This window comes from Rutidosis leptorrhynchoides, chromosome 5 (assembly GCF_046630445.1).
Source record: "Rutidosis leptorrhynchoides isolate AG116_Rl617_1_P2 chromosome 5, CSIRO_AGI_Rlap_v1, whole genome shotgun sequence".
Classification (NCBI taxonomy): Eukaryota; Viridiplantae; Streptophyta; class Magnoliopsida; order Asterales; family Asteraceae; genus Rutidosis; species Rutidosis leptorrhynchoides.
In genome coordinates this window covers 286,654,693-286,798,871 of record NC_092337.1, presented here as the reverse complement: position 1 = coordinate 286,798,871, position 144,179 = coordinate 286,654,693, and the positions used below count along the sequence as shown (strand labels likewise).

General features: G+C 33.8%; 2 protein-coding genes and 1 pseudogene across 5 annotated transcripts; 1 reads left to right on the top strand and 2 right to left on the bottom strand.

Moving 5' to 3' along the window:
• Positions 1-34,337: 34,337 nt before the first annotated feature.
• On the bottom strand, positions 34,338-81,094 carry LOC139850338 (serpin-ZX-like; annotated as a pseudogene).
• Positions 81,095-82,120: 1,026 nt separating this feature from the next.
• On the top strand, positions 82,121-84,286 carry LOC139849415 (zinc finger BED domain-containing protein RICESLEEPER 2-like). The gene is made up of 5 exons (XM_071839071.1): positions 82,121-82,344; positions 82,762-82,858; positions 83,028-83,748; positions 83,843-84,141; positions 84,212-84,286. Exons 1-5 carry the CDS (start codon positions 82,121-82,123, stop codon positions 84,284-84,286), a joined length of 1,416 nt encoding a protein of 471 aa, XP_071695172.1.
• Positions 84,287-84,888: 602 nt separating this feature from the next.
• On the bottom strand, positions 84,889-99,029 carry LOC139846908 (uncharacterized). Of its 4 annotated transcripts, XM_071836483.1 has the most exons (7): positions 98,905-98,974; positions 98,703-98,764; positions 97,896-98,510; positions 87,193-87,500; positions 86,732-86,788; positions 85,879-86,276; positions 84,889-85,343 (listed from the first exon to the last, which is right to left on the bottom strand). In XM_071836483.1, the coding sequence occupies exons 3-7, from the start codon at positions 98,342-98,344 to the stop codon at positions 85,068-85,070; spliced, it is 1,488 nt and encodes a 495-aa protein (XP_071692584.1). In that variant the 5' UTR covers positions 98,345-98,510; positions 98,703-98,764; positions 98,905-98,974; the 3' UTR covers positions 84,889-85,067. The 4 variants fall into 4 exon arrangements, with proteins under 4 accessions (XP_071692584.1, XP_071692581.1, XP_071692583.1 ...); XM_071836480.1 differs by lacking the exon at positions 98,703-98,764 and having other exon boundaries at positions 98,905-99,029; XM_071836482.1 differs by lacking the exons at positions 98,703-98,764; positions 98,905-98,974 and adding an exon at positions 88,489-89,103 and having other exon boundaries at positions 84,890-85,343; positions 97,896-97,985.
• Positions 99,030-144,179: the final 45,150 nt, after the last annotated feature.

The window sequence follows — 144,179 nt, the reverse complement described above, 5'->3', positions numbered from 1 at the left end:
TTAAGACCCAAATATTTATTTTACATAATGTATTTATGGTATACGATGCGTGTATGAAGTGTACGAAGCACGTACGTGTTGCTTGCTCGAAAGTCGAAGGAAACTGGATGTTGTCTGAAGTGACAAGGTGTGTACGTATCTTTTCAACCCCAAATAAAGTTTGTGTTGATGTTTTAAAGCCTTACCATTGGAAAGAAAATCTTATTACATTTCCAACGATATTTGATTCATCAAAAACGGAGCTACGGTCAAAAAGTTATGGCCAAAACAAATTACTAAAAATTGACCTGAAGGTTGGAGCGGCGCTCCACCTTATGGAGCGGCTCTCCGATCCCGTCTGATGCAATTTTCAGATTTTTTAAAAGGTTTAAATGAGGGGTACTTTGGTATTTTCTCTTGGGGTCGGTTTGGGGTCATCAAAACTGATCCATTGATCATTGTGGATCACATTTCACCTCTTTTCGCTCATCAACACTCTCATCTTCAAACCCTAGAGAGAGAGGAGAGATTTAGAGTGAGAGAGCTCCAATTGGAGAAGAAGAAGAGTGTTTCGGGTCAAACCTCAAGTATTAAAGTTGTTCATCTCGTCAACGACATCATTTTGGCGGTATTGGTAAGTTCTAACTCCGAGTTTCATTGTTTGATTTGAGATTCAATGTTAGGATTTTGAGATTGCTAGTTGTAAAACCCATTTAGTTGATGAAGAGGGTTTATGGAAACTTGCTATTTTGATACTTGGCGGGTTTTGGGTTGGTTAATGATTTAACCATGTTTAAGACTTGTAAATGGTTTATAATCACTAGTATTAGTGATTATTGATGTTTTGGAGACCATTAGGGTTCTTGTGGTTGACTAATTTTGACTAGAGTCAAAATTAGGGTTTGTTGATGATTATGACCCAATTGTCGATTTAATAAGATTTATAAACTTAAAATGGATTAAGTTGAAGCATAGAACCGAGTTAAATATGTTTTGGTGTCGAAACTTGCTAATGGCGTGATATTGACTTCTTATGGATCAAATTAGGGTTTAAGTGTCATTTTGGGCAAAATAGGTATTTAACACCTATGATTGGGTTTAATTGGCATATTAGGACCATTCTCACTTTTGTTAGTGATTATTGGTTAGTTTGGGCGCGGTTTGTGCTTGAAAGTGCATTTGGGTCGAAATTGCACTAGTTGTCAATTTGGGTTGATTTGTATATCCACCCTAATTGTGTTACTTGTTATGTGATAAATGGAATAGGTACATTCCATCGACGATTGCGGATTATTCGGTGGCATTCTTCAAGGCGACAAGGTGAGTGTTAATATCCTATATGCATATGTATGTGTAGGATGGGTGCGGGTCGGGTGAAGTGGTTCTCGGTCATAGAGCTCACTTCACATATAGGTGGATTGATGGACCTGTGTATAGGTCCAATGGGCAAGGTTGTGCGTTTTGGTTGACCACCTTTGACGAGATGCACACTTTGTGCGTACGTTATCACATGGGCGTGTGATGTGGATTATATAACCCCAATGGCGAAGGGTTAATATTGTGAGTGGAATAATTATGCGTTCATGTTTATGGCATATTTGTTTGTGGATGTTATGGTATGAACCACGTGCCGGTGGTACCATGACATGTATGTGACGAGTATAAGATGTGAACTACGAGCCGGTAGCATCGAGTGTGAACCACGAGCCAGTAGCACTATAAAAATAGATGTAAACCATGAGCCGGTAGCATCGAGTGTGAACCACGAGCCGGTAGCACTATAAAAATAGATGTGAACCACGAGCCGGTAGCATCGAGTGTGAACCACGATCAGGTAGCACTATAAAAATAGATGTGAACCACGAGCCGGTAGCATCGAGTGTGAACCACGAGCCCGTAGCACTATAAAGGAGTATGACTCAAATGTGTAGTGACGTGAACCACGAGCCGGTAGCGTCATAGCATTACGTATGGTGTGAACCACGAGCCGATAGCACCATAGCGTTATGGTTAACCATATTGTGTTTGTGATTGTTTAGCATGTTAAATATTGTATACGTATAATGTTGTATTGTTGTGATGTAGCTAACCCTCCGAGTGTAGCTTATTGGCATTTGTTCACATTGTCGTTGGTGAACTTACTCATTGTTGATGTTGTTAGCTTGTTGCTTAGTGATCGTACGGTATGCTTAGATTAGCTTGCCTTTATGCTTGGATGCTTCGGTATGCGTTATTTGATTATTTGTGTGGCGTGTCCATTTTATGCATATATATGTATGTAGTATATTCTCACTCACTAAGCGTTAGCTTACCCTCTCGTTGTTGACATTTTTATAGATTGCATGGATGCGGCGGCTCAGGTAAGCGTGGGAACTAGTGGACTCGCGTAGTTGCTTTAGAAGGCTTGCTTTTGGATTTGATTAGGATTGGGTAGCGTATCCCCAATTGCCATGCTCGGCTTTATTTTGTGTTAAAAATCATGTAGTTGAAAACTTGTATTTTGTACGAAAGTCGTAAAACGGCCGATGTGGGCCCGGTCTCGTAAAACTCATTTTATTATTGGAACGTGTTAGTTTTAACTAATATAAAATGTTGTGAAAAGTGTTTGGTCTAAAAGTGTCGGGAAGCAAGAGATCTTTTTCGCAAAAAAGGAAAAGTTGGACAGGCCGTTTTGGCGAGCGACGCAAGTCAGTGGCGCGCCGCGCCACTATGCTGTACAAAAAATATTTTTTTTTTATTTGCATATTTCGATTGCATATGGGTTGGGTTGTTACAATCTTTCATAGAAAAATTGTCGGATACCCGACCTGACCCCGTTGACTTTGACATTGACCAAGTTTGACCAAGTTTGACTTTTAGTCAAACTTAATCAAATGTTTAAGCAATCGTTTTAACATGCTTTTATACTTATACCTTACATGAAACTTGACAATTTGACTCACATGCTATGTAATCGACTCGTAATGAGCCATAGGACTAATTGAACATCTTTGACCAACCGTGTTTACCGTTATTGATACAACCTACTTGTTTATGTTAAGACTAGCACTCGTTCTTGCACACGTTACTTGTGAAGTACTTTAATACTCTTGCACTCAAGGTGAGATCATAGTCTCACCTTTACTTTTTTAAACTTACATTTGGGATGAGAAAACATAAATGTTTCATTTTACAAAGTGAACACAAGTACGAAAACAAACATTCTACATACGAGTTAGAACAAAAACCCTCAATTCGATTATCATTAGTTACACTTGCCGGGTGTAAGCGAGAACTTATGTTGTATGGCCATATGGGTTTGACAAACCCTCATTCAGATGGTTCGCTACCGTTATTCGGATGAAATATATTTTCGAGAAACAGTGTATGTTCTAACACTATTGTGATGGGGTTCTATGGATGGAAAGTTAAGCCTTGATAATTGGGTACTCGTGATAACAAATTTTAGAATGGTTTACTATTATTCCAATGATATAAATCTTGTGGTTCATTTGTACTTACTTGCTTACTTAAACCTATGATTTCACCAACATTTTCGTTGACAGATTTCTATGTTTTTCTCAGGTCCTTGAACGTTTTGTGATGCATGCTTCCGCTCATTATTTTGATACTTGCATTGGATGTCGAGTATATATGCATACATGGGGTGTCTTTTGGCTACTTTTAAATTGTGTCGCATAGGTTTCATTTGTACTTATAACGTTGTAACGTAACATGTGGTTGAACTATTCGTGTAAACTTTTAAACAATCTTTACATTTGAAATGAATGCGACATATTTTTGGTCAAACGTTGTTTTAAAGACTTATGACCACATAACGGGACCTAAGTAGACGGCGCCGTCAATGACAACTTTGTCGGGTCGCTACAGATGGTATCTGAAATGCCCCATCCTAATCCATCTGGACGAAGTCCATATCGATTATAAATGATTCACAACAGTTGATTACATCGCGAGGTACTTGACCTCTATATGATACATTTTACAAACATTTCATTCGTTTTTGAAAAGACAATGTTTTGTTACATCGAAAGTTGATGACATGCATACCATTTTATAATATATCTAACTATAATTGACTTAATAATAATGTTGATGAACTCAACGACTCGAATGCAACGTCTTTTGAAATATGTCATGAATGATTCCAAGTAATATCTTTAAAATGAGCAATTGCACAGCGGAAGATTTCTTTAACACCTGAGAATAAACATGCTTTAAAGTGTCAACCAAAAGGTTGGTGAGTTCATTAGTTTATCATAAATAATCATTTCCATCATTTTAATAGACCACAACATTTTCATTTCTCATAAATATACGTCTCATGCATAGAGACAAAAATATCATTCATATAGATTGAACACCTGGTAACCGACATTCACAATATGCATATAAGAATATCCCAATCATTCCGGGATCCTCCTTCGGACAAGATATAAATTTCGAAGTACTAAAGCATCTGGTACTTTGGATGGGGCTTGTTGTGCCCAATAGATCTATCTTTAGAGTTCGCGTCAATTAGGGTGTCTGTTCCCAAATTCTTAGATTAACAGACTTAATAAAAAGGGGCATATTCGATTTCGATCATTCAACCATATAATGTAATTTCGATTACTTGTGTCTATTTCGTAAAACATTTATAAAAGCACATGCATTCTCAGTCCCAAAAATATATATATTGCAAAAGCATTTAAAAAGGGAGCAAATGAAACTCACCTAATGTATTTTGTAGTAAAAATACATATGACGACATTTAACAATTGAACAATGCAGGGTTGGCCTCGGATTCACGAACCTATATCAATTATATATATTAAAACATGTAATTGAAATCTCAAAATTTCGTTTATTAATATATATTATTTATACATATTTTGTAGTTATATAAGATTTATACTAGATTTCATTTAAAAAAATATATACATTATTTTATATCTTAAATTATATGTTGTATATATATATGTTGTATATGTATTTAAAGTGATAATATTAATAATACTAATGATATTGTTAACAATGATACTTTTGTTTAATAATAATGCTAATTATACTAATAGTTACAAAAATAATACTAATACTAAAATAATGATAACTTGTATTATTTTCATATTAGTAATCCAAATCATAAAGATAATAATAATAATAATAAATAATAATAAATAATAATAATAAGTATAATATTTGTACTAATAACAATAACAATCATTAATAATAATAACATCAGTAAAACCTATCATATTTATAATAATAATGATAATAATAATTACAATTGTGATGATACTTCTAATATTAATAAGAGATATATTATATTTCTTTATAATAGTAATATTAAAACTAATAATACTTGCTATTAATACTTAAGGATCATATCAATAATCATAATACTAATAATGTTCTATTGTTAGTAAAAATAATAATGATGATAATAATACTAATAACTATATTTTTAATAATAATAACATTAATCATGATAATAACAATAATAATAATATTAGTACTAATAACAATAGAACAATAACAATAATAATAATAATAATAATAATAATAATAATAATAATAACAATAATAATAATAATAATAATAATAATAATAATAATAATAATAATAATAATAATAATAATAATAATAATAATAATAATAATAAAATAAAGATAATAAACTACCTCATAAAGCTTTTTCAAAAAAAATGGCTGCTACAAGATTCGAACCCGTAACCTCTCGCTTCCCAACCAAACACCCAAACCACTCCTCCAACCAAACATTTCTGTTTTATAATTCCACCCAATTTTATTTGTATCTAATTTGGTTTCTACTTGCACTTCATCTTCATCATCATCAAATTAAATTACCACAGCATCACAATAACTATAATTACGAATCCATAATTTTATTTAAGACCCATAAACGATTAAGTAACAATAAGAATGCATTCTTGATTTACAAAAAAAAAAAATAATAATAAAAGAATCCTTCTGTCTGTTCGTCGCTGTATAAATACAAAAAAAAAATATGATTTCGAAATTCAATTGATTTTACAAAATTGTTATAACATAAAACAAGTTTCAAATGATCCATAAAAGCTTTTTCAATCATTAATTTCGACAGAAACGTTTTCTAAAACATCAATTTGATTGAAGAACACATGTTGACTTTTTTGTTCAAAAACTTTGACTCAGGAATTCTTACTTAATATTAGAAATTGAAGAATGAATCTTTGCAGAAAGATTGTTTAGGATATTCCTGACAAAATTGCATTAACACTTTTTGAAAATTCATTCAAATTCGAGATATGGTTAAAAAGTGAAGAACGTAGGTTATATTTTCTTTTTCTTTGTTTTTCTTTGTTTTTTTTTGAAAGGCAAGCCCCCCAAAGTGTAGCAAGTGAGGATTGAACTTGGGTCCCTTTGGAACTTTCCAAGCATCCTACCACCAAGCCAACCCCTTGGGTTTTTGTTTTTCTTTGTTTTTAGTTCCAATTGCAGTTTGTTAATTATATAGAGTGACTAAAGACGCGAATTAATAGTTAAGTTGATTTTAATTATTTGAGGAATTGATTGGTAACAAGGATCAGACAAGAAGTACGTATATATCACTCAGGAAGATTTTAATTAGAAAAAGAATTTATATAAAATTATATAGATAGTGATTGTAAACAGATTTTGGAATTGTCTGATGTAATGGAATCAATTTAGCAGGTAAATTAAATAGAACGAAAGTGACTTGAAAAGGAATTTGGTTCTTAATTCATACGCATGAGTTATTTATTTATTATCAATTATCAATAATTATAATTATATAAATAATAATCTAATTAATAATAATAATAATTAATAATATTTATAATAATAATAATAATATTAAGTCATATTAATCTTAATGAAATTTACTAATAATATTAATAATTAATTATTTTCATAATATTTATAAAAAATATAAACGATAATAATAGTATTATTCATGATAACAATATTAATTTGTATTACTTATAATAATAACGATAATTACAAAGATATTAGTCATAATACTAATTATAATTTTTCCATTAATTATAATAATGATATTAATTATAATAATATTAGTAATTGTAACACATTAAACGTATCAAATTTCATATCCATATATTTTATTAAAAATAATAATATAACTAATACTGATTTTAATATTCATATAAGTATTATTAATATTAATAATAATAATGAAAGTAATAATAATATTAGTATAACAATTATATTGTTATCCTGTTTTTACATTTAATATATTAACATTATATTATTAATTATATAATATTTACTAATTATATAATATATATTATATAATATCACATATTGAATATTTAATATTTATACATCTTAATATATTACTATCTATATACAATCAATATTTATGTATGGAAATCATATATTCATATATATATTTCAACTAATATATATATAATCATTATTTAATTATCAAGTAGGTATTTATATTAATTGTATATATATATTGAAACAAATAATCTCAATAGTATAACCATTACTACTTTGTTAACATTGATAAATTTTTGTATATTCGACTCACTTTCTATATTTAAATAAACATTTTTAAATAACAAGTTTAAGTTTTATGTCACAATTACATAATAGTTCATTTATATAATTAATTTATAGTAGTAATATATAATTATTTACAAGTATAATTATTTATATACACCTTTCTATTTGCGATAAAAGATTCGTGAATCGTCAGAAATAATCATAGGGTAATTTAATATATGATAACAGTTCAAAACTTTTGAGAATCAACCTTAAAGACTTTGCTTATCGTGTCGAGATCTCATAAAGATTATGTTTAAATTTGGTCGGAAATTTTCGGGTCGTCACAGTACCTACCCGTTAAAGAAATTTCGTCCCCGAAATTTGATCGAGATCGTCATGGTTAACAGTAGGAATGTTTTTATGACGAATATGAGTTGATAAATAGAGTTTTATCATCACTGAGTAATATGGATAAAACAATTTGATTATATGAAGAGTGCGAGTGAAGCTATCACAAAAGAGTGAAATGAAAAAGTTAAAGATTCATTTTAACTTTTGACGTAGTCAGGGTTGAATTTAGAAAATAAAGTGCGTCTTAACTTTTGACGTTGTCTTGGTTAAATTCCAGAATTCAAGGAATTTGAAGAAAATCTTCGAAATCTAAAAGATTTGATTCTTCGGCGAGTAAGGAAATTAAGATCTCTATAATTAATGCAGAAATCTGCCTTGATTTCTTTGTCGTGTATTTTCACTATAAATGAACTTCTTCCGTTCCATTACTTTCACCATTCCTATACTTTCTTCATCTATTCCTACTTCTAAAATATTGTGGAAATGCTCCATCCAGTTCCGATTCTTGATATTTTCCTATCTATGTATCTGTCATCCTTCTTTTCAATCTTTCACCAGAAAATCTGTTTACTTCTACTATTGCCTTGGGGGAATACTATTCTTAATTATACTGTGTCTTTATATTGATATTCGTATTAATATCCACAGTTTGTAACTTCTGTGTTGTTATTGAGTTTTATATCTTCCCTTATATTTCAATGTCCCTGCTTCTGTCTCCTATAATTATTATCATCCACAGTTAATGCGCTCTCTTATTTGCTGCGATTTATACCCCCTTTCTATTTCGGAGCTTCATGCTTTTGTTTACTTTTCGCAAGTAACGGTCCAGAATTCATAGGTATGGAGTTTCGAATTTTCATAATATACAAGGTAGAAAGGAAAGGTAGTAGCACAATTTGTTTTGTCAACTTACCTGAATCACTGAAAATAGAACTATCAAGAATATATTTTCTTGATATGTTCAGAAGTTAAGCAAAATGAAAGAGTTATGTAACATGGCACATGATGACGTTATAATCTGTGAATCATCATGTTCCATTTAGAAACTCAACATAACTTACTGTAATATAATCACGTTGATCAAGTGTCATTATATTATACTAACTCATGCATCAGTTCCCAACATTACTTCAATAACACTCATATTTTAAGCTCGAACGTTTACAGAATATAGAAACTAACATTTTCTATATGTTGTAACACTGATATCAGGAAGAGATTAATGATTTCAGATAAGAATAGTTATGAAAATATCTTCAGAAATATGGAGGATATTTATAATGAAAGATACAATGATATCTTGGAATTTCTAATATCGATGGATGATGGAAAAAAATTTTATCCGTAAGGGTTTAGATTCGGAAGCAAGGTATTCGCTAAAGATTTCATCAGAAACAGAATCATTTGGATTCTTTGAAGTCAAACTTATTCTTTGTGATTTGTCCACGGCTTCCTTCATAGTTTCGCATAATCCACTTTTCGGTACTAAATTTTCTATTGAATTTTTTTAATATAATGATACATAGGAAGCACAAGGAGGTATATAATTTCGGACGAGAATATTTATGAAAATATCCTCAGAAATATCGAAGATATTGATGATGATATTTTGAAATTTCTAAGTTCGATGGTTGATGGAGAAAGATTTTTTTTTTCGCAAGATTTTAACATGACTTCGGAGCAAGATATTCTCTAAAGATTTCAACTGATCCAGAATTACCTGAATTCTTTGAATATAGGGTTTGGTCCTTGTATTTGTCCTTGGTCTCCTTCATGGGTAGCTCAATCTGTTTTTCAATACCCAATTTTCTATGGAGCGTTCCTAACACTCCTTTCTTTATCATCAAACTTTTGGTCGTTTAGACAATCTACCATTTTTCTGTTTCCTCTACGTTTAATGCTATGATATCTGAATCATCGGTTATTAATCCGAGGTGGTTTTAGGAAAATTGTGTTTTTAGATAATTAAACGCTGATGGTAATATGGTGGAATATGAAAGGTTCCCTGGTAACAATAAAAGAGAACGCGTATATATCAACGTTATAATAAGGTTGTTTCGTACAAAAAGTCGAAGTTGTCTTGCTGGAGCTGTGACAAAACTAGCTATCTCGAACAGCAGATGCAAAGTTATTTTCGGTAATAATAACGCTAAAGGAATTAGCACAGCTACGTGTTAAACGTTTACTCAGGTTCCGAGTGTTTTCAGGTGCATAACTATATGCATCAATCTTTTCTCCCGTAAATGAAGTGCGGTTGGTTCATCCTCTCGATTGAGGTGTTTTCAAGAATCATGAAAGGTTTGAACACAGAATGTAATCGTAAAGATACAAATGATGTTTAAGACGAAATCAAGTGGCAACTTGAAGAATTGTTTAGTTTCATATGTTATAATCAATATTTTAATTCATTTTAATTGTCCAGTGTTGGTAGTCCACAGTTGATAGTCCACAGTACAGTCCAATAATTCATATATAGTTTAATATATAATATTCGAATTAATGAATACGTGTCGTGACCCGTATACGTCTCAGACTCGATAACAACTCAAACTATATATATTATTGTAGAATCAACCTCAACCCTGTATAGAGAACTCGATCATTACTGCATATAGAGTGTCTATAGTGATTCCAAATAATATATATAGATGCGTCGATATGATATGTCAAAACCTTGTATACGTGTCCCGATATTTAAAGTGCGTAAAATAAATAGCAAAAAAATAAATGACGATAATTAAAGTGCGTAAAGTAAATAACAGAAATTAAATGACGATAAATAACATTGCGAGAATGTAAATTGCGATAAAATAAATTGCGATAAATAAAATGTAATCAGTTAGCTAGGAACAGTTAGCTAGGATTTTGTTAGCGTGGATTCTTAACAAAATTTCTCATAGTTAATTTGTTTGTTTCTATCAAATTTTTATTTTGTCAAATGTTTTCTTCATTATGCCACTTGTTGGATTCTGAGATGTCAAAATCTAAATACAAAATTGAATGAAAATGGTTATTTTGTAGTGAACAGATTCATATATCGGTGAATGTAAATAGAATAGTAAATGACTGTTGAATCAGTTTTGAAGATTGTACAGTGTAACTTATTAATGTGAAATCTAAATATTCCTCGGGTATTACCTACCCGTTAAAATATTTTCACCATTAACAATTTGTACAAAAGAATTATTAATTACAATCTTTATAAAAAATATATATACATATATATTTTCTTCAGATGTAATCATGGATTTAATGAGTTAATATGATATTAAACTCATTTGATTTACCGATAGAATAAGAATATATAATCTTTAAAACATTAGAGATTACATAATCACCATGTCGAACGAAGATAACTGATGTAGAACGTCATGTAGAATGATGATTATACTCTAGGTATAGATTGAGATGTTGAGGCATGTGATATTGAAACTTGGGTTGTTGGTGGTACTGTTGGTGCCGGTGATTTGGATGAAGCTGGTACATTTTGCACCATATTTTCCAAGACTACAACTTGTGCGCGAAGTTCGTTAACTTCTTCTATTACACCGGAATGATTGTCGGTTCGGACGAGCGGATGAATGAGGTTTAGAATCTGAGATAGTATATGATCGTGATGAGATACTTTAGAAATGAGAGAGAAAATGGTGTCTCGAACAGGTTCGCCGGTAAACGTGTCAGGTTCATTGTCAAGAGGTGAATTTGGTTAGTGGAAAGGATCGCCTTCTTCGCATTTCCATTGATTAAGTCGACTACGAACCCATCTCCAATTCATTCAGAATAGATGATGGCTAATTGATCGATTCATTCCGGTTACTCTACTTTAGGAGCTCGAGTGGAAATCCATATCGGAATAGCTGTCAGAATAACTATCGAAATAGCTATCGAAATCCGAGGGACTCGAATTGGTTGAGGGATTCATCTCATACGATCAGATGAAGGATTTTCGATAAGAATAGATTATAGGATGTAGATTAGTACTCTGTAATACATAATTTACATATGCATATATAATACTAAAATTCCATAAGTTACGAAGGAATCTATGAAAGCTGTCAGGTAAAGGTAACAATAACAGATACGCTAAGATATGAATTTATCTATACACTATCTATGCAATAGAGGCAGTGAAACATGTCTAGACTAAGAATGATAAGCAGGTAATTTCCTAAGGATGATAAGCAGATGATTTCCGACTAAAAATGATAAGCAAAACTTTTGACATGCAGACACGGTTGAAGTCCAGACTCACTAATGCATTTAAACAACTATCAGTTAGACACACTAATGCAAGACCTGGTTCGCTAAGACCACCGCTCTGATACCAACTGAAATGCCCCGTCCTAATCCATCCGGACGAAGTCCATATCGATTATAAACGATTCACAACAGTTGATTACATCACGAGGTACTTGACCTCTATATGATAAATTTTACAAACATTTCATTCGTTTTTGAAAAGACAATGTTTTGTTACATCGAAAGTTGATGACATGCATACCATTTTATAATATATCTAACTATAATTGACTTAATAATAATCTTGATGAACTCAATGACTCGAATGCAACATCTTTTGAAATATGTCATGAATGATTCCAAGTAATATCTTTAAAATGAGCAATTGTACAGCGGAAGATTTCTTTAACACCTGAGAATAAACATGCTTTAAAGTGTCAACCAAAAGGTTGGTGAGTTCATTAGTTTATCATAAATAATCATTTCCATCATTTTAATAGACCACAAGATTTTCATTTCTCATAAATATACGTCTCATGCATAGAGACAAAAATATCATTCATATGGATTGGACACCTGGTAACCGACATTCACAATATGCATATAAGAATATCCTCATCATTCCGGGATCCTCCTTCAGACATGATATAAATTTCGAAGTACTAAAGCATCCGGTACTTTGAATGGGGCTTGTTGGGCCCAATAGATCTATCTTTAGAGTTCGCGTCAATTAGGGTGTCTGTTCCCTAATTCTTAGATTACCAGACTTAATAAAAAGGGGCATATTTGATTTCGATCATTCAACCATATAATGTAATTTCGATTACTTGTCTCTATTTCGTAAAACATTTATAAAAGCGCATGCATTCTCAGTCCCAAAATATATATATATTGCAAAAGCATTTAAAAAAGGAGCAAATGAAACTCACCTAATGTATTTTGTAGTAAAAATACATATGACGACATTTAACAATTGAACAATGCAGGGTTGGCCTCAGATTCACGAACCTATATCAATTATATATATTAAAACATGTAATTGAAATCTCAAAATTTCATTTATTAATATATATTATTTATACATATTTTGTAGTTATATAAGATTTATACTAGATTTCATTTTAAAAAAATATATACTTTATTTTATATCTTAAATTATATGTTGTATATATATATGTTGTATATGTATTTAAAGTGATAATATTAATAATACTAATGATATTGTTAACAACGATACTTTTGTTTAATAATAATGCTAATTATACTAATAGTTACAAAAATAATAATAATACTAAAATAATGATAACTTGTATTATTTTCATATTAGTAATCCTAATCATAAAGATAATAATAATAATACAACTATTAGTGATAATAATAATAAGTATAATATTTGTACTAATAACAATAACAATCATTAATAATAATAACATCAGTAATACCTATCATATTTATAATAATAATGATAATAATAATTACAATTGTGATGATACTTCTAATATTAATGAGAGATATATTATATTTCTTTATAATAGTAATATTAAAACTAATAATACTTGCTATTAATACTTAAGGATCATATCAATAATCATAATACTAATAATGTTCTATTGTTAGTAAAAAAATAATAATGATGATAATAATACTAATAACTATATTTTTAATAATAATAACATTAATCATGATAATAACAATAATAATAATATTAGTACTAATAACAATAGAACAATAACAATAATAATAATAATAATAATAATAATTATAATAATAATAATAATAATAATAATAATAATAATAATAATAATAATAATAATAATAATAATAATAATAATAATAATAATAAAATAAAGATAATAAACTACCTCATAAAGCTTTTTAAAAAAAAATGGCTGCTACAAGATTCGAACCCGTAACCTCTCGCTCCCCAACCAAACACCCAAACCACTCCTCCAACCAAACATTTCTGTTTTATAATTCCACCCAATTTTATTTGTATCTAATTCGGTTTCTACTTGCACTTCATCTTCATCATCATCAAATTAAATTACCACAGCATCACAATAACTATAATTACGAATCCATAATTTTATTTAAGACCCATAAACGATTAAGTAACAATAAGAATGCATTCTTGATTTACAAAAAAAAAATAATAATAAAAGAATCCTTCTGTCTGTTCGTCGCTGTATAAATACAAAAAAAAAAATATGATTTCGAAATTCAATTGATTTTACAAAATTGTTATAACATAAAACAAGTTTCAAATGATCCATAAAAGCTTTTTCAATCATTAATTTCGACAGAAACATTTTCTAAAACATCAATTTGATTGAAGAACACATGTTGACTTTTTTTGTTCAAAAACTTTGACTCAGGAATTCTTACTTAATATTAGAAATTGAAGAATGAATCTTTGCAGAAAGATTGTTTAGGATATTCCTAACAAAATTGCATTAACACTTTTTGAAAATTCATTCAAATTCGAGATATGGTTAAAAAGTGAAGAACGTAGGTTATATTTTCTTTTTCTTTGTTTTTCTTTGTTTTTAGTTCCAATTGCAGTTTGTTAATTATATAGAGTGACTAAAGATGTGGATTAATAGTTAAGTTGATTTTAATTATTTGAGGAATCGATTGGTAACAAGGATCAGACAAGAAGTACGTATATATCACTCAGGAAGATTTTAATTAGAAAAAGAATTTATATAAAATTATATAGATAGTGATTGTAAACAAATTTTGGAATTGTCTGATGTAATGGAATCAATTTAGCAGGTAAATTAAATAGAACGAAAGTGACTTGAAAAGGAATTTGGTTCTTAATTCATACGCATGAGTTATTTATTTATTATCAATTATCAATAATTATAATTATATAAATAATAATCTAATTAATAATAATAATAATAATAATAATAATAATTAATAATATTTATAATAATAATAATATTAAGTCATATTAATCTTAATGAAATTTACTAATAATATTAATAATTAATTATTTTCATAATATTTATAAAAAATATAAACGATAATAATAGTATTATTCATGATAACAATATTAATTTGTATTACTTATAATAATAACGATAATTACAAAGATATTAGTCATAATACTAATTATAATTTTTCCATTAATTATAATAATGATATTAATTATAATAATATTAATTGTAACACATTAAACGTATCAAATTTCATATCCATATATTTTATTAAAAATAATAATATAACTAATACTGATTTTAATATTCATATAATTATTATTAATATTAATAATAATAATGAAAGTAATAATAATATTAGTATAATAATTATATTGTTATCCTGTTTTTACATTTAATTTATTAACATTATATTATTAATTATATAATATTTACTAATTATATAATATATATTATATAAATTATATAATATCACATATTGAATATTTAATATTTATACATCTTAATATATTACTATCTATATACAATCAATATTTATGTATGGAAATCATATATTCATATATATATATATCAACTAATATATATATAATCATTATTTAATTATCAAGTAGGTATTTATATTAATTGTATATATATATTGAAACAAATAATCTCAATAGTATAACCATTACTACTTTGTTAACATTGATAAATTTTTGTATATTTGACTCACTTTCTATATTTAAATAAACATTTTTAAATAACAAGTTTAAGTTTTATGTCACAATTACATAATAGTTCATTTATATAATTAATTTATAATATATAATTATTTACAAGTATAATTATTTATATACACCTTTCTATTTGCGATAAAAGATTCGTGAATCGTCGAAAATAATCATAGGGTAATTTAATATATGATAACAGTTCAAAACTTTTGAGAATCAACCTTACAGACTTTGCTTATCGTGTCGAGATCTCATAAAGATTATGTTTAAATTTGGTCAGAAATTTTCGGGTCGTCACAGTATATGAGCGTTGGTTGTAGGGATTTAGAGTTCATTGGTGTCAACCCCGAGTCATAGGGTACATTAGTGAGTCTAGACTACAACCGGCATATAGACTTGAAGTAGGAATTGCTTGACTACTTGTGCATTTATACTCGAACTCTTCTATTCATATCTAACTTTTATTCCATCTTAATGTCACGTTATTTAATTTGATTGACACGCCACCTTGACTTAGTGAAATAATGTCGAATGCACATATGATTTAGGGTAATATAATATCCGGAATTATATTACGGTGACTCATATGAACGTTCCGACATTATGATATAAAGAATTTAAGGCGAGTCAAGGAAAATTTTTCTCTTTATCCTCATTCCATATCACGGTTAGTATTATTGAGAATATTAATAAACGATATTCTTGTGTTTTGAAGGAACAATGCCTCCTCGCCGTGTACCATGCCATGAAACACCCGAACAAGCTCTACAACGAATGATAGCCACCGCCGTGGATGCGGCCATGGCCGGTCACTCATCCAACAACAATAACAATAACAACAACCACAATAACAACAACAACAACAACAACAATGGAGCCGGTAATTCAAACGAGGGATGCTCCTATAAAGCTTTCATGGGGTGCAAACCTCACACTTTCGATAAAACCGGGGGACCGGTTGTACTCACCCGATGGTTTGAGCAAACGGAAGCTGTCTTTAGCATAGGCGATTGTCAAGACTAAGACAATGTCAAGTACTCCACTCACACTTTCGCCGGTGTCGCGCTCACTTGGTGGAACACCTATGTGCAATCGGTGGGTACCGATGAAGCCCACACCCTCTCTTGGGCCAATTTAATGGAAAAGATGATCATCGAATATTTCCCTCGTGAAGAAATCCGAAGGCTCGAACAAGAGCTAAGAACTTTAAAAGCGGTCGGAAACGATCTCAAGGCCTATAATCAACGATTTTCCGAACTAGCCTTGATGTGCCCAAACCTTGTAAACCCCGAGTCTTTAAGGGTTGAACTTTACATGGATGGTCTTCCAAAGAGCATCAAACACGGAGTAATGTCATCCAAACCCACTAATCATCAAGAAGCTTTGAATATGGCCCGCAAATTGATAGAAACAGTGGACGAAATTGTAGTGCCGGCACCTAAAGTCGAGGATAAGTTGGGTAGCAACAAAAGAAAGTGGGAGGCTCCCCAAACAAGCAACAACAACAAGTTCGCCAAGAAGTCTTTCACCTCCGACTGCAAGAAGGGTTATGCCGGAAACCTACCTCTTTGCAACAAATGCAACAAGCATCACTTTGGTGAATGTGGCAAGCTAATTTGCCATCGGTGCCAAGGAATTGGTCATAAGGCCAACGATTGTAAAAGTGCCGCGCCCGTCGCTCGAAAGGGGCCCAATGCACCAAAGACGGTCACTTGTTACGAATGTGGCCAAACGGGTCATTATAGAAATGCATGCCCAAAGAAGAAAGATAACCCCAATACGCACGGCCGAGCTTTCAACATTAACACCGAGGAAGCCTGAGATGACAATGAACTAGTTACGTGTATGTTTCTTCTCAACAATTCTTATGTCTTTTGCTTATTCGATTCGGGTGCCGATAAGAGTTTTGTATCGAAGACGTTGACTCATTCTTTTAGCACTCCACCACTCCCACTAGATACTACTTATACCATTGAAGTGGCCAAACGGAAACTATTGAGTGCCGACAAATTTTATCGGGGGTGTACGTTAAACTTAATGGGTAAAGAGTTTGAAATTGACTTGATACCTATATAACTAGGGAGCTTCGATGTAATCATTGGTATGGATTGGTTAGCCAAAATGAAATCTCACGTTCTTTGCAATCTTAAAGCAATTCAAATTCCTATCGAGAATGGTGAACCCTTGATTGTATATGGCGATAAGAGTTGCACCGGACTCAACCTCGTCTCGTGCCTTAAAGTTAAAAAATACCTTCGTAAAGGTTGTTTCGTGATTCTAGCCCATGTTAAGAAAGTCGAGATCGATGAAAAGCAAATCGACGATGTGCTAATTATTAGTGACTTTTTCGATGTATTTCCCGACGAATTGCCGGGTCTTCCACCTCATCGACCGGTAGAATTCCAAATCGGTCTTATTCCGGGAGCCGCACCCGTAGCACGTGCACCGTATAGACTTGCTCCATCCGAAATGCAAGAATTGCAAAGTCAAATCTAAGAACTACTTGACTGTGGTTTTATCCAACCTAGCCATTCACCATGGGGTGCTCCGATTTTATTCGTTAAGAAGAAAGATGGATCCCTACGAATGTGTATTGACTATCATGAACTAAACAAATTAACGGTTAAGAACCGATATCCTCTTCCGCGTATTGACGACCTCTTTGATCAACTACAAGGATCTCGTGTATATTCGAAAATCGATCTCCGCTCGGGTTATCATCAATTAAGGGTTAAGGGGGAAGATGTCTCCAAAATCGCTTTCCGGACTCATTATGGTAGTTATGAATTTCTTGTAATGCCATTTGGTCTCACTAACGCACCGGCGGTGTTCATGGATCTTATGAACCGCGTGTGCAAACCATACCTCGACAAATTCATTATCGTGTTCATCGATGATATTTTGGTCTATTCTAAAAGCGAAGAAGAGCACGAACAACATCTCCGACTTGTGCTTGAACTCTTGAGACAAGAACGACTCTATGCCAAATTCTCCAAGTGTGAATTTTGGTTGAAGGAAGTTCAATTTCTTGGTCATGTTGTAAGTGATCAAGGTATTAAAGTCGATCCCGCAAAAATCGAAGCCATTAGTAAATGGGAGACTTGTGATGCCCCGTACAAGACCATCGTGTACGAATCATCAACAACAGGATCATTACAAGGTCAAATACTATATGCTGTTTCAAAAGAAGTTTGCATTCATGGATAAAGGTGATGTCTTAACCAACATCAAATATCTTACAGCAAAAGTATGCTTCAATGAACAGAAGCAATTAGTAATAGTACGTGACCCAATGGTCGTTACAAATCATTGTTTCAAAAGGTAACATAGTTTGAATGCAAATAAAATGTTTCATGCGGTGACAACTCTAACAAGCGCAGTGGGTGTTTACAAAGCATGACCAGTACAGCGGAAGCAAGCAAACCTTAAGCACCTGAGAAAAACATGCTTAAAAACGTCAACACAAAGGTTGGTGAGCTATATTTTAAGTATAACAATAATTTAAGGTAGGCCACGAGATTTCAGTGCTTCAACAGCGTTTCAAAACAGTATGAAAAGTATATGTTTAACCGTGGGCACTTGGTAACTAACTTAACGTTTATCACCCCCTAAAAGTACACTTGGCAAGTACGTATGTTTACGAAGTATTAAACACCCATTAAATGCTAGCGCGACTAGCCCGAGTGGGGATGTCAAACCCTATGGATCCATATCTAAGATTCGCGTTCACCGGTTCAAAAACCAATGACTAAACGTTACCGAGCTAAGGGGAAAGTTGTATAACCCACACATATATAAAGTTTAAGTACTCGTGCCTAGTATGTAAAACGCAAAACGCGCATGTATTCTCAGTTCCCAAAATAGTTAAAGTAAAAAGGGATGCTATAACTCACAGTGATTAAGTAGTTAAGTTGACCCGGGAAAAGGTAAGCAAGTATGTTTGTCTGAAAAGGTCCTCAACCTAAGTCAAAAGTTACTAAGTCAGTAAATCGTTCCCAAAGGTTTAAATGTATGTAAATTAGGTCTTAAGTATCATCATCATTCATCATTTAACAGAAAGTGTAAAGTAAGTTTCAAGTAAAGACTAGGGTTTAAAACAAAGGCTGACTTCGTTCAGTCGCCACGACCTCTATACAAACTGAAATGAGGTGAGACCAGTGGCCATGGCTCCGTATATGAGTCCTGACCAATTTCCAGAACTAAATGCGTCTTCGTTTGACCATGATTACAGTTTAAGTGCGAGTAGGTCAGAAATTTCAGCACAATGTTAATAGGGTGTAGTGACTTTCGGGAGGCCATAGATCCTAAACCGTAACTCGGATTAAGACGAGGTCTAAACGGAAAATCATCTACTTGAACCGAACTAACCGAAAATCAAATTTCCAGTAGCCTATATAGTCTGATCAGTTCCATAAACAGTAAGAAAGTTGTTCCGGTGGGTTCTTGGTGCTTGATGCTCATCACGGTTCTCATCCTTGATGCGTATAGCTTCAAGTGTACAACTCGTTGATGGGTTTGCATCATCTTAACCAAGTTTTGACCATCATAACACAAGTTTAAGTCTAAGATATGTAGCACAACTCACTTAAGAGTTGTATGAAGTTTGATGAACCAAAGTTGCATCAAGATCTTAGATCCAACACATACATGAGTTATAAAAGTAATATTAAGCTACAAACTTGAAAGTAAACTAAATAATCAAGATCTTAAGTTGTAGAACTTAGATCTTAGCTAGATTTTAAAGATCCTGGACTAGAAAGTCTAGATCTAGTGTTCTTAAGTTAGATCCTAAGTTACAAAACTTGGATCTACACTTTAATGAAACCATAAGTTATGAAACTTAAATTTTCAATTTGAAAAATGTATGTAAGCTTGTAAGCTCTTATTTACAACAAAATTAGAAGACCATAAGCTATAGAAACTTAGATCTATCAAAAGTATATGAAGTTATAACTAGAAAGTTAAACTCCCATGTTCTTGAACTTACAAAGTTAACTTTAGTTTCAAGAAAAATGAGATCAAGATTAACTAGTAATACTTGACCAAATTAACAACACTACAACTTTAAATAAATGAAATGAAGAAATAAATTAAAGCTACAAGTATTATGTTCATATTTGCTTTATACTTGAGAAGATTCAAACCAAAGTTTAGATCTTAAGAATTCAAGTCTACAAAACATAAACATAAAGAAGATCATCAAGTTTATGAACTTTAGATCTTGAAAATATTTAAGAGTAGAACCTTAAACTAACAGGTTTAGATTCTTGTTCTTGGTTCTTCATCAAAAAGATGGAAGAAAGCAAGATTCATGGAGATGCAAACTAGGAAGTTTGATCTTTAATAACAACAAACAATATTCAAGTAACAATTCAAGCAAAAGATGATGATACATAGAGATATATATCGGTTTTTAGATGAAAAAGAAGGAAGAAAATAATGTTGTAACTTACTAAGTTTTGAGAGAAAAGAGATGAGAGAAAAATTGAGAGAAAGTGTAAGTATGTGTGTGAAGAAATGAAGTAGTAATACTTGAAAGTGTGTAACAAAAAAAAAAAAAAAAAAAGAGAACTCCCTCCAAGCATAAAGGGGACGGTTTTTCTCAACAAAAATGGGAGGTCAAAATGTTTCTTTAAAGTGTGGGATGAAGGTGAGAGCTAGAAAGGGTAATGAGGTTAAAAGTATGGAAAAGAATGCATGCATGCTTGAAGTATTTATCTCCTAATTAGCTTAATAAATCCTAGTTTAACCTTAATGTAATACTAACTTAAAACATGGGCTTACAAGTCCATTAAATGTGTAGGGTGGGCTTACTAGTCCATGAAATAAAAGTTCAAGCCCATGTAACCAAATAAATAAATAAAAAGCCCAAGTAACCAACAAATAACTAAAAGGCCCAAGTAATTAACTACCAACCTTAGTTAATAAAAAAATGACTAATATTAATTAATCATAAATGTAAATAATTTTCGAAAATATTATTCGGGAAAAGTACGTGTGTCACAAAGATAAGTCGGGCATTGGAAAGTTAAATACGGTAACAAGTAAATGCATAACAATACATTTATTAAAGCGCAAGTATTAATAATAAATATTAATAAATAAACGTTGGAAAATCCAGGGTCGTTACAAGACTCCTACTACTCCTACTCACATTCGTCAATTCTTGGGTCTCGCCGGGTACTATCGTAGATTCATCAAAAACTTCTCTTTGGTTGCACGTCCTCTTACCGCGTTAACTCACAAGGGAAAGAAATTCATTTGGGCGACCGAGCAAGAATCCGCGTTTCAAATCTTGAAGACAAAGCTAACCACCGCTCCTATCTTGTCACTTCCCGAAGGCAATGATGATTTTGTTGTATATTGCGATGCCTCGAAACATGATTTTGGGTGTGTATTGATGCAACGAAAGAAATTCATTGCTTATGCCTCTCGACAATTGAAAATTCATGAACGGAACTATACGACACATGATCTCGAACTCGGAGCCGTTGTCTTTGCACTTAAAATGTGGAGACACTATCTTTATGGAACCAAGAGTACTATCTTCACCGATCACAAAAGCCTCCAACACATCTTTGACCAAAAGCAACTAAACAATAGACAACGCCGGTGGATTGAAACTTTAAACGATTATGATTGTGAGCTTCGTTACCATCCCAAAAAGGCAAACGTAGTAGCCGATGCCTTAAGTTGAAAGGAAAGAGCTGTGCCTCTTCGTGTCTGAGCATTAAACATCACCATTCATACCAACCTCAATAGTCAAATTCGTGTAGCCCAAGACGAGGCTCTCAAGGATGAAAACATCTCTCTCGAACGCTTGAACGTCCTCACCTCTCGATTCGAAGTTAAGGAGACTGGACTTCGATATTTCGCCGGAAGAATTTGGGTGCCTAGTTACGGGGACTTGTGAAGCCTTATTCTAGACGAAGCCCATAAGTCAAGGTATTCGATTCACCCCTGTGCCAATAAGATGTACCACGACCTTAAGGAACAATATTGGTGGCCGAACATTAAAAGGGACATCGCTAATTATGTTGAAAAATGCCTAACTTGCTCCAAGGTCAAAGTCGAACATCAAAGACCGTCTGGACTACTTCAACAACCCGAAATCCCGCAACGGAAGTGGTAAAGGATAACGATGGATTTTTTCACCAAGCTACCAAATACGGTGGGTGGTTATGATACTATTTGGGTTATTGTTGACCGTCTCACCAAATCCGCACACTTCCTAGCCATGAAGGAAACCGACAACATGGAAAAACTTGTACAACTTTACATTAAAGAGATCGTAGCCCATCACGGTGTGCCTTTATCAATTATTTCCGACCGAGATGGCCGTTTTGTTTCTAGATTTTTGCGTACTTTACAAGAAGCGTTGGGAACGCGTTTAGACATGAGCACCGCATATCATCCACAAACTGACAGACAAAGCGAACGCACAATTCAAACCTTGGAAGACATGCTACGAGCTTGTGTTATCGATTTCGGAAAAGCTTGGGACAAGCACTTACCTCTCGCCGAATTCTCTTACAACAATAGTTACCACGCGAGTATTAACGCCACACCTTTCGAAGCTTTGTATGTCCAAAAATGTCGTTCTCCTTTTTGTTGGGCCGAAGTAGGCGACACACAAATCACCGGACCCGAACTCATTCATGAAACAACCGAGAAGATCGTTCAAATCCGAGAGAGGCTCAGGATGGCCCGTAGTCATCAAAAGAGCTATAACGACAAAAGATGCATCGACCTCGAATTCCAAGTCGGTGATCGCGTAATGTTAAAAGTCGCACCTTGAAAATGTGTAATCCGTTTCGGAAAGAAGGGAAGCTAAATCCACGGTATATTGGTCCTTTTGAAATCTTGGAGCGTGTTGGAACCGTTGCTTATCGTTTAGATCTTCCGCCTCAACTGAGCTCCGTTCATCCTACTTTCCATGTATCAAATTTGAAGAAGTGTTTAGCCGAATCCGAACTCGTCATCCCTCTCGAGGAGCTTACTATTGATGACAAACTTCATTTTGTGGAGGAACCAGTTGAAATTGTGGACACCTCCTTCAAGACGCTAAAACAAAGTAGAATCCCTATCGTTAAGGTCCGTTGGAATGCCAAAAGGGGACCCGAGTTTACTTGGGAAAGGCAAGATCAAATTCAAAAGAAGTACCCTCATTTATTCGCGAATTTGGAAACGCAAGATCTCGAGGAAGAAACAACGACTACTACGCCTACTTAAATTTCGGGACGAAATTTCTTTTAAGGAGTAGGTAATGTAACATCCCGTCTTTTTCCGTTTACTTTCCGTTATACTATTTTAAAGTCCGTTATATAATTATAACATCTTCCGTTAAAATGCGTTTTAAAATATTTCGTTTAGGTAAATCACGCACCCGCTTTTAAACTTGAGGGACTAAACTTGCCAAGAGACCAAAGATTTGACTAGGTCAACTAGTCAAACCTTTCTCCTTCACTAACTCATTCATATCCTCTTTCTCTTTTTGATACTTCCAAATCCTCTCAACATTCAATCAAAGATTCATCATCTATTCAAGATCTATCAAGCATCAATTCAAACAAATTACATATTTGGAATCCTTGCATCTTCCTCTTCAAATCCATACCAACTTTGTTGCATTTGGGTAACTTTCTAAAATCACTAGATTTTGTGTTCTTGATGTTTTCAACTTATAAAAGTGTTAATTAGTGTCTATGGCTCAAGTCTAACATGAATATGTGATTTATATGCCCGATCTTGTTATTTTAAGTAACTAGCATGAACTTGAAATTTGGTGTGTTTGATCTTGTGATTTGTTTGCCTAAATATTGTTAGATGTTAAAAGTGCATGTATTAAATGTGTTACTAGCATCACTAGCTTCAATTTGATGTGTAGTTTGACTTAGAAAGACTCCATAAACATAATTGCTAAATTTGTGATTTTGAGTTAGGGTTTGATAGTAGTAAAATGGGATTTTGATGCATTGAATGCTTTACAATGTTAATTGTAAGTATTTAGTAGTATTGTATGCGAAATTACCTACGAAACGGCGTATTATATGTGTGTATTAAGTTCCCGAATCATCTTATGCATTTTGTGAACTTGAAACCTTGATAATGAACCTTTAATGATCAATTGACGAGAATTTGATTATTGTAAATGATGTTTTTGTTTGATGAAAAGTGTTTAGTTGTATTCCTTGTTAAATTACCTTTCCAACGATATATGGTATGCGTTTTAAGTGTTTACGGATCATTTGCTATGATAAAAAGAAGTTTGGTTCGAGACTTGTCAAGTTTTTTTAAGCATTTTCACTGAATCAGATAGGGATACGGTGCATCTCCCTTGGATGCGGTGCATCTGCTACTAATGCGGTGCATCACTTGTAGATGCGGCGCATATGTAGGCTGTTGTCCAATTTTTTTTTTATTTTTTTTCGTTTAATTCCCGATATGCTATACATGTCCGATTAACATGAAACTTGGCCAACATACTTATAAATGCTTATCTTTCATAGAAAAATTGTTGGATACCCGACCCAACCCCGTTGACTTTGACTTTGACCAAGTTTAACCAAGTTTGACTTTTAGTTAAACTTAATCAAATGTTTAAGCAATCGTTCTAACATGCTTTTATACTTATACCTTACATGAAACTTGATAATTTGACTCACATGCTATATAATCGAGTCGTAATGAGCCATAGGACTAATTGAACATCTTTGACCAACCGTGTTTACCGTTATTGATACAACCTACTTGTTTAGGTTAAGACTAGCACTCGTTCTTGCACACGTTACTTGTGAAGTACTTTAATACTCTTGCGCTCAAGGTGAGATCATAGTCTCACCTTTACTCTTTTAAACTTACGTTTGGGATGAGAAAACATAAACGTTTCATTTTACAAAGTGAACACAAGTACAAAAACAAACATTTTACATACGAGTTAGAACAAAAATCCACAATTTGATTATCATTAGTTACACTTGCCGGGTGTAAGCGAGAACTTATGTTGTATGGCCATATGGGTTTGACAAACCCTCATTCGGACGGTTTGCTAACGTTATTCGGATGAAATATATTTTCGAGAAACAGTGTATGTTCTAACACTATTGTGATGGGGTTCTATGGATGGAAAGTTAAGCCTTGATAATTGGGTGCTCGTGATAACAAATTTTAGAATGGTTTACTATTATTCCAATGATATAAATCTTGTCGTTCATTTGTACTTACTTGCTTACTTAAACCTATGATTTCACCAACGTTTTCGTTGACAGATTTCTATGTTTTTCTCAGGTCCTTGAACGTTTTGTGATACATGCTTCCGCTCATTATTTTGATACTTGCATTGGATGTCGAGTTTATATGCATACATGGAGCGTCTTCTGGCTACTTTTAAATTGTGTCGCATAGGTTTCATTTGTACTTATAATGTTGTAACGTAACATGTGGTTGAACTATTCATGTAAACTTTTAAACAATTTTTACATTTGAAATGAATGCGATATATTTTTGGTCAAACGTTGTTTTAAAGACTTATGACCACGTAACGGGGCCTAAGTAGATAGCACCGTCAATGACGATTTTGTCGGTCGCTACAATTGTTCCTCATTTAGCCTTAATTAATCACTAAGTCATTTCTAATAACAATTATTGTTCTAGTGACCTTGGCTTAAGTGTGTTGGTACTTGATGATCATACTAAGAATATCTAGATAAGAATTAAGATCCCAAGTTGTTGATTAACACTTATGTGTTATGCATAATCTTGGTTAATTTGTCATTAAAGTGTCATTAGGCGTAATTAATCACAATTAGTGTTTTTATGACCAAAACTCAATTGAGTATGGAGAAGGCATCTATTCTAAGCATGTTGAGAAATGTTTCATGAATTATAGATGTCGGAAACTAGTCAAACTTTATTTGGTCAAAAACGGTAACAGAGAAAACTGCGGTTGCACTGCGGTTGACCGTGGTGGCGACCGTACAACTTGTTTTCACAAAACTGCATTGCAATTCAGTTTGGGGTTTCACGGTTGACTATGCGGTCGACCATACCTCGACCTTGTGTTTAGCTGAACTTTTAATTTCATTCTTTAACCTATGTTTGACTTGGTCGTTTGCAAGATAAAGTATGGATTAGTGACCTTGCGTGTTTTATGTTAAGATATCAGTCATTACTTGTGCATATGTATGTGTCATCATCAAAACATATTCTTTTGGTTAATCATACTTAAGGTTATCATTTAGTGCATTAACCAACATTCAACCAACATTCTCCCCCTTTTTGATGATGATAAACATACAAGTGATGAGGGACATTTTGCTATAAATACGCAAGTGTTAACAATCACTTATATCCATCTTTCTCCCCCTTTTTTCGAAGCAAAAAGGTTAGCTCCCCCTAGAACTAAGCTCGGCCTTAGAGCAAAACTCCCCCTTAAACTGTGCACATTGGAAAAACATTTATGAAAACATAACAAGCACACATTTTATTCATAGCACGTACTAAGCACAGATAATTCATATATAGATAATACATGACAGTCAAAATAAGTTCAATTTTTATGATGAGAGGAGTGACCCTTGTCCTTGTTCTCAAGTCGTGATAATCTTTGACCAAGTTTTAGAATGTTTCCATGAATTACACTGTTTTGTCCCTGTGTCGAGAGAGAACAAAAGTTGGGTAGATTTTCAAAAGGAGGTTATTGGATATGCTTGGTTGAAGCTTTGCATATTGGATATGAAGAGACTTAAATGGAATGGTGAAACGGAGATGTCCTTCCAACATATGTAAAAATCTTGGTCAGATGGAGACCATACGGAAGTGACACATGGGAATGTTGACTTGCATGTTGCATTCTTGATGCCATGAAGTGTGCAACATTTACTTTCGTGGAGTTCAGAAGACACCATATGAAGGTGACTTCATTTGCATCCAGTCTATCCAGTAATTCCCCCTTTCCGTACACATTTGCAGTGATGACCTGTTGCCAAAGATCATATGTCGATGCAAGATGTTGACAAAGGAATCCATCCTTTTTGATGTATTTGGGTCTAAGAGTTCTGTTGCACATAATATCTAGTGCATTATCTTTCTTTACCCATTTAAGAAATTCATTGAACGAATTTGGTTCTAGAAAGAATGTTCGACCTTCACTCAGAACATCCATAATATTTTCAAATTCTTTAAGCGTTAATGAATAACTTCTTCCATAAAGAGAAAATGAGATTTTCTCATTATTGTGTGAGAATTAAAAATTCTCATAGAATTCATTGATGTGAAGGGGATAGAGTGAACCTCTTAGATTAAGAAAGACATCCCATTTGATGTTTGAGAAGCTTTCAAGAGAGTATGTAGTAAGATGATGTGTAAGAACTTCTCTCCCTTCAACAATGGATCTCATTGTGAAGAACCTTTGTTTTGCAAAGAGATGTTTGGAGTAGTTGATGGGGTTGTGAATTTGTTAAATGTATTTTCTTTAATAGACAAGTGATGAATGGTGTCTAGCAAACTTTAATGGGGTAGGTAGCTAAATTGAGAGCACTTTGTCAGAGATATCAATTTGTCTTTTTGCAATCTATTGATCATTGAATTTGTGTAAGAGTGTTAGGACAAATTAATTCTGCCAGGTGTTCTGCGGTTGAATCACGGTCGACCGTGGAAGCAGCCATACAGTGACATATTTCTATTTTTTCATGGGTATACAAGCAAAATCAACTTAAGCACACAATAAACACAACATTATTAATTATCTTACACATAATTGTTTAGTGCCAACATTTAAGCACTTCACATAGTACACAGATCATTATTCTAGATATACAAGTTATGACCTACTGCAAGAAATTGTTTTCACAAATCCTTTCAACGCCTTTTTGAACCTAGAGTGATTTTCGCTAATCTCTTCCTCTTGCTTCAGAATCCTGTCAATCTTGGTTTCAAAATTCGAATTTACGAACTCTTGATGTTCCTGTAAGTTTGCCTCCTCATCTTCTATCTCCTCTTCATCCGATTCTTCCTCCGGTTGATAGTTCTCAATTTATTCAAGATCCTCTTGAAGACTCGATCTTCTTCCACGAGAGGATTCTCCTAGATGACCACTTCGAATGATAGTTGACTTGTCTAGTGGCACGAATGAAGGTTGTTGAACAATAACGTGTGTTACCTTGAGGTAGTTGAACAGACTGTTTAGATGCATTCCATACGGAATAGATCTAGTTGATTCAGTCATCAGATTGCTCATTCGTGATGCCATCAAAAATGCCACATTAATCTCCATATTTAATTCAATTGCCCACATGACAAAAATTTGGGTGACATGAATGTGAGAGTGGTTCCCCAACCTACAGTAGATGTTGTGGTCAATGATTTTGTTCAGAATACACAGATCTAATCGGAGATCCTTTCCGGTTAATCCCTTGGATAAGATTTCTGAGTGATTGGCGTTAGGTTTGCAAAGCAAGGTTAATACATCGGTAGCTTGAATAAACTCAGGAAGATGTTCTAGTTTGTGTCATCTACTGTAGAACTCCATTCCTTCAGTAGGAACACCAAGAATTTCACCAAAAGTTTTGAGAGGAAATTCCCACCACCTTTTGTTAAGATGAAATCTTACCATCTTAGTTTCTTTGTTGAAGCTATAGTTGGCATAGAACTGTCTTATCAACTCGGGATATATAGGTCCATTGATTAGTACAAACGAAGCTAGATTCCTTTCAAACAGCTTGTCAGTTACTTCAGGGAATGCTTCAAGGCTTATGATTCTTCCAGGCTTATGATTCTTCTTTCTATTATTGCTCTTGTTTTGAGCCATTTCTTGTTATATGTTGTACGTTGTCTCGCATCAGTTGGAGGATTATATCTATTCTCTCCTCCTCTAGATTGAGCATCCCTAGTCCTTGTCATTTTTCTACATAATTAATTCAAAGTGTATAATTCAATTGTAGGCAACGAGTTTTACAAACTTTAATTATCATCAATACTTAGAAGTTTTGATGTTAATATTCTTCACATTTTCACTCTTCATTAGTGTCAATGAGTTTGCAACTAGATTAGGATTTTCACAAAGTTCATATGTGTTCTAGACTTTTGAGATCATCATCAACACATGTTTTGACATTCAACATTATTACACTCAATTTGCAACAATGTCATTTATATCATATGAACAATGCTTCTATGAAAATCTAACCTAGATGTATAATGAACCCTAGAATTAGTCATTGTTAAATTAACGCATAGATATGTACTACTACAATCGTTTCCAAGTTGTTCTTCAAGAACAATTTTGATTGTTTGCATCAATTCAAGTTTTGACTCACTCTAGTTAGGGTTTCTTCATAACCCTAATTCATCATACAAACACAATTGAATGCTAGGAAAGCAAGGATTAATCATACCAAAAGTAGGAATTGATATTGAAGGAATGAGCATTCTTCTTCGTGCGGTCGATCTCCTCAGCCGTGTGTAAGTGTGTGTGTTTTGTTGAAAAGAAATAAAAGTGAGGGTTTAATTTAATTTAAAACAGAATCAGACCACGCACGGTCGAAGCACGGTCGACCGTGGTGTTAGCCGTGCATGAATTTGTACACATACAGGACAGGAATCTGCGGTCGAGTATACGGTCAGCCGTGGTGCTGCCGTGGATCCTTCTGATCACTTATTTCTTCACTTCTTCTTTCTTCGAGCGCGTTTTGACGATTCTTAGGTTCTATAGAATACTTGAGGACAAGTTTTCTTTACCTAACATTGAATGATTACATCCTCCCGATGTTTAATCATCAATGACACGTAATATACTATATATATATATATATATATATATATATATATATATATATATATATATATATATATATATATATATATATATATATATATATATATATATATATATATATATATATATATATATTCATATTCAATCATTCACATAGTATACACAAAACACATCAATATAGTATTTTGCATGCAATACATATTTTCACATAAACATACAATCCTAAGGCAAGTAAGCTTCCTACACTAATCTTTTAAAATCACTTTTCAAAAACAATTTTGCATTTGTAAGAAAAACCTTTCAATAATACAAAGTCTTTTTGAGAAGGTTATTTACATTAGCATTTTGATCATTATTTTGATTGATTTTAAGATTACCCAATCCTTGACTTATCCCTACTATGGAATTGCTAGCTTAGTCCATTTTTCCCATATTTTCAATTATCCTAATAATAGACAATGGACTTTGATTACAAGATTTGTATTTGCTACAGTCGTGACATATATTCATTTCATGTTTACCTCTTGATGAATCACAAATAGTTATCCTTTCAAGTTTTCTCTTCAAGGTGTTATTTTCATCAATTAAAACTTTGTTAAGTTGTCTAACTTTGTGTAATTCTTTCTCCAAAAGTTTTACTTTGTCACGACTACTATCATACACAAATTTAATAGTCTTGTAATCATCTAACAATTCTTCATAATTAGAAGGCTAGAATACATGTACCTCATTGCAATCTATGCTTGAGACATCATCTTCTTTGAATGGAGATTCAACCTCTTCTTCACTTTGACCATCTTGATCCAAATTATTCCAAGAACTCATGAGGCAAAAGTTTTCATTTCCATTCAACCCTTTTGCTTGAGAATCACCAACCTTTTCCAAATCCTTCTCTATTCCTTTACCCTTTAACTCCTATATTTTTCTTCTTCTTGTGAACATAGTGAGTCCCAACATTCTTTTGCACTTTCACATGAAATTATCTTTAACCTTTCTTCACTAGGAAGAATTCCATGAAGTAGTGAAATTGCATCAAATTGTTTCAAAACATCATTGTTTTGAAATGTTGACTTTACTAGTCTTGAACTAGCTTGTGGTACAAAGTCTCCTACTTTGATTATTCTCGACTAGTAGTAATCCTTGGATTTGAGATAAGACTCAAATCTTAATTTCCACATATCAATATTCATCTTATCAAAGATTGGTGCTTCTTTCATCAATTCTTCCAAGTATCCCATAGTTTGAGTTGATCCGAGAATCGTTGACTCAAGTTTTTGCACAAAACGAATTTTGACACTTTCAAAAACATTTGTAGAGAAATGATTTGAGCAACCGCTCTGATACCAATTGTAAGTAACTAGAGGGGGGTGAATAGTTACTTAATACATTTTTAACACTTTTTCGATTGATCACCAAATTCGATTTAACTTTGATCAACCAACTCAACTCAAACTTGATGTGTGTAGTGTATATGTTCAAAATGATAAATGAAGTAATGTAAAGAACATAGACACAAGGATTTATAGTGGTTCGGGCGGATGTTAACTAATCCACCTTAATCCACTCCCCGATTACACTAATCGGGAATTGTTGCTTTACTAAGCACTTTTCTCCAAACCCGATGGAGATCCGATTTACAAGTCTTCAACTTCTTTGGTAGACAACAAACCTAATATTTCTATCCTTTTGAAAGATCAACTCCAACCTAGATCAACTTGTCTTCACCTTGGACAAGTATTAATCTCCAAATAAGATTAATCAACTTCCTAAGTCCCTTTAAGGAAGTAGATCACTAAGCTAGCCTATGATTCTACTAATTGAAGTTACAAGACTTATACACTTTGCAATGATGATCCTAAGACAATACTAGGACATACATTACATTAAGTAAACTCACAAGATAAATGATTTTGATTAGTAAGTTTACAACAACCCAATTCTATATCTATAAGATCATAGAATCTTCTCTTGCTTGATCACATTTGAGTAGTAATTGATGCACTTGTGATCACTGGAAATAAGCCTTTGAAATATGCAAGAGGGTCAGCTTCAAATGCTCTTAAATGTTTTCCTTTTATAGTGGGATTCAAAAAGTAGCCGTTGACACATGGTAGTCATCACGGTCAACCGTGGTGCGATCGTGCATGCTCCAGTCCAAAATTGGTATCCGTTGTATAGTCGTTTGACTCAAATTTGAACACCACATTTTGAAACCTTTACTCCTTCTAGCACCAGCAAAAGAAACCAAACATCCTATACAAGTACTATATGCATTAAGTGTGTGAGATTTGGTCTTAATGCATGAAAGTGACTAATCATTCCAAAAGTGGCAAACCCAACATTCTTGGAGAAGTGTCTTGATTGATATTTTGGGAAATCTCAGTTTGATCAAGACTTAGTTAGTCACTTTAATGCCCTTGGTTCAATTCTAAAGACTAGTCACTATGTCATTAACTTCCTAGTTTCAATTAATCACAAGTCATGTTCTTTTTTAGTTTAGTTTAGAGATTAATTGAATAATGTCTCTATAAGATAATCATGAAGTATGTAGAGACATCAAAGTTAAGTCATAAGCAATCACCCCTAGTTACTTAGACTAGACCAAATAGACAATTGACTATACTTTCATTGTGAACCATTTTACACTTAATCTATTGGAGTAGGTTAGTTACTTGAATCCTAACTAGTGAGCACATAGCAAACATATTAATCAAGTTGACAAGTTTATGAGTATTAATCATATTGGCAAGTAGCAAGTAATACTCACATAGCAAGAGATAGTTATTCTAGGATCAATCATATAGATACTTGCACAACTTATAATTCAAGCTTTAACAAGTTTAAGTGCAATATAACATATTGCTTGCTTAATGTGTAAGCACACATTAATGTCCAACACATGCACACGGGAAGAGCAATCTCTAGTTGGGACTTGGTGACCATCCTAAATGTATCTAAGTGTGTTTTAGGATTACAAGTCATTACTAGTTAACCTTGAGAGTATTGTTCCTCATTTAGCCTTAATTAATCATTAAGTCATTTCTAATAACAATTATTGTTCTAGTGACCTTGGCTTAAGTATGTTGGTACTTGATGATCATATTAAGAATATCTAGATAAGAATTAAGATCACAAGTTATTGATTAACACTTATGTGTTATGCCTAATCTTGGTTAATTTGTCATTAAAGTGTCATTAGGCGTAATTAATCACAGTTAGTGTTTTTATGACCAAAACTCAATTGAGTATGGAGAAGGCATCTATTCTAAGTATGTTGAGAAATGTTTCATGAATTATAGATGTCGGGAACTAGTCAAACTTTATTTGGTCAAAAACAATAATAGAGAAAACTGCGGTCGCACTGCGGTTGACCGTGGTGGCGACCGTGTAACTTGTTTTCACAAAACTGCGTTGCAATTCAGTTTGGGGTTTCACGGTTGACTATGCGGTCGACCGTACCTCGACCGTGTGTTTAGCTGAACTTTTAATTTCATTCTTTAACCTATGTTTGACTTGGTCATTTGCAAGATAAAGTATGGATTAGTGACCTTGCGTGTTTTATGTTAAGATGTCAGTCATTACTTGTGCATATGTATGTGTCATCATCAAAACATATTCATTTGGTTAATCATACTTAAGTTTATCATTTAGTGCATTAACCAACATTCAACCAACAAACATGTTTTGGTACAACTAATTATCAAATTCTAATGATAAAACACATAATCAAATACCCCTTATAATTTATTTCCCAACTCTTAGATAAAATAACTTATTTAGAATCAAAGTACAACTATCATTATACACAAAGATGTCAGCAATCACATTAGTTGATAGTTGGGTCAACAACCTGGCCTATAAACAACATAGTTCCACTTGTATCCTCTTTAATCATAAATAAAAATGGATGATCTGCACAAAGTCAACCTTAGAATAAGTCCTTCCTAAGGATGTCGATACAATGATGGTTGCAGTGACTGCTGCAGCTTCTGTACCTGCTTCGTTCACCTCCACAAATGATTTATGTTGAATGCTTGAAACATATAACTTTTCAAATGCATAAGAGTTGACCATTTCACTTAAACATTCAGTGCTGCTAAAAGGTAACAAGAGGCCTAATTCTTTCAACATGTCGGAAGCTTCAAACCCAAATGAGATCTTAAACTTTGGGACTAAAAACTGCCCGACCTATACTTTTTGGTGTGGAATGTGATGCTCCAAAAAGTCAGATTGCGAGCCAACTTTCTGTATCAAAGATGGGAGTCCGTCTTTTGCATCTGGGAGGAGGATGTACATTGTGAAATGCCGTTTATCTTTACCAATTTCATATGGAAGACACAATACTTTGAAATCGTCATATTTACGCAGGAACTGTTTTTTCTTGGTGGTCATGAAGGGTACTATAACTTTGCTACCATTAAGAAGGTGGAAATCATAATCTTTTGTCTTTGATGGGTCAAACTTCTCACTCCATGTTCCCTTAAAATAGATTGCATTTGCAAAGATGAGCCTAGTAACGTTGTTAACTGCGCCAACAGGAAGGATGTCTTTGATGAGACCATTAGTTTGTTTTTCAGCCCACAAATTCACTTCTCTAGCTACCTCGATAGCTTTCAATAATAAGAAACGTACATACAAGTATTAGCTATTCAATAATCTGAAACGTACATACAAGTATTAGCTATCACCGTATATATAAGGCAATTAAATATTTTTAAGGTTACAAAAGTCGCAAGGTGTAACAACCCAACCCGTTAACCAACAATAATGCGAAATAAAAAAAAATTTCTTTGTGCAGCAAATGGCGCGGCGCGCCATGACCCCGCGCGGTGCGCAAAAGGGCCTGGACAGGCTGCTGTCCCAAGAAGTCCCAAATGCGAAAATGTTTGACCACTTCCCGACACATTTAGACTAAACGGTTTTCACAACATATTATAACAGTTAAAACTAACACGTTCCATCAATAAAAAGGGTTTTACGACACCGGGCCCACATATGCCCAAATTACCCTTTAAGTACCAATTTCAAGTTTTCGACCACACGACTTTTAACACAAAATAAAGCCGAGCATGGCGATTGGGGATACGCTACCCAATCCTAATCAATCCAAAAGCAAGCCGTCTAAAGCAACTACGCGAGTCCACTAGTCCCACGCTTACCCGAGCCACCGCATCCATGCAAATCTATAAAAAGGTAAACAACGAGAGGGTAAGCTAACGATTAGTGAGTGAGAATATACTACATACATATATATGCATAAAATGGACACGCCCCACAAAACCAAATACCGCATACCGGAGCATCTAAGCATAAAAGCAAGCTAGTCTAAGAATACCGTAAGATCATTAAGCAACGAGCTAAAGATATATCAACAAAATATAAGTTCACCAACAACGTTGTGAACAATGCCAATAAGCTACACCCGGAGGGTTAGCTACATCACGACAATACAACATTATATGTATACAATATATATATATATATATATCTAGAATAACATAATTTGCTTACGCTTACAACACAATAACCATGGTTAACCAATCGTACAAGGGAATGGCGCTCGCGAAAACGCCATCGGTGTTCAAAACATCCGTTAGGGTACTTAACACCTCGTATCACTAACCCCTAGGGTGGCACCTTAACACCTCGGTACTTCACCCCGAGTGGCATCTTAACACCTCGATGCTTCACTCATTATTTTACGGAGTGGTGTCTTAACACCTCGACACTACACCCCTAGGTGGCATCTTAACACCTCGATGCTTCACCCCGAGTGGCATCTTAACACCTCGATGCTTCACTCATCAAGTGAAACGTGGTGTATTAGCACCTCGACACTACATTTCACGCTACAACAAATAGATACATTATATACCTACACATATAATTATTCCACTCACTATATTAACCCTTCGTCATTGGGGTTATATAAGTCCACATCACACGCCCATGTGATAACGTACACACAAAGTGTGCACCTCGCCAAGGTGGTCAACCAAAACGCACAACCGTGCCAATTGGACCTATACACAAGTCCAACAATTCCACCTATACGAGAAGCGAGCTCTATGAGTGAGAACCCCTTCTCCCGACCCGCACCCATCCTACACATACATATGCATATAGGATATTAACACTCACCTTGTCACCTTGAAGAATGCTACCAAATAATCCGTAATCGCCGATGGAATGTACCTAATCCATTTATCACATAACAAGTAACACAGTTAGGGTGGATATACAAATCAACCCAAATTGACAACTAGTGCAATTTCGACCCAAATGCACTTCCAAGCACAAACCGCGCCCAAACTAACCAATAATCACTAACACAAGTGAGAATGGTCCTAATATGCCAATCAAACCCAATCATAGGTGTTAAACACCTATCTTGCCCAAAATGACACTTAAACCCTAATTTGACCCATAAGAAGTCAATATCACGCCATTAGCAAGTTTTGACACCAAAACATATTTAACTCAGTTCTATGCTTCAACTTAATCCATTTTAAGTTTATAAACCTTATTAAATCGGCAATTGAGTCATAATCATCAACAAATCCTAATTTTGACTATAGTCAAAATTAGTCAACCATAAGAACCCTAATGGTTTCCAAAACACCAATAATCACTAACACTAGTGATTATACACCATTTACAAGTCTTAAACATGGTTAAATCATTAACCAACCCAAAACCCGCCAAATATCAAAATAGCAAGTTTCCATAAACCCTCTTCATCAACCAAATGGGTTTTACAACTAACAATCTCAAACCCTAACTTGAATATCAAATCTAACAAATGAAATTCAGAGTTAGGACTTACCAATACTACCAAAACGTAGCTAAGAGCGAGATGAACAACTTTAAAACCCGAGCTTTGGCTAGAATTCGACTCCTTCTTCTCCAAATCAAGCTCTCTCACTCTAGAACTCTTCCTCTCACTCTAAATATGGATGAGAGTGTTTGTGTGGGTGAGAAATGAGCTCCAATGGAGTTCTAGATCAGTTTTGGTGACCCTAAACCGACCCCAATTGAAAAGACCAAAGTACCCCTCATTTAAACCTTTTAAAAAAGCTGAAAATTGCTTCTGACGCGATCGGAGCGCCGCGCCATAAGGTGGAGCGCCGCTCCAACCTTCAGGTCAGTTTTCAGAAACTTGTTTTGGCCATAACTTTTTGACCGTAGCTCCGTTTTCGATGAATCAAATATCGTTGGAAACATAATAAGATTTTCTTTCCAATGGTAAGGCTTTGAAACATCAAATCAAACTTTATTTGGGGTTGAAAAGATACGTACACACCTTGTCACTTCAGACAACGTCCAGTTTCCTTCGACGTTCGAGCAAACAACACGTACATGCTTCATACACTTCATACACGTATCGTACACCATAAATACATTATGTACAATAAATATTTGGGTCTTACAACTCTCCCCCACTTAAACTCGATCACGTCCTCGTGATCTTCTCCACTTAACCAATCCGGACCTACTCAACGGTCCTCATTCATAAGTCCCAATCCGAACTTTCCTAGACAATTCTTCCCAATGAATCACCTTTAACAACTAAATCGTCACCCGCGATTTATCAAATCCACCAACCGAGCACTAAAACCTTGCTCAATCCCTCACATCGGGAAAAAATCGACCAATCTCGAACCAAGATATCAAATCCTTAGCGTACCTTCACCAAGGACCACGCTAAAAGCGACCAAGTCTCAACCTAAAGTCAACAATCCGAACGTTGAAGATCGAACCACATGAATCCTTACGGATTACACTTACCATTAAACATCCTTTGTAGTGCGCAATACAACCAATACGCCACTATCCTAACATCATATGAGCGAAACACGGCTATCGCAATCACTAATCACACAACATGGTCCTCACGATCCCACCATCGGTGTATAAAACGACCGATAGATCACACCACACGGTCCTTACGAACCCACCATCGGTGTATAAAACAACCGATAGATCACTCAACACCAGATGAAGTCAGCGGACCCCGTCAACGGTCATGCTTCACCGATATAACACTACACCCATGATGAAGTCAGCGGACTCCGAAGGTCATGCTTCACCAATCAACGATCTCATGATGAAGTCAGCGGACCCCGAAGGTCATGCTCCACCAATCAACGATCCCATGATGAAGTCAGCGGACCCTGAAGGTCATGCTTCATCAATCACCAATACCATGATGAAGTCAGCGGACCTCGAAGGTCATGCTTCATCAATCAACACCCTTTTGGCCTCGAACGACGAGTAGCATAACATCGCGCTCTGCTACGCCATAGTGAATCCTAACGGATACCACTAACCATTCACACAATCGAGCAAGAACCACCTATATCAAACATAGGCACAAAACATTAATTCTCTAAAAGAGGATCTGATACGCACATCCCTTAACCGAGGAATTTCACCTTGCTAGCCATACCCGTCCATTATCTCTCAACGAGATTTACTACATTACCACCTTGGTGATAATTCAAATCCAAAATCATAGGTACAATTTAACCGAAATTGTACTCTACCACAAATCGACCAAATCTAGGTCCCGACACAAATTTCGGATCTACCAAAAGCATTGTCCGAAATCTCACACTAAAACCTCCGCGTGCGGGAGTGTAACTCCCCAACTTGGAACTACGTTCCATAACCGCATCTCGTACACCCGCACAATGCTACCAAAGGTAGACTTTACCAATAATTGGGTTCACACGGCCCATCACCATGTCTTGCTTCAACTTTGAGCATACCAAGGATCCTAACCTATCCTTAAACACTTCGAACGAAAAGTGTACCACAAATTACACGAACTATACACTCGCAATCATCCAATTGCTTTAGTTTGTCGAATTTCACCCGATCACTCTTGTACCTAAGGGTTTCACTTCGGTACCCTAAGTACAATGTAACCGCAACACAATCGGAGTCGAACACCACGCTAGTAGGTATAAAAAGGCACCTAATGTCGCGTCACGTAGACTCCTTTACCAACATACATCGAGATCAACACTTGATTTCAAGAGTTTCAATCCACCCGACGAACCTCATGGTTCATCAACTTCAACACGAAAGTGAACACGCGCTTAACGACCGAACACCAAAACCCATTTCCATGGTTTGGTAGAAACATTTCCCAAATACTATGTAACATCCCGCATTTTTCCGTTAAATTATTTTTTAACGCCGTCTTTTTCTTTTTAGATAATATTCCTCGTATCTAGATTCGTAACCTCCGTTAGCTAACATTCTAAATATTCTCGTTATCGGATTTTAATACGCGTTTTAAAATATTCCGTTTAGGTATTTTCCGCACCCGCTTCTAAACTCGAGGGACTAAAATTGACACGGGGCAAACTAGTTGACTAGGTCAACTAGTCCACCCCAATCACCACCATTCAATCACCTCCATCTCTCTCTCTTTCTCTCTAGCAAGAACACACACACAAACACCCAATTCAATCATTCATCATCTAAATTCGATCTAGGAGGCTTACAACAAAACAAATTACATATTTGGAATCCTCTCTTCATCCTCTACAATTTGATACCAACTTCATCTCGTTTGGGTAACATTTCTAAAACTCTAGATTTCTCTAAATTCGTGTTTTTGATTTGAAATGGTGTTAGTTAGTGTCTATGGCTCGTGTCTAGCATGAATATATGATTTACTTGCTCGATTTGTTGTTTTGAGTAGCTAGTTTGAACATTTGAAATGGGTTTGCTTAATCTTGCATTTTGAAAGATTAAATGTTGTTTGATTGTTAAAGTTCATGTTTTAATTGTGTTACTAGTATCACTAGCTTCGTTTTGATGCGTAGGTTGATTAAGAAAACTTCAAAAACCCGATTATTGATTTTTGTGAATTTTGGTTAGGGTTTGTTAGACTTTGAAATGAACTTTTGATGCGTTGAATGCTTGTTAATGTTGTTAGTAAGTGTTTAGATGCAATTTATGCTTAATTACCTTCGAAACGGCATATCGTATGTGTAAATTGGATTCCCGAATCATAAAATACGTTTTACGAACTTGAAACTTTGAAAATAAACCTTTGTTGATCAATTGACGAGATTTCGGCTATTGTAAATGATGTTATTGTTGGACCATAAGTGCTTAGTTGTATTCCTCGTCAGAATACCTTTCCAACGATATATGATAGGCATTATAAGTGTTTGCGGGTCAAGAGTTGGGTTGGAAAAGGTTTTGGTTCGTGCATACTTTGAAAAACTGACCAGAATTCTCTGCCCAGATGGTGGCGCGGCGCGCCCCATCCCCGCGCGGCGCGCGGATTGGCCTGGTCAGATTCTGACCACTTTGCCCCATTTCACGTGAAATGTTTGACTAGCTACCGACCTCCGATTCACATGAAACTTGTTCTAATATACTTGTATATGAATAATTAGCATAGAAAAATAGTCCGGGACCCGACCCGAACATGTTGACTTTTTCGTTGACTTTGACCCGACCAAGTTTGACTTTTTGTCAAACTTAACCAATTAATTATGCAATCTTCCTAACATGCTTTTATACTTGTATCTTGCATGAAACTTGACAATTTGCTTCACATGCTATATTAATCGAGTCGTATTGAGCCATAGGACTAATTGAACATCTTTGACCGTTTTGTGTTTACCGTTATTGATATAACCTATATGTTTAGGTCAAGACTAGCTTTGTCTTTGCACGCGTTTACTTGTCGAAGTACTTTATTAACTCTTGCACTCAAGGTGAGATCATAGTCCCACTTTTTCAATCACTTTTATTCTTTACATCGTGGGCTGAGAAACACATACATTTCATACTTATTTACTTTTCATGCTTTTACATTGTGAACAAATACGAATACAAAGATGCATACGAGTTTGAACAAAAGTCCTCAATCCAATTATCATTAGTTCCACTTGCAGGGTGTAAGTGTAAGCGTGTAATTATGTTGTGTGGCCATACGGGTTTAACAAACCCTCATTCAGACGGTTCGCTACCGTTAGTGAATGAAATATAATTTCAACAATGTATAGTGTAAGTTCTAACACTAAATTCAAAATTCAGAGGGAAGATTCGGTTAAGCCTTGATAATTGGGTGCTCGTGATACAAATACTATTTTGGAATGTGAATGATTCTGGTTGAGCAATTCTTAAAGAACCTTGTGGTTCAATACAATTTACTTACTAAACCTATGATTTCACCAACGTTTTTTGTTGACAGATTTCTATGTTTTTCTCAGGTCTTGCACGATATGCGATACATGCTTCCGCTCATTATTTGATATTTGCTTCGGATGTCGAGTATACATGCTTTTCATGGAGCGTCTTTTGACTTTACTTTAAACCGTGTCGCCTAGATTTCAATCGTACTTATAACGTTGTAACTTAACTTTTGGTTGAACAATTCTTGTAAACTTTGAAACAATCTTTATTTTGAAATGAAGGCGACATATTTTGGTCAAACGTTATCTTAAAGACTTATAATCAGGTAATGGGACCCACGTAGCCGACGCTGTCACTTGACGATTTGTCGGGGTCGCTACAAGTGGTATCAGAGCCTTGGTTGTAGGGATTTAGAGTTCATTTGTGTCCACCCCGAGTCATAAGGTACATAGGTGAATCTAGACTACAACCGGCATATAGACTGAAGTAGGAATTACTTGACTATTTGTGCATTTATACTCGAACTCTTCTATCATATCTAACTCGTATTCGATCTTGATCTTACGTTGATAAATTTTGTTGATGCGCCACCTTGACTTTATGAAGTAATGTTAAATGCACATGAGAATCAGGGTAATATAATTTCCGGGATTATATTACGGTGATTCACATGGACGTTCCGACATTATGACATAAAGAATTTAGGGCGAGTCAAGGAAATTTTCTCTCTATCCTTAATCCATACTCCGGTTAGTATTGTTGAAAATACTAACCAACGATATTCTTGTGTCATGAAGGAACAATGGCTCGTCGACGCGCTCCTCCCGAAACTCCCGAACAAGCCCTCCAACGTATGATAGCCACTGCCGTGGATGCGGCCATGGCCGGTCACTCCTCCAACAACAACAATAACAACAATCATCATAACAACAACAATGGAGCCAGAAATTCCAACGAAGGATGCTCCTATAAGAATTTCATAGGGTGCAAACCTCACACTTTCGATGGAACCGGGGGACCGGTTGTGCTCACCCGATGGTTTGAGCAAACGGAAGCCGTCTTTAGCATAAGCGGTTGTCGAGACCAAGACAAGGTTAGATATTCCACTCACACCTTCGCCGGTATCGCTCTCACATGGTGGAATTCGTATGTACAATCGGTGGGTATCCACGAAGCCCACGCTCTCTCTTGGGCCGACTTAAGAGGAAAGATGATCACCGAATATTTTCCTCGCGAAGAAACCCGAAGGCTCGAACAAGAACTAAGAGCTCTGAAAGCGGTCGGGAACGACCTTAAGGCCTATAATCAACGATTCTCCGAACTTGCTTTGATGTGCCCAAATCTTGTGAACCCCGAATCTTTAAGGGTTGAACTTTACATGGATGGTCTCCCCAAGAGCATCAAACAAGGAGTAATGTCATCCAAACCCGCTAACCACCAAGAGGCTTTGGATATGGCCCGCCAATTGATTGAAACAGTGGACGAGATTGAAGTGCCGGCACGTAAAGCCGAGGATAAGTCGGGTGACAACAAAAGAAAATGGGAAGCCCCCCAATCAAGCAATTACAACAACCCCGCCAAGAAGCCCTTCATCCCCAACGGCAAGAAAGGTTATACCGGACACCTACCGTATTGTAACGAGTGCTACAAACATCATTTAGGTGAATGTGGCAAACCATTTTGCTTGAAGTGTCAAAGAAGTGGCCATGTAGCCCACGATTGTAGGAATACCGCTCCCGTCGCCCAAAAGGAGCACAATGCACCCAAGACGGGTGTTTGTTTTGAATGTGGCCAACCGGGTCATTTTAGGAGTGCGTGCCCAAACAAGAAAATCAACCCCAACGCACGCCGTTGAACTTTCAACATCGACACCTAGGATGCCCGAGACGACGATGGACTAGTCACGGGTACGTTTCTTCACAACAAACAGTATATTTCATACTTATTCGATTCGATTACCGCTAGATGTTTATTAACCAAGTCTTTGACTCGTGCTCTTTACATTCCACTTTTTTTCCCCTAGATATTACTTAGACGATTTAAGTGACCAACGGAAAATATTGTGTGCCTATAAATTTTATTGGAGGATATACGTTAAGACTTTTGACTTGACACCTATAGAACTAGGGAGCTCGAAACCTATTCGTTAAAAAAAAAAAAAAAAAAAAAAAAATGTTTCCCCATCATCTTGTATAGATTGTTGTGAACTGAGTAATTTTCGGTTGGAAACCGATACCCTCTCCCTCGTATCCATTACCTCATGATTATTTGCACGAATCCCGTAGTTTCCAAATCGACCTCCGTTCCGGTTATCATCAATTGGGGGTTAAGGGAGACGATGTCTCCTGAGTCTTTTCCGAACTCGCAACGTTAGTTGTAAATCTCTCTTAGTACCATTCGATTTATCCAAGGCTCGTCCGTATCCATAAACCTCCTAAACCACGTATGCAAACTTATCTAGACAAATCTGTTATCGTATTTATAGATGACGTCTTAACTTATTTAAGTAAAGAAGGAAAACGAACAACATCACCATCTTACGCTCGAACTTTTGAGAAAAGAGCAACTTTATACCAAATTCTCCGAGTGAGAATTTCTGTTGAACGAAGTCCAATTTTCTAGACCATGATGTTAATGGTCGAGGCATTACAATCAATCTCCAAATCAAGCCACATGTAATCAGGAAACTCTCATGACTCAGACTTACCGCAGATTCATTTTCGACTTTTTCTCGTGATGCTCGTTCTTTACCCTCGATAACTCATTAAGGTAGAAATCTAAACCTCTACGTGCCCGAATCTTGAACGTGATTATTCACACCAACCTTACTAGCTTAATTCGTATAGCACCAGGTGGGACTCAAATATGGAAATATTTCTACTTGGACGCCGAAAGGCATACTCTCTCGACTCAAAAATCAACATAACTAAAATTCGTTATTTTACACGAAGAATTCGAATACTAAATTGTGGATCCGATCAATCTTCTCGTCATCACGTACCACACTACATACCTCTGTTATTTCACCGTCACCGTCTGATATTACTGGAATTTAAGATAGCACACAATCCAACGATACTTCACTCTTCTTTGACTTAACGCCCTTGCGTTGCTGATAATCGTCCAACCATTATTCAACCCCGAACTATACAATTACGTGTACTATCTCGTTTCTCTTTCAGGCTTCATTTTTTTTTACAACTAGAGGCACGTTATGGCAACCTCGAGATGTAAGCTCATCCTATTCAAAGTCCTCATTTCACTCCTATCCTCATCGCTCGCATTTCCGTTAAGGAAACTCCTTGTAACATTTCTCCATGGATAGAGAAACTCCTCATATTACATTAGTATTCGCCACGAGGGTGAATAGTCCTAACGAACATTTTTCGAACCCTAACTGACTTGTTCAAACATATCTTAAGAAATTCTATTCCAACACGGTGTATCTTCGTCATTTATCCTATATTGAAATACTCGTTTCACCTCTAGCGTTGCAAGAGACCTTGGGAACCCGCTTAGACATATGTACCGCGTATCTCCCACAACCGACGAACCGAGCAAACGTACGATTCAATCTTGGAAAGACATGTTACAGACTGGTATTGTCACCTTTAGTAGTTCCCCTTACTACGACAGCTATCACTCGTATATTAACGCAGCACTTCCGAAACCCTATATGACCGCAAATGTCATACCCCTGTTCATTTAACCAAAGCATGCGGCAAGCAAATCGCCAAATCTGGACTCCATCAAGAAACAACAATTGAGATCGTTCGAGTCCGAGGCGGGCTAGAGACAACCCATGGTCGCCAGAAGAGTTATACCAAACTTAGATGAAAACCTCACAAATCCCAGTGTGTAATCGCGTAATATTGAGAACCCGCACCTTGGAAAGGTGTAATCCATTTTGGGAAATCGAGGAAGGTTATAACCGCAATATTGAACCTTTTGAAACCTTGGGGCGTATTAGAACCGCTTCCTACCGTTTAGAACTTCCGACTCAATTAAGTTTCCATTTATCCTACATTTCGTGTAACAAACTTAGAAACGTGTCATGCGGAACAGGAATGTGCAATCCTTTTAGATGCACCAACTATTGATGACAAACTCCTCTTCATGGGAAAACTGGTTGAAATCATGGATCGTGAAATCGAACCTCAATACAACGTAACACCCCGACTATCCGGATTCGTGGAATGTCCAAGAAAGTACCTTCACTCATTCGTAGAGTTACTACTCTAAGTCTCGAGTAAGAGATATCGACTACTACTTCCAACTAAATTTCGGGACGAAATTTCTTTTGAGGTGTGGATAATGTAACATCCCGCATTTTTCCGTTAAATTATTTTTTAACGCCGTCTTTTTCTTTTTAGATAATATTCCTCGTATCTAGATTCGTAACCTCCGTTAGCTAACATTCTAAATATTCTCGTTATCGGATTTTAATACGCGTTTTAAAATATTCCGTTTAGGTATTTTCCGCACCCGCTTCTAAACTCGAGGGACTAAAATTGACACGGGGCAAACTAGTTGACTAGGTCAACTAGTCCACCCCAATCACCACCATTCAATCACCTCCATCTCTCTCTCTTTCTCTCTAGCAAGAACACACACACAAACACCCAATTCAATCATTCATCATCTAAATTCGATCTAGGAGGCTTACAACAAAACAAATTACATATTTGGAATCCTCTCTTCATCCTCTACAATTTGATACCAACTTCATCTCGTTTGGGTAACATTTCTAAAACTCTAGATTTCTCTAAATTCGTGTTTTTGATTTGAAATGGTGTTAGTTAGTGTCTATGGCTCGTGTCTAGCATGAATATATGATTTACTTGCTCGATTTGTTGTTTTGAGTAGCTAGTTTGAACATTTGAAATGGGTTTGCTTAATCTTGCATTTTGGAAGATTAAATGTTGTTTGATTGTTAAAGTTCATGTTTTAATTGTGTTACTAGTATCACTAGCTTCGTTTTGATGCGTAGGTTGATTAAGAAAACTTTAAAAACCCGATTATTGATTTTTGTGAATTTTGGTTAGGGTTTGTTAGACTTTGAAATGAACTTTTGATGCGTTGAATGCTTGTTAATGTTGTTAGTAAGTGTTTAGATGCAATGTATGCTTAATTACCTTCGAAACGGCATATCGTATGTGTAAATTGGATTCCCGAATCATAAAATACGTTTTACGAACTTGAAACTTTGAAAATAAACCTTTCTTGATCAATTGACGAGATTTCGGCTATTGTAAATGATGTTATTGTTGGACCATAAGTGCTTAGTTGTATTCCTCGTCAGAATACCTTTCCAACGATATATGATAGGCATTATAAGTGTTTGCGGGTCAAGAGTTGGGTTGGAAAAGGTTTTGGTTCGTGCATACTTTGAAAAACTGACCAGAATTCTCTGCCCAGATGGTGGCGCGGCGCGCCCCATCCCCGCGCGGCGCGCGGATTGGCCTGGTCAGATTCTGACCACTTTGCCCCATTTCACGTGAAATGTTTGACTAGCTACCGACCTCCGATTCACATGAAACTTGTTCTAATATACTTGTATATGAATAATTAGCATAGAAAAATAGTCCGGGACCCGACCCGAACATGTTGACTTTTTCGTTGACTTTGACCCGACCAAGTTTGACTTTTTGTCAAACTTAACCAATTAATTATGCAATCTTCCTAACATGCTTTTATACTTGTATCTTGCATGAAACTTGACAATTTGCTTCACATGCTATATTAATCGAGTCGTATTGAGCCATAGGACTAATTGAACATCTTTGACCGTTTTGTGTTTACCGTTATTGATATAACCTATATGTTTAGGTCAAGACTAGCTTTGTCTTTGCACGCGTTTACTTGTCGAAGTACTTTATTAACTCTTGCACTCAAGGTGAGATCATAGTCCCACTTTTTCAATCACTTTTATTCTTTACATCGTGGGCTGAGAAACACATACATTTCATACTTATTTACTTTTCATGCTTTTACATTGTGAACAAATACGAATACAAAGATGCATACGAGTTTGAACAAAAGTCCTAAATCCAATTATCATTAGTTCCACTTGCAGGGTGTAAGTGTAAGCGTGTAATTATGTTGTGTGGCCATACGGGTTTAACAAACCCTCATTCAGACGGTTCGCTACCGTTAGTGAATGAAATATAATTTCAACAATGTATAGTGTAAGTTCTAACACTAAATTCAAAATTCAGAGGGAAGATTCGGTTAAGCCTTGATAATTGGGTGCTCGTGATACAAATACTATTTTGGAATGTGAATGATTCTGGTTGAGCAATTCTTAAAGAACCTTGTGGTTCAATACAATTTACTTACTAAACCTATGATTTCACCAACGTTTTTCGTTGACAGATTTCTATGTTTTTCTCAGGTCTTGCACGATATGCGATACATGCTTCCGCTCATTATTTGATATTTGCTTCGGATGTCGAGTATACATGCTTTTCATGGAGCGTCTTTTGACTTTACTTTAAACCGTGTCGCCTAGATTTCAATCGTACTTATAACGTTGTAACTTAACTTTTGGTTGAACAATTCTTGTAAACTTTGAAACAATCTTTATTTTGAAATGAAGGTGACATATTTTGGTCAAACGTTATCTTAAAGACTTATAATCAGGTAATGGGACCCACGTAGCCGACGCTGTCACTTGACGATTTGTCGGGGTCGCTACATACTAAGGAATGCTTGGTTGCACCAAGTCTTACGCCCTTCGCTCGACAATCAAACGTCACCATAGGATACTTCCATTCGGAACGTCACCCATATCAATAACATGCACAACACCATTGAGACTTTAAGGGTCTCACTCAAACGAGCTTAACGACCCGATACCAACCAAAATGCTTAAGCACCCAAGGATTCGCACCATAGGATCAAGGCACAACACACCACTTATACACTCTACTGAGAGCAAACCGGAACCATAAACGTAAACCGCCCGCTTGCTACGAATTATCTCCAACGGAGAATGATAATGCTAAAAACGAACATATATTTCATAGCATTATTCCTCAAGAAAGACAAGCTTTTAGTTGCAATTGTTCTATTTACAAGTGATATTCGTTTAAATAATAAAAGGTGAAGACAAAAGACAGATTCGACGAATTGAAGACGCAAACGACCAAAAAGCTCAAAAGTACAAAAGACAATAAAAAAAAGTTCCAATTATTGATAAGAAACGTCTCGAAATTACAAGAGTACAAGATTCAAAACGCATAGTACAAGATATTAAATTGTACGCAAGGACGTTCGAAAATCCGGAACCGGGACCAGAGTCAACTCTGAACGCTCGACGCAACGGACTAAAAATTACAAGTTAACTATGTATATAAATATAATATAATATATAATTAATTATATTAATTATATATATATATTATATATATATATATTAAAAACCGTCGGCAGAGAAAGACTCCAAGGGTGTGAGCTGTAAATTCATCCTCCGCGACTCGCGGAGTTTGAAGAGGATTTTGCCGCGAGTCGCGGAGCCCCAATTTCAAAAACCCCCTATAAAGCAAACCGAATTCTGATCAAAAATATATCCATTTTTCTCTCTTCTCTCATATATACGTAAAATATATATATATAATTTATATTTTAATTTTAATTTTAATTATAATTCTAATAATAAGGGTATGTTAGCGAATGTTGTAAGGGTGTAAGTCGAAATTCTGTCCATGTAACGCTACGCTATTTTTAATCATTGTAAGTTATGTTCAACCTTTTTATATTAATGTCTCGTAGCTAAGTTATTATTATGCTTATTTAAAACGAAGTAATCATGATGTTGGGCTAATTACTAAAATTGGGTAATTGGGCTTTGTACCATAATTGGGGTTTGGACAAAAGAACGACACTTGTGGAAATTAAACTATGGGCTATTAATGGGCTTTATATTTGTTTAACTAAATGATAGTTTGTTAATGTTAATATAAAGATTTACAATTGGGCGTCCCTATAAATTACCATATACACTCGATCGGACACGATGGGCGGGGTATTTATATGTACGAATAATCGTTCATTTAACCGGACACGGGAATGGATTAATAACCACTAGAATAATTAAAACAGGGGTGAAATTACATTCAAGGGTAATTGGTGTAATTGTTAACAAAGTAGTAAAACCTTGGTTTACACGCAGTCGATAACCTGGTGTATTCATTAAACAAAGTATTAAAACCTTGTTACAATTCGAATCCCCAATTAGTTGGAATATTTAACTTCGGGTATAAGAATAATTTGACGAGGACACTCGCACTTTATATTTATGACTGATGGACTGTTATGGACAAAAACCAGACGGACATATTAAATAATCCAGGACAAGGGACAATTAACCCATGGGCATAAAACTAAAATCAACACGTCAAACATCATGATTACGGAAGTTTAAATAAGCATAATTCTTTTATTTCATATTTAATTTCCTTTATTTTATATTTAATTGCACTTCTAATTATCACATTTTTATTGTTATTTTATTTAATTGCACTTTTAATTATTGTACTCTTTAATTATCGCAAGTTTATTTTATCGCACTTTTATTATTCGAAATTTCATTATTGTTATTTACTTTACGCTTTAATTTAAGTCTTGTATTTATTTTTAATATTTTACATTAGGTTTTAACTGCGACTAAAGTCTTAAAATCGACAAACCGGTCATTAAACGGTAAAAACCCTCCTTTATAATAATAATATTACTTATATATATATTTGTATTTTTATAAAAGTAAACTAATATAGCGTTGAGCTTTGTTTAAAGATTTCCCTGTGGAACGAACCGGACTTACTAAAAACTACACTACTATACGATTAGGTACACTGCCTATAAGTGTTGTAGCAAGGTTTAAGTATATCCATTCTATAAATAAATAAATATCTTGTGTAAAATTGTATCGTATTTAATAGTTTTTCCTAGTAAAATATAAACTATTTCGTATACCTTAGCTTTGACATCAAGTATTTTTGGAGCCGCTGCCGGGGAAATCTCTTAAAAGCCGGAAGCGCAACGCTAATAATAATATAAAAAAAAAGATTTTTTGTTAACTTTTATTAAAATTCGTTTTTGTAAAAATACGTTTTATAAAAAGAAAAACAAAAATATAAGTATTTTTAAAAATTTTGTTAAATATTTAAGTTTTATAAGTTTCTTTATTTTAATTTATAAAAATATAAGTTTTATTAAACATCTTTTATATATAGAAAAAAAAAACAGAAAACAGAAAATAAAAAAAAAAAAAAAATAAAGAAAAAACGCGTTGAAATTATAAGCTGTCATCTGAATTTCTGAACCCCGCGACTCGCGGGGTTTTCTTTATTAAATACCGCAAGTCGCGGAGACTTTCTGACACCACCGACAGAACCCTAAATCTGTATTAATTACGGAGTATTTATTAATAATTATTATTTAACCCTAATTATTATTATTATTATTATTATTAGTTTTATTTTTACTTTTACTTTTTATTTAATTTATGTATTTAGTATTAATTAGTTTTATTAAATTGTAAAATTAGTAGTTTTATTAAAAAAATAATATAAAAATAATATTTTTATAAAAATTGTACTTTTTACAACTTTTTATATATTTTTATATTTTGTCCCTTTTTAATCGTTGTAGCATAATTTTTGTATTTTTAGCTCATATTTAATTTTAAACTTAGTTTTTGCCATAGTCATTTTTACTCCTATATTTTTAGGCTTTGCCGTAGAATTCCTTAAGTGCTTTTTCTTTAGACTTAGATTTAGGTGCTTTAGAATTTTGCGACGCCTTTTTAAGTTTTAGTTTCTTTTTAAGTTATTTCCATTTGGGATTTAGTTTTTCCTGTAAGCTTTAATATTTTTAGACCTTTTACTATGTACCAATTATCATTCCAATTAGTAATATCAATTTGCGATTATAATTTTAAGTTAGTTGTAGTAATAAGGTTAGGTTAGTCAAGTATTTTTAAGTTTTTATAAGTTTCTTTTATTTTTCCGTCACCTTTTATTTTTCAACCATTTTTTCTTTTTCAACCTTTTTCGACGAACTCTTTTTCTCTCTTATTTCTCGCCATTCTAGTTTTTAGGACTTGGAATTTTTTCTACTTCTTATCTAAATTTCTTAAAATTACGAAAATTTATTTTAAGTGGTTAAATTAATAGACATCAAAATTTTCTGGTTCGTAGTAATAGTTGGATTTGTACGTGGACTGGGTTATTGGAGCCAAACAGTCCTCAATTATATTGAGACCAAACGAATCCTGCCCCTCTGCTGCATCTTTTGGCTATTCGAAACGTGGGCAAAATCAGAAAAGTCTATTGATTGGATAACTTATTATAATTTTTCTTTCCTTTTTAAAACTAATAGGATATTCAGTGAATGCACCGAGCAAGACGTTCACCACCTTTTGTACGTTCACCACCTGTAACTAGATCAAGACATTTAGCAAATATAACCGCCGTTGATTTTTCTTTAGAATCGTCATCCAGTCAACCAAGAACTTCAGTTCAAATTTCCAATAATCCATTTTTTGAACCCGACCTCACAATTGAGAATCCGGAGAATATTCAGGAACGGTTCGTAGATCCTGAACCACTAAACTTTCCTCCGGAGCCACCAATCATTCAAACAGAGATTGTTGAGGAACGAACCATTAAATCAGAATCATCTAGTGATACCGATTCAACAAATTCAATTATGGAGAATCTGGAACCTTTAAGTATGGAAGACCGAATGAGAGCTAAACGCACTGGCCAAGGTCACGCAATTACTCATCCAGATATTAATGCGCCAGATTATGAAATCAAAGGACAAATTCTACACATGGTGACTAATCAATGCCAATTTAGTGGTGCGCCGAAGGAAGATCCAAATGAACATCTACGTACCTTTAATAGGATCTGCACACTATTTAAAATCCGAGAAGTTGAGGATGAACAGATATATCTCATGTTATTTCCTTGGACTTTAAAGGGAGAAGCCAAAGATTGGTTGGAATCGTTACCTGAAGGGGCGATTGATACATGGGATGTTTTAGTTGACAAATTTCTTAAACAATTCTTTCCTGCATCTAAAGCCGTAAGACTTCAAGCAGAAATTGTTACGTTTACACAGAAACCAAATGAAACTCTATATGAGGCGTGGACAAGATATGGAAAGTTGTTAAGAGGATGTCCGCAACATGGTTTAGACACCTGTCAAATAGTACAAATATTCTACCAAGGATGCGACATCACTACAAGGAAAGACATAGATATAGCAGCTGGTGGTTCTATTATGAAGAAAACCGAAACTGATGCTTACAAAATTATTGATAACACTGCTTCCCACTCACATGAGTGGCACCAAGAAAAAGACATCATTAGATCATCTAAAGCAGCTTGAGCCGATTCTAGCCATGACTTAGATTCCATTTCCGCAAAGATAGATGCTGTGGAGAGACGAATGGAAAAGATGACTAAGGATATTCACTCAATACGAATTAGTTGTGAGCAGTGTGGAGGACCACATTTGACAAAAGATTGTCTCAGTATTGAATTAACAATGGAACAAAGAGAGAATATTTCATACATAAACCAAAGGCCTGGAAATAATTATCAGAATAATTATCAACCGCCAAGACCGATTTACAATCAAAACCAGAATTATAACCGAAATATTCCATACAACAACCAACAAGGTCCTAGCAATCAACAAGTATCCAATAATACTTACAATCAGCAAAGACCGAATTTTCAAAACAAACTACCACAACAAACCGATGATAAAAAGCCGAATTTAGAAGATATGATGACAAAGCTAGTTGAAACTCAAACACAGTTTTTCACATCTCAAAAACAAACTAATGAACAAAATGCTCAAGCATTTAGAAATCAACAAGCTTCTATTCAAAATCTGGAACAAGAAGTGAGTAACCTAGCAAGGTTAATAGGTGAAAGAAAACCGGGAAGTCTACCTAGTGATACAAATGCTAACCCCCGAAATGAAACAGCTAAAGCCATTACCACAAGAAGTGGTACAACACTTAAACCACCTGAAATACCTGTAACTTCTGATGAAACTATTCCTACTCCACAAGAACCACAACCTGATCAAGGTAAGGAAAAAGAACCGGCAGTTGAAAAGGTTAATGAAGATAACATAGTTAAGGATAAACCTTATGTTAAACCATACCAACCACCACTTCCTTACCCGAGTAAAATGAAGAAAGAGAAACTTGAAGCCGAGCAATCCAAATTTTTGGATATGTTTAAACAGATAAATGTAAATCTTCCTTTCATTGATGTAATTTCAGGAATGCCAAGATATGCTAAATTCTTGAAAGATCTAATCTCAAATAGAAAGAAAATGGAAGAACTCTCGGCTGTTACTATGAATGCTAATTGTTCAGCAGTGCTGTTGAATAAGATACCAGAAAAATTATCTGATCCAGGAAGTTTCACAATTCCATGTTTTCTGGGTAGTCTTAGTTCAATAGAAGCATTGGCAGACTTAGGTTCTAGTATAAATCTAATGCCGTATTCACTATACGCTAAACTAGACCTTGGAGAATTGAAACCAACAAGAATAAGCATACAACTAGCAGATAGATCAATAAAATATCCTAGAGGGATAATGGAGAACATGCTAGTTAAAGTTGGTACTTTAGTATTTCCAGTAGATTTTGTTGTTTTGGACATGGAAGAAGATTCTCAAGTTCCTCTCATATTAGGAAGACCATTCTTAAACACGGCTAAAGCAATGATAGACGTGTTCGGTAAGAAACTGACCCTAAGTATAGAGGATGAGAGTGTTACCTTTTCAGTTGATAGAGCAATGCAACAACCACAATCTGCAGATGATACATGTTATTATATTCAAACTATAGATACACATGCAGAATTATTAGAAGAATTTCCAGAATTACAAGGAACAGGAGAATGTTCTTTAGGAGAAGGTAATGAACCAATTGATGAAGCTGAAATGTTAGCTACACTTATAGCTAATGGATATGAACCAACAACAGAAGAAATTCAAATGCTAAAAGAAGAAGACAGATATCGATATAAATCATCGATAGAAGAACCTCCGAAATTAGAGTTAAAGCCACTTCCAAACCATTTGGAATATGCTTATTTACATGGTGAATCTGAATTACCTGTAATAATATCGTCTTCTCTTACTGAAAATGAGAAATCACAACTCATTTCTGTGTTGAAAGCTCATAAACCAGCCATTGCATGGAAGATTCATGATATTAAAGGAATAAGTCCTTCGTATTGCACACATAAAATCCTTATGGAAGAAGGTCATAAAACGTATGTGCAACGCCAACGAAGACTAAATCCTAATATGCAAGATGTAGTTAAGAAAGAGATTATTAAACTGTTAGATGCAGGTTTAATTTATCCAATCTCTGATAGTCCATGGGTAAGCCCAGTTCAATGCGTGCCTAAGAAGGGTGGCATGACTGTCATTACAAATGAGAAAAATGAGCTTATTCCTACTAGGACTGTAACAGGATGGCGTGTATGTATTGATTATAGAAAATTAAATGACGCCACCAGAAAAGATCACTTTCCCTTACCTTTCATAGATCAAATGTTGGAAAGATTAGCCGGAAATAGTTACTATTGTTTTCTAGATGGATTTTCCGGATATTTTCAAATTCCAATAGCACCCGAAGATCAAGAGAAAACCACATTCACGTGCCCTTATGGTACTTTTGCTTACAAACGCATGCCATTTGGACTTTGCAACGCCCCTGCAACCTTTCAAAGGTGCATGATGGCGATTTTTCACGACATGATAGAAGAATGCATGGAAGTATTCATGGATGACTTTTCAGTCTTCGGTGATACATTTAAATCATGTCTAGTTAATCTGGAACGAATTCTAATTAGATGCGAAAAATCAAATCTAGTACTTAATTGGGAGAAATGCCATTTCATGGTTAAAGAAGGCATCGTTCTTGGACATAAAATTTCAAAAGAAGGAATTGAAGTGGATAGAGCTAAAGTAGATGTAATTGCTAAACTTCCACATCCCACCAATGTTAGAGGAGTTAGGAGTTTTCTAGGGCATGCCGGTTTTTACCGACGTTTCATAAAAGATTTTTCTAAAATTGCCACTCCTATGAATAAACTCCTAGAAAAGGATGCGCCATTCATATTTTCAGATGAGTGTATCAAATCTTTTAATATTCTTAAAGAAAAACTCACTAATGCGCCGATAATGATAACACCAAATTGGAATCTACCATTTGAACTAATGTGCGATGCAAGTGATTTTTCAATGGGAGCCGTTTTAGGACAAAGGATTGAAAAACGATTTCAACCTATATATTATGCTAGTAAGACGTTACAAGGAGCACAAACAAACTATACAACTACTGAAAAAGAACTCCTTGCTATTGTCTTTGCTTTTGACAAATTTCGATCATATCTCGTTCTAGCAAAAACGGTGGTCTATACCGACCATTCTGCTCTTAGATACCTATTTTCAAAACAAGATGCTAAACCAAGATTAATACGTTGGATCTTACTCTTACAAGAGTTTGATATTGAAATCCGAGATAAAAGAGGAGCAGAAAATCTCGTCGCTGATCATCTTTCTCGTCTTGAAAATCCCGAATTAGAAGTTCTAAATGAATCAGCCATACAAGACAACTTTCCTGATGAATATCTATTGAAGATAGATTATAAAGAAATCCCATGGTTTGTAGACTATGCAAACTACTTAGTTTGTGGATTCCTTGAAAAAGGATTATCGTACCAAAGACGAAAGAAATTCTTCAGTGATATAAAACACTATTTCTGGGAAGATCCACATTTGTTTAAAAGTTGTCCCGATGGAATAATACGCCGATGTTGTAGCGACCCGAACTTTTCCATGTTTATATATATTAATTAAGATTGATATTTACATGATTAAATGTTTCCAACATGTTAAGTAATCAAACTTGTTAAGACTTGATTAATTGAAATATGTTTCATATAGACAATTGACCACCCAAGTTGATCGGTGATTCACGAACGTTAAAACTTGTAAAAACTATACAATGACATATATATGGTTATATATATAGTTAACATGTTTTTATTATAAGTATGTATCTCATTAGGTATTTTAACAATGAGTTATATACATAAAAATGAGACTATTAATTTAAGAAACTCGAAAACGATATATATAACGATTATCGTTATAACAACGTCTTACTAGGTACATATGAATCATATTAAGATATTGATACACTTGGTTAATTATGTTAAATGATAAGTAAATATATTATTAAGTGTATTAACAATGAAATACATATGTAAAAAATAAGACTACTAACTTAATGATTTCGAAACGAGACATATATGTAACGATTATCGTTGTAACGACATTTAACTGTATATACATCATACTAAGATATATTATATATCATAATATCATGATAATATAATAATTTAACATCTCATTTGTTATAATAAACAATGGGTTAACAACATTCAACAAGATCGTTAACCTAAAGGTTTCAAAACAACACTTACATGTAACGACTAACGATGACTTAACGACTCAGTTAAAATATATATACATGTAGTGTTTTAATATGTATTTATACACTTTTGAAAGACTTCAATACACTTATCAAAATACTTTTACTTAACAAAAATGCTTACAATTACATCCTCGTTCAGTTTCATCAACAATTCTACTCGTATGCACCCGTATTCGTACTCGTACAATACACAGCTTTTAGATGTATGTACTATTGGTATATACCCTCCAATGATCAGCTCTTAGCAGCCCATGTGAGTCACCTAACACATGTGGGAACCATCATTTGGCAACTAGCATGAAATATCTCATAAAATTACAAAAATATGAGTAATCATTCATGACTTATTTACATGAAAACAAAATTACATATCCTTTATATCTAATCCATACACCAACGACCAAAAACACCTACAAACACTTTCATTCTTCAATTTTCTTCATCTAATTGATCTCTCTCAAGTTCTATCTTCAAGTTCTAAGTGTTCTTCATAAATTTCAAAAGTTCTAGTTTCATAAAATCAAGAATACTTTCAAGATTGCTAGCTCACTTCCAATCTTGTAAGGTGATCATCCAACCTCAAGAAATCTTTGTTTCTTACAGTAGGTTATCATTCTAATACAAGGTAATAATCATATTCAAACTTTGGTTCAATTTCTATAACTATAACAATCTTATTTCAAGTGATGATGTTACTTGAACTTGTTTTCGTGTCATGATTTTGCTTCAAGAACTTTGAGCCATCCAAGGATCCATTGAAGCTAGATCCATTTTTCTCTTTTCCAGTAGGTTCATCCAAGGAACTTAAGGTAGTAATGATGTTCATAACATCATTCGATTCATACATATAAAGCTATCTTATTCGAAGGTTTAAACTTGTAATCACTAGAACATAGTTTAGTTAATTCTAAACTTGTTCACAAACAAAAGTTAATCCTTCTAACTTGACTTTTAAAATCAACTAAACACATGTTCTATATCTATATGATATGCTAACTTAATGATTTAAAACCCGGAAACACGAAAAACACCGTAAAACTGGATTTACGCCGTCGTAGTAACACCGCGGGCTGTTTTGGGTTAGTTAATTAAAAACTATGATAAACTTTGATTTAAAAGTTGTTATTCTGAGAAAATGATTTTTATTATGAACATGAAACTATATCCAAAAATTATGGTTAAACTCAAAGTGGAAGTATGTTTTCTAAAATGGTCATCTAGACGTCGTTCTTTCGACTGAAATGACTACCTTTACAAAAACGACTTGTAACTTATTTTTCCGACTATAAACCTATACTTTTTCTGTTTAGATTCATAAAATATAGTTCAATATGAAACCATAGCAATTTGATTCACTCAAAACGGATTTAAAATGAAGAAGTTATGGGTAAAACAAGATTGGATAATTTTTCTCATTTTAGCTACGTGAAAATTGGTAACAAATCTATTCCAACCATAACTTAATCAACTTGTATTGTATATTATGTAATCTTGAGATACCATAGACACGTATACAATGTTTCGACCTATCATGTCGACACATCTATATATATTTCGGAACAACCATAGACACTCTATATGTGAATGTTGGAGTTAGCTATACAGGGTTGAGGTTGATTCCAAAATATATATAGTTTGAGTTGTGATCAATACTGAGATACGTATACACTGGGTCGTGGATTGATTCAAGATAATATTTATCGATTTATTTCTGTACATCTAACTGTGGACAACTAGTTGTAGGTTACTAACGAGGACAGCTGACTTAATAAACTTAAAACATCAAAATATATTAAAAGTGTTGTAAATATATTTTGAACATACTTTGATATTTATGTATATATTGTTATAGGTTCGTGAATCAACCAGTGGCCAAGTCTTACTTCCCGACGAAGTAAAAAATCTGTGAAAGTGAGTTATAGTCCCACTTTTAAAATCTAATATTTTTGGGATGAGAATACATGCAGGTTTTATAAATGATTTACAAAATAGACACAAGTACGTGAAACTACATTCTATGGTTGAATTATCGAAATCGAATATGCCCCTTTTTATTAAGTCTGGTAATCTAAGAATTAGGGAACAGACACCCTAATTGACGCGAATCCTAAAGATAGATCTATTGGGCCTAACAAACCCCATCCAAAGTACCGGATGCTTTAGTACTTCGAAATTTATATCATATCCGAAGGGTGTCCCGGAATGATGGGGATATTCTTATATATGCATCTTGTTATTGTCGGTTACCAGGTGTTCACCATATGAATGATTTTTATCTCTATGTATGGGATGTGTATTGAAATATGAAATCTTGTGGTCTATTGTTACGATTTGATATATATAGGTTAAACCTATAACTCACCAACATTTTTGTTGACGTTTTAAGCATGTTTATTCTCAGGTGATTATTAAGAGCTTCCGCTGTCGCATACTTAAATAAGGACGAGATTTGGAGTCCATGCTTGTATGATATTGTGTAAAAACTGCATTCAAGAAACTTATTTTGTTGTAACATATTTGTATTGTAAACCATTATGTAATGGTCGTGTGTAAACAGGATATTTTAGATTATCATTATTTGATAATCTACGTAAAGCTTTTTAAACCTTTATTGATGAAATAAAGGTTATGGTTTGTTTTAAAATGAATGCAGTCTTTGAAAAACGTCTCATATAGAGGTCAAAACCTCGCAACGAAATCAATTAATATGGAACGTTTTTAATCAATAAGAACGGGACATTTCAGATGTGTATTTGGAGATGAAGCCAATCAAATCTTAAACCATTGTCACACAGGACCAACAGGAGGGCATTATGGGCCTCAACTAACAGCAAGAAAAGTTTATGAAGCTGGATTCTATTGGCCTACAATTTACAAAGACGCACACCTTCTTTGCAAATCCTGTGATGCATGTCAAAGGGCCGGAAAAATAAGTCAACGTGATGAAATGCCACAAAATGTCATTCAAGTATGTGAAGTATTTGACATTTGGAGTATTGACTTTATGGGTCCATTTCCAAAATCTCATAATAATCTATATATACTCGTAGCCATTGATTATGTATCTAAATGGGCGGAAGCACAAGCTCTCCCAACTAACGATGCACGAGTTGTAGTCAACTTTTTAAAACGTCTTTTTGCAAGGTTTGGAACACCGAAAGCTTTAATAAGTGATCGGGGTACTCATTTCTGTAATAATCAACTTGAGAAAGTTCTTAAAAGATATGGAGTAACTCATAAAATCTCCACCGCATATCATCCACAAACAAGTGGACAAGTTGAAAATACCAACCGAGCTTTAAAACGTATTCTAGAGAAAACCGTAGGATCAAATTCGAAGGAATGGTCCATTAAATTGGAGGATGCACTCTGGGCTTTTAGAACAGCCTACAAAACTCCAATTGGAACCACACCTTTTAGACTTGTTTATGGAAAAGCATGTCATCTTCCAGTAGAAATTGAACACAAAGCATTTTGGGCTTTGAAGACATGTAATCTTGATTTACATGAAGCTGGACGTCTACGATTAAGTCAACTAAATGAATTAGAAGAATTAAGACATGAAGCATACGAAAATTCGTTAATCTATAAAGAAAGAACGAAGAAATGGCATGATAAAAGAATCAGAAGTTCAAAAGAATTTAAAGAAGGAGACAGAGTTCTTCTTTTCAATTCACGATTCAAGCTATTTCCTGGAAAATTGAAATCAAGATGGTCTGGACCATTCATAGTCAAAAGAGTTTTTCCATACGGAACGATAGAATTAATAAATTCAAATGGGATTGAATTTAAAGTTAATGGTCACAGAGTTAAACATTACATACATGGTCCGATGGAAGTCGACAACGAAGTTAATCATAATTTCGACACCACAGCTAACTAAGTGTGGGGAGAATCAAGTCTTTAAAGGATAATATGTATTTCTGTTAGAGTTAGATTGTCTGTTTTCGTGTAGTTCTCGAAAATGGAACACGTATGGTCTTTCCCTAGCAGACCCTAAAGAACTAGTCTTCTCCCCCCATTCTGAATTTTTATTTTTTTTAGGTTTTTACAAAATGAAGACTGCCTGTGAACTAAACCATGGTCTAATGCTACACGCTTTGATCACTAAACGTAATAATGACATACTACCGAGTGAAATAGTATCAGTAATCAGAGAAAGAATGGACGGAGTTAGAAAAGAATCCAGATGCGAAGATAATAAGTTACAATTTGGTAAAGAAAAATCAAAATTCGCAGCGAAAAGAAGAGCACGACACCTAGAACGATGTCAAAAATGCGGAAAATGGTCACATGGAGGTAAATGTTCCAATAATCAAACCTATTCAAATACCGAATTTGTTACTTTATGCAGAGACGGACCGTTCATATGTTTAGAAGAAAAGACACTGAATGCTCGAGGTTACGCCTATGTAGCTATGGAAAACCAATTAAACCGACTATCTTATGAATGGGATAGATCATATAACTAAGAAATCTATTTCACAGGTATGTCTGTACAGTTTTTATTTATATTTTTATTTTTAACCTTTTGATAATAAACGCTAATTTGTTCGCTAAAAAGTATTAAATTGGTATTGAATAAAATTAGGTTTGGCGACCGAAATTATTGATATCATTCAAAAATTTATTACATCACTGCGAAATTTAACGTTTATTCTTAAGGTATAAATATCTTTAATCAATCAACCCAAAATATTTCAAAAATTCGTCATGAGTTAAATTAGGTCTTGGAACCGAAATTACTTTACCGAAAAGAGGGGCGCATATTTTTGATAATATTTGATTGATTAAAGTGGGATAAAAAGACAAAAAGATTTTTAAATTTATTTTTACCATGTTTTTAAAATTAATATTTAAATCTTAAATTAATATTGTAAATTTTGTAAAAACAATATAATTAAAATTGTAAATATTTGAACCATAATATAAGTTTGGTATGAATTTATAAATTTTTAAATTAAGTTTGGTGTGAATTTTTAATTTCTAAAATATAAATTTTTAATTTTATGCATTTCAAATTTTAAGTTTGGTGTGAACTTTTAATATAAATTTTGAATTTTATATTTAAGTTGTGTGAATTTAAAAACAAAAATTTACTTTATCTCATTAAGTTAAGAATATGATTTTTAAAATTCGTCGTAAGTTGAAGACTAGGTCTTTGAACCGAAATTGCTTTACCCGATGGAGGGACGAGAACTTTTAATATCATTATTTTTAATCTTATTGAATTAGAGTATGCCAAAAACATTGAAAAAACCCAAAAATCTTAGCTTTTAAAACAATCGCTACAAAAAGACAAATTTTAAAATTTTGTCGAGGGACGGACTAGGACATCGATCCGAAACGACCTCGTCCTAAATAACAAGGGAAACAAAATTTTAAAATTAAGTACTTAATTGTTTCAAAAGTTAATGATTATAAATAAAAAAAAAAAAAAAAAATAGCTCCGCGAGTCGCGGAGTTTGGAGGGTAAATCCCCGCGACTCGCGGAGGGACCGGAAATCAAAAAAAAAAAATATAGAGCTGCAACAGCTCAGTTTCACACACCCAAAACAGAATTCTGCACGAAAAAACTCCGAAAAACCACCCAAAAACACCCCAAAAATCCCAATTTTTAACCGTTAATCACCAAATTTTTTGCTAAAATCATGTTGAGAAGGATGCTATCTAAGAATTACTCAAGAAAAACGGTAAATTTCTACACCTAAACACCATTTAATTCGAAATTTGGTGTTCTTGAGCAATTTTTCCCCAATTTGATTTTGATGCTTTGTAGTGTAATTAGGCTTAAATTGTTTATGTATTATGCTTGTATAACCTAGATTGATGCTGTTTAACATGATTAGAAGCCTTAAACTTCAAATTTTGAGTAATCTAGGGTTTGTGTTCTTGAGCAAATTTGGGGCTTTTTGATATAAACAGGTTATGGCCGATTTTTGTCATGAATTGTTGCTAAATTGAGTAGTGTAACATGTCTAGGTAGTTAAATAATCCAAACTTTGAGCCTAAACATGATTTTGAGAATTAAAGTGGACTTTTTCAAGTCTAAATTTCATTAACTTGATTTTTGAAAGATAATGCCATTTGAGACTTGTTTAATTGCTAGTAATGATTATTTTGACATGTTATTTGAGTTGAATGCTTATGAACTTGGCGAACATTTTCGTATATGCTTATTTGAAAAAGTGTAGATTTGATAAAAATGTGAAAATGAGCTTAAGTTTGATATAAATTGATAATGTCATTGTAATTATTTTGATTGATGATTTTGCTGACACTAATGCATATTTGGATGCACAAAAATTGTGTTTGATGTGTTTTGCAGAATGAAAGGGGTGAATCTTCATCCCAAGCCCGCAATGCTCCTGCTGAGAATTTGGAACAACAGGAGGTGGATAACTACTACAAGCAGGATATACCTCATCCAGTCATGACCTTTTTCGATATGCACTTGGAAGAGTTGCACCCGAACCTGAGATTTGACAGACTTTGGATAGATTATCCAAAATATCAAAGGGGTTTGCATACTCTTCATTCTAAGGTTGTTGAGGTACCGAGGGTCATAGAATGGGGACCCTTAGAAGCTGTAGAATTGGCCGGGCCAATTAGGGAATTACTTGTACAGAGGTATGGTAATTCTTCTTTTAATGACTAGGTACATTTATTCACCATACGTAGACCTGTATATAAAGTATGGTGTGAAGAATTGTTATGTAGTATAGAGTTGAATGATCGGGTAGCCAGTTTAACCGATCGTTCTTTTATTAGATTTTTGTTAGGCGGTTCAATGCGCCACATGTCTTTACTGGACATGGCTCAGGCTTTACGTATATATACGCCTGAGGAGTTAGCGTCTGCCGATTGTAGAGGATTGATACTAAACGGTAGAAAGATAGATGAAAATTTTGATACACACGGTGTGTGGAGTCAAATGACAAGCCATCACCATTTCAAAGGGGGAAATTACTCTTATTTGGATATAGATAGAGCCGAATTAAGAGTGATACATAGGTTTTTAGCTAATTCGATTACACAAAGGGGTAAAAACAAAGAAAAGGTAAATGAACAAGATTTGTTTTACCATATGTGTATTCGAGACCCACAGAGCGCTGTAAGTATACCATATTGTGTGGGTTATTATTTATCAGCTATGGTTCGGGGGATGCGTCCACATAGCATAATAGGAGGTGGTATTTTTATTACTTTGATTGGTGAATATCTCGGTGTGGATATAAGTCGGGGGGGATTATTACTAGAAGAGCCGGAACCCCGCGATACTATAGGTTTAAATGTATACCATGGTGCGAAAGTTTTGAAGAGGCGAAATAACGCCGCAGTACGATACCATGGTAGACATCTACAGGTGGAGAGAAACCAGCAACAAGGTAATGTAGGAGGGGGGAATGAGATGCAAGAAATGCATAGGTTTATAGCTTCTCAGGAATACGAAAATGCTAGACAGAGAGCATTTGAAGATTGGCAAGTTCATCAGAACCAGATCATAGCTCATTGCCAACATATAGGTAGAAACTATATTCCTACACCGAAACCCATCTTCCCTCCTTGGTCTATAGAGATGCAGCCACCATATCCTACGTATGACCCTGCCGAAGCATTCTATAGCACTTATGGTTATGCCTGGAACCCCTATTGGTACCAATATCATCCTTAGTTTACTTATTATTTTTATTTTGTAATTTGTAATTATTGATACGTTTAATACTTTTGTTAATATTGTAATCATTTTTATAATTGTCTAACTTTTATTCTTAGATTTTAATAATTTTTGAATGTGGGGTAATATACCAAACTTCAAAAATATGTATATATGTTTGCAGTTTATCTTATGTACACAACAGGGTAAAACAACGCATTTTCAAAGACTGGCATTAAGTTCAGCAAAAGCAACTAATTTTGACGACAAGATGCAAAATATATGTGAAATAACAACAAGACGGAATGAACAAATGATGTGCACCATTTATCATTCAGCAAACAAACGCTAATATTTTTGGAAACTTTGGTAAAATTTAATCATTTTCACACAAATCACCCTCAATAATTTAAATTGTTACTGATTTCTTGCAAATGAGGGCATTGCAAGATCTTAAGTGTGGGAAGGGGTTAAATTCTTTCGGATTTTAAAATTTTTATTTTATACACTTGGTTACCATTAAAAATACTAGTAAAGCAGTAGTTGTATTAGAATCTAGTGCTCTCTGATAATAAAGAACAGCCCTGGTCTTATATACTGACTACCCAATTCTAGTAAAATTTTTCAAAATTTTCAATTAAATGAATTTAAAATCATGTTTATACATATTTATGAACGATAAAACTAGGTTTTAACACCGAAATTATTGTTACCTCGAAAAGGACATAAATTGAGAAACAAACTAAAATGTTAAAATTCATTTAAAATGGAATAGAGGACGATAAAAAGGAAAATAAAAGCCAAGTGTGGGAAAATTTACCAAGTTATCTTAAACATATGTCACATATATCTGTAACAAATAACTGAAAATACTTTTGCTTTGGACTAAACTAAACTGTTCTTACCCGATGAAAGAAAAGAAGAGATGGATCTACATGATGAATCAATTCCATCATTAAAAGTAAGTAAAGTCTTCCGGAAAAAAAAAAACACGCGCTTCTTGATTTAGGTCATGAAGTTGTCGTCCAGACCAGCTGTAGGTTGACGAAAAATCTAGAAAAGTCATCACTAAAATCAGCAGGAAATCCACGGGCCTCAGCATTAAACAGGGTCGCCAAGTGGTCAGATTTATCCTAACCATGAGAAGGATTTATCTCGCACAATGGGGGGCACCATGCAATTTAGCTGGATAAGACTAATGAATCAGATCCCCAGAAAGGATAATCTCCTTAAAGATTAAAAATCAGCTTTTAAGACTGATATTACTCAATCCTAGAGATTGACCTTAAAGATTGAGAATTACAAACTCATGGAATTCAATGATATCTAAACTCGAGCTTGAACGAGAAAATATTTTGATCAAAATTACAAACCGATTTGTTTTCTGAAAACCCTATTTTCAATGCGTTCATTACCATTGAACGTAAAATCCTAGGAATTCACCTGGAATTCATTAGGTCACCTGAACTAAATCGGGTGTCAACCGTAAGAACGGTGGTTGCATAGCATGGTCAAAGACAGGACCTTGTGCCAGACCGAAAAATTATAAGGGTGAGCTTTACTATTGCTCCTACCAAGGATAGTAATTGCGTCCGACATGTTATAGACCATAATCAAAAGCATGTCACGGGACATTGCCTTAACAGTTGCTTGTTCAACGCTTTCCTTTACAACCGGACGGTAGTTTGCCGAAAGGTAATATACGGAACAAGTAAACTGGACGTGTTGCTTTCCTAATACAAGGTTAGCAAGTGGGTAACACAAAACCGCAAGTTTTGAGCTAAAATTTTCAAATCTAAAACCCACCAAACCCACAAAAATATTTTGCAAACACCGGTAAAGGGTTATTCCGGAAAACTTATCCAGGGTAAAAACTAGATTTAATTTTCAAAAGATCAAATGTTTTCATAAAGATCCAATTTCCTTAATGGATCTAAATTTTTATAGTCATGTGGGACTGTAAACCATATCGTTACTACCATTGTTTATACCGCCGTATCGAAATCACTGATGTACAAAGTGTGAAGAATAAAGAAGTGATTCTAGTATTTCAAGACGATATTGCTTGAGGACAAGCAACGCTCAAGTGTGGGAATATTTGATAATGCTAAAAACGAACATATATTTCATAGCATTATTCCTCAAGAAAGACAAGCTTTTAGTTGCAATTGTTCTATTTACAAGTGATATTCGTTTAAATAATAAAAGGTGAAGACAAAAGACAGATTCGACGAATTGAAGACGCAAACGACCAAAAAGCTCAAAAGTACAAAAGACAATAAAAAAAAAGTTCCAATTATTGATAAGAAACGTCTCGAAATTACAAGAGTACAAGATTCAAAACGCATAGTACAAGATATTAAATTGTACGCAAGGACGTTCGAAAATCCGGAACCGGGACCAGAGTCAACTCTGAACGCTCGACGCAACGGACTAAAAATTACAAGTTAACTATGTATATAAATATAATATAATATATAATTAATTATATTAATTATATATATATTATATATATATATATATTAAAAACCGTCGGCAGAGAAAGACTCCAAGGGTGTGAGCTGTAAATTCATCCTCCGCGACTCGCGGAGTTTGAAGAGGATTTTGCCGCGAGTCGCGGAGCCCCAATTTCAAAAACCCCCTATAAAGCAAACCGAATTCTGATCAAAAATATATCCATTTTTCTCTCTTCTCTCATATATACGTAAAATATATATATATATAATTTATATTTTAATTTTAATTTTAATTATAATTCTAATAATAAGGGTATGTTAGCGAATGTTGTAAGGGTGTAAGTCAAAATTCTGTCCGTGTAACGCTACGCTATTTTTAATCATTGTAAGTTATGTTCAACCTTTTTATATTAATGTCTCGTAGCTAAGTTATTATTATGCTTATTTAAAACGAAGTAATCATGATGTTGGGCTAATTACTAAAATTGGGTAATTGGGCTTTGTACCATAATTGGGGTTTGGACAAAAGAACGACACTTGTGGAAATTAAACTATGGGCTATTAATGGGCTTTATATTTGTTTAACTAAATGATAGTTTGTTAATGTTAATATAAAGATTTACAATTGGGCATCCCTATAAATTACCATATACACTCGATCGGACACGATGGGCGGGGTATTTATATGTACGAATAATCGTTCATTTAACCGGACACGGGAATGGATTAATAACCACTAGAATAATTAAAACAGGGGTGAAATTACATTCAAGGGTAATTGGTGTAATTGTTAACAAAGTAGTAAAACCTTGGTTTACAAGCAGTCGATAACCTGGTGTATTCATTAAACAAAGTATTAAAACCTTGTTACAATTCGAATCCCCAATTAGTTGGAATATTTAACTTCGGGTATAAGAATAATTTGACGAGGACACTCGCACTTTATATTTATGACTGATGGACTGTTATGGACAAAAACCAGACGGACATATTAAATAATCCAGGACAAGGGACAATTAACCCATGGGCATAAAACTAAAATCAACACGTCAAACATCATGATTACGGAAGTTTAAATAAGCATAATTCTTTTATTTCATATTTAATTTCCTTTATTTTATATTTAATTGCACTTCTAATTATCGCATTTTTATTGTTATTTTATTTAATTGCACTTTTAATTATTGTACTCTTTAATTATCGCAAGTTTATTTTATCGCACTTTTATTATTCGAAATTTCATTATCGTTATTTACTTTACGCTTTAATTTAAGTCTTGTATTTATTTTTAATATTTTACATTAGGTTTTAACTGCGACTAAAGTCTTAAAATCGACAAACCGGTCATTAAACGGTAAAAACCCTCCTTTATAATAATAATATTACTTATATATATATTTGTATTTTTATAAAAGTAAACTAATATAGCGTTGAGCTTTGTTTAAAGATTTCCCTGTGGAACGAACCGGACTTACTAAAAACTACACTACTATACGATTAGGTACACTGCCTATAAGTGTTGTAGCAAGGTTTAAGTATATCCATTCTATAAATAAATAAATATCTTGTGTAAAATTGTATCGTATTTAATAGTTTTTCCTAGTAAAATATAAACTATTTCGTATACCTTAGCTTTGACATCAGAGAATAAAGTTTAGCTAAGACTTACGCACATATCGCATGTTATTACAAATGAACAACATATAATTTCGTACTAAAAGTACCTGATGTAGCGCTGCTGGGCTTCCGTGCTCCACTACCCATCATGTAATCGCGCTCTAACCTCCTAACCCGATCTTCATGCGATTCGGAACACTCTGACTTCCGGTGTCCCTCCATCCGGCAAATGAAACACCTGATTGAGCCTAAAGGCACCACCGTACAATCTTGTGCCAAATGACCCCGTTCCCCACACTTAAAGCACGTGAACTTGTAACCCTTCTTACTCTTCTTCTTCTTCACATTCCCGACGCCTTCAGGTGTACTTCGTGCCCTCTTGCCATGAGCACCATGTAATCCTAACCTTGCAAGTACATCTTTATCATCGCTACCTCGAGGTTTGGGAAACCTCTTTTCAAACTCTTCCTTTACAACTTTAGTCACTTGGTCTCGGACCATTTCCGTCATTTGTCCTTCGACCAACTCCTTGGTTACCTCTCAAACTTTGCCGGTGAAAACCGAGACATATTGTTCAAACACAGCCTCAATCCTTAACGTTAACTCATCCTTCCCTTCGTGAATAGGCTCACTCGTTCCACATCCATCTTCCGTTTTCATTCTAAGGAATGCAAACGATTAGATCACGAACGTATAAACCACACGCACAACACCGTCCCATCTTGCTAACACTCGTCGTACATCACTTGTTAGACATGATTTGCACCCGTAATAAGGTTTGCAAGTCCTTATTACGCATACATGCCGTATCAACTTGTTAGTACAACGACCGCCTCGCTTGATGACATAAACAAACACAAACAAATTCTACGCGACAACATCACACGCGAGAATTATTATCACAACACAATGACATATTAATAATATCCGCATTACTAATATAAACGTTAGTCCACCTACAAACAAGGCACTAACTATAACCCATTCCGACCCGTAATTCCTACAAGTCCCGCAACAAATTAAGCACACACAAGTCTAAGTCTAGGCACCTATCTCAAGTCACCTAAATCCCTTAGACCATGCTCTGATACCACTTGTAACAACCCAACCCGTTAACCAACCAATAACGCGAAATAAATTTTTTTTTCTTTGTGCAGCAAATGGCGCGGCGCGCAAAAGGGCCTGGACAGGCTGCTTTCCCAAGAAGTCCCAAATGCGAAAATGTTTGACCACTTCCCGACACATTTAGACTAAACGGTTTTCACAACATATTATAATAGTTAAAACTAACACGTTCCATCAATAAAAAGGGTTTTACGACACCGGGCCCACATATGCCCAAATTGCCCTTTAAGTACCAATTTTAAGTTTTCGACCACACGACTTTTAACACAAAATAAAGCCGAGCATGGCGATTGGGGATACGCTACCCAATCCAAATCAATCCAAAAGCAAGCCTTCTAAAGCAACTACGCGAGTCCACTAGTCCCACGCTTACCCGAGCCACCGCATCCATGCAAATCTATAAAAAGGTAAACAACGAGAGGGTAAGCTAACGCTTAGTGAGTGAGAATATACTACATACATATATATGCATAAAATGGACACGCCCCACAAAACCAAATACCGCATACCGGAGCATCCAAGCATAAAGGCAAGCTAGTCTAAGCATACCGTAAGATCACTAAGCAACGAGCTAAAGATACATCAAAAAAATATAAGTTCACCAACAACGATGTGAACAATGCCAATAAGCTACACCCGGAGGGTTAGCTACATCACGACAATACAACATTATATGTATACAATATATATATATATATATATATATATATATATATATATATATATATATATATATATATATATATATATATATCTCGAATAACATAATTTGCTTACGCTTACAACACAATAACCATGGTTAACCAATCGTACAAGGGAATGGTGCTCGCGAAAACGCCATCGGTGTTCATAACATCTGTTAGGGTACTTAACATCTCGTATCACTAACCCCTAGGGTGTCACCTTAACACCTCGGTACTTCACCCCGATGTAACGACCCGACCAAAACCGTTATTGACGGCGCCGTTAACTTAGGTCCCGTTGCGTGGTCGTAGTCCCTATATGAGACTCGTTTGACCAAAATTATGTCGCATTCATTTGAAAGGCACAAGACTTGCAAGTTTAGTTTACAAAACCATTCGACAGCAAGTCTAAGTTTACAAAAGTCATAAAGTATAAATGAAATAACTTGCGACATAATATAAGTTGAAAAACACAGTTGCTATAAATAGCGTAAGTATGTAAACAAAAGTTTGAATCCAAAAGTGCTATCCCTAGCGTATGTATGTATGTATGCTTGACCCCAAGCAAGAAATCAGAGTGTATGCATGTATGCTTGACCCCAAGCAAGTATGAATGTACGCGGAAGCATGTATCAAATAGCCATGTATGAACCTGAGAAACATATAGAAAACTGTCAACGAAAAACGTTGGTGAAATCATAGGTGTTTGTAATAAACGTTATATTTTGAACCACAAGATTTAGTATCAAGCGTATACATCTCTAAAGATGTGTTTGTATCAAAAAGTATACATCTCAAAAGATGTTATTTGTAAACCATAAGATTTAGTATAAAGTGAATATCAAGCGTATACATCCCAAAAGATGTTGTCTGTATCACGAGCACCCAATTACCAAAACTTAACTGAATCTTCCCTCTGAATTTTGAATATAGTGTTAGAACATACACTATGCACGTTGAAATTATATTTCATCCACTAACGGTAGCGAACCGTCTGAATGAGGGTTCGTTAAACCCGTATGGCCACACAACATAATCACTCGCTTACACTTACACCCTGCAAGTGGAACTAATGATAATTGGATTGAGGACTTTTGTTCTAACTCGTCTGTATCTTTGCTCTTGTATTCGCATTTGTATCCAAAGTATGAAAGTATAAACCGTATAAATGTATATAAAGTATATGTTTCTCAGCCCACGATTTAAAAGTATAAAAGTATTTGCAAAGGTGGGACTATGATCTCACCTCGAGTGCACGAGTATAAAAGTACTTCACAAAGTAACGTATGCATGAAAGTTGCTTAGCCTTGACCTAAACAAGTAAGTTGTATCAATTAACCGGTTACGACACATGGTCGGGTGAAATGTGTTCAATTAGTCCTATGGCTCGTTACGACTCGAATAGTATAGCATGTGAATCACGTTGTCAAGTTTCATGCAAGAATCAAGTATAAAAGCATGTTAGAACGATTGTAATAAAGTTTGAGTTGACATTTCAAAACCTTACCATTAGAAAGGAAATCTTATTACGTTTCCAACGATATTTGATTCATCGAAAACGGAGTTACGGTCAAAAAGTTATGGCCAAAACAAGTTTGCTGAAGTTCGGATGAAACAGGCAATTGTCGCGGCGCGACAAATTGCTCCGCGGCGCGACAAATGCCTATTTTGAAGGTCAGAAAGCCTGAAAAACATGTTCTAAAATCACCCTTTGGGCCACGGCGCGACAAATTGCTCCGCGGCGCGACAAATAACGTGGTCTGGTGCCTGGTCAGTTTCAAAAGTTCAAGTCTTGGTCAAAACTTCAAACAAACGCAAAACTCAAACCGTAAACAATTAGAAAGCGTATCTTATACCGTTGGAAAGCTCTTTTGACAAGGAACACAACTAAACATGTTTCATCAAACAAAAACATCATTTACCATAACCGAAAACTCGTCAATTGATCAAGAAAGGTTTATTTTCAAAGTTTCAAGTTCGTAAAACGTATTTTATGATTCGGGAATCCAATTTACACATACGATATGCCGTTTCGAAGGTAATTAAGCATACATTGCATCTAAACACTAACAATTAACATTCCATGGCATTCAAGCATCAAAAGTTCATGTCAAGAACTATCAAACCCTAGTCAAACATCACAAAATCAATATTCATGTTTTTGAAGTTTTCTTAATCAACCTACGCATCAAAACGAAGCTAGTGATACTAGTAACACAATTAAAACATGCACTTTAACAATCTAACAACATTAACTCATCCAAAATCAAGGATTAAGCAAACCCATTTCAAATGTTCAAACTAGTTACTCAAAACAACGAATCGAGCAAACAAAACATATATTCATGTTATACACGAGCCATAGTCACTAACTAACACCATTTCAAGTCAAAAACACGAATTTATAGAAATCTAGAGTTTTTAGAAAGTTACCCAAACGAGATGAAGTTGGTATCAAATTGTAGAGGATGAAGAGAGGATCACGAATATGTAATTTGTTTTGAAGTTTGCTTCCCGATCCGGATTTAGATGATGATTTATGTTTGTGTTCTTGAGAGAAAAAAAGAAAGAAAGAGAGAGATGGAGGGATGATGGAAATGGTGGAAAAATGGGTTGACTAGTTGACCTAGTCAACTAGTTTGCCCATTTGGCAACTCCGGTCCCTCGAGTTTCAAAGCGGGTGCGGGATTTAACCGATCGAATATTTTTAAAACGCTCGAGTAAACGGGTGATGTCAAAATTAAATAGCGGAAATATAATGAACGTTACTCACGGAAACTATTAATTTAAATACGAAAGATTATGTTTTTAAAAAAAAAAGACGGTGTTAAAATTAAATTTAACGGAAAAACGCGGGATGTTACATTATCCACAACTCAAAAGAAATTTCGTCCCGAAATTTAGTTGGAAGTAGTAGTTGTTGAATCTTCCTCGAGATTTTGTGTTGCCAATTCTACGAATGAGGGAGAAGTACGTTCTAGGGTATTTCAACGAATTTTGACTGTCGGGATCATATGTTGTTTTAAGGTTTGGCTTCACGATTTATGGTTTCAACCGGTCCTCCTAGGAAGTGAGGGTTATCGTCGATAGTGAGTTCATCAAAGGAGATAACAAGTTCTCGTTTCGCAAAACACGTCTTTGAGTTGATACATCGAATGTAGGATAAACGGAGACCCAAAATGAGTCGGAAAAGTCTAAACGGCTAGCGACGGGTCCAAAACACCCCAAGAATTTAAAGGATCGAAATATCACGGATTTAGCTTCCTACGTTTTCCCGAAATGGATTGCACCTTTCCAAGGTGCGACTCTTAACGTGACGCGGTTTCCCACGCGGAATTTGAAATGTTTACGTCTAACATCGGCGTAGCTCTTGGTGATTACGAGTCGCGTAGGGTTTTGCCTGAATATGAATAAATTTTCTCGGTTGCTCATGAATAACCTCGGCCCCGGTGAATTGATCATCGTTTACCTGGTTCGACAAAGGAGAACGACGTTTCCGGTCACATGTGGTTTCAAAAGGAGTGACGTTAAAACTCGAATGAAAATCATTGTAGTACGAGGATTCGGTTAAAGGAAAATACTTTTCTCAAGTAAATTTGAAGTTGGTAATACAAACTTGTATTATGGTTTCCAAGGTTGGAATCGTATGTTTGTTCGGTCCGTCGGGTTGTGGATGGTACGCGGTACTCATGTCTAAATGCGGTCCCGAGGCTTTTTGTAAGGTACTCCAAAATCTAGAAATGAAACGAGGATCTCGATCCGAAACGGGGTATATTTCCCTAAGGCATATTGAACACGTTTGCTAGGAATTGAAAACGTTAGCTAGGACAAGTTTCTCAAGAAAATTTGCGTCGCGGAAGATTCGTCGGTTTCCAAAAACGTTCGTCGGGGCAAGTCCTCATCGGTTTCTGAAAGAAAAATGTTCGTCGGAACTATTCACCCTCGAGGTGAATACTAGTATAACGTGGAGAGTCTCTCTCCATTGGGAATTTAGAATAAGGACCTCCTGAACCGGAAGTACGAGGGTGATGCAAAAGAAGTTTCCGCCTCGGTGCGAGCATAACGAGTAAATCGTAATTAGTCAATAAGACTGTGCGAGGACGAGATAGTATACACGTGTAACATACGGTTGAAGTCGAGAGGAATCGGGTATTCATTCGGAAGCATAAGTATAGTTCGACAAAAGTCGAAGGGGTGTCCCCGGTATGGTTGTTATCAATATTCTCGGAGTTTTCGGATGTCCAAACATGAAAGGATGAAGTCATGTACATGGCACATGGTGGTGTTTAGGTTGATCGAGTCTAACCACCATCACGCGTCACTAGAACTTTGGTATGTCTTACCGTAATATAACCACGTTGATCGAGTGTCGTTATATTACGCCAAATCATACTTCCATTCCCACATCACTCCATGAGTTCAAGTTCGTGTCATCGTGAAAATCTAAAATGAACAAAATGTAACGACGTCTCAAACATGATTCGTATTGAATCGAAAGAATTAGTGCAACTCTAAAGATGCGTTCCCCGAGGGAAGTGTATAAGTGATTGTTCACGTCAATGCGGTTCGAATCAGACAATAAAGTAGTTAGGTATGAAAAGAGTAACGAGTCATGATAGCGAGTAGTACGCAACCGTAGCGATAAATAGTGATGACGATACTCATCTAGAGTAGTGACAGTGACTTTACAATACTCATGGATAGTAAGCTAAGACGGGGTGGATAACAACCAAAGAATTTGAGTTCCCGAGCTAGAGTAGCTAACAAAGTCACGGTCATCCGTACGCGTATGAATCTTGAATTCACGTGTGTTACCAAAAAGTGGCGGAATACGAGTTCGTAGGATGAAGGTTGGGTACCATTAAAAAGTTTGCCTAAGAATGATTCAAGTATAATGCACAAGTAGTCAAGTATGTGCTATCTATAGCAAATGTATGTCGGAATGCAAATGCTAACTATCCGGTTGTAGTCTAGACTCACTAATGCGTCCTAACGACTCTGTTAGACACACTAATGCACGTCCTAGTTCCCTACAACCAACGCTCTGATACCATCTGTAACGACCCGACCAAAACCGTTATTGACGGCGCCGTTAACTTAGGTCCCGTTGCGTGGTCGTAGTCCCTATATGAGACTCGTTTGACCAAAATTATGTCGCATTCATTTGAAAGGCACAAGACTTGCAAGTTTAGTTTACAAAACCATTCGACAGCAAGTCTAAGTTTACAAAAGTCATAAAGTATAAATGAAATAACTTGCGACATAATATAAGTTGAAAAACACAGTTGCTATAAATAGCGTAAGTATGTAAACAAAAGTTTGAATCCAAAAGTGCTATCCCTAGCGTATGTATGTATGTATGCTTGACCCCAAGCAAGAAATCAGAGTGTATGCATGTATGCTTGACCCCAAGCAAGTATGAATGTACGCGGAAGCATGTATCAAATAGCCATGTATGAACCTGAGAAACATATAGAAAACTGTCAACGAAAAACGTTGGTGAAATCATAGGTGTTTGTAATAAACGTTATATTTTGAACCACAAGATTTAGTATCAAGCGTATACATCTCTAAAGATGTGTTTGTATCAAAAAGTATACATCTCAAAAGATGTTATTTGTAAACCATAAGATTTAGTATAAAGTGAATATCAAGCGTATACATCCCAAAAGATGTTGTCTGTATCACGAGCACCCAATTACCAAAACTTAACTGAATCTTCCCTCTGAATTTTGAATATAGTGTTAGAACATACACTATGCACGTTGAAATTATATTTCATCCACTAACGGTAGCGAACCGTCTGAATGAGGGTTCGTTAAACCCGTATGGCCACACAACATAATCACTCGCTTACACTTACACCCTGCAAGTGGAACTAATGATAATTGGATTGAGGACTTTTGTTCTAACTCGTCTGTATCTTTGCTCTTGTATTCGCATTTGTATCCAAAGTATGAAAGTATAAACCGTATAAATGTATATAAAGTATATGTTTCTCAGCCCACGATTTAAAAGTATAAAAGTATTTGCAAAGGTGGGACTATGATCTCACCTCGAGTGCACGAGTATAAAAGTACTTCACAAAGTAACGTATGCATGAAAGTTGCTTAGCCTTGACCTAAACAAGTAAGTTGTATCAATTAACCGGTTACGACACATGGTCGGGTGAAATGTGTTCAATTAGTCCTATGGCTCGTTACGACTCGAATAGTATAGCATGTGAATCACGTTGTCAAGTTTCATGCAAGAATCAAGTATAAAAGCATGTTAGAACGATTGTAATAAAGTTTGAGTTGACATTTCAAAACCTTACCATTAGAAAGGAAATCTTATTACGTTTCCAACGATATTTGATTCATCGAAAACGGAGTTACGGTCAAAAAGTTATGGCCAAAACAAGTTTGCTGAAGTTCGGATGAAACAGGCAATTGTCGCGGCGCGACAAATTGCTCCGCGGCGCGACAAATGCCTATTTTGAAGGTCAGAAAGCCTGAAAAACATGTTCTAAAATCACCCTTTGGGCCACGGCGCGACAAATTGCTCCGCGGCGCGACAAATAACGTGGTCTGGTGCCTGGTCAGTTTCAAAAGTTCAAGTCTTGGTCAAAACTTCAAACAAACGCAAAACTCAAACCGTAAACAATTAGAAAGCGTATCTTATACCGTTGGAAAGCTCTTTTGACAAGGAACACAACTAAACATGTTTCATCAAACAAAAACATCATTTACCATAACCGAAAACTCGTCAATTGATCAAGAAAGGTTTATTTTCAAAGTTTCAAGTTCGTAAAACGTATTTTATGATTCGGGAATCCAATTTACACATACGATATGCCGTTTCGAAGGTAATTAAGCATACATTGCATCTAAACACTAACAATTAACATTCCATGGCATTCAAGCATCAAAAGTTCATGTCAAGAACTATCAAACCCTAGTCAAACATCACAAAATCAATATTCATGTTTTTGAAGTTTTCTTAATCAACCTACGCATCAAAACGAAGCTAGTGATACTAGTAACACAATTAAAACATGCACTTTAACAATCTAACAACATTAACTCATCCAAAATCAAGGATTAAGCAAACCCATTTCAAATGTTCAAACTAGTTACTCAAAACAACGAATCGAGCAAACAAAACATATATTCATGTTATACACGAGCCATAGTCACTAACTAACACCATTTCAAGTCAAAAACACGAATTTATAGAAATCTAGAGTTTTTAGAAAGTTACCCAAACGAGATGAAGTTGGTATCAAATTGTAGAGGATGAAGAGAGGATCACGAATATGTAATTTGTTTTGAAGTTTGCTTCCCGATCCGGATTTAGATGATGATTTATGTTTGTGTTCTTGAGAGAAAAAAAGAAAGAAAGAGAGAGATGGAGGGATGATGGAAATGGTGGAAAAATGGGTTGACTAGTTGACCTAGTCAACTAGTTTGCCCATTTGGCAACTCCGGTCCCTCGAGTTTCAAAGCGGGTGCGGGATTTAACCGATCGAATATTTTTAAAACGCTCGAGTAAACGGGTGATGTCAAAATTAAATAGCGGAAATATAATGAACGTTACTCACGGAAACTATTAATTTAAATACGAAAGATTATGTTTTTAAAAAAAAAAGACGGTGTTAAAATTAAATTTAACGGAAAAACGCGGGATGTTACACCCGAGTGGCATCTTAACACCTCGATGCTTCACTCATTATTTTACGGAGTGGTGTCTTAACACCTCGACACTACACCCCTAGGTGGCATCTTAACACCTCGATGCTTCACCCCGAGTGACATCTTAACACCTCGATGCTTCACTCATCACGTGAAACGTGGTGTCTTAGCACCTCGACACTAAACATTTCACGCTACAACAAATAGATACATTATATACCTACACATATAATTATTTCACTCACTATATTAACCCTTCGTCATTAGAGTTATATAAGTCCACATCACACGCCCATGTGATAACGTACACACAAAGTGTGCACCTCGCCAAAGTGGTCAACCAAAACACACAACCGTGCCAATTAGACCTATACACAAGTCCAACAATTCCACCTATACGAGAAGCGAGCTCTATGAGCGAGAACCCCTTCTCCCGACCCGCACTCATCCTACACATACATATGCATATAGGATATTAACACTCACCTTGTCGCCTTAAAGAATGCTACCGAATAATCCGCAATCGCCGATGGAATGTACCTAATCCATTTATCACATAACAAGTAACACAATTAGGGTGGATATACAAATCAACCCAAATTGACAACTAGTGCAATTTCGACCCAAATGCACTTCCAAGCACAAACCGCGCCCAAACTAACCAATAATCACTAACACAAGTGAGAATGGTCCTAATATGCCAATCAAACCCAATCATAGGTGTTAAACACCTATCTTGCCCAAAATGACACTTAAACCCTAATTTGACCCATAAGAAGTCAATATCACGCCATTAGCAAGTTTTGACACCAAAATATATTTAACTCGGTTCTATGCTTCAACTTAATCCATTTTAATTTTATAAACCTTATTAAATCGGCAATTGAGTCATAATCATCAACAAACCCTAATTTTGACTCTAGTCAAAATTAGTCAACCATAAGAACCCTAATGGTTTCCAAAACACCAATAATCAGTAACATTAGTGATTATACACCATTTACAAGTCTTAAACATGGTTAAATCATTAACCAATCCAAAACCCGCCAAATATCAAAATAGTAAGTTTCCATAAACCCTCTTCATCAACCAAATGGGTTTTATAACTAACAATCTCAAACCCTAACTTGAATATCAAATCTAACAAATGAAATTCGGAGTTAGGACTTACCAATACTACCAAAACGTAGCTAGGAGCGAGATGAACAACTTTAAAACCCGAGCTTTGGCTAGAATTCGACTCCTTCTTCTCCAAATCAAGCTCTCTCACTCTAGAACTCTTCCTCTCTCTAAATATGGATGAGAGTGTTTATGTGGGTGAGAAATGAGCTCCAATGGAGTTCTAGATCAGTTTTGGTGACCCTAAACCGACCCCAATTGAAAAGACCAAAGTACCCATCATTTAAACCTTTTAAAAAAGCTGAAAATTGCTTCTGACGCGATCGGAGCGCCGCACCATAAGGTGGAGCGCTGCTCCAACCTTCAGGTCAGTTTTCAGAAACTTGTTTTGGCCATAACTTTTTGACCGTAGCTCCGTTTTCGATGAATCAAATATCGTTGGAAACGTAATAAGATTTTATTTCCAATAGTAAGGCTTTGAAACATCAACTCAGACTTTATTTGGGGTTGAAAAGATACGTACACACCTTGTCACTTCAGACAACGTCCAGTTTCCTTCGACGTTCGAGCAAACAACACGTACATGCTTTGTACACTTCATACATGTATCGTATACCATAAATACATTATGTACAATAAATATTTGGGTCTTACATAAGGCGGGAACATTTAGAAACTAATCGGCCATGTCGGAGACTAGTCATAGGCTAGTTGTACGTTAACCAACTTTGACTTTAGCTTTATTTGACTTACTTTGACCTAATAAATCCGACATTGAACTGATTAATTCGGACTTTAACAGACTAAATTGATCTTTCCTTTGACCGAATAAATAGACCAAATCGAAGACTAGTCGCAGACTTGGTGGACTACGTAAAATTTCACCTAGTCGAAACTACTCGAGGCTAGTCCAGGACCTCCATGGATGTTTCAAAGTCATATACTATTGCTCTAATTAACAGGACTATGAGGAACAAACTCACATAATTACTTGATCCGGTGCTTTATTTATTATTACGGAGTAGTAAATTTTATTTTACTACATGATTCTACTTCTATGAGTTTAATTATTTTTAGCAGGAACTAAACAAATATTGAGAATTTAAATATTCTAAATAATAAAGGAAACAAATGCAAGTAACATAGAACTGACCCTGGTTTTGAAATCGACTTGATTACAATTAGCTTTATGAACAGTTTCCACAACCTGTTTAAAAGAAGGTTTAAGAGAAACAGTTTGCTCAACCCAAACCCCATTTGCAAAACACAACCGTGGGCCACCAATTGGGCTACCGTCTAACATGATCAAGGACACAACTTGTGAAGAAATAGCGTTGAGTTCATCGATGTTTTTTGCTTTCAAGAATGATAGTAACTGGTCAAGTGTTTGGCCTTTGGAACCTACCGCGATCATGTTTAGAACGACATGGATTGAAAGCGGAGAGAAAACAACGTTTGAGTTGCGGGATTTGTTCAGCAGGTGGTTTGAAAGTTTGATTGAAACATGGGTTTGGTTTCTGATTGATGATTGAGTGTCCATTTTTGTGAAGGAATTTAAAGAAGAAAGCTTGATTAATTATTGAGATGGTGCAACTGCTATTGTGGTGGAAACCAAGTGGGAAGACTATATATATTTGATGTTTTGGCAACGCTGTTATGAAACCTGGCTTTGACTGCGTACGGAGTTTTAGTAGAAGTATGAAACTGTATATTTTATTGATTATTTAAGTAATAAATGCAAGTATACTTCTTCCTTTAAGATTCATCTGGTTTAAATTTCAACATGATTTAAATTTAAATAAAAAAATTAGTCACCATCTAACATTAATATTATTGTTATTTTAGTTTTACCGTCAACTTTTATAAACAACCATACTAGCTGCTATCTAGAGGGCCAAAAAATAACATTTAAAGTGACCTATTCTGCAAAGACCAACGACTGAAGATGATCAAAGTCATTCCAAGTGTCATGTTAACAAATAAAGTTATTTTTGTTTTTTGTTTTTGTTTTTGTTTTTGTTTTTGTTTTTTTTTTTTTTTTTTAAAGCAAAGAATTTTATTATTATGAATGGATTTACAATGTAGCAAACAAGCATAAAGGCTATGCTGTACTGAAAACATACAGAACAATACAATTCAAAAAAAAACAACAGGCTACACTACAACGAACTGGAGCAATCGAAGAATGCCAACGTCTTAGCCATTATCTTCAAACAATCTTGGATTGAGGAGCCATTGGTTCCATAAATATTCACCTTTTTTGCACGATTTGAGATCCAAAGGAACGTTTTTGCACGATTTTGTTTTTTTAAATAGAAGAATTAAAGAATCTATTGCCGCAATAGATTTTTTAATTCTTCTATTTAAAAAAACAAAATCGTGCAAAAACGTTCCTTTGGAAAAAGCACAAAGCACAAGTGGTACGAGGAAAAGGAAGCTAACTTCACCTGCCTGGGAACATTTTGATAGAAAAATTGTGAATGGTGAACTTAAGGCACAATGTAAACATTGCCGTAAGTTTCTAACTGGAAAAAGCACAAGTGGGACAACGCATTTACTTGTTCACATGGAAAAATGTAAAGCGCGAAATAATAGGGATATTCGGCAGACGGTATTATCAATGAATCAAAGCTCCACGAGCGGACACTCCAATATTTCGTACAATAACTTTGATAAAGAAAAGTCAACTAGAGATTTGGCAGAGATGGTGATTCTACACGAATATCCACTTGTTATGGTTGAACATCAAGGGTTTCGAAAGTTTGTGAATGGCCTTCAACCTTTTTTAAGGTACCATGTCGAAATACCCTTAAAAAGAGATATTGAAGATTTTTGAGTATGAAAAGACGAAAACAATGAGGTATTATGAATTAATTGTTTAATTATTTTTAAAACTTACATTGTATATACTAGTATACTAATTTAAGTGTTCCTTTAATCAAGGATTTTGGAGAATAATGCAAGTAGAATCGCAATAACGACCGACATGTGGACTTCAAGCAATCAGAAAAAGGTTTTATGGTGGTCACTGCTCATTTCATTGATGCGAAATGGAATATGCAAAGTAGAATAATGAGGTAAAGTTTGTTGTTACTGTTTGCTGTAATGTTGTTACTAGTTTGATGTTACTGTTTGTTGTTACTAGTTTGATGTTACGTCTAAATCTCACTTAATCTCATGTTACTGCTCATTTGATTTATTTACTAGGTTTATTTATGTTCCATCTCCTCATACGGCTGAAGTTCTTGCTGATGTATTTTATGAAACATTGTGTGATTGGAACATAGATAGGAAAATATCAACAGTAACTGTTGATAATTGTACAACTAATGATTTTTTGATTGAGAAATTACTAGGAAAACTATCTTTGGAGTCTCTTATTTTGAAGGGTAGATTATTTCATATGCGTTGTTGTGCCCACATTCTGAATTTAATTGTTCAAGTTGGTTTGTCCGTAATTGGTGATGGGATAGAAAGAATCAGAGATAGTGAGTTTTTGGACAGCTTCTGCTAAAAGAATAGAGAAGTTTGAGGAAGCATCGCGTCACTTAGATATTCAGTCATCAAAGAAGTTGTGCCTCGACTGTAGAACCCGTTGGAATTCGACATACTTGATGTTGAACGTTGCTATTATTTATAAGTGTGTTTTTAGACGTCTTAAGACTCGGGATGCTCTTTATAATAGTTTGCCATCAGAGAAAGATTGGGAGCTAGCTAATATTATTTGCAAGAAGTTGAAGGTATTTTATGATGTGACACTGTTGTTTTCTAGTGATAAATATCCCACGGCAAATTTATTTGTCAAGTCTATATATGAAATTAAATATGCATTGAACCAATGGAGTGAAGACGAAGAGAAGATAATAAGGGACATGGCTATGAAGATGATTTCAAAGTATGATAAGTACTGGAATGTTATTCACGGGTTTATGGGAGTTGCGGCTATTTTAGATCCTCGTTATAAGTTGAACATTATGGAGTATTCTTTTCCGAGACTCTATAGTAATATGGAAGACGTAAAGGCTAAAATTGATGCACATAAGGTCTTTATGTATGAATTATTCGAACACTACCAAGAAGATGCATATAATAATGCAGGCAATCACGTTAACCCAATGTCAAATAATAAAAACACGGGGTCAGGTGGGTTGTTTGACGACTATTCATCGTATGTGGCGGAGGATACCACATCAGGTTCATTTTATGACTTGAATTCAGATTTTATGTCCATTGATATCTTTAAAGAATATATTTGATTAACATTTACATTTTGCTTTGAATGTTTCAGGAAGTATCAAATTGGAGCTTGACCATTACCTTGAAGAGAAAGTGTGTCCACCGGGAATGGATCTTGATATACTAGCTTGGTGGAAGACAAATGGCGTGAAGTACCCAAATCTTCAAAAAATAGCTCGTGATATATTAGCAATTCCGATAACAACAGTTGCTTCCGAATCTTCTTTTAGCACAAGTGGCAGATTAGTGAGCCCCCATCGTAGCCGCCTTCATCCAGATGCATTAGAAGCACTAATGTGTGCGCAAAGTTGGTTGTTAGCTGAAATAAGAGGTAATAATTCCTTTGATCATGTTTATTATTTTATATGTAGATATATTAACAATGTTCAATTATATTCTATCTACATCCACATGTTGCAAGGAGTCTGAAGCGTATTGTCAAACGGTTAACTATGACTATGATGAGTTGATGGCTGATGCAGTAGTTGATGGTTGAGTGTTGATTCAAAATAAAAGTTGGTGCTGAAAAGAAAAGCTGGACACAACACAGGGAGATGTTTGAGCTGTTGTTTTGTTATGATTCTATGTTTTAGATTATTAAACTTGTCACCTTTTGAGCTGCTGTTGCTTTTTTTTTTTTTTTTTGTTATCATTCTATGTTTTAGATTATTAAACTTGTCACCTTTTAGATTTTTGTTAAGACCTTTTGTTCTGACCTGTTGTAGTTTGATGTTTCTGTTGTTTCATGTTTCTCTTATCACATTCTATTTTGCATGCTACTTTTTTGGCATTAGATTATTATTGAACATAAACATTGTTATAGGTGAATGTATAAATGGGGATCCCCGTTACCCGTGGGGAAACCCGTTACCCGACGGTTAATTAATAAATGGGTACCAGTCGGGTATGGAACCGGGTTTGGGAGTGAGTTTTTTAATCGGATTCGGGTTTGGTATTGTCTATACCCAACCAAACCCGACCCGATGCCATCCCTATTGCGTGGCTTCATTACTGTCTGTGTGTCATTAAACTTTTGATTTTAGATCCATTGATTTAAATCCTCTTGCATTCAGACGATGAACATAGACCAGTAATTACAAAACTTATATGACTAAATAAATTTAGTTAATTACTAAAATTTATGTATACACCTCCAAAAAGATGGTATTCAAAGAAAGTATGCAAATGCAACATCAATATATGATATGCACAAGAAAAATAAGATAATAGAATAAAGATGTCCAGGGGATGTACATAATGTTCCCAATTGCCAAGGCCTAACCTTGGGTTCTTCGGCTCGAAGCACTTTTTCGCCGGGGTCTACCCGCCCGCCTCTTGTGTTTTGGTGCGGTTAATTTGGAAATAGAACGTATTTTTGGAGCCGGTTGTTCACTCTGGCTTGAATCTTCAGAAACCGAAACTGGTGCTGTTCTGTTGCTGTTTTCTTCTTTGGGTACCTGGATATACTCAATTTGATGAAGATTTACAGCCCCGGTATTATCTGGTTGGGGCTTCTTTGCTCTACGGTTGTATATCAAGATCCCATCCGTACTCTAGATGAACAAAACCATGAATTCAAGTGAATGTTAGTGTTTTCGTTATATAAGTGACGCGTGAATAGAAATTGAACAAAGTTGAGTGGTTGGGGTCTTGATATCCTCGTAAAAAGGTCTCAATAACCAAGTTAAGCTACGTACATCTCAGTAAAAATAATCATCCTCATCGGGTAGCATAAGGAAAACCTTATCCGTTGATTAGAAATTGAACATATCCCAAAACAACTCCTTAGAAAATAAACGGGTCATTATTGCTACCTCAAATCAACGGAAACATTATTAACAGTTTCAAGAGAATAAAATTTGGGATAAATGAGTTGGAATCATTAGTGATGTGCAAAGATGTTATTCAGATCCTACTTTAGATGTATAAAGTTTTAAGTATAGTTGAATCTTCAGTGAGCAAAAAGTTCACCTATTTAACTAAAGAAGATATATTTCATATCTGCAAGGGGAAACAAATACAAATACAGAATGTGTGGGGCAGTGAACAAAAAAAAAAAAAAGGTAAAAAAATGAAGCTGAAACTCACTCTTTTCTTTGAAGTAACAGGAAGCTCTTCATGACCCAAGTCTTCATCATCTGGTTTGACCAAATCCTCGCACGTGTTTAATTTCATTAGCTGTGATGCAAAATCAGCAACTACAGATGGTCCATTCATGTTTGTTGGAAAATCAGATTCCTTAACAGAACATGTCAACACATTTGTAGATTCTTGCAAGATCGTGTCTTCAGTGTACGAGATCCTTTCGGCATTATCAGTCACTACCGTGTCAAGTCTGTTCTTCATTTCACACACGTGTGAATGTGTAACTTCAATTTTATAAAGTATTTGTTCCAACAAATAATCATCTCTGAAGTCAAGAGATAACAATTCATCCAGAACTCTAAATTCATTACCAACATCCTTATCAGTTGACGGAGCAGGAGCTGCCAGTGGAGAAATATAGAATTGGAAATTAATCCGATGATTTTTTGAAACTATAATATAGATTAACCATGAATCTTGGTGAATGATATTGGTTCCCAATAGAACTTAATAATTCCAAGTGGAAAATATTCAAGTATACATTTTTCTGAAACGTGAAATCAAAGTAGGTGATAAAGTAATCAAATTTGGAAATGATTTTCTACAGCATTTTGTATCAAGTAATATAAAAACTTCCAAGTTATGAAAAAATGAACATATAGTTATATACTTATACATGATTACATCATAAAAGCTTTATTGTTGTATTTGAAATAATTATAAAAATTATATAGGTTGGTATAATTAAAACTTTCTTAAAGGTGGTTTAACGGTCTAGGTTTCATGGTATAAGCAAAGCTATAAAATAATCACCATAAGATATAATCTATAGAGATAGAGATACATTCTAACTTACCTAGATTAGGTTGATCATCATCCATTGTTGGACCGTGAGCGAGAGACCCGCAAGTAGCTGCACATGAATTATATCAATCTCATAACCACCATATAGCTGTAGCAATTTCGACCCATTTACTTATGAATGGGTCGAATAGACCAAACAAGCCCATAGTCACGCGAAGTTTTTTAAAATGCATAAAACCTCCTACATTGTTCTCGTTTAAAGATCTAGAATACTATTGTGATATTTACGCAATAATAACAGTTTTTCTAATCATAATTAAGGACTAAGTTTCTATAAAAAGATAGAAAAGAGTTGGCACGTCCATCCAGCACGCTGCAAACTGCTTCAAGAGCAAAAATGACCCATTTCAATCTAAACCCACTTTGACCCATAACCCGATATGACAATCTTCGCTAAGACCATCATCCATTGTTTGAGTTCATGTAGTATATAAGTATTAGAGGGGTATTTACCATAATATGAGAACAAGTTATGTTGTGACATATACTCTTCGTTGTCTGTTTCTTCATGTCTTTTTCGTCTCTTTTTCTTCATGGGTTTCGTTCTTTGAGGGCCATGAAGAAATGGGATTGACTTTGCACACAGACCTCGTAATTGAAAGTTCCCATACTGCAAATGTTTTGTTTGATAGTAACCTTCAAGTTGTTTATCATATTCAGCGGTTAAAGTCTGTAATTTCCTAAGCTGCATTTCGACCCATTTACAACGCCACATAATAGGTTGGACAAACTTTCTCCAATGAGATGTCACCCTTTTATTCCTGAAAAATCCCAATCTAATTCATCATTATCATTATTATTATTATATTATTATATATTATATATTATATATTAATATATTAATTAATATATTATATATAGAACATAATAGTTAAGCAATGTTAGCATGACTGAAGTACATATTAAAACTAGTTATCACATTAATACAATCGTTTTGCAAACAGAGCAACTTTGATATAGACATAAAAAACATTAAGCTAATTTAGGTTAGCGTTTCTCACGAAAATAGTTACGTGGTCCTGTTGGCTAAGTTTATAATTGATATATTTGGAGAACAGATTAAAGTAGTTTCTAGTGTTACCATTACTATCATGATGATATATTAGCAGTTAAAACTGTCCTAAAAATTTCAAGCTGAGAACACTGTCTAACATGGTCCAGTACAAAATTCCAATCAAGCACTAAAAATTTCAACCCCATTCGACTGCCGTAGAGCTCAGATCAATGTAAATCTAAGCTAATGTGCAACCCAAAATATAATCAATGTCCTACATAAGATGAGCGATTCAGATAGCATGTTATAACAAATCCATTTTTAGTAGGTGCCTAAATGAAGCAGGTTAACGTTTCGAGTTCACGCATTTTCTCCATAATTTATAATGTGTCAGTTTGACTACAGTAGCCCTATTACTAAAATAATTTAGAAGGATGCATGCATTGAAAATAGACTTTGAAAGAATATAAACCAGTTCAACCCACTTGGCCCATTCCCTTTTAACTAATTTTTTAATTCGACATGATTAACAATGAACACAAACCAAACAGCATAAGTTAATGGAAAAAAAAAAAAAAAAAGCCTTTACTAAAAACAGCGATAAGTCAATACTTCGTTAAAAAGGAACAATTATCCTAGAATTTCGAATGCCATAAAACTCATCTAGCAGAACATTTCCAATTAGTAGTACAAGACCTAAAAAAGACAAGACATATAAGGAGATATGACCAAAAAAGACATTAAAGAGACAATACCTTACTGGAAACTCGTAAGCTGATCCACCGAAACCTCGCATTGGCGCAACATCCCCGCGAAATTCTGACATAACCTCACTATCACTTCCAAATTCAGAATTTCTGACATCATCATATGTGTCATCAAAAGAAGTTGAAGAGGCAGTTGCATCACCAGACTGAAGTTGAACCGAATGACGCTCATCATCATTTGCACAATTTATTATATCAACCTCTACATCCTCGTCATCATTCGTAAAGTTTACTATGTCAATTTCCACATCCTCATCGTCATTTGTACAGTTTATTATGTCAACGTCCATATCCTCATTTTTACAAACTTTTATATCCCGCGCATTCAACAAAGTTCCTGTATCAGATTTGTCCATGTAGTTGGTTTCAGGTTTCGTGCTGTTATATTTTGTCGTTGGCATAAAAGTAGAATAGTCTTTACTAGTCGAAGCTTCCATTGCGGTTTACTTTCTTTCTTTCTTCAAGGTTCAAATCAGGATCCATAATATAATATCACACAACTATGATCATTTTCAATTATTTAAGTGTGTTCTTAACAAGACTTAGCTCAGTTGTGTAAAGCTAAGTCGTGTAAAGCGGTCAAAGATTGCATAAATTCTTCAGCTGCAGCAAAAAAAAAAAAAAAAAAAAAAAAAAAAAAAAAAAAAAAAATTTACTGAAAATCGCACTATACATTTTAACAGGTGTGTTGAAATGTAAAAAAATAACCCCCTGAAATTGGTTGAAGTGCCACATATTACAAACCCCAATCTGTCTTAGAAAAAAAATAAAATAAAAAAAGATTAGGGTTTCAATTATTAACCTAATTTTGTTATATAATTTAAGGATTTTCACATTTCTGGAATCAGGATTGATACGGTGTACCTAAAAATCAATCGAATTGATAAAATTATCTTACGGTTATCGATGATTGTTCAAAATATTAGATTATTATGAAGTAAAGCGATAATAGAAACCGAACTGACTGACTTTGTGATATGAATAAATAGAAAATGAATACATACCTTCTTGACCTCTCCAAGATCAATAGAAAATTTGCAAATGAGAATAATTTACAGTGAGCTGAATTCAGTCTTTTCAACTTTTTTGACGCGTATTAGTAACTTAATTTAGATTAAGATTAGATTTAGATTTAGATTTACATAAATATAATATGTGTTGTGATAGAAGTAGATCATCAATCAATTTTTATGTTTATCGTACGATAAATCAATTTCAATGCTAATCTTATTTATAAAAAGTTAATGTCGATTCATAACGTAACGAGCAAGCTACTAATCGTAAATATCAAGGACAGGTGATCAGTACACCACCAGTTTTTAGCCGTACACTACCAAATATGCATTATGATGTTGTACTGTACAATACTGTAAAGCATGTTTAGTGGTGTACGGCTAAAAATTGATGGTGTACAAATCATCACCCCTCGTTAAAACTTTACGACCTCGTATCTATCTATCTATCTATCTATCTATCTTCTATCTATATCTATTAGTAGGGTTTTGGCCGTGCATATGCACGGCCCAGACTGCAAGAACTCATTTGATGTAAATGTTGATCGATTTGAAGATTCTGGCAGTTCTGGGATGTTATGTATTTCAATATATGTTCGGAGTTGTCTATATTATTGGCCTCGATGATCATAAGCCTTCTATTTTTCCATCTTCTAATTGATTGTGTCTGTTTGCGCTTTTGTTAATGATTTTCGATTTAGTTTCACACTAATTTGAGTTATTGTCGACTATCATGAATGAAATGTCCCGTTCATATTAATTATAAACGTTCCATATTAATTGATTTCGTTGCGAGGTTTTGACCTCTATATGAGACGTTTTTCAAAGACTGCATTTGTTTTTAAAACAAACCATAACCTTTATTTTATCGACAAGGTTAAAAAGTCACCATTTAAATTATCCAGAAATGATAATCTAACAAATATCACACATACACACTACCAATACATATTGGTTTACAAATATTAATATGTTACAACAAAATAAATCTCGAATGCAGTTTTAAACAATATTATACAAGCATGCTGACACCAAATCTTGTCCATATAATAGCATGCAACAGCGGAAGCTCTTAATAATCACCTAAGAATAAACATGCTTTAAACGTCAACAAAAATGTTGGTGAGTTATAGGTTTAACCTATATATTTATCAAATCGTAATAATAGACCACAAGATTTCATCTTTCAATAACATGCAATCTGCATAAAAAATCATTTGTATGGTTGAACACCTGGTAACCGACATTAACAAATGCATCTAGAAATATCCCCATATATAAATATTGAAATACTAAAGCAGTTCAAATTCTCTGACTGGGGCTTGTCAATGGCTCATAGATCTATCTTTAGGATTCGCGTCAATTGGTAGCAATTATAATAAACACCAATTCTTAGGTTACCAAGTTCAACAAGGGCGATATCCGGTATAACGATTCAACATAGAATGTAGTTTCAATACTTATGCCTATTTTGTAAATCATTTTCAAAACTGCATGTATTCTCATCCCAAAATATTAGATTTTAAAAGTGGGACTATAACTCACTTTCACAGATTTTTACTTCGTCGGGTGATAGTGCTCCAAATGAACATATATTTAGGCACAATATCCTTCCAATATGTAAAGCTTTTAGTTACTATTGTTCTATTTTTATGTAATAATCGTTTAAATAAATAAGTGCGAAGACAAAAGAAGAAAACGACGAATTGAAGACGCAAACGACCAAAAAGCTCAAAAGTACAAAGTACAATCAAAGTGGTTCAAATTATTTATGAGAAACGTCTCAAAATTACAAGAGTACAAGACGCAAAACGCAAAGTACAAGATATTAAATAGTACGAAAGGACGTTCGAAAATCTGGAACCGGGACCAGAGTCAATTCTCAACGCGCGACGCAACGGACTAAAAATTACAAGTCAACTATACACATGAATATAATATAATATATAATTAATTCTTAAAAATTATATATATATATATATATATATATTATATATTAAAACCGTCGGCAAACAAGAAAACAAAGTATGTGAGCTGGATTCCTGCTCCACGCATTTTCTCCATAATTTATAACGTGTCAGTTTGACTACAGTAGCCCTATTACTAAAATAATTTAGAAGGATGCATGCATTGAAAATAGACTTTGAAAGAATATAAACCAGTTCAACCCACTTGGCCCATTCCCTTTTAACTAATTTTTTAATTCGACATGATTAACAATGAACACAAACCAAACAGCATAAGTTAATGGAAAAAAAAAAAAAAAAAAAAGCCTTTACTAAAAACAGCGATAATGTTATAATAATAATAATAATATAGATATGGATAGTCAATTTTGGTGTATACATATAGTCAATTTTGGTACACAAAGTATGTATTTTTATATTGAGATTTTAGGCTATAAATACTCATGAATGCAAGCATTAAACTTGCACCATTTCTCACACTTACAAAGTGTTTCTTTCTTTCTCTCCATTATCATCTTTGTTCTTACACTTCATTATTAGTATTCTAAATCAAGAATCAAATCACTAAAGGTAGTTATAAGCCTACTGAATTATAACATCAAGAATCAAACCACTAAAGGTAGTTATAAGCCTACTGAATTATAACATCAAGAATCAAACCACTAAAGGTAGTTATAAGCCTACTGAATTATAACACGTTATCAGCACGATAATCTTAATACTAAATATGGTTGGCTCTGCCACCAAAATGATATATGGTCGGTTATACCACCAAAATGATATATGGTCGGTTATACCACCAAAATGATATATGGTCGGTTATACCACCAGAATGATATAGGTCGGTTATACCACCTGAAAAAATATATGGTCGACACTGTCGCCAAATTTTCATTTATGTTTACTAATATTTATATTTTTGTTATATAACATTTATTTATGATTGCTTACACATGGTCGACACTGTCACCTACTTATCATTTATGTTATATTAAATTTATGTTTAATGTTTATATACTTATGAATATAAATTGACTCTAATTTATCATGATGTTTGTTTTAATTTTTGATAATAGAAAATGTCGAATCTGGAAAAGCTTAAATTTACTCCTTTAGAATCAACTGGAAACAACTACATGCCATGGGTTATAAAAGTAAAAATGCATCTTAAATCAATGGGCATTCTTGAAACCATAAATGAAAACAACACTTGTTCTGAAAAAGAACAAGCTACGGCATGTTGCTTTATTCATCAACATATTGATGAATGCTTACAAAATAATTATGTGACTGTAGAAGATCCCCATGTTTTATGGGAAGGTCTCAAAAGCAGATTCAATAATCAAAGAGAAATTTTACTTCCAGCTGCAATGGAACAATGGAGAACATTAAGGTTCCAAGACTTTAAGAAAGTAAATGAATACAGCTCAGCTCTGTATAATACATGTTCACAACTTAAATTCTGTGGACATGAAATTAGTGATGCAGACATGATGGAGAAAACTTTCTCCACAATGAATGCTGCAAACATCACAGTGCAAAGAAATTTGAGAATGCTAAAGTTCAAAACATATCCTGAACTTAATTCATATCTCTTAGTTGCAGAGCAAAATGATGAGCTATTAATGAAAAATCAGCAATCCCGTCCTACTGGTACACTTGCAATCCCTGAAGCAAATACTGCAAATAATTATAAACAGGGACAAGGACGCGGGCAAGGTCGTGGTTATAATAACCATCACCATCATCATGCCAAAAGCCATAACTATGGTAGAAACCATCCTTATGGTAATGGTAATGGGCGTGGACGTGGTCGTGGTCGTGGCCGTGGTGGTCAAAGAAATAGTAATCCACGAAAATATAAATATCAACCACAAAACAAGCCCATTAAACAAGATGTTGAAGAAAATTCTTCTAAAAATTCTGAAGAATCTTGCTACAGATGTGGTAGAATGGGCCACTGGGCTAATACTTGCCGAACATCTAAACATCTTGTTAAGATGTATCAGGATTCGCTGAAAGGTAAAGAAAAGGAAGTAAATTTTGTGGATAATATTGATCCAACAGTCACTGAGAAACCATCTGATTTATATGAAGATTTCTTGAATGTTTAAGTTGTGTGTCTTTTGAAAAATAAACGATTTAATATCGTCTGTCTTTGTCATTATGTTTGCTAAATGTTTCAGTACTATCTATTTGCGTTTAAAATATTGTGTAATATTAATGTACTCACTATTTATTTCTTATATATGAAGTTCAATATGAATTTTGATGGAATACAACATCAATCAAGTGGTGGAGATCTCTGTATAGCAGACAGTGGAACTACACACACTATACTTAAATCCGAGAAATATTTTATTGATCTAAAACCAACGGAAGGAACTATACATACAATATCAGGACCTGCTAACTTGATAAAAGGGATAGGAAAGGCAAATTTCATACTACCAAATGGTACAAAATTTTTAATAAATGATGCCTTATTTTCTCCCAAGTCAAGCAGAAATTTATTGAGTTTCTCCGACATATACCTTAACGGGTATGATTATCAGTCAGTGACAACAGAAAATGAGAAATATTTAAGTATCACTGACAAGAGTCATGTGGTTGAAAAACTGCCAAGACTTAGTTCTGGATTACATTATACACATATAAATGTACCAGAAATACATATGGTAGTTAACGAAAAATATATTGATCCTGGTGTATTCAATTTATGGCATAACAGATTAGGCCATCCAGGATCAACAATGATGAAAAGGATTATTGAATGTACTCATGGACATCCACTAAAGGATAGAAAAATCCATCATGATACAATGGTTCCATGTACATCTTGCTCTCTTGGAAAATTGATAACTAGACCCTCACCACTTAAGGTTGAGAAAGAATCACCAATGTTTCTTGAAAGAATTCAAGGTGATATATGTGGACCAATTCATCCACCATGTGGACCATTTAGATATTTCATGGTTCTAATAGACGCATCTAGTAGATGGTCTCATGTTTGTCTGTTATCAAGCCGTAATGTGGCATTTGCAAAATTTCTTGCCCAAATTATTAAATTGAGAGCTCATTTTCCTGATTACACCATTAAAAGGGTGAGACTTGATAATGCTGGTGAATTTACATCTCAAGCATTTAATGACTATTGCATGTCTATAGGAATTGTTGTTGAACATTCTGTTGCTCATGTGCATACACAAAATGGTTTAGCCGAGTCATTGATTAAACGTTTACAGTTAATCGCTAGACCATTGATAATGAGAACAAAACTCCCTGTATCTATATGGGGTCATGCAATTTTACATGCTGCTGCATTGATTCGCATCAGACCAAGTGCAAGTCATAAATATTCCCCCCTACAACTTGCTTTTGGTCAAGAGCCAAATATTTCCCATCTTAGAACATTTGGTTGTGCAGTGTATGTTCCAATTGCGACACCACAACGTACAAAAATGGGTCCTCAAAGGAGGTTGGGAATATATGTTGGATATGAAACATCTTCAATATTAAGGTATATTGAACCTATGACAGGTGACGTTTTTACAGCACGTTTTGCTGATTGTCATTTTAATGAAACATTGTTCCCTAGATTAGGGGGAGAAATGAAAAATAAAGAAAATGATGTTTCATGGTGTGAACCTCAATTAAAGTATCTTGATCCTCGCACAAAAGAATGCGAGACAGAAGTTCAAAAGATAATGCATATACAAGAACTTGCAAATCAATTGCCTGATGCATTTACAGATACAAAAACGGTGACAAAATCATATATACCAGCAGTAAATACTCCAGCTCGAATTGAAATTCCAAAAGCTGGCAATAACGTCACTCATGAATCTTTGCCACGTCAGAAACGTGGAAGACCAATCGGTTCAAAGGATAAAAATCCTCGAAAAAGAAAATCAGCTGATAATGAAGTAAAAGAAAGTGTTCAAGAAGAACCACAAATCAGTACTCCTACTGCAGAGGAGATTGATGATGTCAATACAGAAATTGCAATCAATTATGCATATTCAAAAATATTATGGAACCGAAATGAAATGAAAAATCTTGATGAGAAATTTTCATTTAATGTTGCATATGACATCATGAATAATGATGATGATCCAGAACCAACATCTATGGTTGAATGTCAAAATAGACATGATTGGGCTCAATGGAAAGAAGCAATACGAGCTGAATTAGAATCACTCAATAAAAGAAAAGTTTTCGGATCCATCATTCTCACTCCTAAAGATGTGAAACCTGTAGGATACAGATGGATTTTTGTCCGAAAAAGAAATGAGAAAAATGAAGTTACAAGGTATAAAGCTAGACTTGTAGCTCAAGGTTTTTCTCAAAGACCGGGAATTGATTATGAAGAAACTTATTCTCCTGTTATGGATGCAATTACTTTTAGGTACTTAATCAGTCTGGCAGTTTCTAAAAATTTAGAAATGCATCTCATGGATGTTGTGACTGCTTATCTATATGGATCACTTGATAGTGATATATATATGAAGATACCTGAAGGATTTAAGGTACCAGAAGCATCAAATGCAAAACCCAAAGAAATGTATTCGATTAAATTACAAAGATCTTTATATGGGTTAAAACAATCGGGACGTATGTGGTATAACCGATTAAGTGATTACTTGATAAGCAAAGGGTATACAAATAATCTTACTTGCCCTTGTGTTTTCATTAAGAAAACAACATCCGGATATGTGATCATAGCTGTTTATGTTGATGATCTTAACATCATAGGTACAAATAAAGAGATCCATGAAGCCATTCAACTTCTAAAGAAAGAATTTGAAATGAAAGATCTCGGAAAAACCAAGTATTGCCTTGGTTTACAAATTGAGCATATGCCTAATGGTTTACTTGTACATCAAACAACATATACTGAAAAGATTTTGAAACGTTTCAATATGGACAAGGCAAAACCATTAAGTACTCCTATGGTTGTTAGATCACTCAATGTTGAAGCTGATCCATTTCGTCCATGTGAAGATCAAGAAGACATTCTTGGACCAGAAGTACCATATCTTAGTGCAATTGGAGCTCTTATGTATCTTACAAATTGTACAAGACCTGACATTTCTTTTGCAGTTAATTTGTTGGCAAGGTTCAGCTCTGCTCCTACCAAAAGACACTGGAATGGGATCAAACACATATTTCGATACCTTCGAGGAACTACTGATTTAGGATTATTTTATTCTAACGAATCAAAACAAGATTTGGTTGGTTATGCAGATGCAGGTTATTTATCTGATCCACATAAAGCTAAATCTCAAACTGGATATGTATTCCTAAATGGAGGTACTGCAATATCATGGCGTTCTCAAAAACAAACACTTGTTGCTACATCGTCAAATCATGCCGAAGTGATTGCATTACATGAAGCTACTCGAGAATGTTTTTGGTTGAGATCAATGACACAACTCATTACTGATTCTTGTGGACTAGAACGCGATAAAAGTCCAACAACTATCTATGAAGATAATGCAGCTTGCATAGCACAGATGAAAGAAGGGTATATCAAAAGTGACCGAACAAAACACATACCACCTAGATTCTTCTCATACACTCAAAATCTCATTAAGGACAACCAGATTGAAATGAGATATGTGCAATCTAGCAAAAACTCTGCTGATCTTTTCACGAAAGCACTTCCAACTGCTATTTTCAGAACACACGTTCATAACATTGGCATGAGACATGTTCAAAAGATGTAACAGCTGAAGCGATGTCTACTTGAGGGGGAGTCAACTCCATGCTGCACTCTTTTTCCCTTAGCTAAAGTTTTTTCCCACTGGGTTTTCTTTAGCAAGGTTTTTAACGAGGCAGTAATTTATAGTTGATCTTCAACAAAATAAAATTGCTATCCAAGGGGGAGTGTTATAATAATAATAATAATATAGATATGGATAGTCAATTTTGGTGTATACATATAGTCAATTTTGGTACACAAAGTATGTATTTTTATATTGAGATTTTAGGCTATAAATACTCATGAATGCAAGCATTAAACTTGCACCATTTCTCACACTTACAAAGTGTTTCTTTCTTTCTCTCCATTATCATCTTTGTTCTTACACTTCATTATTAGTATTCTAAATCAAGAATCAAATCACTAAAGGTAGTTATAAGCCTACTGAATTATAACATCAAGAATCAAACCACTAAAGGTAGTTATAAGCCTACTGAATTATAACATCAAGAATCAAACCACTAAAGGTAGTTATAAGCCTACTGAATTATAACAGATAAGTCAATACTTCGTTAAAAAGGAACAATTATCCTAGAATTTCGAATGCCATAAAACTCATCTAGCAGAACATTTCCAATTAGTAGTACAAGACCTAAAAAAGACAAGACATATAAGGAGATATGACCAAAAAAGACATTAAAGAGACAATACCTTACTGGAAACTCGTCCGCTGATCCACCGAAACCTCGCATTGGCGCAACATCCCCGTGAAATTCTGACATAACCTCACTATCACTTCCAAATTCAGAATTTCTGACATCATCATATGTGTCATCAAAAGAAGTTGAAGAGGCAGTTGCATCACCAGACTGAAGTTGAACCGAATGACGCTCATCATCATTTGCACAATTTATTATATCAACCTCTACATCCTCGTCATCATTCGTAAAGTTTACTATGTCAATTTCCACATCCTCATCGTCATTTGTACAGTTTATTATGTCAACGTCCATATCCTCATTTTTACAAACTTTTATATCCCGCGCATTCAACAAAGTTCCTGTATCAGATTTGTCCATGTAGTTGGTTTCAGGTTTCGTGCTGTTATATTTTGTCGTTGGCATAAAAGTAGAATAGTCTTTACTAGTCGAAGCTTCCATTGCGGTTTACTTTCTTTCTTTCTTCAAGGTTCAAATCAGGATCCATAATATAATATCACACAACTATGATCATTTTCAATTATTTAAGTGTGTTCTTAACAAGACTTAGCTCAGTTGTGTAAAGCTAAGTCGTGTAAAGCGGTCAAAGATTGCATAAATTCTTCAGCTGCAGCAACAACAAAAAAAAAAAAAAAAAAAAAAAAAAAAATTTACTGAAAATCGCACTATACATTTTAACAGGTGTGTTGAAATGTAAAAAATAACCCCCTGAAATTGGTTGAAGTGCCACATATTACAAACCCCAATCTGTCTTAGAAAAAAAATAAAATAAAAAAAGATTAGGGTTTCAATTATTAACCTAATTTTGTTATATAATTTAGGGATTTTCACATTTCTGGAATCAGGATTGATACGGTGTACCTAAAAATCAATCGAATTGATAAAATTATCTTACGGTTATCGATGATTGTTCAAAATATTAGATTATTATGAAGTAAAGCGATAATAGAAACCGAACTGACTGACTTTGTGATATGAATAAATAGAAAATGAATACATACCTTCTTGACCTCTCCAAGATCAATAGAATATTTGCAAATGAGAGTATTTTACAGTGAGCTTTAACTAATTCAGTCATTTCAACTTTTTTGACGCCTATTATTAACTTTATTTATATTTATATTAGAAAAATAGAAAATGTGTTGTGATAGAAATAGATCATCAATTGATCTTTATATTCTTTATCTTTATATTTATTGTACGATAAATCAATTTCAATGCTAATCTTTCTTTTTATCTATAAAAAGTTATGTCGATAGAAAACGTAGCGAGCAAGCTACTAATCACTTAATTTCTAGACAAAATTGCACCAGGGGTCCTTGTGGTATGTTCGAAATAACAAGTGGAGTCCAAAAGAATTTTTCCACCTTGGGGGTCACTGTGGTTTGCAATAGTTTCACCGGGGGTCCAACGGCCTAACGTCTGTTAAAAATTCTGTTAAATTTCGTCATGTGCAGTGCACATGAGGGTAAAATGGTCAGTTTAGTTTTTTTTTTTACTTTCTCTTTTATTTTTTTCATCCCTCCCCTTTATGTTACTCATATACCTGATACATCCTTCACCCTCTTATCTTTTCCCTCAACACATAACAAATTCATAACATATTAACTCAAGAAAACAGATTCAAAACCGAATACATCAATTTTATCTCCACCTCCATCAGTTTCATCAATTAATTTAAAGTCAAAACCCTAAATTCAAGGACTGACTCCAACAAAAAACAAGACCATCAAGAAAACGAGATTCAGATCTACAACTAATGTCGTAACCACCACCGAAACCACCACCGCCGTCGTTGCCATCTCCCATCACAGTTTGAAACCAGGTTAAGTATGATTGATAAATGTTTGACAGATCTTGATTTTGTTTGATAATTGTTAAATTAGACATATGTATTTGACACATCTTGATTTTTGTTTGATAATCGTTGATTTTAAAGTGTTGATTTTAAAGTATGAAATAGATTTTCTTTTACGATTGTGAGTTTGGGTTTTGAATTTGAACTGCAACAATTCATGGAGCTGCTTTAGGTATATATTCTTAAATTTTGTTTTATAAAATATAAAATGGTTCTAGATCTCATTGTAGAGGTTTTTAATTTGGTTAAGGTTATAACCAATGAAACTTGCTGTAAATTAATTTTTGTTTTTGAATGATCTTACTTTTAGTTGAATGATTTATCGTCTGGGAAAGAGTTGAGAAGAAAAAAAAATGAAGGTGAAAGGAGGTGAAGGAAAGTAGAAGATAATTCATGTGTGATAAATTTTGGTGTGCGATAAATTGATAACTTGGGATGATTTTGTATTATAATTCATGTGTTTTTGGTTTTGGTTTGTTGTTGTTGTAGACTTATGTAATCGATTAAAGGTAGAGCCTTTATTTTAATTTTAGGATATTATTGTACAGGATTTTAAGAATAAAAGGGAAATTAGAAGCAACCATGGTGTATATGGGTTTTGCAATAATGATGGTGAACCAGTGAAAAGTAAAATAAAATATAAAAAAAAAGGGGGAGAGAAATGACATTTTTGAAATGTCCCGTTCTTATTGATTAAAAACGTTCCATATTAATTGATTTCGTTGCGAGGTTTTGACCTCTATATGAGACATTTTTCAAAGACTGCATTCATTTTTAAAACAAACCATAACCTTTATTTCATAAATAAAGGTTTAAAAAGCTTTACGTAGATTATCAAATAATGATAATCTAAAATATCCTGTTTATACACGACCATTACATAATGGTTTACAATACAAATATGTTACATCGAAATCAGTTTCTTGAATGCAGTTTTTACACAATATCATACAAACATGGACTCCAAATCTTGTCCTTATTTTAGTATGCAACAGCGGAAGCTCTTAGTATTCACCTGAGAATAAACATGCTTTAAACGTCAACAAAAATGTTGGTGAGTTATAGGTTTAACCTATTTATATCAAATCGTAACAATAGACCACAAGATTTCATATTTCAATACACATCCCATACATAGAGATAAAAATCATTCATATGGTGAACACCTGGTAACCGACATTAACAAGATGCATATATAAGAATATCCCCATCATTCCGGGACACCCTTCAGATATGATATAAATTTCGAAGTACTAAAGCATCCGGTACTTTGGATGGAGTTTGTTAGGCCCAATAGATCTATCTTTAGGATTCGCGTCAATTAGGGTGTCTGTTCCCAAATTCTTAGATTACCAGACTTAATAAAAAGGGGCATATTCGATTTCGATAATTCAACCATAGAATGTAGTTTCACGTACTTGTGTCTATTTTGTAAATCATTTATAAATCCTGCATGTATTCTCATCCCAAAAATATTAGATTTTAAAAGTGGGACTATAACTCACTTTCACATATTTTTACTTCGTCGGGAAGTAAGACTTGGCCACTGGTTGATTCACGAACCTATAACAATATATACATATATATCAAAGTATGTTCAAAATATATTTACAACACTTTTAATAAATTTTGATGTTTTAAGTTTATTAAGTCAGCTGTCCTCGTTAGTAACCTACAACTAGTTGTCCACAGTTAAATGTACAGAAATAAATCGATAAATATAATCTTGAATCAATCCATGACCCAGTGTATACGTATCTCAGTATTGATCACAACTCAAACTATATATATTTTGGAATCAACCTCAACCCTGTATAGCTAACTCCAACATTCACATATAGAGTGTCTATGGTTGTTCCGAAATATATATAGATGTGTCGACATGATAGGTCGAAAAATTGTATACGTGTCTATGGTATCTCAAGATTACATAATATACAATACAAGTTGATTAAGTTATGGTTGGAATAGATTTGTTACCAATTTTCACGTAGCTAAAATGAGAAAAATTATCCAATCTTGTTTTACCCATAACTTCTTCATTTTAAATCCGTTTTGAGTGAATCAAATTGCTATGGTTTCATATTGAACTCTATTTATGAATCTAAACAGAAAAAGTATAGGTTTATAGTCGGAAAAATAAGTTACAAGTCGTTTTTGTAAAGGTAGTCATTTCAGTCGAAAGAACGACGTCTAGATGACCATTTTAGAAAACATACTTCCACTTTGAGTTTAACCATAATTTTTGGATATAGTTTCATGTTCATAATAAAAATCATTTTCCAAGAATAAAAACTTTTAAATCAAATTTTATCATAGTTTTTAATTAACTAACCCAAAACAGCCCGCGGTGTTACTACGACGGCGTAAATCCGGTTTTACGGTGTTTTTCGTGTTTCCAGGTTTTAAATCATTAAGTTAGCATATCATATAGATATAGAAAATGTGTTTAGTTGATTTTAAAAGTCAAGTTAGAAGGATTAACTTTTATTTGCGAACAAGTTTAGAATTAACTAAACTATGTTCTAGTGATTACAAGTTTAAAACTTCGAATAAGATAGCTTTATATGTATGAATCGAATGATGTTATGAACATCATTACTACCTCAAGTTCCTTGGATAAACCTACTAGAAATGAGAAAAATAGATCTAGCTTCAAAGGATCCTTGGATGGCTTGAAAGTTCTTGAAGCAGAATCATGACACGAAAACAATTTCAAGTAAGATTTCCACTCGAAATAAGATTGTTATAGTTATAGAAATTGAATTAAAGTTTGAATATGATTATTACCTTGTATTAGAAAGATAATCTACTGTAAGTAACAAAGGTTTCTTGATCTTGAATGATTACTTGGAATGGATTTAGAAAACTTGGAAGTAAACTTGCAATCTTGGAAGTATTCTTGATTTTATGAAACTAGAACTTTTGGAATTTATGAAGAACACTTAGAACATGAAGATAGAACTTGAGAGAGATCAATTAGATGAAGAAAATTGAAGAATGAAAGTGTTTGTAGGTGTTTTTGGTCGTTGGTGTATGGATTAGATATAAAGGATATGTAATTTTATTTTCATGTAAATAAGTCATGAATGATTACTCATATTTTTGTAATTTTATGAGATATTTCATGCTAGTTGCCAAATGATGGTTCCAACATGTGTTAGGTGACTCACATGGGCTGATAATAGCTAATCATTGGAGTGTATATACCAATAGTACATATATCTAAAAGCTGTGTATTGTACGAGTACGAATACGGGTGCATACGAGTAGAATTGTTGATGAAACTGAACGAGGATGTAATTGTAAGCATTTTTGTTAAGTAGAAGTATTTTGATAAGTGTCTTGAAGTCTTTAAAAAGTGTATGAATACATATTAAAACACTACATGTATATACATTTTAACTGAGTCGTTAAGTCATCGTTAGTCGTTACATGTAAGTGTTGTTTTGAAACCTTTAGGTTAACGATCTTGTTAAATGTTGTTAACCCAATGTTTATAATATCAAATGAGATTTTAAATTATTATATTATCATGATATTATGATGTACAAAAATCTCTTAATATGATATATATACATTAAATGTCGTTACATCGATAATCGTTACATATATGTCTCGTTCCAAAATCATTAAGTTAGTAGTCTTGTTTTTACATATGTAGTTCATTATTAATATACTTAATGATATGTTTACTTATCATAATATCATGTTAACTATATATATAACCATATATATGTCATCATATAGTTTTTACAAGTTTTAACGTTCGTGAATCACCGGTCAACTTGGGTGGTCAATTGTCTATATGAAACCTATTTCAATTAATCAAGTCTTAACAAGTTTGATTGCTTAACATGTTGGAAACACTTAATTATGTAAATAACAATTTCATTTAATATATATATAAACATGGAAAAGTTCGGGTCACTACAGTACCTACCAGTTAAATAAATTTCGTCCCGAAATTTTAAGCAGTTGGAGGTGTTGACGTAACTTCTGGAAATAAATGCGGGTATTTCTTCTTCACCTGATCTTATCGTTCCCAGGTGAACTTAGGTCCTCTACGAGCATTCCATCGAATCTTAACAATCGGTATCTTTTTTTGTTTAAGTCTCTTAACCTCACGATCCATTATTTCGACGGGTTCTTCAATGAATTGAAGTTTTTCATTGATTTGGATTTCGTCCAACGGAATAGTGAGATCTTCTTTAGCAAAACATTTCTTCAAATTTGAGACTTGGAAAGTGTTATGTACAGCCGCGAGTTGTTGAGGTAGCTCCAGTTGGTAAGCTACTGGTCCGACACGATCTATAATCTTGAATGGTCCAATGTACCTTGGATTTAGTTTCCCCCGTTTACCAAATCGAACAACGCCTTTCCAAGGTGAAACCTTAAGCATGACCATTTCTCCAATTTCAAACTCTCTATCTTTTCTTTTACTGTCCGCGTAGCTCTTTTGTCGACTCTGGGCGGTTTTCAATCTTTGTTGAATTTGGATGATTTTCTCGGTAGTTTCTTGTATTATCTTCTGACCCGTAATCTGTCTATCCCCCACTTCACTCCAACAAATTGGAGACCTGCACTTTCTACCATAAAGTGCTTCAAACGGCGCCATCTCAATGCTTGAATGGTAGCTGTTGTTGTAGGAAAATTCTGCTAACGGTAGATGTCGATCCCAACTGTTTCTGAAATCAATTACACAAGCTCGTAGCATGTCTTCAAGCGTTTGTATCGTCCTTTCGCTGTGCCCATCAGTTTGTGGATGATAGGCAGTACTCATGTCTAGACGAGTTCCCAATGCTTGCTGTAATGTCTGCCAGAATCTTGAAATAAATCTGCCATCCCTATCAGAGATAATAGAGATTGGTATTCCATGTCTGGAGACGACTTCCTTCAAATACAGTCGTGCTAACTTCTCCATCTTGTCATCTTCTCTTATTGGCAGGAAGTGTGCTGATTTGGTGAGACGATCAACTATTACCCAAATAGTATCAAAACCACTTGTAGTCCTTGGCAATTTAGTGATGAAATCCATGGTAATGTTTTCCCATTTCCATTCCGGGATTTCGGGTTGTTGAAGTAGACCTGATGGTTTCTGATGCTCAGCTTTGACCTTAGAACACGTCAAATATTCTCCTACGTATTTAGCAACACCGGCTTTCATACCCGGCCACCAAAAATATTTCTTGAGATCCTTGTACATCTTCCCCGTTCCAGGATGTATTGAGTATCTGGTTTTATGAGCTTCTCTAAGTACCATTTCTCTCATATCTCCAAATTTTGGTACCCAAATCCTTTCAGCCCTATATTGGGTTCCATCTTCCCGAATATTAAGATGCTTCTCCGATCCTTTGGGTATTTCATCCTTTAAATTTCCCTCTTTTAAAACTCCTTGTTGCGCCTCCTTTATTTGAGTAGTAAGGTTATTGTGGATCATTATATTCATAGATTTTACTCGAATGGGTTCTCTGTCCTTCCTGCTCAAGGCGTCGGCTACCACATTTGCCTTCCCCGGGTGGTAACGAATCTCAAAGTCATAATCATTCAACAATTCAATCCACCTACGCTGCCTCATATTCAGTTGTTTCTGATTAAATATGTGTTGAAGACTTTTGTGGTCGGTATATATAATACTTTTGACCCCATATAAGTAGTGCCTCCAAGTCTTTAATGCAAAAACAACCGCGCCTAATTCCAAATCATGCGTCGTATAATTTTGTTCATGAATCTTTAATTGTCTAGACGCATAAGCAATCACCTTCGTTCGTTGCATTAATACACAACCGAGACCTTGCTTTGATGCGTCACAATAAATTACAAAATCATCATTCCTTTCAGGCAATGACAATATAGGTGCCGTAGTTAGCTTTTTCTTCAATAACTGAAACGTTTTCTCTTGTTCATCCTTCCATTCAAATTTCTTCCCTTTATGCGTTAATGCAGTCAATGGTTTTGCTATTCTGGAAAAGTCTTGGATGAACCTTCTGTAGTAACCAGCTAGTCCCAAAAACTGGCGTATGTGTTTCGGAGTTTTCGGGGTTTCCCACTTTTCAACTGTTTCTATCTTTGCCGGATCCACCTTAATACCTTCTTTGTTCACTATGTGACCGAGGAATTGAACTTCTTCCAACCAAAATGCACACTTCGAAAACTTAGCGTACAGTTTTTCTTTCCTCAGTACTTCTAGCACTTTTCTCAAATGTTCTTCGTGCTCTTGATAATTCTTTGAGTAAATAAGTATGTCATCGATGAAAACAATGACAAACTTGTCAAGATATGGCCCACACACTCGGTTCATAAGGTCCATGAACACAGCTGGTGCGTTAGTCAATCCAAACGGCATAACCATAAACTCGTAATGACCATAACGCGTCCTAAAAGCAGTTTTTGGAATATCATCCTCCTTTACTCGCTTTTGATGATATCCAGAACGTAAATCGATCTTCGAATAAACCGACGAGCCTTGTAGTTGATCAAATAAGTCGTCAATTCTCGGCAGTGGATAACGGTTTTTGATGGTAAGTTTGTTCAACTCTCTGTAGTCAATACACAACCTAAATGTACCATCCTTCTTCTTGACAAACAAAACAGGAGCTCCCCATGGTGATGTGCTTGGTCGAATAAAACCACGTTCTAATAGTTCTTGCAGTTAGCTTTGCAGTTCTTTCATCTCGCTGGGTGCGAGTCTATAAGGAGCACGAGCTATTGGTGCAGCTCCTGGTACAAGATCTATTTGAAATTTAACAGATCGATGTGGAGGTAGTCCCGGTAATTCTTTCGGAAATACATCGGGAAATTCTTTTGCGACGGGAACATCATTGATGCTTTTTTCTTCAGTTTGTACTTTCTCGACGTGTGCTAGAATAGCATAACAACCTTTTCTTATTAGTTTTTGTGCCTTCAAATTACTAATAAGATGTAGCTTCATGTTGCCTTTTTCTCCATACACCATTAAGGGTTTTCCTTTTTCTCGTATAATGCGAATTGCATTTTTATAACAAACGATCTCTGCTTTCACTTCTTTCAACCAGTCCATACCGATTATCACATCAAAACTCCCTAACTCTACTGGTATCAAGTCAATCTTAAATGTTTCGCTAACCAGTTTAATTTCTCGATTCCGACATATATTATCTGCTGAAATTAATTTACCATTTGCTAATTCGAGTAAAAATTTACTATCCAAAGGCGTCAATGGACAACTTAATTTAGCACAAAAATCTCTACTCATATAGCTTCTATCCGCACCCGAATCAAATAAAACGTAAGCAGATTTATTGTCAATAAGAAACGTACCCGTAACAAGCTCCGGGTCTTCCTGTGCCTCTGCCGCATTAATATTGAAAACTCTTCCGCTGCCTTGTCCATTCGTGTTCTCCTGGTTCAGGCAATTTCTAATAATGTGGCCCGGTTTTCCACATTTATAACAAACTACATTGGCATAACTTGCTCCGACACTACTTGCTCCACCATTACTCGTTCCGACACCATTTGTTACTTTCGTTCTGTTAACCCCTGGTCCGTAGACCTCACACTTCACCGCGCTATGACCATTTCTTTTACACCTGTTGCAAAATTTGGTACAGAACCCCGAGTGATACTTTTCACACCTTTGGCATAGCTGCTTCTGATTGTTATTGTTGTTGCGGTTATTATTGTTGTTGGGATGATTGTTGTAGTTGTTGTTGTTGTTGTTGGGCCGTTTGTTGTAGTTGCGATTGATGTTGCGATTGTTGGGATAGTTGTTGCGATTATTGTTGTAATTGCTGTTGTTGTTGTATTGGTGATTCTTATCACCGTTTTCCTCCCACTTTCTTTTGACTTGCTTCACATTGGCCTCTTCAGCAGTCTGTTCTTTAATTCTTTCTTCAATCTGGTTCACTAGTTTGTGAGCCATTCTACATGCCTGTTGTATGGAGGCAGGCTCGTGTGAACTTATATCTTCTTGGATTCTTTCCGGTAATCCTTTCACAAACGCGTCGATATTCTCTTCCTCATCTTCGAACGCTCCCGGACACAATAGGCATAATTCTGTGAATCGTCTTTCGTACTTGGTAATATTAAATCCTTGGGTTCGTAACCCTCTAAGTTCTGTCTTGAGCTTATTGACCTCGGTTCTGGGACGGTACTTCTCGTTCATCAAGTGCTTGAATGCTGACCACGGTAGTGCGTACGCATCATCTTGTCCCACTTGCTCTAGATAGGTATTCCACTATGTTAACGCAGAACCTGTGAAGGTATGCGTAGCGTACTTCACTTTGTCCTCTTCAGTACACTTACTTATGGATAACACCGATTCGACCTTCTCGGTCCACCGTTTCAATCCGATCGGTCCTTCGGTTCCATCAAACTCCAAAGGTTTGCAGGCAGTGAATTCTTTGTAGGTGCATCCTACACGATTTCCTGTACTGCTAGATCCAAGGTTATTGTTGGTATGTAGCGCAGCCTGTACTGCGGCTATGTTTGAAGCTAGAAAAGTACGGAATTCCTCTTCATTCATATTCACGGTGTATCGAGTAGTCGGTGCCATTTCCTTCAAAATAGTCAAATGGAACAAGTTAATCATACAGAATATTAAGAGTAGTTAATAAAATTTCGTAGCATAATATGAACTCATTTATAAAAGCTTTTTCTTCATATTAGTGTTTTATAAGTTTAAATTCGGGTAGTACCTACTCGTTAAGTTCATACTTAGTAGCTAATATACAATTCAACTACTACATTTCTATATGAAAAACTGATTATAATAATATTTCGCGTTCAAACTTTTATACAATATTTTACAAACTTACAATACCGCTTATTTTACATAAAGCATGAAATATAGCACACAATAACTTTGATACAAGATAGTTGTGAAGATAATTCTAGCTAGTACACAAGTCATTCAGTAAAGGCAATAAAGACACGTAATTCATACGTCCAGAAACAAGTCATGCATTCTGGTTTTACTAGGACTACTTCCCATCCTTGGTCCTGTGGAACATAACCGTTATGGCCGTTGATAAGACAGCGTGTTGTAACGTCGTCAAAGGGACGAGGGTTACGTAATGTCCAACAGTCCCGTAACCATCTAAAACCCTCATTTCTTACCCCAATTACCGACTCCGTCACTTGTGGGAACGTTTTGTTTAATAGTTGTAGCCCGATGTTCTTGTTCTCACTTTGGTGAGAAGTGAACATTACTAACCCGTAAGCATAACATGCTTCTTTATGTTGCATGTTAGCCGCTTTTTCTAAATCACGAAGTCCTATATTCGGATATATTGAGTCAAAATAATTTCTTAACCCGTTGCGTAAAATAGCATTTGGGTTCCCCGCAATATATGCGTCAAAGTAAACACATCGTAACTTATGGATTTCCCAATGTGATATCCCCCATCTTTCGAACGAATGCCTTTTATAAACCAAGGCATTCTTGGAACGTTCTTCGAATGTCTTACAAACTGATCTCGCCTTAAATAGTTGTGCCGAGGAATTCTGACCGACTCTAGACAAGATTTCATCAATCATGTCTCCGGGTAGGTCTCTTAAAATATTGGGTTGTCTATCCATTTCGTGTTTTTAAACTGTAAAATAGAAAAGAGTTAGATTCATAAAAAAAAATACTTAATAATACAAGCAATTTTTACATATATCATAAAGCATAAGCACACTATATTACATATATTACACCACACGAATACACTATATTACATATATTACACCACACGAATACACTATATTACATATATAGTCACAACTTAAGAAATACGGGTATTGACGATACATATAAAGTTCATCGGGTTTGGAATCAAATTTCTCTATTTTTATGCCCTATCCCTTATTGTTCTCTTTTGCCTTATTAATTGTGTTGGGTAATTTCTATAACATCATCGGAATCCTTTTCGGGATCCGATTCATCGGAGAATTGGTAATCCTCCCAATACTTTGCTTCCTTGGCGGAAACACCATTGACCATAATTAACTTTGGTCGGTTAGTTGAGGATTTTCTTCTACTTAACCGTTATATTATTTCCCCCACTGGTTCTATTCCTTCTTCCGGTTCCGATTCTTCTTCCGGTTCCGACTCTTCTTCCGGTTCCTCTTCGGGAACTTGTGAATCAGTCCACGAATCATTCCAATTTACATTTGACTCTTCATTATTATTAGGTGAGTCAATAGGACTTGTTCTAGAGGTAGAAATCTATCACATAATATCAAACGCTTTAAGAGATTAATATATCACATAATATTCACATGTTAAAAATATATAGTTTCCAACAAAATTTGTTAAGCAATCATTTTTCAAGTAAACACGGTCGAAGTCCAGACTCACTAATGCATCCTAACAAACTCGATAAGACATACTAATGCAAATTTCCTGGTTCTCTAAGACCAACGCTCGGATACTAACTGAAATGTCCCATTCTTATTGATTAAAAACGTTCCATATTAATTGATTTTGTTGCGAGGTTTTGACCTCTATATGAGACATTTTTCAAAGACTGCATTCATTTTTAAAACAAACCATAACCTTTATTTCATAAATAAAGGTTTAAAAAGCTTTACGTAGATTATCAAATAATGATAATCTAAAATATCCTGTTTATACACGACCATTACATAATGGTTTACAATACAAATATGTTACATCGAAATCAGTTTCTTGAATGCAGTTTTAACACAATATCATACAAACATGGACTCCACATCTTGTCCTTATTTTAGTATGCAACAGCGGAAGCTCTTAGTATTCACCTGAGAATAAACATGCTTTAAACGTCAACAAAAATGTTGGTGAGTTATAGGTTTAACCTATATATATCAAATCGTAACAATAGACCACAAGATTTCATATTTCAATACACATCCCATACATAGAGATAAAAATCATTCATATGGTGAACACCTGGTAACCGACATTAACAAGATGCATATATAAGAATATCCCCATCATTCCGGGACACCCTTCGGATATGATATAAATTTCGAAGTACTAAAGCATCCGGTACTTTGGATGGGGTTTGTTAGGCCCAATAGATCTATCTTTAGGATTCGTGTCAATTAGGGTGTCTGTTCCCTAATTCTTAGATTACCAGACTTAATAAAAAGGGGCATATTCGATTTCGATAATTCACCATAGAATGTAGTTTCACGTACTTGTGTCTATTTTGTAAATCATTTATAAAACCTGCATGTATTCTCATCCCAAAAATATTAGATTTTAAAAGTGGGACTATAACTCACTTTCACAGATTTTTACTTCGTCGGGAAGTAAGACTTGGCCACTGGTTGATTCACGAACCTATAACAATATATACATATATATCAAAGTATGTTCAAAATATATTTACAACACTTTTAATATATTTTGATGTTTTAAGTTTATTAAGTCAGCTGTCCTCGTTAGTAACCTACAACTAATTGTCCACAGTTAGATGTACATAAATAAATCGATAAATATTATCTTGAATCAATCCATGACCCAGTGTATACGTATCTCAGTATTAATCACAACTCAAACTATATATATTTTGGAATCAACCTCAACCCTGTATAGCTAACTCCAACATTCACATATAGAGTGTCTATGGTTGTTCCGAAATATATATAGATGTGTCGACATGATAGGTCGAAACATTGTATACGTGTCTATGGTATCTCAAGATTACATAATATACAATACAAGTTGATTAAGTTATGGTTGGAATAGATTTGTTACCAATTTTCACGTAGCTAAAATGAGAAAAATTATCCAATCTTGTTTTACCCATAACTTCTTCATTTTAAATCCGTTTTGAGTGAATCAAATTGCTATGGTTTCATATTGAACTCTATTTTATGAATCTAAACAGAAAATGTATAGGTTTATAGTCGAAAAAATAAGTTACAAGTCGTTTTTGTAAAGGTAGTCATTTCAGTCGAAAGAACGACGTCTAGATGACCATTTTAGAAAACATACTTCCACTTTGAGTTTAACCATAATTTTTGGATATAGTTTCATGTTCATAATAAAAATCATTTTCCAAGAATAACAACTTTTAAATCAAATTTTATCATAGTTTTTAATTAACTAACCCAAAACAGCCCGCGGTGTTACTACGACGGCGTAAATCCGGTTTTACGGTGTTTTTCGTGTTTCCAGGTTTTAAATCATTAAGTTAGCATATCATATAGATATAGAACATATGTTTAGTTGATTTTAAAAGTCAAGTTAGAAGTATTAACTTTTATTTGCGAACAAGTTTAGAATTAACTAAACTATGTTCTAGTGATTACAAGTTTAAACCTTCGAATAAGATAGCTTTATATGTATGAATCGAATGATGTTATGAACATCATTACTACCTCAAGTTCCTTGGATAAACCTACTGGAAATGAGAAAAATAGATCTAGCTTCAAAGGATCCTTGGATGGCTTGAAAGTTCTTGAAGCAGAATCATGACACGAAAACAATTTCAAGTAAGATTTCCACTCGAAATAAGATTGTTATAGTTATAGAAATTGAATTAAAGTTTGAATATGATTATTACCTTGTATTAGAAAGATAACCTACTGTAAGTAACAAAGGTTTCTTGATCTTGGATGATTACTTGGAATGGATTTAGAAAACTTGGAAGTAAACTTGCAATCTTGGAAGTATTCTTGATTTTATGAAACTAGAACTTTTGGAATTTATGAAGAACACTTAGAACATGAAGATAGAACTTGAGAGAGATCAATTAGATGAAGAAAATTGAAGAATGAAAGTGTTTGTAGGTGTTTTTGGTCGTTGGTGTATGGATTAGATATAAAGGATATGTAATTTTGTTTTCATGTAAATAAGTCATGAATGATTACTCATATTTTTGTAATTTTATGAGATATTTCATGCTAGTTGCCAAATTATGGTTCCCACATGTGTTAGGTGACTCACATGGGCTACTAAGAGCTGATCATTGGAGTGTATATACCAATAGTTCATACATCTAAAAGCTGTGTATTGTACGAGTACGAATACGGGTGCATACGAGTAGAATTGTTGATGAAACTGAACGAGGATGTAATTGTAAGCATTTTTGTTAAGTAGAAGTATTTTGATAAGTGTATTGAAGTCTTTAAAAAGTGTATGAATACATATTAAAACACTACATGTATATACATTTTAACTGAGTCGTTAAGTCATCGTTAGTCGTTACATGTAAGTGTTGTTTTGAAACCTTTAGGTTAACGATCTTGTTAAATGTTGTTAACCCAATGTTTATAATATCAAATGATATTTTAAATTATTATATTATCATGATATTATGATGTACAAAAATCTCTTAATATGATATATATACATTAAATGTCGTTACAACGATAATCGTTACATATATGTCTCGTTTCAAAATCATTAAGTTAGTAGTCTTGTTTTTACATATGTAGTTCATTATTAATATACTTAATGATATGTTTACTTATCATAATATCATGTTAACTATATATATAACCATATATATGTCATCATATAGTTTTTACAAGTTTTAACGTTCGTGAATCACCGGTCAACTTGGGTGGTCAATTGTCTATATGAAACCTATTTCAATTAATCAAGTCTTAACAAGTTTGATTGCTTAACATGTTGAAAACACTTAATTATGTAAATAACAATTTCATTTAATATATATATAAACATGAAAAAGTTCGGGTCACTACAAATTTTACCCTCATTTGCACTGCACATGACGAAATTTAACAGAATTTTTAACAGACGTTAGGCCGTTGGACTCCCAGTGAAACTATTGCAAACCACAGTGACCCCCCAAGGTGAAAAAATTCTTTTGGACTCCACTTGTTATTTCGAACATACCACAGGGACCCCCGATGCAATTTTGTCTAATTTCTACAGGTTGGAACTTTATGACCCCGAGTAGTAAATCTAACGAGTTTGAGTCAAGTTTTAAAATATTTTAAACCTAGTTTTTTTTTTTTTTTTTTTTTTTATCAGTTAGTATCTCATTTCCACATTAATTGTCCATTATTCTATTTTTATATGTCCCGGATTACCAAATATGAAAAGTAGATTTAATCAAAATTACCATATTGTCCATAATAATTTAATTAAATTATTAAAGTAAGAGGGTTTTCTAATTAATTGATTGAGGATAAAACTGTAAAAGTAAAAAAAAAGTACATAAAATGTACATGTAACAGTCACTTTTTCTTAAACTGTGTAATTTTTGTCTGATGACAATTAATCTGGGACAGATAGAGTATAACAAAACTAATATTACTTCACTCACTTTTAAAAAATCATAAATGTCAAAACATGAATCATTATAAAAATCATAAGTTCAAGCTCTCATGAGCTACCTGAGGGCTGCCACTTAGTTACAGTTGTGATACCCAGTCCTAATCCATCCGGACGAAGTCCATATCGATTATAAATGATTCACAACAGTTGATTACATCGCGAGGTACTTGACCTCTATATGATACATTTTACAAACATTGCATTCATTTTTGAAAAGACAATATTTCATTACATTGAAAGTTGACGGCGTGCATACCATTTTATAATATATCTAACTATAACTGACTTAATAATAATCTTGATGAACTCAACGACTCGAATGCAACGTCTTTTGAAATATGTCGTGAATGACTCCAAGTAATATCTTTAAAATGAGTAAATGCACAGCGGAAGATTTCTTTCGTACCTGAGAATAAACATGCTTTCAAGTGTCAACCAAAAGGTTGGTGAGTTCATTAGTTTAACATAAATAATCATTTTCATCATTTTAATAGACCACAAGATTTTATATTTCCATTTCTCATAAACATACGTCCCATGCATAGAGACAAAAATATCATTCATATGAATTGAACACCTGGTAACCGACATTCACAATATGCATATAAGAATATCCCCATCATTCCGGGATCCTCCTTCGGACATGATATAAATTTCGAAGTACTAAAGCATCCGGTACTTTGGATGGGGCTTGTTGGGCCCGATAGATCTATCTTTAGGATTCGCGTCAATTAGGGTGTCTGTTCCTTAATTCTTAGATTACCAGACTAAAAAGGGGCATATTCAGTTTCGATCATTCAACCATAGAACGTAATTTCGATTACTTGTGTCTATTTCGTAAAATAGTTATAAAAGTTGCGCATGTATTCTCAGCCCAAAAATATAAAGGGTAAAAAAGGCAAATGAAACTCACCTAATGTATTTTGTAGTAAAAATACATATATCTATTTCGAACAATGCAGGGTTGGCCTCGGATTCACGAACCTATATCATTTGTATATATATATATATATATATATATATATATATTGAAACATATATTAGTAATCGAATAATTATAACTTTATGTAATTAATTTGTATATATCTTTGATAATGATTTTTATCAATTTAGTTATATATATCTACATATATATATATATATATATATATATATATATATATATATATATATATATATATATATATATATATTGTATTTTAAAAATGCTTAATTTATTATATATGGATATTTATATAAATATTGGTAATCTAATTAATTTATACCTACATGTAGTATACTTATAAGTATATTTTACATAGATAATAATGTTTTATATATATAAAAAGTTGTATTTAATTATATTTAGATGAAGATTACTAATAATCTCGTTAGTAATATTTAATGACGTTACTTAATCTAGTTGATAATAATATTAGTCATAGTATTTACGTTAACATAATGATAATAATAATAATACATCTATTAGTAGTTAAAAAATATAATAATAATAGTAGTAATAACAATATCTTTAGTTATAACTTTAATTGTAATAATGATAGTGATAAATGATAACTAATACTTATTAGTAATAATAATAATAATAATATTCGTAATACTATCAATAATAACAATAACAATGACAATAATAATTACAATAACAATATTAATAACCATAGTAATAATCATATCATATCATAATAATAATAATAATAATAATAATAATAATAATAATAATAATAATAATAATAATAATAATAATAATAACAACAAAATTTATAATAGCAATGATAATAATATTACTAATATTAATAAAAGAAATTGATTACTACCTTAAAGGAGAGTGTCTAAAAAAAACATTTAGCAGCCCATGCCCAGGCCGGGACTCGAACCCGAGACCTCTCGAATACCCAAATACCAACACAACCATCTGATCTGTCTCTCTTTTCCCAATTAAAACCCCACAAATATTTATTTACCCCGATAATATTTTCTGTTATTTCTTCCTTCCTTCTTCTTCCTATGTCCAGTCGACCCAGGAGCTTACTTAACAATCTAAATACGATTTTAAGGTTTAAAAAAAAGAATATGAAACTGAAATATAAAAGACCTGCAGTGGTAACAGGATTAATCGAAATAAAATTAAAAAAAATTAAAAAAAATAGCAGCAGCCTGTACGCGAGGAAGCTTATGAACTCTAAACTTGATTTAGATTTCTAGATGTTTTTAGATTGAAGTTACTACATGAATTGTGTATAAAATTGTTCATAGAATCTATATGAATCCTCAATTATTCCAGAAATCTTTAAACGAACACGAATTTGATGATGAACCCAACTGTTGACTTTTTAAAAATAAGATTTTGACTCTAAAATTCGCATTCGTTTAGATGAATTGGAAGCTATAATTTTGCAAAAAGATTGGTAAAGGATTCCTAATACAACTGCAATTATAGATTTTGAAATGGAATTCTAATTCGAGATTTAGAAAAAAAATAGCAAGAACAGAGAGTAGGCGTTCTCAGCTTTTATATATTTATTTATTTATTTATTTATTTATTCTGTTCTCCTCCTTTATGAATTGCAGTCCAGTTTATAAAGAGTGGAATGACTTTAATATAACCATAAGATTCGTTAAAGAATTGTTTTGTAGCAAGATTGATTAGACAGGAAATTATTCGATCAATTAAAAAAAATAAAGGTTGAATGTGACTTTAAACAAATTTTGTTTTGTTCATGGCAATGAGATCGACCTTTTAGCATCTAGCAAACAATTCAAAGATATGGATAACGATTGGAAACTGCAATTACACTTATCTGTGTCCAATTTTTTTATACGTAATAAATATTAAATATAAAATATAAATATGTTAATATTAATAATAATACTAATAATAATTATATTAATAATAATTATAATAATAATACATAAAAATGATAATACTAATAATATCATTCATGACAGTAATAATAATTTGTATTATTTATAATAATAACGATTACTATAATAATAATAATAACAAATAATAAAAAAAAATAATAACATTAATATTACTAATTACTAATAGTTATTAATAATGATAACGATAATAATATGTTTTTTGTAGTTATATTAAATTTACATATACATATTAATTATATTTATAATTAATTTATAATCATAATTTAATTATTCTTATCTTTAACATACATATCAAATTATATTTGTAAATAAAATATATAATAACTTATATCATAATCATAGTAATAATAATAATGTTTTATGATGATACTAGTAATGATAATAGATAATAATTATTGCATTATCAATCTTAGTATATCATAACAATGTTAATTAATAACAACAATAACAATAACAATAATAATAATATTAATATTAATATTGATTATTAATAATAATAATGAAAGTAATAATAATACTACTTTAACAACTGTATTTTCAACTTGTAATTATATTTGATATAATAATATTACAAATTGTTAATCATCTTTACTAATTATATATTATATAATAACATATCTTGGATATTTACTATTTATCAATTTTATATATTACAATATATATATATATATAATATTATTTATGTATAGAATATATATTTATTTAATAAAATCTTATTTATTTTGTACATTACACTATCTATTTAATTCAAATGATTAATTGGTATTATATTAATTCAAATTATTATATATACTTTTGTTTATATATATACACATATATATAATTTCAGTTATTTACAAACAATTGTTCGTGAATCGTCGGTAATAGTCAAAGGGTGATTGCATAAAGGAAAATATTTCAAAATTTTTGGAGATTCAACATTACAGACTTTGCTTATCGTGTCGAAATCATATAAGATTAAATATAAATTTGGTCGAAAATTCCCGGGTCATCACAGTACCTACCCGTTAAAGAAATTTCATCCCGAAATTTGAGTGAGGTGGTCATGGCTAACATTAAAAATGTTTTCATGACGAATATGAGTTGATAAATTGAGTTTTATCATTATTGAGTAATATGGATAAAAACAATTCGATTATTCGAAGAGTACGAATGAAGCTATCACCAAAGAGTGAAATAGAAAAGTAAAGATTCATCTTAACTTTTGACAGAGTCAGGGCTGAATTTAGAAAATAATGTGCGTCTTAACTTTTGACGTTGTCTTGGTTGAATTCCGGAATTCAAGGGATTTAAAGAAAATCTTCGAAATCTAAAAGATTTGATTTCTTCGGCGAAAAAGGAAATTAGATCTCCATAGTTAAATACGGTGATCTGCCTCGGATCCTCTGTCTGATATTTTCCATTATAAATTTAAACTCTTTTATTCCATTATTCTCACTATTTCTATACTTTCTTTCTTAGTTCTTACATCCAAAAGATTGTGAAAATGCTTAATCTCGTTCTAATCCTTGTCCCTATCTTTACTATCGTAACAATCATTCTCCTTTTCTAACTTCCACCGGAGGAATCTGTTTTCTTCTACTTCACCCTTGGGGTGATACTATTCTTAATTATACCGTGTCTTTATATTGCTATTCGTATTAATATCTACGGTTTGTAATTTCTGCGTTGTTGTTGGGTTTTATATCTTCCCTTATATTTCGATGTCCCTGCTTGTGTCTCCTATAATCATTGTCATCCACAGTTAATGCTCTCTCCTATTTGCGGCAATTTATACTCCCATTTACACTTTGAAGCTTTATGCTCTGTTTTCTCTTCTATCCATTAAACACATCAAGTAATGGTCCAGAATTCGTAGGTATGAAGTTTCGAATGAACTTAATGTTCTAAACAAGAAAGAACGTAATAGCAAGATTTTTAATTGATTGAATTACCAGAATCCATAAGAAAAGATAGAATTTATCAAGAAATTATGTTCTTGATATGTTTATATATTTAGATAGAATGTAAGAGTCGTGTAACATGGCACCTGATGATGGTATGATCTACTGTGAACCATCACCACGTTTCATTAGAAACTCAGCATGACTTACTGTAATATAATCATGTTGATCAAGTGTCATTATATTATATTAACTCATGCTTCAATTCCCAACATTACTTCAATAACATTCATATTTTAAGCTCAAAAGTTTACAGAATATCGAAATTAACAGTTTCTATATGATGTAACACTGATAGCACGAAGAGATTTATGATTTCAGATAAGATTAGTTATGAAAATATATTCAGAAATATCGAGGATATTTATAATGAAAGATATGATAATATCTCGGAATATTTAAGATCAGAGGATGATGGAAACTATTGTCTGCAAGGGTTTAGAGTAAGGAGCAAGATATTCACTAAAGACTTTAGCAGACATTGAATCATTTGGATTCTTTGAAGTCAAACTTATTCTTTGTGATTTGTCCACGACTTTCTTCATAGTTTTGCATAATTCGCTTTTCGGTACTGTGATGACCCGGAAAATTTCAACTAATTTAAACCAATTCTCTATACGATTTATTATTTTGGCACGTTAAACAAAGTCTGTTAGATTGAGTCTCAAAATTTTAGAACTGTTCATATATACAATTACCTTTGATTACTCTCAACGATTCATGAACAATTATATGTATGTATATATATATATATGTACAAATAAAAAACGACTTTCCTACAGTAAAACCCTAGTTGCTACAGTAAAAATGACTTTGCTACAGTAAAACACTATTTGCTACAGTAAAACACTATTTGCTACAGTGAAACCGTATTTTGCTACAGTGCTACAGTGAAAACGACTTTGATACAGTGATTTGCTACAGTAAACACTATTTGCTACAATAAAACACTATTTGCTACAGTAAAACACTATTTGCTACAGTAAAATACTATTTGATGTCGACGAACAAACAAACAAAAACAGAAAGGGCGGCCATGCGATCGCATGGCAAAAACACTGAAAACTCATGCGATCGCATGAGCTACAGTAAATGGAAAAGTATTATAAAAGGTCAGTTTGCTCAACGAAGTAATACCATCTATATTTCTTTGCTCATTCTTACGTTTATATTATAATTATAATTATAATTATAATTTATAATTTAAGTTTAATAATAATAACGTATATACGCGGGTGTTTTAATTCGGGTTTCAAACCGCTTTAAGCTAAGGAAATATTGGGTATTGTTCGGGGTATTGTTCTTGAATCCAAGGCCAACCATACAGTCATCTACCATCATTACGTCTACGCAATTTACCTACAATATTGAATCGCAATATTGAACTGTGAGTTTATAGTCTCCCTTTTTAAATACTTTAAATATTTTTGGGCTGAGAATACATGCAATTTATTTTAATCGCGATAAGACACAAGTACATACTAAATTCTACACTGAGTTAAACCGAAAATCCCTTAGCTTTGGTAACTAGTAGCTGCCAATACATAGGATATGGACTGGTGGGCGCGAATAATTGTATATGGATCCATAGGGCTTGACATCCCCGTCCGAGCTAGAGCGCTAGCCTTTTAACGGACGTATGTTATTTGAGTTTAAGACACGTTGGTTTGCGTGTATTAAAACGAATGGGGTAATTATCACTATAGCGTTAAGTTAAGTTACCAGGGTGCTCTGTTACGTAGAATCTATTAACTTTTGATGAAATCTTGTGGTCTATCTTTATATATGTTTATGACTCGAGCAATTAAACCTATAACTCACCAACATTCGTGTTGACTTTTTAGCATGTTGTATTCTCAGGTCCTTAGAATGCTTCCGCTGTGATGTGCTTGTTGCCTGCATGGAGTCTCTCATGCTTTGTACAAAGTTTATTGCATTCAAAATAAAACTGCGTTGTGTAATAAAAAAATTGGACTGTGATGTCAACCTGTAAATGAAAGACTTATGTATTTCGGGGTTTTGCTTATACCTAAGCACTTGCCCACATGTTTATAACTTTCTATGTTAGAAAGTCACTTATTTTAATGAATGCAATATTTTATCAAAACGTATCATATAGAGGTCAAAACCTCACTGTGGAATCAATGATTAACGTGCCGCGTCAATAGCGATTTTGACGGGTCGTTACAGGTACTAAATTTTCTATTGAGTGTTTCCAATACTCCATTCTTTATCATCAAACTTTCGACGGTTAAGGTCGTGTACAGTTTTTTTTTTTTTTTTTTTTTTTTTGCTGCTGTATTCAGCTTTTTCAGAATTTGTGGTATTGATTTGTAGACTGGGTGCTTTTCATACTTTCGGAATGGAAGATCATAATTCTAAGAGATAAATGTTATATGTTTACATATAACTGTTGATGTAGACATGCTGCGAGATTTCAAAATACTGATTGCTGATTCCCGGTAATTGGTATGGCAGTTCTCGTTACAAGATGCGGATGAGTATATGATAGGGTTTTAACGAACAAATATAATGATTCTTCGGAGAACTTAAGTTGATGAGTAATGAAGTTGCTGATAAATTTCTGTTAACGTGGTGGAATATAAACAGTTCCTCGGTAACGATGACGAAAGGCAAGCTTATAAATTATAATAAGGCTAGTCCGACTGAAAAGTTGAAGTTGACTTGTTGAAGCTGTGACAAAATTGGCTATTTCGAAAGGGATTTCCAAGTTATTTTGGGTAATAATAACACTAAGAAATTAGCATAGCTACGTTTTAAACGTTTACTCAGTTGCCGAGAGTTTCTCAGGTGCATGACTATATGCATCAACCTTTTCTTCTGTAGATGGAGTGCGGTTGGTTCATCCTCTCGATTGAGGTGTTTTCGAGAATTATGAAAGGTTTGAATGCAGATTGTAATCGACGAGATACAAATGAGGTTTAAGATGAAATCAAGTGGCAAACATGAAGAATTGTTTAGTTTCATATGTTATAATCAATATTTTAATTTATTTTAATTGTCCAATGTTGGTGGTCCTCCATTGATAGTTCACAGTTAGTAATATATAATTTTCGAATTAATTAATACGTGTCGTGACCCGTATACGTCTCAGACTCGATCACAACTCAAATTATATATATTATTGTAGAATCAACCTCAACCCTGTATAGAGAACTAGTTCATTACTGCATATAGAGTGTCTATGGTTATTCCAAATAATATATATAAATGCGTCGATATGATATGTCAAAATCTTGTATACGTGTCCCGATATTTAAAGTGCGTAAAATAAATAACAGAAATTAAATAACGATAAATAAAGTGCGTAAAGTAAATAACAGAAATTAAATGACGATAAATAAAATTGCGAGAATGTAATTTGCGATAATTAAATTGCGATAAATAAAATGTAATACGGAATTAACAGTTAGCTAGGAACAGTTAGCTGGAAACAGTTAGCGTGGATTCTTAACAAAATTTTTCATATTGTTAATTAGTCTGTTTCTAATCAATTTTTATTATGTCCATTATTTCTTCATTATGCCACTTGTGGGATTCTGATAGGTCAAAATCCAAATATGAAATTAAATGAAAATAGTTATTCTGTGGTGAACGGATTCGTATATCGGTAGATGTAAGTAGGATAGTAATTGACTGTTGTATCAGATTTGAAAGAATGTACAGTGTACTTATTAATGTGAAATCTAAATATTCCTCGGGTATTACCTACCCGTTAAAATATTTTCACCATTAACAGTTTGTACGAAAGAATTTTAAATTACAATCTTTATGAAAAAAATATATATACATATATATTTTCTTTAAATGTAATCATGGATTTAATGAGTCAATATGATATTAAACTCATCAGATTTACGGCTAGAACTAGAGTACATAATCTCTAAAACTTTAGAGATTACATAATTGCCATGAAGAACGAAGATAATTGATGTAGAACGATACGTAGAACGATGATTTTACTCGAGGTACATAATGAGAGGTTGAGACATGGATTGTTGATGGTACTGGTGCTGTTATTGATGGTACTGTTGGTGCCGGTGATGTTGCTGAAGCTGGTACATTTTGCACCATATTCTCCGAATTGATTTTTCGATCGCGAAGTTCGTTGACTTATTACTCCAGGATGATTGTCGGTCAGAACGAGTGGATGAATAAGGTTCAGAATTGTGGATAGAATATAATCTTGTCGAGTTACCCTGGAAATGAGACTGAAAATGGTGCCTCGAACAGGTTCGCCGATAAACGCTTCAGGTTCATTGTCAAGAGGTGAATTCGGTTGGTGGAAGGGATCGCCTTCTTCGCGTCTCCATTGTTTAAGTCGACTACGAACTCATCAAATGAATTGGGGATGACTGATTGATTGATTCATTCCGGTGATGCTGATAGGTGAAACTTCATATCGGAATAGCTGTCGGAATCCGAGGAATTCGAACTGGTTGAGGGATTCATCTCGTACGATCAGATGAAGGACTTTTCGATAAGAAATAGATTATAGGATGTAGATTAGTACCCTGCAATACATAATTTACGCATGCATATATAATACCAAAATCCCATAAATTACGGAGGAATCTACGGAAGTTGTCAGGCAGGGTCTATAGTAACAGATATGCTAAGATATGAATCGGCAGATACGCTAAGATACGAATTTTGTCTATACACTATTCATGTACTCATTGCAGTAAGATGTATCTAGACTAAGGATGATAAGTAAGTGATTCTCTAAGAATGATAAGCAGGTAATTTTTGACTCGAAATGATTAGCAAAACTTTTGACATGCAAACACGGTCGAAGTCTAGACTCACTAATGCATCCTAATGACTTCTCAGTCAGACACACTAATGCAGACCTAGTTCGCTAAGACCACCGCTCTGATACCAACTATGATACCCCGTCCTAATCCATCCGAAAGAAGTCCATATCGATTATAAATGATTCACAACAGTTGATTACATCGCGAGGTACTTGACCTCTATATGATACATTTTACAAACATTGCATTCATTTTTGAAAAGACAATATTTCATTACATTGAAAGTTGACGGCGTGCATACCATTTTATAATATATCTAACTATAACTGACTTAATAATAATCTTGATGAACTCAACGACTCGAATGCAACGTCTTTTGAAATATGTCGTGAATGACTCCAAGTAATATCTTTAAAATGAGTAAATGCACAGCGGAAGATTTCTTTCGTACCTGAGAATAAACATGCTTTCAAGTGTCAACCAAAAAGTTGGTGAGTTCATTAGTTTAACATAAATAATCATTTTCATCATTTTAATAGACCACAAGATTTCATATTTCCATTTCTCATAAACATACGTCCCATGCATAGAGACAAAAATATCATTCATATGGATTGAACACCTGGTAACCGACATTCACAATATGCATATAAGAATATCCCCATCATTCCGGGATCCTCCTTCGGACATGATATAAATTTCCAAGTACTAAGGCATCCGGTACTTTGGATGGGGCTTGTTGGGCCCGATAGATCTATCTTTAGGATTCGCGTCAATTAGGGTGTCTGTTCCCTAATTCTTAGATTACCAGACTAAAAAGGGGCATATTCAGTTTCGATCATTCAACCATAGAACGTAATTTCGATTACTTGTGTCTATTTCGTAAAACAGTTATAAAAGTTGCGCATGTATTCTCAGCCCAAAAATATAAAGGGTAAAAAAGGCAAATGAAACTCACCTAATGTATTTTGTAGTAAAAATACATATATCTATTTCGAACAATGCAGGGTTGGCCTCGGATTCACGAACCTATATCATTCGTATATATATATATATATATATATATATATATATATATATATATATATATTGAAACATATATTAGTAATCGAATAATTATAACTTTATGTAATTAATTTGTATATATCTTTGATAATGATTTTTATCAATTTAGTTATATATCTATATATATTTATATATATATATATATATATATATATATATATATATATATATATATATATATATATATATATATATATATATATATATATATATATATATTTATATTTTAAAATGCTTAATTTATTATATATGGATATTTATATAAATATTGGTAATCTAATTAATTTATACCTACATGTAGTATACTTATAAGTATATTTTACATAGATAAATAACGTTTGCTATATATAAAAAGTTGTATTTAATTATATTTAGATGAAGATTACTAATAATCTCGTTAGTAATATTTAATGACGTTACTTAATCTAGTTGATAATAATATTAGTCATAGTATTTACGTTAACATAATGATAATAATAATAATACATCTATTAGTAGTTAAAAAATATAATAATAATAGTAGTAATAACAATATCTTTAGTTATAACTTTAATTGTAATAATGATAGTGATAAATGATAACTAATACTTATTAGTAATAATAATAATAATAATATTCGTAATACTATCAATAATAACAATAACAATGACAATAATAATTACAATAACAATATTAATAACCATAGTAATAATCATATCATATCATTCATAATCATAATAATAATAATAATAACAACAAAATTTATAATAGCAATGATAATAATATTACTAATATTAATAAAAGAAATTGATTACTACCTTAAAGGAGAGTGTCTAAAAAAAACATTTAGCAGCCCATGCCCAGGCCGGGACTCGAACCCGAGACCTCTCGAATACCCAAATACCAACACAACCATCTGATCTGTCTCTCTTTTCTCAATTAAAACCCCACAAATATTTATTTACCCCGATAATATTTTCTGTTATTTCTTCCTTCTTCTTCCTATGTCCAGTCGACCCAGGAGCTTACTTAACAATCTAAATATGATTTTAAGGTTTAAAAAAAAGAATATGAAACTGAAATATAAAAGACCTGCAATGGTAACAGGATTAATCGAAATAAAATAAAAAAAAATTAAAAAAAAATAGCAGCAGCCTGTATGCGATGAAGCTTATGAACTCTAAACTTGATTTCGATTTCTAGACGTTTTTAGATTGAAGTTACTACATGAATTATGTTTAAAATTATTCATAGAATCTCTATGAATCCTCAATTGTTCCAAAAATCTTTAAACGAACACTAATTTGATGATGAACCCAACTGTTGACTTTTTAAAAATAAGATTTTGACTCTAAAATTCGCATTCGTTTAGATGAATTGGAAGCTATAATTTTGCAAAAAGATTGGGTAAAGGATTCCTAATACAACTGCAATTATAGATTTTGAAATGGAATTCTAATTCGAGATTTAGAAAAAAATAGCAAGAACAGAGAGTAGGCGTTCTCAGCTTTTATACATTTATTTATTTTATTTTTTTTATTCTGTTCTCCTCCTTTATGAATTACAGTCCAGTTTATAAAGAGTGGAATGACATTAATATAACCATAAGATTCGTTAAAGAATTGTTTTGTAGCAAGATTGATTAGACAGGAAATTATTCGATCAATTAAAAAAAATAAAGGTTGAATGTGACTTTGAACAAATTTTGTTTTGTTCATGGCAATGAGATCGACCTTTTAGCATCTAGCAAACAATTCAAAGATATGGATAACGATTGGAAACTGCAATTACACTTATCTGTGTCCAATTGTTTTATACGTAATAAATATTAAATATAAAATATAAATATGTTAATATTAATAATAATACTAATAATAATTATATTAATAATAATTATAATAATAATACATAAAAATGATAATACTAATAATATCATTTATGACAGTAATAATAATTTGTATTATTTATAATAATAATGATTACTATAATAATAATAACAAATAATAATAAAAAATAATAATAATAATAACATTAATATTACTAATTACTAATAGTTATTAATAATGATAACGATAATAATATGTTTTTTGTAGTTATATTAAATTTACATATACATATTAATTATATTTATAATTAATTTATAATCATAATTTAATTATTCTTATCTTTAACATACATATCAAATTATATTTGTAAATAAAATATATAATAACTTATATCATAATCATAGTAATAATAATAATGTTTTATGATGATACTAGTAATGATAATAGATAATAATTATTGCATTATCAATCTTAGTATATCATAACAATGTTAATTAATAACAACAATAACAATAACAATAATAATAATATTAATATTAATATTGATTATTAATAATAATAATGAAAGTAATAATAATACTACTTTAACAACTGTATTTTCAACTTGTAATTATATTTGATATAATAATATTACATTTTGTTAATCATCTTTACTAATTATATATTATATAATAACATATCTTGGATATTTACTATTTATCAATTTTATATATTACAATATATATATATATATATATATATATATATATATATATATATATATATATATATATATAAATATATATAATATTACTTATGTATAGAATATATATTTATTTAATAAAATCTTATTTATTTTGTACATTACACTATCTATTTAATTCAAATGATTAATTGGTATTATATTAATTCAAATTATTATATATACTTTTGTTTATATATATACACATATATATAATTTCAGTTATTTACAAACAATTGTTCGTGAATCGTCGGGAATAGTCAAAGGGTGATTGCATAAAGGAAAATATTTCAAAATTTTTGGAGATTCAACATTACAGACTTTGCTTATCGTGTCGAAATCATATAAGATTAAATTTAAATTTGGTCGGAAATTCCCGGGTCATCACAATAGTCCCCATATCAGTTGAGCCACCCATGGCCCAGGTTTTTGAGATTACCGGAAACATCCCTGATGAGGAACCTTTCCCGAGCCTATCACACCTGGAGTTGGCATCGGACCTTTGTGTAGACACACTTTTTGGCCCTGAGTTGGATGCAGGACAGCCGCTTGAGTATTTGCCGAGACTTGAGGATGACGATGATCTCTTCGGACCTAATGGATACTTCTCAGACACCGCTCGACACGATGACCAGGATAGTATTCCGTAGACTACTGATAATGCTAAAAATGAACATATATTTCATAGCATTATCCTTCAAGAAAGACAAGCTTTTAGTTGCAATTGTTCTATTTACAAGTGATATTCGTTTAAATAATAAAAGGTGAAGACAAAAGACAGATTCGACGATTTGAAGACGCAAACGACCAAAACGCTAAAAAGTACAAAGTACAATCCAAGTGGTTCAAATTATTGATGAGAAACGTCTAAAAATTACAAGAATACAAGCCGCAAAATGCAAAGTACAAGATATTAAATCGTACGAAAAGACATTCGAAAATCCAGAACCGAGACATAAACCGAGCATCAACGCGCGACTCAACGGTGTAGTGACCCGAACTTTTCCATGTTTATTTATATTAAATGAAATTGATATTTACATGATTAAGTGTTTCCAACTTGTTAAGCAATCAAACTTGTTAAGACTTGATTAATTGAAATATGTTTCATATAAACAATTGACCACCCAAGTTGACCGGTGATTCACGAACGTTAAAACTTGTAAAAACTATATGATGACATATATATATATATATATATATATATATATATATATATATATATATATATATATATATATATAGCTAACATGATATTACGATAAGTAAACATATCATTAAGTATATTAACAAGGAACTACATATGTAAAAACAAGACTACTAACTTAAGGATTTCGAAACGAGACATATATGCAACGATTATCGTTGTAACAATATTTAACTGTATATATATCATATTAAGATATATTAATACAACATATTATTATGATAATATAATAATTTAACATCTCATTAGATATAATAAACAATGGGTTAACAACATTTAACAAGATCGTTAACCTAAAGGTTTCAAAATAACATTTACATGTAACGACTAACGATGACTTAACGACTCAGTTAAAATGTATATACATGTACAATTTTAATATGTATTCATACACTTTTGAAAGACTTCAAGACACTTATCAAAATACTTCTACTTAACAAAAATGCTTACAATTACATTCTCGTTCAGTTTCATCAACAATTCTACTCGTATGCACCCGTATTCGTATTCGTACAATACACAGCTTTTAGATGTATCTACTATTGGTATATACACTCCAATGATCAACTCTTAGCAGTCCATGTGAGTCACCTAACACATGTGAGAACCATCATTTGGAAAATAGCATGAAATATCTCATAAAATTACAAAAATATTAGTAATCATTCATGACTTATTTCCATGTAAACAAAATTACACATCCTTTATATCTAATCCATATACCAACGACCAAAAACACCTACAAACACTTTCATTCTTCAATTTTCTTCATCTAATTGATTTCTCTCAAGTTCTATCTTCAAGTTCTAAGTGTTCTTCATAAATTCTATAAGTTCTAGTTTCATAAAATCAAGAATACTTCCAAGTTTGCTAGCTTACTTCCAATCTTGTAAAGTGATCATCCAACCTCAAGAAATCTTTCTTATTTACAGTAAGATATCTTTCTAATACAAGGTAATACTCATATTCAAACTTTGATTCAATTTCTATAACTATAACAATCTTATTTCGAGTGGAAATCTTACTTGAACTTGTTTTCGTGTCATGATTCTGCTTCAAGAACTTTCAAGCCATCCAAGGATCTTTTGAAGCTAGATCTATTTTTCTCATTTCTAGTAGGTTTATCCACAAAACTTGAGGTAGTAATGATATTCATAACATCATTCGATTCATATATATAAAACTACCTTATTCGAAGGTTTAAACTTGAAAGCACTAGAATATAGTTAAGTTAATTCTAACTTGTTCGCAAACAAAAGTTAATCCTTCTAACTTGACTTTTAAAATAAACTAAACAAATGTTCTATATCTATATGATATGCTAACTTAATGATTTAAAACCTGGAAACACGAAAAACACCGTAAAACCGGACATACGCCGTCGTAGTAACATCGCGGGCTGTTTTGGGTTTGATAATTAAAAACTATGATAAACTTTGATTTAAAATTTGTTCTTCTGGGAAAATGATTTTTCTTATGAACATGAAACTATCCAAAAATCATGGTTAAACTCAAAGTGGAAGTATGTTTTTCAAAATGGTCATTAAGACGTCGTTCTTTCGACTGAAATGACTACCTCTTAAAAAAATGACTTGTAACTTATATTTATGACTATAAACCTATACTTTTTCTGTTTAGATTCATAAAATAGAGTTCAATATGAAATCATAGCAATTTGATTCACTTAAAACGGATTTAAAACGAAGAAGTTATGGGTAAAACAAGATTGGATATTTTTTTGATTGTTGTAGCTACGGAAAATATTGTAACAATTCTATACAAATCATATCCTAGCTAACTAATATTGTATTATACATGTATTCTAATATATTTTGTAATCTTGGGATATCATAGACACGTATGCAAATGTTTTGACATATCATATCGACCCATCTATATATATTATTTGGAACAACCATAGACACTCTATATGCAGTAATGTTTGAGTTAGCTATACAGGGTTGAGGTTGATTTCGAAAATATATATACTTTGAGTTGTGATCTAGCCTGAGATGTGTATACACTGGGTCGTAGATTGGGTCAAGATAATATATATCAATTTATTTCTGTACATCTAACTATGGACAACTAGTTGTAGGTTACTAACGAGGACAGCTGACTGAAAATATTTAAAACATTAAAACGTATTAAAAATGTTGTAAATATATTTTGAACATACTTTGATATATATGTACATATTTGTTATAGGTTCGTGAATTGACCAGTGGCCAAGTCTTACTTCCCGACGAAGTAAAAATCTGTGAAAGTGAGTTATAGTCCCACTTTTAAAATCTAATATTTTTAGGATGAGAATACATGCAGCTTTATAAATGTTTTACAAAATAGACACAAGTACATGAAACTACTTTCTATGGTTGAATGATCGAAGCCGAATATGCCCCGTTTTTCTTGGTAGCCTAAGAATTAGGGAACATCACTAATTTTGAGAATTAGTGCACGCCTAATTGGCGCGAATCCTAAAGATAGATCTATTAGGCCTAACGAACCATATCCAAAGTACTGGATGCTTTAGTACTTCGAGTTTTATATCATGTCCGATGGATGTCCCGGAATGATGGGGATATTCTTATATGCATCTTGTTAATGTCGGTTACCAGGTGTTCACCATATGAATGATTTTTATCTCTATGTATGGGATGTATATTGAAATATGAAATCTTGTGGTCTATTATTACGATTTGATAAATATATAGGTTAAACCTATAACTCACCAACATTTTTGTTGACGTTTAAAGCATGTTTATTCTCAGGTGATTATTAAGAGCTTCCGCTGTTGCATGCTAATATATGGACAAGATTTGGAGTTAGCATGCTTGTATAATATTGTTTAAAACTGCATTCGAAATTTACTTTGTTGTAACATATTAATATTGTAAACCAATATGTATTGGTAGTGTGTAAGTGTGATATTTTTTTATATTATCATTTCTGATAATCTAGGTGGTGTCCTTTTAACCTTGTCGATAAAATAAAGGTTATGGTTTGTTTTAAAAACAAATGCAGTCTTTGAAAAACGTCTCATATAGAGGTCAAAACCTCGCAAATAAATCAATTAATATGGAACGTTTATAATAAATATGAACGGGACATTTCAGTTGGTATCCGAGCGTTGGTCTTAGAGAACCAGAAATTTGCATTAGTGTGTCTTATCGAGTTTTGTTAGGATACATTAGTGAGTCTGGACTTCGACCGTGTTTTTTATAAAAACGATTGCTTAACACTTTTGTTAAAAACTATATATTATTAACATGTAAATATTATGTGATATATTTACCTCTTAATGTGTTTGATATTGTGTGATAGATGTCTATCACTAGTACAAATCCCATCGACTCACCTGATAATAATGAAGAGTCGAATATACTTTGGGAAGATTCACAAATTCCCGAAGAGGAACTAGAAGAGGAGGAACCGGAAGAGGAGGAACCGGAAGAAGAGGAACCAGAAGAGGAGGAACCGGAAGAAGAAGAGGTTCCGGAGGAAGAAATATTGATACCTACAGTAAATTGATTAAATAAAAAAAATCCTCAACCAACGGACCAACGTTAAAAATGGTCAATGGTGTTTCCGCCGAGGAAGCAAATTATTGGGAAGATTACCAATTTTCTGATGAATCGGATCCCGATGAGGATTCCGATGATATTATAGAAATTATCTCGACCCAATTTAATAGAGCAAAAGAAAATAATAAGGGAAAAGGTATAAAAATAGAGAAACCTGATTACAACCCCGATGAACTTTATATGTATCGGCAACGTCCGTATTTCCTAAATTGTTACAATAAACCGGGAACCTCTAAACCACCAGGTTTTTCTAAACCATTGTGGAAAACGACGGCTCGTATTAGAGGAACACCATATATCCCTAGAAAATTAGGAAAACGAACCAAGTCTGAAGAAGAAGAAACCAGTGATTTAGATTAGAGGGTTGTAATCATGTTGTGTATTATGTGTATTGTAGTGTGCTTGTACTTTTATGTTCTATGTAAAAATTGCTTGTATTGTTTATTAATTATCTTTTACGAATCTAATCCTTATCTATTTTACAGTATAAATGAAGGGATTTAACAAGTTTCATAATACTTAAAACCTTTTAAGAATCATTCAAAGCGGAAGCATGTAAATAACCATTTATTAGACTTGTTAAACTTTAACCAATTTAAAGTTAAATCCCACAAGGATCAAGTTGTTTAATATACTTACAAACTACAAGAGAGTTTAGATGTTATACCTTCTCCAAGTTAGGAGGTTAAAATGATGATGAAGATGATGAACAAGAGTGTAAAATCCTAAACCTTTGAAGCACCAACACCACCCTTTAAGTTAGTTAAGATTTAGACACTTAACTAACTAATTAAACAAGCTCTTTGATTGCACTTGAAAAACTGGACATCAGTAGCTAGAATGATGATGAGAATGCAAGCTTCAAAACCATGAAACCTCAAGAGATAATACCCCAAACTTTATACCAACACCTAGTACTTTTGTTAGGATTTGTTTTACACTTGAAGTGAGCTTGTAAATGCAAAGTTAGAACTCCTTTGTGTGTCAAAATAGCCCACGGCCTGGGACAGCAGCAGGAGCAAAATTGTTGCATTTTTTACTTGTTATTTTATGTGTATATCATGTCTTGAAAGAGCACTTGATGTATATATCTAAGTACATGGGAACTAACCATGCTTTTGACCAACAAAGAGCATGCTTACACCCACTTCCAAGGCCATTAGCAATCTTATAATATAGTTTATAAAAAGGAAAAACTGATTTTATAAAATCAGTTTTTTTATAAAACTTGATTTTATAAAACACTTTTATAAACTTGTATATTATTAGTTATGTATATTTTATAAAACCAATTTTATAAAATGTAACATAACTTAATCAATTATTTAACCTATAAATAATTAAATCTTTGATATATAAATTATTCCATAACTTATATTACACATATCAAGTAATATCATTTAAGAAACCTTTTCCTTAAAATTCAAGTGTCGCGTATTTAATCAACGATCCATTCGCTAGGATTAAATACGAATAAGGAGTCGGTAAGCTTGTTATTGGGTATGACCCGACTTAGATCATAACATGTTAGCCACATCAATTTAATATGTCTCTCGGGCACACGAAATATTTTCAATCTCCCACTTGCACGAGAAACATAAGAAATTAATGCAAGTGATGGATACCACCTAACGACCGTCCATCACCCCCAATATGTTATGACTTTGTGCCATTCAATAACATCATCCCTTTGGAGGTCCCAACTCGAATATGAATAGGTGAATCTTTCATTTATCCTTTATCCTAGATGTCATGTTAAATCCAAGAGATACAGAGTGATCACTCTCTTTTAGTTTTAACTTTATCAGGCCTTAGACATCTGACTCTCAACGAATAAGAGGGACAAATCCCATCTTGACTACATACGTCCTAGATATATACTTTGTATCACACCTGAGCTCTTCCTTATGAACTACCATATTTCAGAATGGCGAAGGAAAGAATCAAGGCACAATACTTGGTAAATATCCGAACCCAATATGCATCTGAGGTCAGAGGATACAATGATATTCGCCTTTACTCAAGATTACATGTGATCAACCACAAAGGCTCCATTTAGTAAATATTGAGGGCGGGTCTTCCAATATTTGTATCCTACAAATATCTATGAACTTTGGTAGCAACCTTGCCCCACATTCAGTCCGTGAATGTATACCAATCTAAGTTCATAATAGTCTAAACCTCACACTTGTTCCCACGAATGTGATCGACTACGGAATTTAGAATAGTAACTTATTCATGGATAAAATATGCAAAATAGGAACATAACTCAAGATAAATTATTGCCATAATTGTATTAATGAGTTTGAACTACTTCGTTCCATTACAATACATAAAACAGATCATGACCAATCACTAGAATATCGAAGCCCTAATGCACTAACATGCCCTTGATGTTTTGCACCATGTAAGAGCTTCGTGAGTGGATCCTCTATATTAAGATCTGTGTGAACTTTGCGAATACATATCTTTCCTTTTTCAACTTCATCCCTTATGTAGTTAAATCTCTGCTCAATGTGACGGGTCTTTTGGTGAGCACGAGGTTCCTTGATTTGAGCAATCGCACCCTCGTTGTCACAAAAGATCTCAAGAGGGTCCTGAATGGAAGGAACTACTCCTAAGTCGTCGATGAATTTCTTCATCTATGCAGCTTCCTGAGCTGCCAATGAGGCAGCAATGTACTCTGACTCTGTAGTGGATAATGCAACAACATCCTATTTTGAACTCTTCCAAGAGACCGCACCTCCATTTAATGTGAAGACATAACCGGACTGTGATCGAGAATCATCTCGATCAGTTTGGAAACTTGCATCCACGTAACCTTTTACGGCGAGTTCCTCATCACTAGACCCATATATTAGAAACATATCCTTAGTCCTCCTAAGGTATTTCAATATACTTTTAACCGCAATCCAATGACTATTTCCTGGGTTATTCTGGTATCTACTTGTCAAGCTAAGAGCGCATGACACATCCGGTCTAGTGCATATCATTGCATACATGATTGACCCAATGGCAGATGCATATGGGACTTTCTTCATTCTCTCCTGTTCATCTTTCGTGGTGGGGCACTGAGATGAACTGAGAAGTGTTCCTTTTTGAATAGGTACCAAACCCTTCTTAGAGTTCTCCATCTTGAACCTTTTCAAGATCTTTTCAATGTATGCACTTTGATTCAAACCTATCAGTTTCTTGGATCTATTCCTGTAGATCCCAATCCCCAAAACGTATTGTGCTTCTCCAAGATCCTTAATGGAGAAGCATTTACTTAGCCAAGTTTTAACTCCTTGCATTGCCGGAATATCATTTCCAAATAACAATATATCATCCACATATAGTACAAGGAACATGATAGTGCTCCCACTAGCTTTCTTATATACACAAGCTTCATCACCATTTTTAATGAGGCTAAATTTCTCGGCTTCCTCATTAAAACGATGATTCCACATTCTAGATGCTTGTTTCAATCCGTAGATTGACTTCTTTAACTTGCATACTTTTTTAGGATATTTCGAATCAACAAAACCTTCAGGCTGAACCATATAGACATCTTCCACAAGATATCCATTTAGGAAAGCGGTCTTGACATCCATTTGCCATATTTCATAATCATAATGAGCAGCAATGGCAAGTAATATCCTAATAGACTTTAGCATTGCCACAGGCGAAAAAGTTTCATCATAGTCAACCCCTTGAGTTTGAGTGAAACCTTTTGCTACAAGTCAAGCTTTATATGTATCCAAGTTTCCATGTATGTCGGTTTTCATTTTGAAAAGCCATTTACAATCAACTAGCCTTGAGCCAGTCGGTTGTGTAACAAGTTCCCAAACTTGGTTGTCATACATGGATTGCATCTCAGCGTTCATGGCTTCCTGCCATTTATCTGAAATGTCCCGTTCTTATTGATTAAAAACGTTCCATATTAATTGATTTCGTTGCGAGGTTTTGACCTCTATATGAGACGTTTTTCAAAGACTGCATTCATTTTTAAAACAAACCATAACCTTTATTTCATAAATAAAGGTTTAAAAGCTTTACGTAGATTATTAAATAATGATAATCTAAAATATCCTGTTTACACACGACCATTACATAATGGTTTACAATACAAATATGTTACATCGAAATCAGTTTCTTGAATGCAGTTTTTACACAATATCATACAAACATGGACTCCAAATCTTGTCCTTATTTTAGTATGCAACAGCGGAAGCTCTTAGTATTCACCTGGGAATAAACATGCTTTAAACATCAACAAAAATGTTGGTGAGTTATAGGTTTAACCTATATATATCAAATCGTAACAATAGACCACAAGATTTCATATTTCAATACACATCCCATACATAGAGATAAAAATCATTCATATGGTGAACACCTGGTAACCGACATTAATAAGATGCATATATATAAGAATATCCCCATCATTCCGGGACACCCTTCGGATATGATATAAATTTCGAAGTACTAAAGCATCCGGTACTTTGGATGGGGTTTGTTAGGCCCAATAGATCTATCTTTAGGATTCGCGTCAATTAGGGTGTCTGTTCCCTAATTCTTAGATTACCAGACTTAATAAAAAGGGGCATATTCGATTTCCATAATTCAACCATAGAATGTAGTTTCACGTGCTTGTGTCTATTTTGTAAATCATTTATAAAACCTGCATGTATTCTCATCCCAAAAATATTAGATTTTAAAAGTGGGACTATAACTCACTTTCACAGATTTTTACTTCGTCGGGAAGTAAGACTTGGCCACTGGTTGATTCACGAACCTATAACAATGTATACATATATATCAAAGTATGTTTAAAATGTATTTACAACACTTTTAATATATTTTGATGTTTTAAGTTTATTAAGTCAGCTGTCCTCGTTAGTAACCTACAACTAGTTGTCAACAGTTAGATGTATAGAAATAAATTGATAAATATTATCTTGAATCAATCCACGACCCAGTGTATACGTATCTCAGTATTGATCACAATTCAAACTATATATATTTTGGAATCAACCTCAACCCTGTATAGCTAACTCCAACATTCACATATAGAGTGTCTATGGTTGTTCCGAAATATATATAGATGTGTCGACATGATAGGTCGAAACATTGTATACGTGTCTATGGTATCTCAAGATTACATAATATACAATACAAGTTGATTAAGTTATGGTTGGAATAGATTTGTTACCAATTTTCACGTAGCTAAAATGAGAAAAATTATCCAATCTTGTTTTACCCATAACTTCTTCATTTTAAATCTGTTTTGAGTGAATCAAATTGCTATGGTTTCATATTGAACTCTATTTTATGAATCTAAACATAAAAGTATAGGTTTATAGTCGTAAAACTAAGTTACAAGTCGTTTTTGTAAAGGTAGTCATTTCAGTCGAAAGAACGACGTCTAGATGACCATTTTAGAAAACATACTTCCACTTTGAGTTTAACCATAATTTTTTGATATAGTTTCATGTTCATAATAAAAATCATTTTCTCAGAATAATAACTTTTAAATCAAAGTTTATCATAGTTTTTAATTAACTAACCCAAAACAGCCCGCGGTGTTACTACGACGGCGTAAATCCGGTTTTACGGTGTTTTTCATTTTTCCAGGTTTTAAATCATTAAGTTAGCATATCATATAGATATATAACATGTGTGTAGTTAATTTTAAAAGTCAAGTTAGAAGGATTAACTTTTGTTTGCGAACAAGTTTAGAATTAACTAAACTATGTTCTAGTGATTACGAGTTTAAACCTTCGAATAAGATAGTTTTATATATATGAATCGAATGATGTTATGAACATCATTACTACCTCAAGTTTAGTAGTTAAACCTACTGGAAGTGACAAGAAATGATCTAGCTTCAAAGGATCTTGGATGGCTTGAAAGTTCTTGAAGTAGGATCATGACACAAAAACAAGTTCAAGTAAGATTTTTACTCGAATTAAGATAGTTTATAGTTATAGAAATTGAATCAAAGTTTGAATATGAATATTACCTTGAATAAGAAAGATAACCTACTATATATAACAAAGGTTTCTTGATCTTAGATGATTACTTGGAATGGATTAGAAAGCTTGGAAGTAAATTAGTAAACTTGAAGGGATTTTTGAAGTGTTCTTGAAGTGTTCTTCCTATGATGATTATAGCTTGATTTTTGAAGTGATTTTTGATGAAGATGATGATTAACTACTGGAAAAATACGTTCATAATAGTGTGTGTGTGTTGAGAGAGAATTAGAAAGAGAATTGGAGGTGAAATAGAGTGAATGATGAGTGGTAATTGGTGAGTGGTGAGTGGGGTTAAAAGGAGTTCTAGTTAGTTGACTAGCTCATGGTAGAAGTTAAAATTGATTAGTCATACATGACATAATCAAGAGTGGAATCCCATGCTAGTTCCTATTGGTATATACTCATAGTAAGTACGTTTTGAAGCTGTGTATAATACGGGTAAGAATACGACTAGAATTCTTGATGAAAGAAAAGAATGGAAAAGTAACTGTAACCATTTTCGTTAAGTATGAGTGTTTTGATATATGTCTTGAAGTCTTTCAAAAGTATTTTAATACATCTAAATACACTACATGTATATACATTTTAACTGAGTCGTTAAGTCATCGTTAGTCGTTACATGTAAGTGTTGTTTTGAAACCTTTAAGTTAACGATCTCAATTAATGTTGTTAACCCATTGTTTATTATATCTAATGAGATGTTAAATTATTATACTATCATGATATTATGATATATTAATATATCTTAATATGATATATATACATTTAAATGTCGTTACAACGATAATCGTTACATATATGTCTCGTTTCGAAATCCTTAAGTTAGTAGTCTTGTTTATATGTATATAACTCATTGTTAATATACTTATGGAGATACTTACTTATCATAATCTCATGTTAACCATATGTATATCCATATATAAATCGTCATGTCATTTTTACAAGTTTTAACGTTCGTCAATCGCCGGTCAACTTGGGTGGTCAATTGTCTATATGAAACATATTTCAATTAATCAAGTCTTAACAAGTTTGATTGCTTAACATGTTGGAAATATTTAATCATGTAAATATCAATCTCAATTAATATATATAAATATGGAAAAGTTTGGGTCACTACAGTACCTACCCGTTAAATAAATTTCGTCCCGAAATTTTAAGCTGTTGAAGGTGTTGACGAATCTTCTGGAAATAGATGCGGGTATTTCTTCTTCATCTGATCTTCACGCTCCTAGGTGAACTCGGGTCATCTACGAGCATTCCATCGAACCTTAACAATTGGTATCTTGTTTTGCTTAAGTCTTTTAACCTCACGATCTATTATTTCGACGGGTTCTTCGATGAATTGGAGTTTTTCGTTGATTTGGATTTCATTTAATGGAATAGTGAGATCTTCTTAAGAAAAACATTTCTTCAAATTCGAGACGTGGAAAGTGTTATGTTCAGCCGCGAGTTGTTGAGGTAACTCAAGTCGGTAAGCTACTGGTCCGACACGATCAATAATCTTGAATGGTCCAATATACCTTGGATTTAATTTCCCTCGTTTACCAAATCGAACAACGCCTTTCCAAGGTGCAACTTTAAGCATGACCATCTCTCCAATTTCAAATTCTATATCTTTTCTTTTAATGTCAGCGTAGCTCTTTTGTCGACTTTGGGCGGTTTTCAACCGTTGTTGAATTTGGATGATCTTCTCGGTAGTTTCTTGTATAATCTCCGGACCCGTAATCTGTCTATCCCCCACTTCACTCCAACAAATCGGAGACCTGCACTTTCTACCATAAAGTGCTTCAAACGGCACCTTCTCAATGCTTGAATGGTAGCTGTTGTTGTAGGAAAATTCTGCTAATGGTAGATGTCGATCCCAACTATTTCCGAAATCAATAACACATGCTCGTAGCATGTATTCAAGCGTTTGTATCGTCCTTTCGCTCTGCCCATCAGTTTGTGGATGATAGGCAGTACTCATGTCTAGACGAGTTCCTAATGCTTGCTGTAATGTCTGCCAGAATCTTGAAATAAATCTGCCATCCCTATCAGAGATAATAGAGATTGGTATTCCATGTCTGGAGATGACTTCCTTCAAATACAGTCGTGCTAACTTCTCCATCTTGTCATCTTCTCTTATTGGCAGGAAGTGTGCTGATTTGGTGAGACGATCAACTATTACCCAAATAGTATCAAAACCACTTGCAGTCCTTGGCAATTTAGTGATGAAATCCATGGTAATGTTTTCCCATTTCCATTCTGGGATTTCGGGTTGTTGAAGTAGACCTGATGGTTTCTGATGCTCAGCTTTGACCTTATAACACGTCAAACATTCTCCTACGTATTTAGCAACATCGGCTTTCATACCCGGCCACCAAAAATGTTTCTTGAGATCCTTGTACATCTTCCCCGTTCCAGGATGTATTGAGTATCTGGTTTTATGAGCTTCTCTAAGTACCATTTCTCTCATATCTCCAAATTTTGGTACCCAAATCCTTTCAGCCCTATACCGGGTTCCGTCTTCCCGAATATTAAGATGCTTCTCCGATCCTTTGGGTATTTCATCCTTTAAATTTCCCTCTTTTAAAACTCCTTGTTGCGCCTCCTTTATTTGAGTAGTAAGGTTATTATGAATCATTATATTCATAGATTTTACTCGAATGGGTTCTCTGTCCTTCCTGCTCAAGGCATCGGCTACCACATTTGCCTTCCCCGGGTGGTAACGAATCTCAAAGTCGTAATCATTCAATAATTCAATCCACCTACGCTGCCTCATATTCAGTTGTTTCTGATTAAATATGTGTTGAAGACTTTTGTGGTCGGTATATATAATACTTTTGACCCCATATAAGTAGTGCCTCCAAGTCTTTAATGCAAAAACAACCGCGCCTAATTCCAAATCATGCGTCGTATAATTTTGTTCGTGAATCTTCAATTGTCTAGACGCATAAGCAATCACCTTTGTTCGTTGCATTAATACACAACCGAGACCTTGCTTTGATGCGTCACAATAAATCACAAAATCATCATTCCCTTCAGGCAATGACAATATAGGTGCCGTAGTTAGCTTTTTCTTCAATAACTGAAACGCTTTCTCTTGTTCATCATTCCATTCAAATTTCTTCCCTTTATGCGTTAATGCAGTCAAGGGTTTTGCTATTCTGGAAAAGTCTTGGATGAACCTTCTGTAGTAACCAGCTAGTCCTAAAAATTGGCGTATGTGTTTCGGAGTTTTCGGGGTTTCCCACTTTTCAACAGTTTCTATCTTTGCCGGATCCACCTTAATACCTTCTTTGTTCACTATGTGACCGAGGAATTGAACTTCTTCCAACCAAAATGCACACTTTGAAAACTTAGCGTACAATCCTTCCTTCCTCAATACTTCTAACACCTTTCTCAAATGTTCACCGTGTTCTTGGTCATTCTTTGAGTAAATAAGTATGTCATCAATGAAAACAATGACAAACTTGTCAAGGTATGGTCCACACACTCGGTTCATAAGGTCCATGAACACAGCTGGTGCATTAGTTAAACCAAACGGCATGACCATAAACTCGTAATGACCGTAATGTGTTCTGAAAGCAGTCTTTGGAATATCATCTTCTTTCACCCGCATTTGATGATACCTGGAACGTAAGTCAATCTTTGAATAAACAGACGAGCCTTGTAGTTGATCAAATAAGTCGTCGATTCTCGGTAGTGGGTAGCGGTTCTTGATGGTAAGTTTGTTCAACTCTCGGTAGTCGATACATAACCTGAATGTACCATCTTTCTTCTTGACAAACAAAATAGGAGCTCCCCACGGTGATGTGCTTGGTCGAATAAAACCACGCTCTAAAAGTTCTTGTAATTGGCTTTGCAGTTCTTTCATCTCGCTGGGTGCGAGTCTGTAAGGAGCACGAGCTATTGGTGCAGCTCCTGGTACAAGATCTATTTGAAATTCAACGGATCGCTGTGGGGGTAATCCCGGTAATTCTTTCGGAAATACATCGGGAAATTCTTTTGCAATGGGAACATCATTGATGCTCTTTTCTTCAGTTTGTACTTTCTCGACGTGTGCTAGAACAGCATAGCAACCTTTTCTTATTAGTTTTTGTGCCTTCAAATTACTAATAATATGTAGCTTCGTGTTGCCCTTTTCTCCGTACACCATTAAGGGTTTTCCTTTTTCTCGTATAATGCGAATTGCATTTTTGTAACAAACGATCTCTGCTTTCACTTCTTTCAACCAGTCCATACCGATTATCACATCAAAACTCCCTAACTGTACTGGTATCAAATCAATCTTAAATGTTTCGCTAACCAGTTTAATTTCTCGATTCTGACATATACTATCTGCTGAAATTAATTTACCATATGCTAATTCGAGTAAAAATTTACTATCCAAAGGCGTCAATGGACAACTTAATTTAGCACAAAAATCTCTACTCATATAGCTTCTATCCGCACCCGAATCAAATAAAACGTAAGCAGATTTATTGTCAATAAGAAACGTACCCGTAACAAGCTCCGGGTCTTCCTGTGCCTCTGCCGCATTAATATTGAAAACTCTTCCGCGGCCTTGTCCATTCGTGTTCTCCTGGTTCGGGCAATTTCTAATAATGTGGCCCGGTTTTCCACATTTATAACAAACTACATTGGCATAACTTGCTCCGACACTACTTGCTCCGCCATTACTCGTTCCGACACCATTTGTTCCTTTCGTTCTATTAACCCCTGGTCCGTAGACCTCACACTTCACCGCGCTATGACCATTTCTTTTACACTTGTTGCAAAATTTTTTGCAGAACCCCGAGTGATACTTTTCACACCTTTGGCATAGCTGCTTCTGATTGTTGTTGTTGTTGCGGTTATTATTGTTGTTGGGATGATTGTTGTAGTTGCTGTTGTTGTTGTAGTTGTTGTTGTTGTTGTTGTTGTTGTTGTTGGGCCGTTTGTTGTAGTTGCGATTGATGTTGCGATTGTTGGGATAATTGTTGCGATTATTGTTGTAATTGCTGTTGTTGTTGTATTGGTGATTCTTATCACCGTTTTCCTCCCACTTTCTTTTGACTTGCTTCACATTGGCCTCTTCAGCAGTCTGTTCTTTAATTCTTTCTTCAATCTGGTTCACTAATTTGTGAGCCATTCTACATGCCTGTTGTATGGAGGCGGGCTCGTGTGAACTTATATCTTCTTGGATTCTTTCCGGTAATCCTTTCACAAACGCGTCGATCTTCTCTTCCTCATCTTCGAATGCTCCTGGACACAATAGGCACAATTCTGTGAATCGTCTTTCGTACGTGGTAATATCAAATCCTTGGGTTCGTAACCCTCTAAGTTCTGTCTTGAGCTTATTGACCTCGGTTCTGGGACGGTACTTCTCGTTCATCAAGTGCTTGAATGCTGACCACGGTAGTGCGTACGCATCATCTTGTCCCACTTGCTCTAGATAGGTATTCCACCATGTTAACGCAGAACCTGTGAAGGTATGCGTAGCGTACTTCACTTTGTCCTCTTCAGTACACTTACTTATGGCAAACACCGATTCGACCTTCTCGGTCTACCGTTTCAATCTGATCGGTCCTTCGGTTCCATCAAATTCCAAAGGTTTGTAGGCAGTGAATTCTTTGTAGGTGCATCCTACACGATTTCCTGTATTGCCAGATCCAAGGTTATTGTTGGTATGTAGCGCAGCCTGTACTGCGGCTATGTTTGAAGCTAGAAAAGTACAGAATTCCTCTTCATTCATATTCACGGTGTGTCGAGTAGTCGGTGCCATTTCCTTCAAAATAGTCAAATGGAACAAGTTAATCATACAGAATATTAAGAGTAGTTAATAGTATTTCGTAGCATAATATGAACTCATTTATAAAAGCTTTTTCTTCATATTAGCGTTTTAGAAGTTTAAATTCGGGTAGTACCTACCCGTTAAGTTCATACTTAGTAGCTAATATACAATTCAACTACTACAATTCTATATGAAAAACTGATTGTAATAATATTTCGCGTTCAAACTTTTATACAATATTTTACAAACTTACAATACCGCTTATTTTACATAAAGCATGAAATATACCACACAATAACTTTGATACAAGATAGTTGTGAAGATAATTCTAGCTAGTACACAAGTCGTTCAGCAAAGGCAATAAAGACACGTAATTCATACGTCCAGAAACAAGTCATGCATT

Excerpts from the sequence above, each read along its gene's own strand:
- LOC139849415 (XM_071839071.1), top strand. The coding sequence starts at position 82,121 with ATGGAAAAATGTAAAGCGCGAAATAATAGGGATATTCGGCAGACGGTA. Across the intron at positions 82,859-83,027 it reads TAGATAGGAAAATATCAACA|AAAGAATCAGAGATAGTGAG; the intron begins GTAACTGTTGAT and ends GTGATGGGATAG. Across the intron at positions 83,749-83,842 it reads GGCGGAGGATACCACATCAG|GAAGTATCAAATTGGAGCTT; the intron begins GTTCATTTTATG and ends TGAATGTTTCAG.
- LOC139846908 (XM_071836480.1), bottom strand. The coding sequence starts at position 98,344 with ATGGAAGCTTCGACTAGTAAAGACTATTCTACTTTTATGCCAACGACA. Across the intron at positions 87,501-97,895 it reads GCGGACGAGTTTCCAGTAAG|GAATAAAAGGGTGACATCTC; the intron begins GTATTGTCTCTT and ends GGGATTTTTCAG. Across the intron at positions 86,277-86,731 it reads TGATGATCAACCTAATCTAG|CTCCTGCTCCGTCAACTGAT; the intron begins GTAAGTTAGAAT and ends CTCCACTGGCAG.